General features: G+C 43.9%; 4 protein-coding genes across 8 annotated transcripts in view; 2 read left to right on the top strand and 2 right to left on the bottom strand.

The window, feature by feature from the left end:
• Nucleotides 1–58,978: 58,978 nt before the first annotated feature.
• On the bottom strand, nt 58,979–126,113 carry EndoG (Endonuclease G). The gene is made up of 8 exons (XM_045744978.2): nt 125,677–126,113; nt 112,627–112,881; nt 92,528–92,721; nt 90,502–90,625; nt 71,796–71,908; nt 71,498–71,579; nt 69,842–69,940; nt 58,979–59,639 (listed from the first exon to the last, which is right to left on the bottom strand). Exons 2-8 carry the CDS (start codon nt 112,846–112,848, stop codon nt 59,535–59,537), a joined length of 939 nt encoding a protein of 312 aa, XP_045600934.2. The 5' UTR covers nt 112,849–112,881; nt 125,677–126,113; the 3' UTR covers nt 58,979–59,534.
• A 10,209-nt stretch (nt 126,114–136,322) lies between these two features.
• On the bottom strand, nt 136,323–137,728 carry LOC138360471 (uncharacterized protein PF3D7_1120000-like). The gene is made up of 2 exons (XM_069320263.1): nt 137,678–137,728; nt 136,323–136,688 (listed from the first exon to the last, which is right to left on the bottom strand). The coding sequence occupies exons 1-2, from the start codon at nt 137,726–137,728 to the stop codon at nt 136,323–136,325; spliced, it is 417 nt and encodes a 138-aa protein (XP_069176364.1).
• An 83-nt stretch (nt 137,729–137,811) lies between these two features.
• Nucleotides 137,812–142,268, top strand: LOC138360456 (proteoglycan 4-like). The gene is made up of 2 exons (XM_069320260.1): nt 137,812–137,873; nt 139,460–142,268. The coding sequence occupies exons 1-2, from the start codon at nt 137,812–137,814 to the stop codon at nt 142,266–142,268; spliced, it is 2,871 nt and encodes a 956-aa protein (XP_069176361.1).
• Nucleotides 142,269–142,590: 322 nt separating this feature from the next.
• LOC123759720 (carboxypeptidase D) overlaps nt 142,591–144,179 on the top strand; it is a 298,163-nt gene continuing 296,574 nt past the window's right edge. For all 5 annotated transcript variants that reach the window (XM_069317610.1, XM_069317603.1, XM_069317599.1 and 2 more), the window contains exon 1: nt 142,591–142,729. In XM_069317610.1, the coding sequence (XP_069173711.1) occupies nt 142,719–142,729 (11 nt within the window). In that variant the 5' untranslated portion in view covers nt 142,591–142,718. The remainder of the gene's footprint in view (nt 142,730–144,179) is intronic.

Raw genomic sequence — 144,179 nt, 5'->3', positions numbered from 1 at the left:
TCCCAACTGTTTTAGAGACTTTTTTAGTTATGTGTTGTATGTGGGTGTTGAAGTTGAGTCTCTTGTCTAGGATTAGGCCAAGAAACTTTCCATCATTTTTATTGCTAATGTTTACATTATCTATCTGAAGCTGAATTGCATTTGTAGATTTGCTTCCAAATAAGATGTAGTAGGTCTTTTCTATGTTAAGTGTTAATTTGTTGGTTGACATCCATAAGTGGACTTTTTTTAGTTCATTATTAACAACATTATATAGTGTATGTGGGTTGGGGTTAGAGTAGATGAGGGTAGTATCATCAGCAAACAAAATAGGTTTCAGAATGTTAGAGACATTAGGCAGATCATTGATGTATATAAGAAATAGGAGAGGTCCAAAGATGCTGCCCTGTGGCACTCCAACGGTTATTGGTAGAGTGGGAGAGGTTATATTATTGATGGTTACACATTGGTGCCTATCACTAAGATAGGATTGGATATAGTCCAGTGCATGGCCTCGAATTCCATAATGATGGAGTTTACGTAAGAGGTAATTGTGATTAACAGTATCAAAGGCCTTTCTCAGGTCAATGAAGAGTCCAATCGGAAACTCATTTTTGTCAAGGGCTGAGTAAATTATATCAAGGAGACTAATAATTGCATCGTTGGTACTCTTTTGGGAGCGGAAGCCAAACTGGCAGGGGCTACGAATGTCGAATTTTACGAGATAGGAGTAGAGCTGTTTGTAAATAATTTTTTCAAATATTTTTGATAGTATGGGTAGGTTTGATATTGGTCTATAATTGTTTATGTCTGCCGGATTACCTCCTTTATGAACTAGCGTTACTCTTGCTTTTTTAAGGATATCAGGGAAGGTATGACACTCAAGGGATTTGTTGAACAGCAGAGCTATAGGTGGGGCAAGGGCGTGGGAGGCGCTCTTGTATACAATGGATGGGATTTCACTGATGTTCCCAGCTTTGGTTTTTAGTGAGTGTATGATGGACACAACATCTGTCGGGCTGACTGGTGAAAGGAGAAGAGAGTTTGGATAGCTGCCTGAGAGATATGTGTTGATATGTGTCTGAGTCTGTGGGATTTTACTGGCATGGTTAGCACCATCTTCATTATACTTACCTGCCCAGTAATCTAAGCAATTAGTATTTTATTTACTATTTGCTATTATACATCCCATTTTGTGTGTCCATACTGCATATGACTCCAACTGTTTTTATCACTATATGATAATAGTGTAAGGAGGCTTCGCGCCAGTAGCCTGCTGTAGCCTGGTGTGTGGGGAGGGCTCTGCCAGATTCCCCACCCGGCAATACAATGTTAACCTCATACAATGTTACTGTATTACATTCTTATGTTACCCAGTTCAATTTCTTTCTTTATTATGCACCCCATACCCATGCAGTGGGCGGTGGTGGAAAGGGTTACAGAGGCACATAATAGGTTCAGGAACTGAGCCACAGAGTTCATTTAGCTAAGAAAGCGACAGTCTTTTGAAGCTAGTTACACAATTATTAATGTTATATATACATATACATATATATACAGTACAGTCATTTACACAAATACATGTACACATCAATAACCTTTTTATATTACAAGTGATTCAACAAGAGGCTCAAGAGTCACTCTACAAGGCACTTTACATCTATGGTGAGTTACACAGTTACTAGTCTTGATCCACACCCACCCAACTGGGCGGCAGCTTTACAGTCATGTACTCCACACCCACCCAACTGGGCGGCAGCTTTACAGTCATGTACTCCACACCCACCCAACTGGGCGGCAGCTTTACAGTCATGTACTCCACACCCACCCAACTGGGCGGCAGCTGCACCTACAGTCAGCAAATTTTGGATACTTAGCCAAGATTCCCGGCAGTACATCATTATGAATGAAGAACTTACATATTTCTTGGACTCCATTGATGGTGTTATCTCTGAATTTTGCAATTTTTTCCCTATTCCATTATATAATGACGCAATGTATGCGAATAGTTCTGCTGACAGAGTTTACAATTAGTCAAAACTACATCAGCAGATGTTGCAAACTCCCAGAGATACTTTTAGCCTAGCCTAAGCCTAGCAGTGGTAACATCTAGAAGTCTTTTAACCTTATTGGATGACCCATAGACGTGCGGCTCTTCCTGAATAATAGAATGATGATAGATGGAGTAACTGGTGTGAATTTCACTTTGCCTCAAGTCTACGAGATTTAGTTGATGTTCCCGGAATATTACTTTGAACAGCCCTCAGGCTGCTCAAAGGCGGTCCAAGATGGTAATCAATTCCCTCTTTATGAGCAAAGGTTTAGGCTAACTCATCAGTTCTATCATGCATTCGGAGACCAATATGGGAAGGAATCCACAGGAGACAAACTCTGACTCCATCATTGATTATTTTATTATATCTGTGTCTAGCTTCAGAGACAAGCACGTTACAGTTATGCATTGGGGAGCTGAGGACAGTCAAGGATGAAAAGGAGTCATTTACAATTAACGTGTCAAGTTTGGGTTCATATACGCGCTAGAGTGCAAGGATTATAGCAACCAATTCTGTTTGAAGAGTGGAGGCCCAGTTATTTGAGGAGGCCCGCTCAACATTCATAGGAGAAAGAACCATCTCTCCCTGTCACAACAACTGCACTTCCAGCTGCACCATAGGGCTGGTGCAAGGATCCATCAGTGTAAATAATCTGGGAAAGGGAGCGCTCCCTGACTAAAGCATCAATTTTGGCTTAAGGCATTGTACTTTGATTCTTGGCGAAGCAAGGATTGTTCTTTAATCAGCTTCTTGGGTGGGAAAGGGGGGACAGTAATTTGGAAAGGGATAATCTCCCATGGGGCAGGAAAGTGTCGTTGTTGTCTCTCTTGGTAGAGGTGATGAATATTATGCATTCTGAGCATAGTGGCGTGTTGGTAATCCATTTGGATGGATGCTGACCTTCAAGAAAGAAAGCTTTAAAGGCTTCAGTGCAAGGGTTAGGGTGGGTAACCCTAAGCATCTTGATATAAATTAAAACATTAATTTCAGTGATACGATCACTTACACATGGAATATTCAGTTCCTTCCTCGTGATTAGTAATTTAGTTGTACGGGGGTATCCGAGGATAATCCTCATGGCTTTGTTTTGCATCTTTTCCAGCCCTCCAAACATTCTCTCAGGCACTAGAGCAAGCATGGATGCAGAATAATCGATCAGAGACCTAATATATGAGAGATACATCATTTTGGCAATTCTCACATTTGCGCCATAGCTTGGATGGTAGCCTGCCACAGCCTTCAGAGCACGGAGCCTCTCTCGACATTGGCGACCCAGTCTGGCTACAACACTGCGGTACAGTGGAACCTCAAGACCAAGGTATTTGTATCTAGTTACATAGTCGAGCAGAGAGCCATCATCCAGCTGCATCTTGCGAACAGCCCCACCCCGTCTGGGTGGGCGTCGGGTCAGGATCTTTGTTTTCTCTATGTTCACTGTGTTCTAATGAATGCACTCCTAAAGTAAGTAACCAGGAGGCCCAGAGAATACATCATTATGTTACCTAAGGTAGCACTTTCACCACAGTAAGTCCCCCATTGTTAGACTTACTCTCTGGAAGTTACATATTAATAAATTTACCCTTGTTACATTTACCATGTTTAATATATAAGGATAATCTCACGATGTTAGACTTCAAGTCTGTATGTTGATTGATATCAATATTTTAATTCAACAAGTACAGTGCATTGTTTACTTACAACTTTTATGTAATTAAGTTATTTTACCCAGGGTAAATATTTCCCCTATGTTTATTACCCTTATTATTACCTTCATATTTATATAATTTAAAATTACATTTATTAATAATTAAATTTATTAATAATTAAATTTATTAATAATTAAATTTATTTATAAACATTTATCGCCATAACGTGTTTGAATCACCAAGACGATAAACAGTGTATTACAGTCATAATTTTAGAAATTATTGAGTTCTTAATTATCTGGTTCCTAGTTAACCAATTGTTTTGAATTTTAATCCATTTATTCTCGTTCCTTTTTCTTCATATTCATTTGTCAATTTATTATATATCGTTGTTTAGCTGTATTATCACTTGCTTAGATCTTTATTTTTACTTACTCTTAACTACTTTTCACTTATATTATTGTACATTTAACTAAGTTCAGGAGACATATTTGCTCAGTAATCTAACATATCATTTCTGTTCCATGATTAATATTAATTTGTATATTTAATCTTATGCTATTTGATTATATTTATAATTTGAATTTTTACTGTAATTGTTTCTTGATTTAGTATTCTGGTTCCCAGTTAATTATGTGTTTGAATTTTAATATCACTTACCCTGGGGCCAGATTCACGAAGGTACTTACGAATGTTTTTTCCTTCTTAGTATCTTCGTAGCGGCTATGTCGGTATTCAGGTAGGTACACTAAGAAGGAAAACCTTCGTAAGTTTGCTCCGTCAGCTAAGTGTGCTGTCGACCACTCGTAGCTTAACGTAAACTGGTTATAACTCAAATTTTCTCTACTACACAACACGGAGGATCGATTTAATTATAAACAAGATTTTAGCTGGAGAATTTCGTCACGAGGCGTCCTTCGTGTTAGTTATATATGCATCCTCTGCTTGAAACTTGCAGTAAATATGTATTTTATGTTATTAGAATTAGTTTTATAATAGCAAGATATTATACCAGTAGTTATTAAGTAAATAAACACTGGTGAACATGAAATATGAGAGAAGGTGATGAGCCCTGCCTGATGGAGCATTTACTATCAACAAGTTCACCTAGTAATAAGTATAGATGGGAATGTATAGCTAAGGTACACCCCCCTGTTTTTAATATATTTTGTTTGGTTTTATTTTGAAATTAAACCTGGATGAGACATAAAATAAAAATATGCTGCACAAATGATGTTAGGTTAGGGTAAAAACTTCAAAAACTTTTCTCATTGAATACTTAAACCTATAATTATGACTATATGGACTATTATTAAAAAAAGAGAGAAGGAAGTAGGGGTCCAAGACCTCTTCCTGTTACACAATTTGGGTGTGGAACAAGTAATTATCAAAAGAAGGCACCTTGTTGTTGTTTTAGATTTAGTTACTGAGAACGAAGTGTCCATGAAGCACGGGATATGGTGAGCCCGTAAAGAAGGTACCATGCCGGGAAGGTTATGTACCAGTAAGGCAGTGAGGTGAGGCAGCTACTTATTTGAGGAATGCTTATTTTATTTACCTTATAAGTTGAGGCAGCTTATTTTGAGGAATGCTCAGTTGATTCCTCTACATTTAGCATGGAACAAATTTGTGTCCAAGACCTCTTCCTGTTACACAATTTGGCTGTGTGTAACAATCAGTAAGTAATTATCAAAGAAGGCACCAAGCCGGGAAGGCTGTGTAGCACCATTGTGTGTAACAATAAACCAAACTTTTTTACCAAATAATGCAGCTGTGAGAAACAAATCCTGTCAGCTGTAAAAATATTGATGCAGTTATTTAAATAAAAAATATAATGAAAGAAATATTACTGATTTATTTTTATCCTATCTTTTTGTACTGTACAGTATATCTAAAGAAGTGAAAAATTGAGACATAATGCACAATTAATGAATGATTCAAAAGAAATATGACTATTACATATCAACAGATCTTAATGATCCATGGTTAACATGATTTAATAAGGATAATATTGGTAATAATACAAACTATAATTTAAACTCTTTATTACTGATATTTTTGTATTAAGGAGCTTAGTTATACACAGCAATGTGCTGCTACCCTATTCTATATAGAAGATTACACAGTGTAGATAAATAACTAGCTATAAGTTTATCTAATACTCCCATCTCACAGGATGGTTAGGCATACATGGAATTAGGGGAGAAAATACCTGGTTGATGGGGTTCTGGGAGTTCTTCTACTCCCCAAGCCCGGCCCGAGGCCAGACTTGATTTGTGAGAGTTTGGTCCGCCAGGCTGTTGCTTGGGGCGGCCCGCAGGCCCACATACCCACCACAGCCCGGTTGGTCCGGCACTCCTTGAAGGAAACAATCTAGTTTCCTCTTGATGTCCACGGTTGTTCCTGTAATATTTTTGATGCTCGCTGGGAGGACGTTGAACAACCGTAGACCTCTGATGTTCATACAGTGTTCTCTGATTGTGCCCATGGCACCTCTGCTCTTCACTGTTTCTATTTTGCATTTTCTTCCATGTCATTCACTCCAGTACGTTGTTATTTTACTGTGCAGATTTGGGATCTGTCCCTCCAGTATTTTCCATGTGTATATTATTTGGTATCTCTCTCGTCTCCTTTCTAGTGAGCACATTTGGAGAGCTCTGAAACGATTCCAATAATTTAGATGCTTTATCTCGTCTATGCGTGCCGTATATGTTCTCTGTATTCCCTCAATTTTAGCAATCTCTCCTACTCTGAAGGGGGAAGTGAGTACTGAGCAGTAATCAAGACGGAACAACACAAGTGATTTGAAGAGAACAACCATTGTGATGGGATCTCTGGACTTGAAGGTTCTCGTAATCCATCCTATCATTTTTCTAGCTGACGCAATACTTGCTTGGTTATGCTCCCTAAACGTTAGGTCGTCGGACATCATTATTCCCAAATCCTTGACATGCTGTTTTCCTACTATGGGCAGAATCGATTGTGTTTTGTACCCTGTATTATGTTTAAGATCCTCATTTTTGCCGCATCTGAGTACCTGGAATTTATCACCGTTAAACATCATGTTATTTTCTGCTGCCCAATCGAAAACTTTGTTAATATCTGTTTGTAGTTTATCAATGTCTTCAGCAGAGGTAATTTTCATGCTGATTTTTGTATCATCAGCAAAGGATGACACGAAGCTGTGACATGTGTTTTTGTCTATATCTGATATGAGAATAAGGAACAGCAGTGGTGCAAGGACTGTACCTTGAGGTACAGAGCTTTTAACTGTGCTCGGGCTCGATTTTACTTGATTGACTGTTACTCTTTGTGTTCTGTTCGACAGGAAATTGAGTATCCAGCGTCCTACTTTACCAGTTATACCCATTGACTTCATTTTGTGTGCAATCACTCCATGATCACATTTGTCGAATGCGTTTGCAAAATCTGTGTACACGACATCTGCATTATGTTTTTCCTCATATATTACTTAGCCTCCACGAGACCTAAGTGAGCTACTTAAAAATCTTCGTAAGTTTACTTCTCTGAATCGCCCTTTGGCGCGTTGATCTTAGCCGGCACTAAGTAACCTTCGTAGCAAACTTACTTACGAAGAAATACATGGAGCTTCGTGAATCTAGGTCTCCTGTGGATTCCTTCCCATATTGGTCTCCGAATGCATGATAGAACTGATGAGTTGGCCAAGACTTTTCCTCGTAAAGAGGGAATTGATTACCAACTTGGACTGCCTTTGAACAGCCTTAGGGCAGTAATATTCCGAGAACATCAACTAAATTTCGGAGACTTGAGGTAAAGTGAAATTCACACCAGTTACTCCATCTATCATCATTCTATTATGCAGGAGGTACTGCACGTCTATGGGTCATCCAATAAGGTTAGCAGACTACTAGATGTTACCACTGCTAGGCTTAGGCTCGGCTACAAGTACCTCTGGGAGTTTGTAACATCTGCTGATGTGGATTTGACTAAGTGTAAACTCTGTCAGCAGAACTATTCGCATACTTTGCGTCATTATATAATGGAATGTAAAAAAAATCGCGGAATTTAGAGATAACACCATCAATAGTGTCCAAGAAATGTGTAAGTACTTCATTCATAATGATGTGCTGCCCGAAATCTTAGCGAAGTATCCAAAATTTGCTTACTGTAAGTAATGCATGCACATGACTGTAAAGCTGCCGCCCAGTTGGGTGGGTGTGGAGCAAGACTAGTAACTGTGTGACTCACCATAGATGTAAAGTGCCTTGTATAGAGACTGCTGTGAGCCTCTTGTTGAATCACTTGTGACAAAAGATTATTGATGTGTGTATTTGTGTGAGTGATTAAATATGTATGTGTATGTATACGTATGTATATGTACATGTATGCATGAGTATGTGTACATGTATATATAACATTAATAGTTTTGTAACTAGCGTCAAAAGATTGTTATTTGCTTAGCTAAATGAACTAGAGGGTTCAGTTCCTGAATCGATTTTGTGCCTCTGTAATCCTTTACACCACCGCCCACGGGATGGGCATGGGGTGCATAATAAAAAAAAATGAATTGTGAATCTAGGTCCTTGTTTTTTTAATTATAAACTTTTCATTTTGTCTACATCATTTTCATTTTGCCAATTTCTTTTGGATATATAACCCAACTGCATTATTATCTGTTCAGGTCTTTATTTCATATTTACACTTAACTATTTCCCATTATATAAGAAATAAGATCAGGAGAAATACATTTGCTCAATAATATTAGATATCAGTTTAGTTAAATGTAATTATAACATTATTATCATAATTTAAATGTTATTGTAATTGTTCCTAGATTTAGTATTTTACTGTGAATACTTTCATTATATTTTATCTACCTTGTTATCCTAATAACGTACCAATTTGAAACTCATCATCCATTCCTGAAATTACAATTAGAAATTAACAATCAATTTCACTTTGTTCTGATTCTTGTTTTACTTATATTTAACCATTTTTTAGTTATAGAATTAATATACCCAGGAGTTATATATTCACGCAGTAATATTAGTTACCAATTCTCTCTCTCTTTTTTATATTTCCATATTATTATTTTTAAACCTGAATACTTTGTATCCAACTACATTCCTTGTTTGTCTTAATATTGTCGACAATTATCAAATTTTTACATTTTTGTTACACATCTTCCACTAACTACATTCTAATATTAATATCTTTAAACAGTCTTCTTCACTATATGCACACTGATAATGACCCTGAACTAAATCACATATCTACAATAACCAACACATTGATCATCACTACTGCAGTTAGTGCACAACAAACCTTGCCAAAAAAAAAAACTGCAAAATAACACTAGCCTATCAGTATTAAACCAAAATATCTGATCACTTAACATTTTGATGATGTAAATGCACTATTAGCAGCACTAGGTACTAGGTATCGTTCATTATTTTAACAGAAACATTGCTAAATATAGACCATACTCATCTATACAACCTAGCCGGTTATAAAGCCTTTCACAACTCAATGCCAAATTAAAAAGGAGGCGTTATAGCTTTCTGTTTTCAAGATAAGTTCCCCTGCACCAGTGTCATTACCGATAGAGACGACTACTGTGAAAATACATTTACTCAATTCTCAATCAATTCCCTTAAATCCTCTATAACTATTGGAGCTGTGTATGGGTATTTCCCAATATCCATACAACTGCATACTCAGATAATCTAAGGAATCTAATCATAAACAACAAACTTAACAAAAAAAAACATCATTTTAGGGGGTGACTTCAACATCAACCTTTGTCAAGAAAATAGCTCACAAGTCGACTATTTCCTTAATAGCATAAACTCCACTCTGAAAATAACCAAGTCACTCTGAAAACAACTAAGTGTGAAAACAGCTAAGTCACTGAAAAGATAAGTCACTCTGAAAAACGAAGTCGCTGATAAAACTAAGACACGAAAAAGCTAAGTCATTCTGAAAAAAATAATGTAACTCAAAAAAGGTACGACACAGGAAAAAAATTAAGTGTACGAGTTAAACTAGTGACTGTGTTTGATAAAGTGTATAAAAAGATTGAGTTTGAGAATGTGAACTGAGTAAGCGACTGAGAATTTTATCGATCGATTTTTAATAATAATATTTTATTTAGGAAAAGTACATACATAGATGCAGAGTTACAAACATTCTGATTGATTTATATATAGAGGTAGTACATACAATACCTAAAGCCACTAGTACGCATAGCGTTTCTGGCAAGGTGAGGCGGGGGACAACACTTAGACTAAAACTTAAAAGTAATTGAGCTTAAAGTATAAACTGCGTTAAAATAAAAAAAAATAAAAGATAAAAAGGTAGAAAATAACATGGTAGAAAACAGCCACTATACAAGTTGGTCAACACACAGCATTGTTTAAAAAAATAGTAAGACATGGGTTGACATTTAGGGGTAAGGTATGTTACATGGAGTTAATTAGGTAGTACTTAGTTTTCATCTTAAACTGGTTGAGAGAAGTACAGCCTTTGACATGATAGGGAAGGTCATTCCACATTCTGGATCCCTTGATTTGTAGAGCATTTCTAGTTTGATTAAGTCGTACTCTTGGAATATCAAAAAGGTATTTGTTTCTGGTGTGGTGCTCATGGGTTCTGTTACAACCTTCTAAGAAGCTTTTAAGGTCAGGATTGACATTATAATTCAGAGTTTTAAAAATATAGAGTATACACAAGAGAGGATGTGCAGTGACTTACTATCTAACATATTCAGAGATTTGAGTAAGGGTACCGAGTGCTGTCTGATGCCAAGGTTTGATATTGTTCTAATAGAAGTTTTGTGTTGGGTAATTAGAGGGTGTAAATGATTTTGGGTAGCAGAACCCCAAGCACAAATACCATAGTTGAGATAAGGATAGACGAGAGAATAATAGAGCGTCACCAGGGCAGGCCGAGGTACATATTATTTGATCTTAGAAAGGATGCCAACAGTTTTCGAAACTTTTTTTGCTATATTTAGAATGTGTCCCTGGATATTCAGCTTGTTATGGATGAGGACACCAAGGGATTTACCATCAACTTCACTACTGGTTTGTATATTGTTTATTCCTAGATTAATTTCATTTGAGGATTTATTACCAAACAAAATATTGAAAGTTTTGTCAATGTTAAGGGTGAGTTTGTTAGCAGTTAGCCAAAGATGGACTTTAGTTCAGTATTCACAGTGACATTTAGAGCAAGTGGGTCAGGATTGGAGAAAATGAAAGTTGTCATCCGCAAATAAGATTGGTTTGAGGTGTTGAGAGGCATTTGGAAGTAAGTAATTATCAAAAAGAAGGCACCAAACCGGGAAGGTTATGTAGCATCATCAAATGTGCGGGATAATCAGAGGGCGCTAAATATCACCAAGGATGCCAATACGAGAATAGAAACGCACAAGGCGAACGATATCAAAAGTATCCGAGTCACCAAGAATACTGTCGAGAGACAAGCGACCGCGGGGGACAGTCGGAAAACAAAACACACGCTCATCCCAGAAGTCAGGACATTCAACAAGGATATGCACGACTGTAAGAGGAACAATGTAATTAGGACAATAAGGAGCAGGGCGGCGCTCCATCAAGTGACCATGAGTTAAGCAAGTATGGCCAATACGCAACCTCCTCAGAGCCGTTTCCCATCACCGGTTACGGTGGTAGGAGAACGGCCACGAGGACACACAAGTTTTAAGAGAACGTAGTTTGTTTCCAGTAACAGATGACCAACAAGTCTGCCAACGGGTAAGAATGGAGGAATGGATAACCGGGTAAAAGTCGGAATAAGGAATACCTTTACGAGAGATGGGACAAGAGCAGACAGCTTCCCTGGCGGCAACACCCACACGCTCATTTAAGAGACACTAATATGGCTGGGAACCCAACAAAACTCAACCGACTTAAATTTACTGTGAACAAGAAACAGCCAATGCTGGATCTCGACAACATCTGGATGAACCGGATTAAAGGACCTGAGAGCCATGAGGGCACTACGAGAGTCAACAACAACCAGAAAGGAAGATTGACAACGATAGAGCAGGAGACGAAGAGCATAGAGAATAGCATAAAGCTCCACTGTGAAGATGCTAGTCTCCGGAGGTAAGCGACACACATAACTGATCAGGAAAAACCACAGAGTAGCCAACACCGTCCGCAAACTTAGACCCATCGGTGAAGACGGAAACGGAGTGGGAGTGAGAAGAAAAGTGATTAAGGAAAAGGCGTTTTAGAACCGAAGGAGGGGTAAAAGATTTAGGATGCGGGTCAAGGATGTACAAAACTGCGGAAGGGGGACTCTCCACGGGGGCAAAGAAGGACCAACACGAGGAGAAATATTAGAAATACGAATGGAACGAGAATCCTGTAAGCGAGACAACCGGACAGAAAGAGGGAGGTGGTGAAGAGGAACAGGAACCGCAGGAGGGGTAAAAGTTAAAGCACGACAGAGGCGAGAGGAAGGATGTTGCAAGGACCGTGCAAGATAGCGAAGACAGTAGCAATCACGGAGGTCCTGGAGAAATAGGAAGCCAGTTCAACATACAAGATGAGGACGGGAGTCGAACGAAAGGCACCAGAATTGAGGCGCAACCCAGTATGGTGCAAAGCATCAAGATGGCGAAGAGTAGAAGGAGAAGCAGACGAGTAAGCAGGGCAACCATAATCGAGCTTAGACAGGACGAGAGAGGAATGTAAAGCAAGGTGAGTGCACCTATCTGCTCCCCAAGAAGTATGGGACAATACCCGAAGGAGGGTAAGGGCCTTAGAGCACTCAACACGGAGGTAAGAGACATGGGGAGACCAAGACAAACGAGTGTCAAAGAATAACCCCAAAAGCTTCGCGGAATCTTTGTACTCAAGGGGATGACCATAAAGTGACAAAGAGGGACAAAGAATGACCCGTTTCCGAGTAAAAGTCATGCACAAGTCTTAGTAGTAGAGAACTTGAAGCCATGATCGGTGGCCCAAGACGACACGGCATCAATCGCAAGTTGAAGCCGGCATTGAAGGAGAGGTGAATCATCACCCTGACAGCAAAGGGTAAGATCATCGACATAGAGAGCGGAGAAGACGCCTGAAGAAAAGGAGGAAAGAAGACCATTGAGGGCAACCAGAAAAATAGTAGTGCTCAGAACACTACCCTGGGGGCACACCTTCGTATTGCTGAAAAGAGGCAGAGAGAGCGGTATCCGAAAGGAACGACGAGAGAGGAAGCTGCGGAGAAAGAGAGGGAGATGACCACGAAGGCCAAAAGAATGAAGCTGGGATAGAATATGATATCGCCAAGTGGTATCGTAAGTCTTTTCCAGATCAAAAAGAATGGCAACAATGGAGGTCTTCGCAGCAAAAGCAGTACGAATATAAACCAAATTGAGAAGAGGAGAGGAGGTGATGGTGTTCCAGGAACCACATCAGACGAACGTTAACCATACGTTCAAAGAGTTTGCAGACACAACTTGTGAGGGCAATAGGGCGAAAGTCCTTACGGGATGTTCCCAGAGACCCTGGTTTGCGAACAGGGAGGACAACGACATCAAGCCAGTCCTCAGGGACTACTGACGACGACTCCCAGATCCGATTATACACTCAGTAAATACTGAGACGAAGACGGAGGGAGATGGCGAAGAATCTCATAATGAATCCCATCGGAGCCCGCCGCCGAAGAACCGCAGAGGGCCAGGGCAGAACGAAGTTCAGAGAGAGAGAAGGGATCGTTATAGGGAAGTCGAAGACGAGTGCAGAAATTTGAAGGACAAGATTCAAGGACATTTTTACGAAGAAGGAAAGATTGGGGAATATGAAGACCAGAGCTAATAGAAGAAAAGTGGGAACCCAGTTCAGTAGCGACCTGCAACGGATCCGCCCCAAGAGTACCATGGAGGTGAAGGACCGATGAAACATCGGGAACGAACTTGCTCGCTATCTTGCGGATACGCTTCCAGATCTGTGGCAGAGGAGTTTCGAACATAGTGGTGGAGACATAAGATTCCCAACATTCACATTTAGCCGTACGGATGGCCCTACGGGCCACCGCACTCGCCTTCCGCAAGAAAAGAAAAGAATCGGCCGTCTGCCGACGGCGGTGTCTCTTCCAGGCTGCACGCTTACAGCGAACAACCCGAGCACAGTCTGCATTCCACCAGGGAATGCACTTCCGTGGACCTCGAGAGGAGGAGCGAGGAATAGAGCGGAGGGCAGCGTCGAAGACAGTGTCATGAAAAAGGAGGAGAGAGCGAGGGAGAGGCAGAAGGGAGAGGTCAGAGAGCAGCACTGAGGGTAAATAGGGTCCAGTCCGCTTTAGCAAACTGCCACCTAGGGAAGGAGAGGGGAGGGTGAAAAGAGAAAAAGGTAACAAAGATGGGGAAATGGTCACTGCCATGGAGGTCATCAAGAACCTTCCATGTGAAATCTAAGTAAAGAGAAGACGAGCAAAGAGAAAGATCAAGACAGGAAAGGGTCCGAGTCCGAGAGTACAAATGCGTGGACTCACCAGAATTCAGAAGAGACAGGGAAGAAGAGAGGAAAAACGGCTCAAGAAGACGACCTTGGATGTTTGTCAGAACATCACCCCAAAGGGAATGACGACAATTGAAATCACCCAGCAGGAGCACAGGCTCCGGCAAGGAGTCCAGTAGGTGTTTCAGATCAGGAAGAGAAAGCAGGACACTCGGGAGGAGATAAATGGAACAAACGGTGTACCATTTCCCCACAAAGATACGAGCAGCAGAACAATGGAGAGGCGAAGGAAAAAGTAAGGGGACAAAGGGAAACATTGAGAGGAACGAGTTTATTCCCTCTGAGATCATTTATATATATAAAAAACAGTGTAGGTCGAAGGACTGATCCCTGTGGGACTCTACTGGTGACGCCTTGCCCCTCCAAAACCTCACCCCTCGCAGTGACTCGCTGTCTTCTGTTGCTTAAGAACTCCCTTATCCAGTGGAGTACCTTCTCTTTCACTCCTGCCGGTGTCGCCAGATTGTGCACTAATCTTATGTGGTATTGTGTCAAAGACTTTCTGGCAATCCAAAAATATGCAGTCTGCCTATCGTTGCCTATTGCCTGATTGTTGTTGCCTGGTCATAGTATTCAATTAACCTTGATAAGCATGATTTGCCATCCCTGAACCCATGCTGATGTGTTACAAAGTTATTTCGCTCTAGATGTTCCACTAGCTTTTTTTGCACAATATTCATCATCTTGCATGGTATGTAGGTCAAGGACACTGTCCTGTAGTTCAGTGCCTCCTGTATCACCCTTCTTGAATATCGGGACTACATTAGGCGTCTTCCAAACTGTTGGCAGTTCACCTGTTACTGGTGATTTGCTATACACTATGAAGAGTGGCAAGCACAGAGCTTCTGCTCCTTCCTTTAGTACCCATGGTGAGATTCCATCCAGGCCTAGTCTTTGTCACATCCGACTCTAGCAGATGCTTCCTTACCTCCTCATTGGTAATCTCAAACTCTTCTAGTTGTGTCTAGTTAGATATTCATTCTCTTATATCTGGGACTTCTCTTTGCTCTACTGTGAAGACCTCACGGAATTTCTTATCGAGTTATTCTCACACTTACTTGTCGTTTGTAGTGAATTTTTCTACCCCTGTTCTCAGTTTCCTTGTCTGTTCCTTCACTGTTTTTCTCCAGATGTGACTGTGCAGCAATTTATATCTAGTCTTTGCCTTGCTTGCTGTGTCATTTTCATGGTTTTCTGCCTCTTCTCACCCTGATATATTCATTCCTGGCACTCTGGTATCTTTCCTTGCTCTCTAGCGTCCTGTTATTTCTATAGTTTATCGACGCACTTTTACTTTGTTGCTCAGCTAGCCTACATCTCTGATTAAACCATGCGTTTCTCATCTGCATTTCATTTTTTTCCTTTTGGACTGGGACGAACTTGTCTGCTGCCTCCTTACACTTCTGCGTGATGTAGTCCATCATGTCTTGGGCCGTCTTTCCTCTGAGTTGTTTCCCAAGTTATATCTGTTAGGAATTTTCTTCTCATAATTTTCCTTTCAGAATGCAAGCTTTTCGTTTTCTGGGCTGTTCCTCGAGTATATTAACCCTTCTTAGACCAGGAGAAGCGCGCGCGCGTTTGCGTGTGTAATTACCGGAGTGCAATTACCTAAGTGTAGTTACAGGATGAGAGCTACGCTCGTGGTGTCCTGTCTTCCCAGTACTCTTTGTTGTGTAATGCTTTGAAACTACTGACGGTTTTGGCCCCCGCCACCTCACTTAGTTTGTTCCAACCGTTTACCACTGTTTGCAAAAGAAACTTTCTACATTTTTTTGGCACCTTTGTTTCCTTAGCTTGAATCTGTGTCCCCTTGTTTGTGATGTTGCTGGTTTCAGGAATTTAGGTTTGGCTGTTTGCCATCTGTTACGGCCACTTAGGACCAGTAACCGGGTTCTTGATGGATTAATCTCAGTGTATCCGACCCCAAGTCGGTAGTATGTTTTGAAGAATTGGTTGTATAATGCGATAAAGAATAATGGAGTGGGAGGAATAAACAATACATTATTCCCTTCACCAATATATTTACACTTTCACCGTTAAAATATGAGATTAAATAGATTATAACTACACTATTGTACAAGAGTGTCACTTTCACGAAGGACACTACTGCGTTGGCAGTGTTCACCAACTCCAGTATTTCCACCGTCCAGTACCTTGTGCACCTGTACTGACAAACAATGGCAAATTCACCTTTTATGTGGGCCAGTCCACCGACACAGTCTCACGAGGTGCCTACAGCCCACTTCTGCTCTCCAGCTACCCACTGGCACAGGCCTTCAGCGACACGCTGGCAGGGGTCTCAAATGTACTCACACAGAGGGCAGCTAATACTTCAGCAGAAGCCTCTAGCAGCTTTCTAGCAGCACTTCACGATAGGCACCTCACTGTCGTCCGTTACTCCCCCAAGCCAATCCCGGGTATGCCGATCTATACCAACACTGCGTATATTAGCAGCATACACACTGCTCAGATCGGCGGCGGCTTACTTAGTCTTCTTCCAGGACCGAGCTGAGAGTATGTGGACTGCCCAAGGTAAACTGCCTTCTTCAGTACAATCACCTCCACACGTCACTTCTGTGGACATAACATGTCATCAGTTAGATGGACGGTACACTGGGAAAACCATGAGGTGACAATCATTCACCTGGGAGTTGACATTATGCTTGGTAGCACAACCTAGAAGGCGCTGATCATGACACGCCATCCACCAGAGGTCAGCCACATTGACCTCTCTTCCTAACTGGGGCAGGAAACCAGAGCTATTTGTCGTTGTCACGTCACCACCAATAGATGACGATGTCCACGTTGCGTCCAATATCAGGGGACCTGAGGTGCCGACCCATAGATGGCGCCGAAATCGCCACTCCATACGCTAATGAAGGAGGCGATACCGAAACACCATGCAACAGGCATTCGCATATGTGATTGCACGAAACACTTAAAATGCATTCATACACACAGACTCAACAGCTGCACTTCAAATATTAGGAAAAAAAAACAGTGGAAAGACAACGTGGAAATAATTACCACAATTTTGTATCTTGGAACAGTTGCTAAAGGCAAAAGTCTCAACATAACCCTAAACTGGATTCCATCCCATGTTGGAGTCCCATTAAATGATAAAACAGATGAAATTACTAAATTGGTAACTCGTCATACACAAAATAATCCAACCCAGCCTAGAGTATTTAAAACACAGTCACCAAAAAACTCTCACACCTGAACAAAGCCTATCTACACCAGAGAGGAGCAGAAGGTTCGCCCTCTACAATATGGTATCTTCACGCCACCAAGTTAGGAAAGGTTAAAAATCCCAAAAGGAATCCACAGGGAAATAGCAGTTCGGTTATATAGACCACGTCTAGGTTACAGATGCAACTGGGAGATTGGTGAACCCAGACAGAGAGAAAGCATCTTCTGCCAAACTGTCACAGAAACTACTTCACTATCTCCTGGAATGTGAAGCAACCAACGATCTTAGAAGAGCTTTGAGAGTCCCTGACTCATGCAGTAACCACCCTGAAGCCATCAACACTCACTCTTCTGGTCAAAAAGGGTGTCCAGCAGCTGGAGACCCTCATAAATACTGTCAAGCAGTATCCTCCCCCGTGATAGCAGCCTGACGATTAAATGCGACCTCAGCACACTGTATACATTTACTAAACAAAAAACTACCACTTACCGACTATTCATGCCCGTGCCACCTCTCGGATGGCTTAATCTTCATCAATCAATCAGCGTAATCATCAGTCTATTTCAAGCGTGGTTTAGAACAGACGTTTGAGAGATACTGCACCATTCAACACCGACTCTTAGTGCACTCACCTCGCCGTGCACTCAACTCACTATTTATTTATTTATTTATTTATATACAAGAAGGTATACAAAGGGTTTATGAGAGTACATAGCATTGGTGTTTTTACATTCTTGTAAAGCCACTAACAGGCATAGCGTTTCGGGCAGAAATACCTATCCCAGCTATCATAACTATCACACCGGTGCTCGCCAAGTTTCACCTGCAAACTTCTGTATACTACATACGTCCAAATATATATATTCTCCTAGCGTCTGTGTTTATTGTCACCATAATTTACGTAACAACAGAAACGTTACACTTCCTTACTAATTCGCTCATCCCGCGAGGTGCCTCACCTTTCAATTTCTCCCTTCTGCCTCCCTCCACCCCTCCTATCACCCCTCCCTCTCCTCCGGCTCCCTGTCCCGCTCTCAGCAGGTACAATTCCTCGCCTGACGAGTGAGAGTTGTCAGAGCAGCTGCGAGAGTCAACAGGGGACAAATCGCCTCATCAGCCGGCCAGATCAGTGGTGAGCCTCACGGCATGACGCACTCGAGCAAGGATTAGGTGATTACACGGCTGATTGGTTCTGCTAGTGGGCTGTCTCCAATCACAATAGACCATATTTTCTCCCACGTTTGTCAGGAGACGGACGAAGGAGGGACATTGCCAAGCCTAGTAACTGTTTCTTGTCGCACTGAGATTTTTTCAGATTTTGTTGACTCAGGGGAACGAGGTTATCCCTAGATGTAAAGAAAATATATATATATTTGTCTTTGTGTTATAATTTCCAAGCAGATAATCATCCTACGAAAATAATGTAATTGTTGTATGGAATATGAAGTTGTATGGAGTATGTTGTATACCTATGAAGACAGATCACTTGAAGTACCTATACTGGGAACATTCATAGTTTGCCTATGGTAGAGTTACACAATTATATACCAGAATGATGACGAGACCACACACTAGAATGTGAAGGGACGACGACGTTTCGGTCCGTCCTGGACCATTCTCAAGTCGATTGTGATGAGGAAGTAGAGACAGGCAATAAATAGGCACGAGAGATGAGGAGCAAAGTAAGGTGTAGTAGAGGGGCTAGTAGTAGGAACTGCAGAGGGCCTATTGGCCCATACGAGGCAGTTCCTATTATAACCACTGAAAGAGAAGGAGAAAATAATGAGAAGAGGAAAACGAGGGAACGTAGGAGGAGACAATGAACAGAAAAAAAGAGAGAAAAGAGAAAGAAAGGTAAATGGAAAGGATAAGCTTATGTAAGGTCACGCTTGTTAGAAAGATTAGAGCATTTGAGTATATACTTATGGTCCAGGACGGACCGAAACGTCGTCGTCCCTTCACATTCTAGTGTGTGGTCTGGTCAACATTCTTTAGCAACGTTATTGTGACTCATCGCCTGCATATATACCAGAGTTTACCTGAGAGCCACTAGCACTAGTGGCCTCGACGAGGACAGGAAACCGGCGGCTTGTCCATGCCCCCCTCCCCTTTGCCTTGGTCTTTTCCAGCTGTACTTTAAAAGTTAACAGAGTTCTGGAATTTACGGCTTCGGCGGGTAAGCGGTTCTGTGGATTAATAACCCTGTGGGTGAAAAAGCATCTGTTCTCAATAATACATTGTGGCTTGTTGAGCTTAAAACCATTGCTCCTTGTTTGTGTTTCATCCTACCTTTTGAAGAAATTGTCCGGATCAAAATCCTCCAAATTGTTCAGTAGATTAAATGTTTCAATAAGATCCGACCTGCTATGCCTGGTTTGCAGTGTTGTTAGCCCTGTGGCCCTCAACCGTTCCTGATACGTGAGTTGACTTAGCTCTGGAATGATTTTTGTATTGCCCGGTGTTGCACTTTCTCCAGAGCAGCTATGTCCTCCTGAAGATGAGGTCTCCATGCTTGGATACAGTAATCCAAATTAGGGCACACCAGAGATTTATAAAATTGAATCACTACCTACTTTTCTTTAATACTGTTTTTTTTTTTGGGCAGAGATATTCCTGCGCGGGCCCTAAACCTCTGGCAGGCGCACTAAGTGTTGCTTGTTTCTGTTTTACTTGGGAGGAGTGTGAGTATTTATGACTCGTGTGGTCGCTTCAGTAAGATTTTTCCCCGTGTGTTTAACATCTTCTGCTCTGTTGAATCTAAGTTGAAATCTTAATGGGTTCGTAACTGTGCACTGTGTTAGATAATATTCCAGTGGTCGGTCGGGCATTTCTCCACAGTGCTGACATTTCCTCTCATCTTCCGGAACCTGTCTTAATACGTTAATGGCTATCGCCTACCACTTCCTATTTTAGTATTTTTTTATGTTGTTAATGGTTAATAATATAGAGTTAGCATAGTCGACAGCGCCGATGATCGCTGTTGACAGCAAAATGATCCACTTACTCAATTTTTAATGGTAATGGCGCTTTAATTTAAGTAAGCCCAACAAGGATTCTGCACACAGAAATAACATCACATGAGACCAGAAGACATGGCAAGATGTGCAGAATACCCCCGTTGAAAAGCAGAGGTGCAACAGGTACTCTGAGAGAGAACTCTATCAACATCAGAGGCCCGAGACTGTTCAACACGCTTCCACTACACATAAGGGGCATAACTGGCCGACGGTAAGGCAGGTCCTAGTCAACAACGGCTTCTCCAATGGTTTCATCGAAGACATCATAAGAAGGAAAGTGAAACGCCATGCAACCTCTGAAGAGACAACTAACACAACACCTATACCTCCTATTAGACTATTTTACAGGAACTTCTTTTCCACAGCTCATAAAACGGAGGAAAGGGTCCTGAAAGATATTGTTAATAGAAACGTTATCCCTACAGACAAAAATCAGAGGATACAACTGACGATTTACTATAAAACCAGAAAAACGGCCAGCCTACTCATGAGAAACTCTCCAGACACAAAGCAGAACGCTTTAAAAGAGACCAACGTCGTCTATGCCTTCAAATGCCCTCTTGGGGATTGTAAGCTCCAAAAAACCCAGTATATAGGCAAGACAACAACATCTCTTTCTAGGCGTTTAACGATGCATAAGCAACAGGGCTCCATTAAGGAACATATAATCTCTTCCCACAACCAAACCATCGCCAGAGAAATCCTTGTAAACAACACAGAAATCATCGATAGATACAGCGATAGCAGACAGCTTGACGTTTGCGAGGCACTACACATTAAAAAGTCAACACCAGCAATCAACAGCCAACTAATGCACAACTATATTCTACCCACCACAAGACTCCGCTCCAATATAGAAGCATCAAGAAATATGGACCAATAGGCTTTCTACAATCACTTCCATTCAATACCCATTGTTTCGTGTTCTGTCTTGTGTTGATGAAATTAATACCCTATTAAATACCACCTCACCCCATCCACCTCACTCAAATGTAGATATAAACAAATCGGAGATATGTAAGTTCCATTCAGTTGTGTATGTGTAAAGTCTTTGAAAATGTAATAAGTTTTACGAAACGCTCTCAAGTGTCGCGTCAGACTAGAAATAAAAATGAATTTTGGAGAATTGATTTTTGAATTACCTCCAACAGTGAAAAGAAATGTACGAAAGATTGAGAAAATTCGTGTTAGAATTATTAATCTTACTTTTTCGGTCATATTTAATAATATATGTCTACAGGAAAGACTGCTACCAAAATATACTAATATTAAAGCGCACGACCCAGCAGCAAGGAATCAAGCCTTCACGATAAAATATCGCCAGGATCTGATTCGTGATCAGATATACAAGGCAGAGAATGAAATCAAAGACAACAAAACGCAACTACTTCATGCTACAAACAAGTGGAGAAACAGCAACATTGACGAAAGTATCCGTACCCGCATTGAACAACACCTCGACATCCTCACAGACCGACATCACCTCAGCACTGAAACAAGGATTATCAAGAAACTAACAACATTATATGGAGGACCTATGGGAATTCCACGACCAATATATATATATATATATATATATATATATATATATATATATATATATGAATGGAAGTAACTGCAGAGGGCCTATTGGCCCATACTTCCTCTTGATGCTTCTATATTGGTTCGGAGTCTTGAAGTGGGTAGAATATAGTTGTGCATTAATTGGCTGTTGATTGCTGGTGTTGACTTTTTGATGTGTAGTGCCTGGCAGATGTCAAGCCGCCTGGTATCGCTGTATCTATCAATGATTTCTGTGTTGTTTGTTAGTTGCCCTCAGTTGTCTCTTGACCACCATTGATAGAAGATGTACCACTCCTCTCTCTAGCATGTCCTCCAAAATCAAACTCCTTATTTTAGCTCACTGTCTTAATAAAATATATATTCTACATACACATATGTCCATAATGATCACTGGGCACACGATCAAGCACTAATAGCTACTTAACAACTGATTAATGAGCTTACAACAGATTTTGAAGCTCGGGGCGGTTAACTCTGGCGCTCCCCAATATGGCGTCCTCTCTAAGACATCCATTAAAGTTTCTTAATGTCTGCCTCAAAGTGCTTCCGCTCCTGACTTGAGCTCACACAGTCGTCCGGCAGGCTCCACACCAAGACACCTGCTAATCTTCCTCCACCAGAGGAAATCCCGATTTAGAGTTCCACACTGGTACGATCACCCCTTGGCTTAAGACCGTCTCCAAATATTCATAAATTCTGAGAGGTAACGTGTGTCGTGCCTTTGACAGTTTCTTCAGCAGTTATGCACTGTAGTCGTCACTCAAACACTGCACCAGGGCCATATTCTTCTATATTCCTAGGACACCAGAACGCACGTCCACCTCTGACAACTGCGGCAACTCAAGTGTGGTCAAGACGTCCTGCTAGCCTGCTAGCCTCACTTCACGTCCCCAAAGTATCGACATCTCATTTCATATCACTTATTACCAACGCCCACCTTCTACTAGTATTCTGAGATTACTCACTAACGTTTATTCAATCATTTAATATATAAATAATTTAATATATAAATCTTCCCTCTGACCTTTCAATCAGGTCCGGCAGGTAGAATAACTCTCTCAGTAAGTAGACTCGTTCCACCCAAGCTACATAGGGTTATAACACTCCCCCTCCCCTTATTTTTGTGTGTTATTCACAGTGGCTGGGTTCGGGACAGCATTAGCCACCACAATATCTCGTCTTCTTATATGCCTTATTTCCAGATTATATTCTTGAAGCAACAGAAACCACCTGGTTAGCCTCTGGTTGGCGTGCTTCATCTTGCTCAGGAACACTAGGGGGATTATGGTCTGTATACACCGTAACACCGGGTGGCTTCCCTCACTTACGGATTCCTCAAAATGTTTTAATGCCAGGACCAATGCAAAGGTCTGCTTCTCGACCGTACTGTATGATCTCTGATGCTTGACAAACTTCTTCGAGAAGAAAGACACGGGGCGATAAATTTCATCCTTCTGCTGTGTCAGTACAGCTCCGGCCCCTTCATCACTGGCATTCACGAACATTTAGAAACTGTACTTGTGGTCGGTCTTGAACCCAATGATGATGTGACGACTTATACTGAAATTTGTAACTAGCTCATCAAGACTGTAACTTGCTTAGCTAAATGAATTGTGAGGTTCAGTCCATGAGCCCATTATGTGCCTCTGTAACCCTTTTTACTACCGCCCACAAGATGGGTATGGGGTGCATAATAAATGAACTAAACTAATCATTGAGTTCGAGATCGACCACAAGTACAGTTTCTAAATTAAGCAACTGACATATGTGGAGAGCTAGTGTCACAATTGATATGTTTGTCCTGCACACCGCCCCCCATCCAGTGGGCAGCGTTAGATAGGTTACAATCACTTAGTTACTACCTACAGTTAGCAAACTGGGGATATTTGGCCAAGATTTCTGGTAGCAGATCATTTTGAATGAAATATTTACACATCTCTGGAACATTTGTTATAGAATTGTCTCTGAATTCACGTATCTTTTCGCACTCCATCACATAGTGACGGAGGGTGACAGCACGAGAGCTGCTTCGGGTCCCGTATGATTTTAAAAAAAATAACGCTGCCACCACCCTGAGTTACCGGAGAGGGGGACGTAGGACTTGTAGATGTATAATGTCTTACCGGGAAAGGTGTAAGGAACACATGAATGGTAAAAGGATCCTGGCCTGTTATCACTTCAATAATCCTGAAACCACTTGGGGTGTACTATAGAATAAACGGAAGCAAGGCTGGACACACTAGTACTGACACACCTCAACAAGGGACTGACAGGGGGAGGAATACTGGATAATTCAGGGCACTAGGTCACAAGGGGTCAAAGGGGACGGTAAGCCCAGTATCTCTACGACAGGTACCATTAATACACTCGGGAAAGTCCCTTTGAAAATATGACTTTATGTAACACATTAAATAGACAATTCCTTACTATGTTCCCTAACAGAGGCAAATATAATGGAATGACAAGGTGCTGGCAACAAGACAGCCGTGCCCACTACACAGGTTGTTCCCCGTGACCTTGAGACAATGTCACAACCACACGTTTACCCTCCACCAATTCTCTTCCTGTTATCTCTCTGAACATGAACTCTCCTATCCAGCTGAACGAGGCGTGTGTGCTCTTCAGCCTGCTTTTAACGTGAAAGAGTTAATCCTCATGGATTTAGCATGACGGCATCGTACCTGACAACCTCGTGACCATATCACCGTTGACCCGAGTTGACTTGTCCCATGGTTGGCTTCTCTGAGGTGTAAATTTTCCATTACAATTGCGCCGACTGTCTGGCGTCGCGCCCCTCTGGTTGTTCTCTGTTGCTGTTGATTTGGATTCAGCTACTGGGAACAAAAAGTTCCAAGTAGCACGGGCTATGCATAGTGAGCCCGTGGTGGACTTACCTGGCACAGGAGCGGGGCTGTAACTGATGTGTGTTTCTGCTGTTATGTAATAATAATAATAATAATAATAATTTTTATTTAGGTAAGGTACATACATAAAGAGATTTTACAAAGTTTGTTGGCTTAATAGATAGAGCTAGTACATACAATGCCTAAAGCCACTATTACGCAAAGCGTTTCGGGCAGGAAAAACATTAATGACTAAAGCTTAAAACTAATGGGTAAAAAGAATAAAATGTGTTGAGAACAAATAAAAATAGAGGTAAAAGAGGGGGAACATTGTTGAAAAAGCAGCACAAATACAATTACAAATTATTACAGAAAATTACATTCAACCAGCGTTGATTTGAAAAAAACAAAAAAAAAAAAAACATACATGGGTTGACAATAGAGAGGTAAGGTAGGTTACAGGGAATTTATTAGGTATAGCTTCGTTTTTAACTTAAACTGGTTGAGAGAGGTACAGTCTTTAACATGGTTGGGAAGGACATTCCACATTCTGGGCTCCTTGATTTGTAGAGCATTTCTGGTTTGATTAAGTCGTACTCTAGGAATATCAAAACTGTATTTATTTATGGTGTGGTGCTCATGGGTTCTGTTACAACCTTCTATGAAGCTTTTGAGATCAGGATTGGCATTATAGTTTAGCGTTTTATATATGTATAATACACATGAGAGAATGTGCAGTGACTTAATGTCTAACATATTCAGAGATTTGAGTAGGGGTACCGAGTGATGTCTGGGGCCAGAATTGGATATTGTCCTAATAGCAGCTTTGTGTTGAGTAATTAGAGGACGTAAGTGATTTTGGGTAGTAGAGCCCCAAGCACAAATACCATAGTTGAGATATGGATAGATAAGGGAGTAATAGAGAGTCACCAGGGCAGGGCGTGGTACATAATATCTGATCTTAGAAAGAATGCCCACAGTTTTTGAAACTTTTTTTTGATATGTTTAGAATGTGTCCCTGGAAATTCAGCTTGTGGTCAATGAGAATGCCAAGGAATTTGCCATCTAATTTGTTACAAATTTGGGTATTGTTTATTTTGAGATTTATTTGATTAGAGGATTTATTGCCAAACAGAATATAGAAAGTTTTGTCAATGTTAAGGGTGAGTTTGATGGCAGTTAGCCACAGATGGACTTTATTTAGCTCAGTATTTACTGTGGCATTTAGAGCAAGGGAGCAATTTAGCATTTAGCAAGGGAGCATTTAGAGCAATTTTGTCTTCTACTATATATTGCTCTCTTGTTACACAATCACTGTCAGACTAAACTTTCACTCTAACGGAAAACCATCACTCTGAAGCTAAACCATAGCTGAGAGGCAAAATTAAACCATCACTCCGAGGAAAAGCATGTTTATTTATGTATTTATTTATTTATTTATTTATTTATTTATTTATTTATTGATTGATTTATTTATTTATTTATATACAAGAAGGTACATTGGGATTGTGAGGATACATAGCATAGTAATTACATTCTTGTAAAGCCACTAGTACGCGCAGCGTTTCGGGCAGGTCCTTAATCTAAGAAAATTTTAAGTAGGTAAATACTTGCAAAATTTATAAAAAATTATAACAGTTACAAAGCAAGAAAAAAATAAAAGATGAGAGAAAATTGTAGGTATATTAAAGCACATAGGTAGCTCAGATGGATTGCAATGACAGCTTGAATGGTAGTTTAACAAAAATTAGTAGGCACAATACAGCATATGGCTAGCACATAAAAGAAGACAGCAATGAACACAATGATAAAGTTGTTTGGGTTAAGTACATAAAGGTTGGGAGATTGGGTAACACAAGACACAGAGCAAATTTAAAGTTCAGTGTAGGAAACTACGAAGATGAAATTAGGTACTTTTTGTTTTTATTTTTAAATGAGGCAAAAGTTGGACAGCTTTTCAATTCACTAGGGAGTGAGTTCCATAGACTGGGTCCCTTAATTTGCATAGTGTGTTTACACAGATTAAGTTTGACCCTGGAGATATCAAAGAGATATTTATTTTTGGTGTGGTGATAATGGGTCCTATTACATCTGTCCAGGGAGAGTTTCAGAGCATGGTTTGCTTTTAAGAACAGGGTTTTGTAAATGTAGTTGACACAAGAGAATGTGTGGAGGGAGTTAATATTTAAAAAGTTTATGGATTTAAACAAGGGAGCTGAGTGTTGTCTGAAAGCCGAGTTTGTTATTATTCTGATAGCAGATTTTTGCTGGGTGATGATGGGCTTAAGGTGGTTTGCAGTGGTAGACCCCCATGCACAGATATCATAATTAAGATAGGGGTAGATTAGTGCATAATATAGTGAGAGGAGAGCAGAGTTAGGTACATAATATCTTATTTTAGAGAGTATACCAACGGTTTTAGAGACTTTCTTAGTTATGTGTTGAATGTGGGTTCTGAAGTTGAGTCTCTTGTCTAGGAATAGGCCAAGAAACTTGCCATCATTTTTATTACTGATGTTAATGTTGTCTATCTGTAGCTGAATTGCATTCGATGATTTGCTTCCAAATAAGATGTAGTAAGTCTTTTCTATGTTTAATGTTAGTTTGTTAGTTGACATCCATAAGTGGACTTTTTTTAATTCATTATTCACAACATTATTTAGTGTATGTGGGTTGGGGTCTGAATAGATAAGGGTAGTATCATCAGCAAACAATATAGGTTTAAGAATATTAGAGACATTAGTCAGATCATTGATATATATAAGAAATAGAAGAGGTCCTAAGATGCTGCCCTGTGCCACTCCAACGGTAATTGGTAGAGTGGAAGAAGTTGTATCACTGATGGTTACACATTGGTGTCTGTCACTAAGATAGGATCGGCCTTGTCAAGGGCAAGGCCTCGGATTCCATAATGCTGGAGTTTAAGTAAGAGGTAGTTTTGATTAACAGTATCAAAGGCTTTTCTTAGGTCAATGAAAAGTCCAATCGGAAACTCATTTTTGTCAAGGGCTGAGTAGATTACGTCAAGGAGACTAATGATTGCATCATTGGTGCTCTTTTTGGACCGGAAGCCAAACTGGCAGTGGCTGAGTATGTCGAATTTTACGAGGTAGGAATAGAGCTGTTTGTAGATAATTTTTTCAAATATTTTTGATAGAATTTGTAGGTTTGATATTGGTCTGTAATTGTTTATGTCCGCCGGATTGCCTCCTTTATGGACAGGCGTTACTCTTGCTTTTTTAAGGATATCAGGGAAGGTGTGACACTATAGATTTGATGAACAGTAGAGCTATGGGTGGCACAAGGGCATGGGAGGCGCTCTTGTATACAATGGACGGAATTTCACTGGTGTTCCCTGCCTTGGTTTTTAGAGAGTGAATGATGGACACAACATCTGCCGGACTGATTGGTGAAAGGAGAAGAGAGTTTGGATAGCTGCCTGAGAGATATGTGTTAATATGTGTCTGAGTCTGTGGGATTTTACTGGCAAGGTTAGCACCAACTAATGAAAAGAAGCTATTAAATTCATTTGCCATTTCTAAATCAGTTGACGGTGAATACCCATCCTTATAAAGTTTTATTTGGTTACGTGAGTGTTGTTTAGTTCCTAGGATGCTAGAGATTGTTTTCCATATGTGAGTTTAGACAGGACGAGAGAGGAGTGCAAAAAGAGGAGCATGCGCCTATCCGCTCCCCAAGAAGTATGGAACAAAACCTTAAGTAGGTTAAGGGCCTTACAGCATTCAACACGGAGGTAAGAGATATGGGGCGACCAAGACAAACGAGTGAATATAACGAATAACGATTCTTCGCGGCAGGGGATCGTATTCCAGGGACCATAGGATTAAGGACTTGCCCGAAACGCTACGCGTACTAGTGGCTGTACAAGAATGTAACAACTCTTGTATATATCTCAAAAAAAAAAAAAAGTGTCAAAGATTAACCCCAAAAGCTTTGCGGAATCTTTGTATACAAGTGGATGACCATAAAGTGACAAAGAAGGACGAAGGACGACATGCTTTCGAGTAAAAGTCATGGCACAAATCTTAGTTACAGAGAACTTGAAGCCATGATTGGTGACCCAAGACGACATGGCATCAATCGTAAGTTTAAGCCGACGTTGAAGGAGAGGCGATTCATCACCTCGACGGCAGAGAGTGAGATCGTCGACATAAAGAGTGGAGAAGATGCCAGAAGGAAGGGAGGAGAGAAGACCATTGAGGGCAACCAGAAAAAGAGTAGTGCTCAGAACACTGCCTTGGGGCACACCTTCGTATTGCCGAAAAGAGGCAAAGAGAGTGGCACCAAGCCTGACTCGAAAAAAACTACGAGAAAGGAAGCTTTGGAGGAAGAGAGGGAGATTATCACGAAGGCCAAAAGAACAAAGTTGGGACAGAATATGGTATCTTCAGGTTGTATCATAAGTCTTTTCCAGGTCAAGAAGTACAGCAACAACGGAGGTCTTCGCAGCAAAAGCAGTACGAATATAGACCTCCAAGTTCACCAGAACATCATTTGTGATGCGGCACTTGAGAAAACCAAGTTGAGTAGGAAAGAGGTGGTTATGGTGTTCCAAGAACCACATCAAACGAGCATTTATCATATGCTCAAAGAGTTTGCAGACACAACTCGTGAAGACAATAGGGCAGAAGTCCTTAGGAGATGTCCCGAGAGACCCCGGTTTCCGAATTGGGAGTACAACGGCATCGAGCCAGTCATCAGGGACTGACAACGACTCCCAGACCTGGTTATACCGACTCAGTAAATACCGAGACGTGCAAGGAGGGAGATGGTGAAGCATCTCATAATGAATGTCATCCAGGCCCGCTGCTGTAGAACCGCAGAGGGCCAGGGCAGACTGAAGTTCAGAGAGAGAGAGAAGGGATCGTTATATGTAAGGTGGAGATGAGTGCGGAAATCTAAGGGATGAGATTCAAGAACAGGCTTACAAAGAAGGAAGGATGGAGGTAGATGAGAACCAGAGCTAACAGAAGAAAAGTGGGAACCCAGTTCAATCGCGACCTGCACTGGGTCCACCACAAGAGTACCACGGAGGTGAAGAACTGGCGAGATATCTGGAACTAACTTACCCGCAATCTTGCGGATCTTCTTCCAGATCTGCGGTAGAGGAGTATCAGACGTAATGGTGGAAACATAAGATTTCCAACTCTCACGCTTAGCTGTACGGATGGTCCTATGGGCCACCGCACTTGCTTTCCGAAACAAAATAAAAGATTCAGTCGTCTTTCGGCGTCGGTGTTTCTTTCAGGCTGCACGCTTACAGCGGACAGCCCGAGCACAGTCTGCATTCCACCAGGGAACGTTCCACTCAATTGTGGTGGGCCTCACCACAATTGAGGCAGCAAGCCTGGGGTGAAGTGCACTCGGACTTAGAGTGATCATCAGCCCCACACATGGGGCATAGATACACAGTACTTGAGCATTTAAGGACGCCATATCCGAACTTCCGGCACTTATTGCAAAGTCTAGGAGAGGGAATGTACTCTTGAACGGAGTATCTGGTTGATACCTGGTTGATGGGGTTGTGGGAGTTCTTCTACTCCCCAAGCCCGGCCCGAGGCCAGGCTTGACTTGTGAGAGTTTGGTCCACTAGGCTGTTGCTTGGAGCGGCCCGCAGGCCCACGTACCCACCACAGCCCGATTGGTCCGGCACTCCTTGGAGGAATAAATCTAGTTTCCTCTTGAAAATGTCCACGGTTGTTCCGGCAATATTTCTTATGCTTGCTGGGAGGACGTTGAACAACCGCGGACCTCTGATGTTTATACAGTGTTCTCTGATTGTGCCTATGGCACCTCTGCTCTTCACTGGTTCTATTCTACATTTTCTTCCATATCGTTCACTCCAGTACGTTGTTATTTTACTGTGTAGATTTGGTACTTGGCCCTCCAGTATCTTCCAGGTGTATATTATTTGATATCTCTCTCGTCTTCTTTCTAGTGAGTACATTTGGAGGGCTTTGAGACGATCCCAATAATTTAGGTGCTTTATTGCGTCTATGCGTACCGTATATGTTCTCTGTATTCCCTCTATTTCAGCAATCTCTCCTGCTCTGAAGGGGGAAGTGAGTACTGAGCAGTACTCAAGACGGGACAACACAAGTGACTTGAAGAGTACAACCATTGTGATGGGATCCCTGGATTTGAAAGTTCTCGTAATCCATCCTATCTTTTTTCTGGATGTCGCAATATTTGCTTGGTTATGCTCCTTAAACGTTAGGTCGTCAGACATTATTATTCCCAAATCCTTTACATGCTGTTTTCCTACTATGGGTACATTTGATTGTGTTTTGTACTCTGTATTATGTTTAAGGTCCTCATTTTTACCGTACCTGAGTACCTGGAATTTATCACTGTTAAACATCATGTTATTTTCTGATGCTCAGTCGAAAACTTTATTAATATCAGCTTGAAGTTTTTCAATGTCTTCAGCCTGAGGTAATTTTCATACTGATTTTTGTGTCATCTGCAAAGGATGATACGAAGCTGTGACTTGTATTTTTATCTATATCTGATATGAGAATAAGGAAAAGCAGCGGTGCAAGGACTGTACCCTGAGGTACAGAGCTTTTAACTGCACTTGGACTAGATTTTACATGGTTGACCGTTACTCGCTGAGTCCTGTTTGACAGAAAACTGAGTATCCAGCGTCCTACTTTACCGGTTATTCCCATTGACTTCATTTTGTGTGCTATCACGCCATGGTCACATTTATCGAAAGCCTTTGCGAAGTCCGTGTATATCACATCAGCATTCTGTTTTTCTTCTAATGCCTCAGTGACTTTGTCGTAGTGCTCAAGTAGCTGTGAGAGGCACGATCTTCCCGCTCGAAATCCATGTTGGCCTGGGTTGTGAAGGTCATTGGTCTCCATGAAATTGGTGACCTGACTCCTAATCACTCTCTCAAATACTTTTATGATGTGCGATGTTAGTGCAACTGGTCTATAATTCTTTGCCAATGCTTTGCTCCCTCCCTTGTGTAGAGGGGCTATGTCTGCTAATTTAAGTGCATCTGGTATCTCCCCCGTGTCCAAGCTCTTCCTCCACACTATACTGAGTGCCTGTGCTACCGGCAATTTGCATTTCTTTATAAATATTGAATTCCATGAGTCTGGACCTGGGGCCGAGTGCATGGGCATGTTTTCAATTTCTCTTTCAAAATTTAGTGCGCTCGTGTTGATATCAGTTATATTTATAGGGGGTTTGAATATCCCGCATAAAGAAATTGTCTGGATCTTCCACCTTCATGTTGTTTATTGGAGTGCTAATCATGTCCTCATACTGCTTTTTTAGGATTTCACTAATTTCTTTGTCATCCTCCGTGTATGAACCTTCACTTGTACGAATAGGTCCAATACTGGCAGTGGTTTTTGCTTTTGATTTCGCATATGAGAAGAAATATTTTGGATTTTTTTTTATTTCCTGAATTGCTTTCTGTTCTAACTGCCTTTCTTCAGTTTCATATGAGTGTTTCAATTTCCGCTCGATTTCTTCAATCTCCCTATTTAAATTATTCCATCTTTGACGGGAAATTCGTGTCTGCATAAGCAGTTCCGTTATTTTTTTCCTGCGTTTATAGTGTCGTCTGCGTTCTCTTTCTACGTTAGATCTCTTTCTGGCTTTCCTCAAAGGAACATGTTTCAGACAGACTTGATACGCTTCTGAAGTCAGTTTTTCTATTTCTTCTGTAGGACTTGTATTACTTAGAACAGTTCCCCATGGAATGTTTGTAAGTTCCCTGTTTATTATCTCCCAGTCTATCCTTTTATTATTAAAATTGAATTTACTGAATAGCCCCTCTCGCTTTATCAACGTTTTAGGTCTATTCTGAGTATTGATGGTCGTTTGCACTTCAATGAGCTTGTGATCTGAGTATGTGGTATCTGATATCGTAATGTCTCTGATAATGTCTTCATTGTTCGTAAAGACCAGATCTAGAATATTTTCATTTCTCGTTGACTCCGATATCTGCTGATTGAGTGAAAATTTGTCACAGAATCTAAGTAGTTCTCTAATCTGTGGTTGGTTAGGTTCTGATAGATTTCCTGGTATAATATTATTGTTTATTATACTGGCTTATCTGGCTTAGCAAGAATTATAGAGGGCGGAAGGGTCCTACAATCAAAGGTGATTTTCATAGCTCGAAATGGCTGACGATGACGACCACGAGGGGGCCGAGTGAACGTGTCTACCTGGAGGTCAGGATGACGTTGGGCTTCGAGGATATGTTCAATATCCTCATAACAGTTTTTTAGGTTCCTAACACCAGTTGCAACATGGTGCGGGAGGAGAACAGTGCCAACACTGGCATTTAACCGACCATTTTTGGAGATCCAAACAGGGGTCTCCCCAATGTAGGACAATGCGACTAAGCGGGTGGGGTTCAAAATAACAGAGGCATCCACCGAATAAACAAGGTGTTTATAGAGTGAGAAATCATCAGGAGGTGTAGAATCCAGAGGGAGGAGATCAATGTATTCAGCCCACGAAGTAGGACCAAACAAGGCTTGGTACGTATTAGTATGGGAAGGGATCGTGCGAGTGTGGCCGTGGCGAGAACAGCGTTGAGAACCCCCAGAGAGAGAGAGGGGTTAAAAGGTGCAGTAGTCACAATGAGAGACTGAGCCACGCCAGGAGATGAGGTGGTCAACGCTGGGGGCATATTGCTCGACCCAACCACAGAGGAGGGAGAGGAGCCAGGGGGAGTAGTCAGGAGGGTCAAAGGAGGAGCTAGGTCTGGACCCAATATAGCGGGGGCTACAGAGCCCGGGCTTCTAACATAGTCCGACTCGGGGGCTTGGCCGCCCACCCCACTAACCTGAGAAGTCATAAGGGTAACAGTATTCAGTGACATGGAAACGAGAGGTAATACTTTCATTCACGATTGTGCCCCCACACCCACCATGGAGCCACAATTAGAGGTACGACACCCAACAAGAGACATGTTGCCGATCTTGCCGGGGCCCCCCTAGGGGTGCGTCATGGGTATACTCCCCACAAATGCCACCTTAAGAACCGTCAGTCCGTCGAGATCGGGTTCAGCGACGAAAGGAGGATTGACAGTAAAGGGATCCCCTCGCTCAAGACGTTGGGTACTACAGTTCTACAGGTGCAAGAGTATGCCTCCTCAAACACCCGCGCATCAAAACAAAAGAAGACCAAAAGAATAATCAAAACAGGCAAAAGGTTGGTGGGAAATGATAATTAGAAAGGAGAAGGGGGGGGGGAAGAAAAATGAAACATAAGGAAAAGGAAAGGTTGTCCAACATAATTTGTGAGGACAGCAGCAGGAGCATAAGGCCACAAAAGGACAGAGGACTGTCTCATGGACCATCACACCTCAGCAGCCGCCCACCAAGCCCCCTCATGGCAACAACGGGCCGGACAGGGAGTGGGGGTGGGTGACAACAATAACAAACCTGAGTCAGGGTGACGGAGTCACCCTGACGCCATGGAGGGATGGTAAGCAGGTCGTGTGGGACTACACGTGTGCATCTACATTGGCTGATACATATCTTTCTCGCAGTATAGCTGAGGGAGGCGGGGCTGCCACCTTCAGGGAGACCCAGAAAACTAACAAGTACAGGGACCTAGAACGTTGTTACAGGTTCGTGCCGATACGTTCTGAAACCCTGGGTGCCTGGGGTAAATGTCCACTTAAGTTCGTAAAGGAAGTGGGTGAGGGAAAAACTGGGGAAAACTAAAGATTCGAGAGCGGCCAGTTTCCTGTTCCAGTGCCTCAGTGCCACGGTCCAGAGAGGAAATGCTTGCTGTATATATTGCTGTACATATATATATATATATATATATATATATATATATATATATATATATATATATATATATATATATATATATATATATATATATATATATATATATATATATATGTCGTACCTAGTAGCCAGAACGCACTTCTCAGCCTACTATACAAGGCCCGATTTGCCTAATAAGCCAAGTTTTCATGAATTATTTGTTTTTCGACTACCTAACCTTACCTAACCTAACTTTTTCGGCTACCTAACTTAACCTAACCTATAAAGATAGGTTAGGTTAGGTTAGGTAGGGTTGGTTAGGTTCGGTCATATATCTACGTTAATTTTAACTCCAATAAAAAAAAATTGACCTCATATAGAACGAAATGGGTAGCTTTATCATTTCATAAGAAAAAAAATTAGAGAAAATATATTACTTCAAGAAAACTTGGCTTATTAGGCAAATCGGGTTATGCATAGTAGGCTGAGAAGTGCGTTCTGGCTACTAGGTACGACATATATATATATATATATATATATATATATATATATATATATATATATATATATATATATGTCGTACCTAGTAGCCAGAACTCACTTTTTGGCCTACTATGCAAGGCCCGATTTGCCTAATAAGCCAAGTTTTCCTGAATTAATATATTTTTTCTAATTTTTTTCTTATGAAATGATAAAGCTACCCATTTCATTATGTATGAGGTCAATTTTTTTTTATTGGAGTTAAAATTAACGTAGATATATGACCGAACCTAACCAACCCTACCTAACCTAACCTAACCTTTCTTTATAGGTGAGGTTTGGTTAGGTAGCCAAAAAAGTTAGGTTAGGTTAGGTTAGGTAGGTTAGGTAGTCGAAAAACAATTAATTCATGAAAACTTGGCTTATTAGGCAAATCGGGCCTTGATTTATAGGCTGAGAAGTGCGTTCTGGCTACTAGGTACGACATATATATATATATATATATATATATATATATATATATATATATATATATATATATATATATATATATATATATATATATATATATATATATATATATATATATATATATATATATATTAGTATATTTTGGTAGCAGTCTTTCCTGTAGACATATATTATTAAATATGACCGAAAAAGTAAGATTAATAATTCTAACACGAATTTTCTCAATCTTTCGTACATTACGCTTCACTGTTGGAGGTAAATCAAAAATCACTTCTCCAAAATTCATTTTTATTTCTAGTCTGACGCGACACGGGCGCGTTTCGTAAAACTTATTACATTTTCAAAGACTTCACAAATACACAACTGATTAGAACGTATCTCTGATTTTATATCTACATTTGAGTGAGGTGGTAAGGGTGATGTGGCATTAACACAAGACAGAACAGGAGGGGATATTAATAGGGTATTAAAAGTATCAACACAAGACAGAACAGAAACAATGGGTATTGAATAGAAGTGTTTGTAGAAAGCCTATTGGTCCATATTTCTTGATGCTTCTATATTGGAGCGGAGTCTTGAGGTGGGTAGAATATAGTTGTGCAATAATTGGCTGTTGATTGCTGGTGTTGACTTCTTGATGTGTAGTGCCTCGCAAACGTCAAGCCGCCTGCTATCGCTGTATCTATCGATGATTTCTGTGTTGTTTACTAGGATTTCTCTGGCGATGGTTTGGTTATGGGAAGAGATTATATGTTCCTTAATGGAGCCCTGTTGCTTATGCATCGTTAAACGCCTAGAAAGAGATGTTGTTGTCTTGCCTATATACTGGGTTTTTTGGAGCTTACAGTCCCCAAGTGGGCATTTGAAGGCATAGACGACATTAGTCTCTTTTAAAGCGTTCTGTTTTGTGTCTGGAGAGTTTCTCATGAGTAGGCTGGCCGTTTTTCTGGTTTTATAGTAAATCGTCAGTTGTATCCTCTGATTTTTGTCTGTAGGGATAACGTTTCTATTAACAATATCTTTCAGGACCCTTTCCTCCGTTTTATGAGCTGTGGAAAAGAAGTTCCTGTAAAATAGTCTAATAGGGGGTATAGGTGTTGTGTTAGTTGTCTCTTCAGAGGTTGCATGGCTTTTCACTTTCCTTCTTATGATGTCTTCGATGAAACCATTGGAGAAGCCGTTATTGACTAGGACCTGCCTTACCCTACAGAGTTCTTCGTCGACTTGCTTCCATTCTGAGCTGTGGCTGAGAGCACGGTCGACGTATGCGTTAACAACACTCCTCTTGTACCTGTCAGGGCAGTCGCTGTTGGCATTTAGGCACATTCCTATGTTTGTTTCCTTAGTGTAGACTGCAGTGTGGAAACCTCCGCCCTTTTCCATGACTGTTACATCTAGAAAAGGCAGCTTCCCATCCTTTTCCGTCTCGTAAGTGAAACGCAGCACGGAACTCTGCTCAAATGCCTCCTTCAGCTTCTGCAGATGTCTGACATCAGGTACCTGTGTAAAAATGTCGTCAACATACCTGCAGTATATGGCCGGTTTCAAGTTCATGTCGACTAAGACTTTTTGCTCGATGGTACCCATGTAGAAGTTTGCAAACAGGACACCTAGGGGAGAACCCATGGCGACCCCATCTACTTGCTTATACATGTGCCCATCCGGGCTCAAGAAGGGTGCCTCTTTAGTACAAGCTTGGAGTAGTTTCCTCAGAATACTTTCTGGCATGTCAAGAGGAGTACAGGCTGGATCACGATACACTCTGTCGGCTATCATTCCGATTGTCTCGTCCACAGGTACGTTGGTAAACAGCGATTCTACGTCCAACGAGGCTCTTATCCCTGTGGCCCGTGTGCCCCGCAGAAAGTCCACAAATTCCTTTGGAGACTTCAGGCTGAAGGCGCAAGGAACATAAGGAGTCAGCAGGCCGTTGAGTCGCTTTGCCAGTCTGTACGTGGGTGTGGGTATCTGGCTAATGATTGGCCGAAGTGGGTTTCCAGGCTTGTGCGTCTTGACATTTCCATACGCATATCCAGGTTTATATTCCCCAATGATCTTTGGCAGGTGGAGTCCGGATTTCTTGGCGTTTACAGTTTCAATCAGTTTGTTGACCTTTGCTTTTAATTCGGCTGTAGTGTCCTTCGTTACCCTTTGGAACTTAGTTTGGTCAGAGAGTATGATGTTCATTTTCGCCAGATATTCGTCTTTTTTAAGAATGACATATATTGGCGTATATATTGAATGACATATATACATATATTGAATGACATATATACTCTCTGACCAAACTAAGTTCCAAAGGGTAACGAAGGACACTACAGCCGAATTAAAAGCAAAGGTCAACAAACTGATTGAAACTGTAAACGCCAAGAAATCCGGACTCCACCTGCCAAAGATCATTGGGGAATATATTTATTTATTTATTTATTTATTTATTTATGCATATACAAGAATGTACATAAGGAATGTGAGGATACAATTATGGTAATTACAGTCTTGTAAAGCCACTAGCACGCGCAGCGTTTCGGGCAGGTCCTTAATCTAAGAAAATTTTAAGGAGGTAAATACTTGCAAAATTTATAGACAAAAAAATGATAACAGATTACATGGAATGAAAAAAAAAAAGATGAGAGAAAATTATAGGTACAGTATATTAAAGCACATAGGTAGCTATGATTGATTGCAATGACAGCTTAAAATGGTAGTTGACAACAAATTGGTAGGCACAATACAGCAGAAACAATATAAGATTGATTGCAATGACAGCTTGAATGGTAGTTGACAAAAATTGGTAGTCACAATACAGCATATGGCTAGCACATAAAAGAAGACAGCAATGAACACAATGATAAGGTTGTTTGATATTACATAAAAATTAGGAGATTGGGTACCACTAGGTACAGAGCAAATTTAAAGCTCAGTGTAGGAAACTAAATAGATGAAGTTAGGTACTTTTTGGTTTTGCTTTTAAATAAGGCAAAAGTTTTACAGTTTTTCAATTCACTAGGGAGTGAGTTCCATAGACTAGGTCCCTTAATTTGCATAGAGTGTTTACACAGATTAAGTTTGACCCTGGGGATATCAAAGAGATATTTATTTCTGGTGTGGTGATAATGGGTCCTATTACATCTGTCCAGGGAGAGTTTCAGAGCATGGTTTGCATTTAAGAACAGGGTTTTGTAAATGTAGTTGACACAAGAGAATGTGTGGAGGGAGTTAATATTTAGCAAGTTTAGAGATTTAAACAAGGGAGCTGAGTGTTGTCTGAATGCAGAGTTAGTTATTATTCTGATAGCAGATTTTTGCTGTGTGATGATGGGCTTAAGGTGGTTTGCAGTGGTAGACCCCCATGCACAGATACCATAATTAAGATAGGGGTAGATTAGTGCATAATATAGTGAGAGGAGAGCAGAGTTAGGAACATAATATCTGATTTTGGAGAGTATACCAACTGTCTTAGAGACTTTCTTAGTTATGTGTTGAATGTGGGTGCTGAAGTTGAGTCTCTTGTCTAGGAATAGGCCAAGAAACTTGCCATCATTTTTATTACTGATGTTAATGTTGTCTATCTGTAGCTGAATTGCATTTGATGATTTGCTTCCAAATAAGATGTAGTAAGTCTTTTCGATGTTTAATGTTAGTTTGTTCGTTGACATCCATAAGTGGACTTTTTTTAATTCATTATTCACAACATTATTTAGTGTATGTGGGTTGAGGTTTGAGTAGATAAGGGTAGTATCGTCAGCAAACAATATAGGTTTGAGAATATTAGAGACATTAGGCAGATCGTTTATATATATAAGAAATAGAAGAGGTCCTAAGATGCTGCCCTGTGGCACTCCAACGGTAATTGGTAGAGTGGAAGAAGTTGTATCATTGATGGTTACATATTGGTGTCTGTCACTAAGATAGGATCGGATGTAGTCAAGGGCAAGGCCTCGGATTCCATAATGCTGGAGTTTAAATAAGAGGTAGTTGTGATTAACAGTATCAAAGGCTTTTCTTAGGTCAATGAAGAGTCCAATCGGAAACTCATTTTTGTCAAGGGCTGAGTAGATAATGTCAAGGAGACTAATGATTGCATCATTGGTACTCTTTTGGGACCGGAAGCCAAACTGGCAGGGGCTGAGTATGTCGAATTTTACGAGGTAGGAATAGAGCTGTTTGTAAATAATTTTTTCAAATATTTTTGATAGAATGGGTAGATTTGATATTGGTCTATAATTGTTTATGTCCGCCGGATTGCCTCCTTTATGGACTGGCGTTACTCTTGCTTTTTTGAGGATATCAGGGAAGGTGTGACACTCTATAGATTTGTTGAACAGTAGTGCTATGGGTGGGGCAAGGGCATGGGAGGCTCTCTTGTACACAATGGACGGAATTTCACTGGTGTTCCCTGCCTTGGTTTTTAGAGAGTGTATGATGGACACAACATCTGCCGGGCTGATTGGTGAAAGGAGAAGAGAGTTTGGATAGCTGCCTGAGAGATATGTGTTAATATGTGTCTGAGTCTGTGGGATTTTACTGGCAAGATTAGCACCAACCGATGAAAAGAAACTATTAAATTCATTTGCCATTTCTAAATCAGTTGACGGTATATCCCCATCCTTGTAGAGTTTTATTTGGTTATGTGAGTGTTGTTTAGTTCCTAGGATACTAGAGATAGTTTTCCAAGTGTTTTTCATGTTACCTTTTGCTTCATTGAATCTATTCACATAATATGCAAGTTTTGCCTTTCTTATGATACTGGTAAGCATTGATGAGTACCTTTTAGCTACTTCCCTTGAAACTAGGCCAATCCTAACTTTCTTTTCATATTCATGTTTCTTGTTGATTGAGTTGAGAATGCCACTTGTGAGCCATGGATTGTTTAATCTTTTGTCAGTTACTTGCTTTGTAAGAAGGGGACAATGAAGGTTGTCGAGGCTTAGAGTTTTGGAGAGGAAGAGGTTAGCTAATGAATTTATATCATGGGTATTATTGAATTCAGAATCCCAGTTAATATTGTGAAGTGCCTCTGTAAGATTGTCTAAAGCTGATTCACTGTGTAGCCTAAATGAAAATTTCTTGCTTTTTGGTGGTGTTATGTCCATGTTCGCTATGAGAAAGGTAGGATAGTGGTCAGTTGTTCTGTCGTAGATTATACCAGATACAAGGGGAGCTGTTATGTTTGTCCATATGTGGTCCAAGGTAGTGGCTGATGTTTGAGTGACTCGGGTAGGTTTTGTGATAGTGGGGATTAGCATACAGGAGTTCATGCTGTTAAGGAAATAGTCAACTTGAGAGCAGTTTTGTTGACCCAGGTCAATATTAAAGTCTCCTCCCAGAATGATGTGGTTTTTGTTGAGATTGTTGTTTATAATAAGATTCCTTAGGTTGTCTGAGAAAGAAGCTATGTTAGTATTAGGAAATCTATAGATGGCTCCAATAGTCAAAGAGGATTTAAGGGATTTAATTGTAAACTGAGCAAAAGTATATTCACAGTAGTCATCTCTGTCACTAATAACACTGTTGCAGATAAATGTATCTCGGTAATATATAGCTGTGCCACCACCTTTTTTATTAGGCCTACAGTTATGAATGGCTTTATAACCAGCTAAGTTGTAGAGTTGGGTATAGTCTTTATTTAGCCAAGTTTCTGTTAAAATAATGAACGATAGGTTAGTACCTAGTGCTGTGAGTAGTGCATTTAAATCGTCAAAATGTTTACCAAGTGATCTAACATTTTGGTTATAAACTGATAGATAGGTGCTATTTTGGAGTTTGTTTTTAGCCTGGTGTGCTGTGAAATACTTACAATAATGATGATCAATGTGCTGGTTGGTATAGATATGAGACAGAAGATTTTGATCAGGATCAATATCAGTGTGCATAGAGATGCAGAGGGATCACGATACAAGATACACGATAAAGCAAAACACAAGAATAAAAGCAGATACAATAAAATAGTAACAATTTAGAAGTAAAATAAAGATCCAATAGATAGCCAGGGAGGACACAGAAGTTACATAAAATAAAACACAAAAAATCAGTAGAGACTGACAATATAAATGTAAAATAAAAAATAATAAGAAAAATAATAATAATCATAAAAAAATGATCTTGAAGATAATTAGCTTAGTAATGGTTAATTAACAGGGTAATAAAAAGCCCTAGGTTTAGTGACAAGGGGATTAACTAAGAACAAATAATTAAGAGTATAAAACAGGCAAAGATGACAAACAAAAAATAAAGTAAAAATTAAAATAAAAATAAAAATAAACACCTTTGGAAAGGAAAGGCAGAGCTTAAGTACACTTTGGTTGTATGTGAGACTACAAATTATGTTCTGGTTATTCAGCTGATATCCCACAGTCATCCAGGAAAGAAGTGAGGTGTGCCTCAGTGGTTATGACATAAGTTTTTCCAGAGTCAGTCTTCCTAGCTATTATTTTACCATCGCGCACAAAACAATGTTTAATAGCAGTGGATCTATTGCGAATTCCACGTAGTTTAAATAAGAGATTTTGTCTGAATCTGGTAAGACATTCGTTCACATAAACCTTGGATTTCCTAGCGACTGCAGCAGTGATAAGGTCTGACTTGCGGGAGCAGCTATCCAACTTCACGCGTATCCTTCTGTTGTTTGCACCAGATGATTTGGTACCCACTCTATAAGCTGACTTAATGTCTCTTGCTTCGATTGAATAATTCAACTTAGTACGCAATTCCTGGATCACGATGGCAGTACAGTCTTCTCTGTCAGTTTCACGGGGAAAATCCTGTGATGAGATGATGACAGAATCAAGGAGCTTAAGTTGGTCTGATTCGTCTTGGGTTGCAGTTTGTTGCTGTTGTAGGGAGTTAAAGTGGTTCTCTAACTTTTGTAACATCTCTTCTTGCTTCTTAGAGGTTTCTGCTGGTTTAAAGTTAGTAACCGAGATCCGAAGAGAGCTTAATTCATGTTCGAGGTGGCCGACTCTGGCAGACAGATCTTGGTTAGCCTTGTGCATTGCCAAAGCATCACTCTGAAGCTTCATTATCAGGTCCGACTGCTCTCGGATTATAGACTTTTGGTCATCATGTATTTGAGTCAATAATCTGAGCCATGGATTATCAGCGGGACGCTTAAAGTCAGTACATGGGGAGGCAGCTCGTTTAAGTTGCTCCATATGGTTACATAACTGTTGTAAGGCTCGAGTCAGTGACGACGCTTCAATCAGCTGAGAAGGTTTGTTATTGTTGACGCAGGGAGGGTCGGTACTCCCCCCCGGTAGCCCCTAAGGGGGAGACAGCCGCATTATTCCTGTTGCTAGCTTAGCTGGTTGGGTTCATCCTGATAGGTGTGCTATCATTCTTTACGGCCTTGCCGAGCTTAGAATTGTTTAGCATGGTAGCAGCAGAGATGTATACAGCAGATGGGGTAGACTTGTTGATATGGCAGCAGCAAACGTCAGGTTAGCTATATAAACCTGGATATGCGTATGGAAATGTCAAGACGCACAAGCCTGGAAACCCACTTCGGCCAATCATTAGCCAGATACCCACACCCACGTACAGACTGGCAAAGCGACTCAACGGCCTGCTGACTCCTTATGTTCCTTGCGCCTTCAGCCTGAAGTCTCCAAAGGAATTTGTGGACTTACTGCGGGGCACACGGGCCACAGGGATAAGAGCCTCGTTGGACGTAGAATCGCTGTTTACCAACGTACCTGTGGACGAGACAATCGGAATGATAGCCGACAGAGTGTATCGTGATCCAGCCTGTACTCCTCTTGACATGCCAGAAAGTATTCTGAGGAAACTACTCCAAGCTTGTACTAAAGAGGCACCCTTCTTGAGCCCGGATGGGCACATGTATAAGCAAGTAGATGGGGTCGCCATGGGTTCTCCCCTAGGTGTCCTGTTTGCAAACTTCTACATGGGTACCATCGAGCAAAAAGTCTTAGTCGACATGAACTTGAAACCGGCCATATACTGCAGGTATGTTGACGACATTTTTACACAGGTACCTGATGTCAGACATCTGCAGAAGCTGAAGGAGGCATTTGAGCAGAGTTCCGTGCTGCGTTTCACTTACGAGACGGAAAAGGATGGGAAGCTGCCTTTTCTAGATGTAACAGTCATGGAAAAGGGCGGAGGTTTCCACACTGCAGTCTACACTAAGGAAACAAACATAGGAATGTGCCTAAATGCCAACAGCGACTGCCCTGACAGGTACAAGAGGAGTGTTGTTAACGCATACGTCGACCGTGCTCTCAGCCACAGCTCAGAATGGAAGCAAGTCGACGAAGAACTCTGTAGGGTAAGGCAGGTCCTAGTCAATAACGGCTTCTCTAATGGTTTCATCGAAGACATCATAAGAAGGAAAGTGAAAAGCCATGCAACCTCTGAAGAGACAACTAACACAACACCTATACCCCCTATTAGACTATTTTACAGGAACTTCTTTTCCACAGCTCATAAAACGGAGGAAAGGGTCCTGAAAGATATTGTTAATAGAAACGTTATCCCTACAGACAAAAATCAGAGGATACAACTGACGATTTACTATAAAACCAGAAAAACGGCCAGCCTACTCATGAGAAACTCTCCAGACACAAAACAGAACGCTTTAAAAGAGACTAATGTCGTCTATGCCTTCAAATGCCCACTTGGGGACTGTAAGCTCCAAAAAACCCAGTATATAGGCAAGACAACAACATCTCTTTCTAGGCGTTTAACGATGCATAAGCAACAGGGCTCCATTAAGGAACATATAATCTCTTCCCATAACCAAACCATCGCCAGAGAAATCCTAGTAAACAACACAGAAATCATCGATAGATACAGCGATAGCAGGCGGCTTGACGTTTGCGAGGCACTACACATCAAGAAGTCAACACCAGCAATCAACAGCCAATTATTGCACAACTATATTCTACCCACCTCAAGACTCCGCTCCAATATAGAAGCATCAAGAAATATGGACCAATAGGCTTTCTACAAACACTTCTATTCAATACCCATTGTTTCTGTTCTGTCTTGTGTTGATACTTTTAATACCCTATTAATATCCCCTCCTGTTCTGTCTTGTGTTAATGCCACATCACCCTTACCACCTCACTCAAATGTAGATATAAAATCAGAGATACGTTCTAATCAGTTGTGTATTTGTGAAGTCTTTGAAAATGTAATAAGTTTTACGAAACGCGCCCGTGTCGCGTCAGACTAGAAATAAAAATGAATTTTGGAGAAGTGATTTTTGATTTACCTCCAACAGTGAAGCGTAATGTACGAAAGATTGAGAAAATTCGTGTTAGAATTATTAATCTTACTTTTTCGGTCATATTTAATAATATATATATATATATATATATATATATATATATATATATATATATATATATATATATATATATATTGTACCTAGTAGCCAGAACGTCTTACTCGGCCTACTATGCAAGGCCCAATTTGCCTAATAAGCCAAGTTTTCCTGAATTTATATATTTTTCAATATTTTTTCCTATGAAATGATAAAGCTACCCATTTCATTATGTATGAGTTAATTTTTTTTTAATATTTTAAATTTGAGTTAAAACTAACGTAGATATATGACCAAACATAATCACCCCTACCTAACCTATCTTAACCTAATCTAAACTAACAAAATTAAGTCAATAATTTTTGTTCTTAATATAATAATAATTCAAATAAACTAATTGGAAACAATTTATTGAAAATGTTGAAAATTACTCGGCCTATTAGGCAAATCGGGCCTTGCATAGTAGGCCGAGAAGTGTGTAGTTTGGTAGTTTCCCCTTCCTTATACCTTATTACTATGTTTGTGTAGTGTGGTAGTTACCCCTTCCTTATTACTGTGTTTGTGTAGTGTGGTAGTTACCCCTTCCTTATTACTGTGTTTGTGTAGTGTGGTAGTTACCCCTTCCTTATTACTGTGTTTGTGTAGTGTGGTAGTTACCCCTTCCTTATTACTGTGTTTGTGTAGTGTGGTAGTTACCCCTTCCTTATTACTGTGTTTGTGTAGTGTGGTAGTTACCCCTTCCTTATTACTGTGTTTGTGTAGTGTGGTAGTAACCCCTTCCTTATTACTGTGTTTGTGTAGTGTGGTAGTAACCCCTTCCTTATTACTGTGTTTGTGTAGTGTGGTAGTAACCCCTTCCTTATTACTGTGTTTGTGTAGTGTAGTAGTAACCCCTTCCTTATTACTGTGTTTGTGTAGTGTGGTAGTAACCCCTTCCTTATTACTGTGTTTGTGTAGTGTGGTAGTAACCCCTTCCTTATTACTGTGTTTGTGTAGTGTGGTAGTAACCCCTTCCTTATTACTGTGTTTGTGTAGTGTGGTAGTAACCCCTTCCTTATTACTGTGTTTGTGTAGTGTGGTAGTAACCTAACCTAACCTTCCCTATTCCTGCCCTTTATTTACTCTTGTTCTACCACTTCTTGTTTTCTACAGTAAACATAAATTTGTCAATCTAGTATTAATAACCTATATAAAGACCAAAATCTAAACACATGTAACATATTCTGACCGTGTGATTAAACATAAATCAATGAGTAAATCTCTCCAGTATGGCCACTATTAAACACCCAACGAACTACAATACTGGTAACACCCAAAAGGCAAGAACATAAGGAATAGGTAACAAATAAAAAACATCTGCCACAACTATATCAGATTTCAGCAGGTTCCGTGTGGCCATCGAGCATTCCGAAGTGAGTGCGGGACTCCTGTTGAGCTTTGCCAAGTCTGAAAAGACCAATTGGGTTGCGCGTCATTCCATTATTTGGTCGGGAAGGCCCGCTGAAACTTGGCTATTCAAGACGCTCTGGAGGGAGAAGGTGGTGTTGGTGGAGCCGCTCCTGGAGCTGCTTGTGAAGTGGTGGGGATAGTGGTGGTTGCGGTGAGGATAGTGGTGGTTGCGGTGGGGATGGTGTTGGTGGGGGATGGTGGGTGTCATGGTGGGGATGGCAGTGGTGTTGGTGGGGATGGTGGGGGGGGGGTCATGGTGGGGATGGTAGCGGTGTTGGTGGGGATGGGTGGGGGGGGGGGGGGTCGTGGTGGGGATGGCAGTGGTGTTGGTGGGGATGGTGGGGGGGGGGGTCGTGGTGGGGATGGCAGTGGTTTTGGTGGGGATGGTGGGGGGGGGGGTCGTGGTGGGGATGGTAGCGGTGTTGGTGGGGATGGTGGGGGGGGGTCGTGGTGGGGATGGTAGCGGTGTTGATGGGGATGGTGGGTGTCGTGGTGGGGATGGTACTGGTTGTAGTAGGGAAGATGATTGAGGTAGTGGGGCTGGTGGTGGGGACGGTTGGGTCAGTCAGATTAATGTAATTGACAGTCGGGCTTACATATATATTGTAATCCTGACTGATATAATTGTAAGTCAAAACAAACTACTATGAAAATAAATTAATAAAATGAAGGGCAACATGAAGAAAACCTGGAGTACTATTTCCCAGATAATAGGCTCAAAGAACTTCAGTAAGAAATCAATATTCCGAGCCAATGACAATGAAGTGCTATTAGGCCAGATTTGCCTAATAAGCCAAGTTTTCATGAATTAATGATTTTTCAACCACCTAACCTACCTAACCTAACCTAACCTAACTTTTTCGGCTACCTAACCTAACCTAACCTTTAAAGATAGGTTAGGTTAGGTTAGATAGGGTTGGTTAGGTTCGGTCATATATCTACGTTAATTTTAACTCCAATATTTTTTTTTTTTACCTCATACGTAATGAAATGGGTAGCTTTATCATTGCATAAGAAAAAAAATAGAGAAAATATATTAATTCAGGAAAACTTGGCTTATTAGGCAAATCTGGCCTTGCATAGTAGGCTGAGAAGTGCGTTCTGGCTACTAGGTACGACATATATATATATATATATATATATATATATATATATATATATATATATATATATATATATATATATATATATATATATATATGTAATATATATATATATATATAAATGTATAGGCCAAGGAAATTTCCATCCTTTTTATTGCTGACGTTAACATTGTCTTTCTGAAGCTGAATTGCATTTGTTGATTTGCTTCCAAATAAGACGTAGTAGGTCTATTCTATGTTTAGTGTGAGTTTGTTGGTTGACATCCATAAGTAGAGTTTTTTTAATTCGTTATTTACAACATTATTTAGTGTGGGGTTGGGGGTCTGAGAAAGTGAAGGTAGTATCGTCAGCAAATAATATAGGTTTAAGAATGTTAGACATTAGGCAGATCATTGATGTATATAAGAAATAAAAGGTCCTATAGGATGCTGCCCTGTGGCACTCCTATGGTTAATGGTAGAGCGGGAGAGGTCATATTATTGATGGCTACATATTGGTGTCTGTCACTGAGATAGGATCGAGTATAGTTCAGGGCATTGCCTCGGATTCCATAATGTTGGAGTATAAGAGGTAGTTATGGTTAACTGTATCAAAAGTCTTTCTCAGGTCAACGAAGAGTCCAATTGGAAACTCATTTTTGTCAAGGGCTGTGTAAATTATATCAAGCAGACTTAATAATTGCATCGTTGGCACTCTTTTGGGAGCGGAAGCCAAACTGACAGGGACTTAGAATGTTGAATTTTATGAGGTAGGAATAGAGCTGTTTATAAATAATTTTTTTCAAATATTTTTGATAATATAGGTAGCTTTGATATTTATCTGTAATTGTTTATGTCTGCTATTTCGCCTCATTTATGAACTGGTGTTACTCGTGCTTTTTTTAAGGATATCAGGGAATGTATGACATGCTAGAGGTTTGTTGAATAGCAGAGCTATGGGTGGTGCAAGGGAATGGGAGACACTCTTGTATACCATAGATGGTATTTCACTAATGTTCCCAGCTTTGGGTTTTAGTGACTGAATGATAGACATAACATCTGTCGGGCTGACTGATAAAAGGAGAAGAGTTTTGATAGCTGCCTGTAAGATATGTAGTAACATGTGTCTGGGTCTGTGGGATTTTTCTGGGTAAGTAATTATCAAAAGAAGGCACCAAGCCAGGAAGGCTATGTAGCACCATCAAATGTGCGGAATAATCAGAAGGCATTAAATATCACTAAGGATGCCAATATGGGAACAGAAACTCATAAGACGAACGATATCAAAATTATCCAATTCACCAAGAATTCTATCGAGGGACAAGTGACCATGAGGGACGATCGGGAAGCAAGACACACGTTCGCCCTGAAAGTCAGGATATTCAGATTCAGATGTTTATTCAGGTAAGGTATATACATACAAGTGATGTTACATTAATGGATTGATATATAGATAGAGCTAGTACATACAATGCCTAAAGCCACTATTACGCAATGCGTTTCGGGCAGGAAAAACATTAATATCTAGAACTTAATACTAATTGAGCATAAAGAATAAAAAGTGTTGAGAACAAATACAAATAAAGATAAAAAAAGGGGGAACATGACTGAAAAAGCAGCACAAATACAATAGGTTGACAAACAGTGTTGATTAAAAAAAAAAGAAAATAACAGACATGGGTTGACAATAGAGGAGTGAGGTAGATTACAGGGAATTTATTAGGTAGTGTTTAGTTTTTATCTTAAACTGGTTGAGAGAGGTACAGTCTTTAACATGGTTGGGAAGGTCATTCCACATTCTGGGCCCCTTGATTTGCAGAGCATTTCTAGTTTGATTAAGACGTACTCTAGGAATATCAAAACTGTATTTATTTCTGGTGTGGTGCTCATGGGTTCTGTTACAACCTTCTATGAAGCTTTTAAGATCAGGATTGGCATTATAGTTTAGCGTTTTATATATGTATAATACACTTGAGAGAATGTGCAGTGACTTAATATCTAACATATTCAGAGATTTGAGTAGGGGTACCGAGTGATGTCTGGGGCCAGAGTTGGATATTGTTCTAATAGCAGCTTTGTGTTGGGTAATTAGAGGACGTAAGTGATTTTGGGTAGTAGAACCCCAAGCACAAATACCATAGTTGAGATAAGGATAGATAAGGGAGTAATAGAGAGTCACCAGGGCAGGGCGTGGTACATAATATCTGATCTTAGAAAGAATGCCCACAGTTTTTGAAACTTTTTTTGATATATTTAGAATGTGTCCCTGGAAATTCAGCTTGTGGTCAATGAGAATGCCAAGGAATTTGCCATCTAATTTGTTACAAATTTGGGTATTGTTTATTTTGAGATTTATATGACTAGAGGATTTATTGCCAAACAGAATATAGAAAGTTTTGTCAATGTTAAGGGTGAGTTTGTTGGCAGTTAGCCAAAGATGGACTTTATTTAGCTCAGTATTTACTGTGGCATTTAGAGCAAGAGGGTCAGGACTGGAGTAAATGAAGGTTGTGTCGTCAGCAAATAGAATTGGTTTGAGGTGTTGGGAGGCATTTGGAAGGTCATTAATGTAGATGAGAAAGAGGAGAGGGCCAAGTATGCTGCCCTGAGGAACACCAATGTTGATGGGTAGGGTGGGAGAAATTGTATTATTCACAGAAACATATTGGAGCCTGTCAGTAAGGTAGGACTCGAGGTATTGTAGGGAGTGTCCTCTGACTCCATAATGATGTAATTTAAGAAGAAGGTTATGGTGGTTGACAGTATCAAAAGCTTTACGCAGGTCCACAAATAACCCAACAGGGAACTCCTTTTTATCAAGAGCTGTATGAATCGAGTTAAGCATACTAATAAGTGCATCGTTAGTGCTTTTTTTGGGTCTGAAGCCATATTGGCAAGGGCTAAGTATATTGAGTTTGGCTAGATATGAGTAAAGCTGCTTATATATAAGTTTTTCAAAAAATTTTGACAAGTTTGGCAGGATTGATATAGGTCTGTAGTTGTTAACATCTGTGGGGTCACCACATTTGTGGACAGGCGTTACTCTCGCTTTTTTTAGAATATCTGGAAAGGTTTGGAGTTCAAGTGACTTGTTGAAGAGCAAAGCAATAGCAGGGGCTAAAGATCTGGAGGCTTTTTTGTAAATTAAAGTTGGTATCTCCTCAAGGGCACCAGACTTGGTTTTAAGGGAAAGGATTATCTCATTGACGTCAGTGGAGTTAATAGGCTTTAGGTACAGAGACTGAGGATAGTTACCTGTAAGATTGTCCTTAATGTCAGTACTGGAAGATGGAATATCATTTGCAAGGGATGAACCAATGGAAGAGAAGAACCTATTGAACTCAATAGCAGAATCAGAGGCTGAAAGCTGACCATCGTTATTAGACAGGAGAGTCGGTTTGTTATTTAAAGATTTCTTTGATCCCAATATTTGTGAAATTGTGCTCCAAGTTTGTTTAATGTTGCTCTTCAACAAGGATACGCATGACCGTAAGAGGGACAATGCAGTTTGGACAATAAGGAGCAGGGCGGCGCTCCATTAAGTGCCCATGAGTTAAGTGTGTATGGCCGATATGCAAACTTGCCAGAGCTGTTTCCCACCGCCAGTTACGGTGGTAGGAGGAAGGCCATGTGGACACACTACTCTTAAGAGCACGCAGTTTGTTACCAGTAACAGAAGACCAACAACCCTGCCAACGGGCAAGGATGGAGGAATGAATAACTGGGTAAAAGTCAGAATAAGGAATACCTTTACATGAGATGGGAAAAGTGTGGATAGCTTCCTTAGCGGCAGCATCCGCATGATCATTTAGGGGACACACCAATATGGCTGGGAACCCAGCAAAACTCCACTTTCTTAAATCTACTGGAGATAAGAAACAGCCAATGTTGAATTTCGACTACCACCAGATGGACTGGATTAAAGGACTCCAGAGCCATGAGGGCATTGTGAGAGTCAACTACAACAACAAGGGAGGATTGACAGCGAGAAAGCAGTTGACGAAGAGCATAGAGAATAGCACAAAGTTCTGCCATGAAGATACTATTCTCCAGAGACGGGCAACACATATAGGTGTGGTCAGCAAAACCAACCGAGTAGCCTACACTGTCTGCAGACTTAGACCCATCGGTGAAGACGGAAATGGAGTGGGAGTGGGAAGAAAAGTGTTCAAGGAAAAGGCATTTCAGAACAGTTTTAGTCACCTGGGTCAGGGTTTAACAAAATTTAGGAAGGAGGACCCTCCACGGGGCCAAGGACAGAACAACACAAGGACAAATATTGGTAACACTAACCGAAAGATAATTCTGTAGGCGAGTCAACCACACAGAAAGAGGGAGGTAGTGAAGGGGAACATGGACCACTGGAGGAGCAAAAGTCAAAGCACGACATAAGCGAGAATGAGGGTGTTGTAAGGACTGAGCAAGATAGCGAAGACAGTAGCAATCACGGCGGTCCTGGAGAGAAAGAACGCCGGTTTCAACATACAGGCTGAGGGTTGGAGTCGAACGAAAGGCACCAGAGCTGAGGCGTAACCCAGTATGGTGCAGAGCATCAAGACGGCGAAGAGTAGGAGGAGAAGCAGACGAGTAAGCAGGGCAACCATAATAGAGTTTAGACATAACGAGAGAGGAATGTAAAGAGAGGAGCGTTTGCCTATCAACTCACCTCAGCACCTCAGTCTCCGTGGTGTAGTGGTAAGACACTTGTCTGGCGTTCCGCGAGCGCTATGTCATGGGTTCGTATCCTGGCCAGCGAGGATTTACTGGGCGCAATTCCTTAACTGTAGCCTCTGTTTAACGCAACAGTAAAATGTGTACTTGGATGAAAAAACGATTCTTCGCGGCAGGGGATCGTATTCCAGGGACCTGCCCGAAACACTACGCGTACTAGTGGCTGTACAAGAATGTAACAACTCTTGTATATATCTCAAAAAAAAAAAAAAAAAAAAAAAACTCCCCCAAGAAGTTTGGAATAAGACCTTAAGGAGGTTAGGGGCCTTAGAGCATTCAACTCGGAGGTAAGAGATATGAGACGACCAAGAAAAACGAGTGTCAAAGATTAACCCCAAAAGCTTAGCAGAATCATTGTACACAAGGGGATGACCATAAAGCGACGAACTACCTGGTTCCAAGTAAAAGTCATGGCACATGTCTTAGTTGTAGAGAACTTGAAGCCATGATTGGTGGCCCAAGACGACACAGCATCAATCGCAAGTATGAAGTCATCGTTGAAGGAAAGGAGAGTCATAACCACGAAATCAAAGGGTACGATCATCAACATGGAGCACTGAGAAGATGCCAGAGGGAAGGGAGGAAAGAAAACCATTGAGGGGCAACAAGGAAAAGCGTAGTCCTCAGAACACTACTTTGGGGAACACCTTCATATTGCCGAAAAGAAGCAGAGAGAGTGGCAACAAGCCTGACTCGAAAGGAACAACTAGAGAGAAAGCTTTGGAGGAAGACAGGGAGAATACAACGAAGGCCAAAAGAACAAAGTTGGGACAGAATATGGTCCCAACCATCTCCAGGTGGTGTCATATGCCTTTTCTAGGTAAAAAATGACAGCAGCAAAGGAGGTCTTCGCAGCAAAAGCAATACGAATATAGACCTCCAAGTTCACCAAAATATCAGTCGTGCAGTGGCACTTGCAAAAACCAAATTGAGAAGGGGAGAGGTGGCAATAGTGTTCCATGACCCACATCAGACGGACATTGACCATACGTTCAAAAAGTTTGCAAATGCAACTCGAGAGGGCAATGGGGCAGAAGTCCTTATGGGATAACCCCAGAGATCCCGGTTTCCGAATAGGGAGAACAACCTCATCGAGCCAGCCCTCCAGGACTGACGACGACTCCCAGACACGGTTATACAGATTCAGTAAATACTGAGACACGTATGGAGGGAGATGGCTAAGCATCTCATAATAATTGTCATCTGAGCCCACTGCCATAGAACCGCAGAGGGCCAGAGCCGACTGAAGTTCGGAGAGAGAGGAGAGATCGTTATAGGGAAGTCAGAGATGGATGCAGAAATCTAAGGGATGAGATTCAAAGACAGGTTTGCAAAGGAGGGAAGGATTGAGGAAGGTGAGAACCGGAGCTAACAGCCGAAAAGTTGGAACCTAGTTCGGTCACGACCGTCACTGGATCTGCTACGAGAGTACCACGGAGGTGAAGGACCGGTGAGACATCTGGAACAGACGTACCTGCTATCTTGCGGATTTTCTTCCAGATCTGCGGCAGAGGAGTATCAGACATAATGGTCGAGACAGTCTGCAGTCCACCAGGGAACGCAATTCTGTGTGCCCCGGGAGGTAGAGCGAGGAATAGAACAGAGGGCAGCGTCGAAGATGGTGTCATGAAAGAGGAGGGGGGCTCGAGGGAAATGCAGAGTGGAGAGGTCAGAGAGAGTAGCACGGAGGGAGAACAGGTTCCAGTCAGCCTTGGCAAACTGCCATCTAGGGAAGGAGAGGGGAGGGTGAAAAGAAAAAAAGGTAACAAGGATGGGGAAATGGTCACTGTTACGGAGGTCATCAAGAACCTGCCACGTGAAATCTAAGTAAAGAGACGACGAGCAGAGAGAAAGATCAAGACAGGGAAGGGTGCGAGTGCAAGAGTCCACATGAGTGGGTTCACCAGAATTCAGAAGAGACAGAGAAGAAGAGAGGACAAACGGTTTGAGAAGGTGGCCCCAGGTGTTTGTCAGAATATCATCCAAGAGGATATGCCGACAGTTGAAATCACCCAACAGGAGCACTGGCTCTGGCAAGGAGTCCAAAACGTGCTTAAGATCAGGAAGAGAAAGCATGACATGTGGGTGGAGATAAATGGAACATATTGTATAACATTTACTCAAAGACACGGGCTGCAGAACATTGGATAGGCAATTGAAAAAGTAGGGGGACGAAGGGAATATCAGTATGAATCAAGAGAGCAGTAGAGTTTTGGGCCCCAGTAAAAGCTGGGATAGAGGGGCAGAAAAAAGGAATAGCCACAAAAGTGACCAGGACGAGCACCAAGCATCGGCTCTTGGAGACAGACACAAAGCGGTGAAAACTGTGATATCAGAAGTTGGAGTTAATTGAAGTTGCCATAAAATCCACAAATATTCCATTGAAGAACAGACATTGTCGAAAAGAGAGAGGAGAGCAGCAGAGAACAGTGAAGAAACAAAGGCAAAGAAGAACACAGGATATTAAAGAAGTTCAGGATCAGGAACAGGATCAGGGTCATTAAAATCCGGGTTAGGGGCATGGTAAACTTAGTAAGAACGATGGAGTTAAGGAAGCAGGAGGACAGATCAGAGGTGGACGGACAGGGGTCCTTAGTAGGAAGAGACAGAGGAAAGGGGCGGTCAAGGACAGCAGGGAAAGGGGGGGGGGCAGAAACAGGGAAGCAAACCTCAGTAAGGGCAGCAACCGAGAGAGAATCGGGGGCTAAAGGAACCTCCATAGCTGGGAGGTGTCCCCATTCCACTGAAATGGAATGGGGACACAGTGATAGAGTCAGAGGTGGGGGTGAGAAAGAAAGCGATGCCTTCTTACCCATTGAGGAAAGAGGAAGGAGAGGAGCCAGGCTTATATTTCTGACTCAAAGAGACAGGTGTGCCAGTAACAACGTACTGGGCGACAGACTCGATTGTCTCGACAGGAAAAGTGTAATGGGAGCGAACAACATGAAGACATCTGGGAGGATGATGGGACAACAACCTGGACAGACAGGCTGTGTGGAGGGTCAATGGACAGGGGGAAAGGGCTGGGAAGAAGGAACGGGGGAAGACGGGAAAGGAAACACAGGAGACATGGCAGACTGGGAGGGAAGGCGGGAAACACCAGATGGAGAACCAGGAGGACCCCGTGCTTCAGAACAGAAGGGAGCAGGTGAGGTGGTGGTGGGCATATCCAGGTCTAAAGCCTGCAAACGATTGTGAGACTAAGAAAGGAGGGAACGGTGTGGAGAGGTGGAAAGCAGAACACGAGCATAAGATACGTTAGTGAAAGAGGAGTCACGGTGGACTTGGTGCCTTGCTCAGGAAAAGACAAATGAGTGTGGTGCTTCAAATTGAGGATGATTTCCTCAAATTTGTAGTGTATACACTTGTGGGAGAAGGTAGGGATAGCATCACTGCAATTGAGGCATCGAGCTTGGGGAGAAGAGCACTCAGCCTTACAGTGACTCGAGTCCCCACACATAGGGCACAAACACACCACACGTGTGCATTTGAGGGCACCATGCCCAAATTTCTAGCACTTATTGCAAGGCCTAGGAGGGGAAATGTACTCCTGAATGGAGCATCTGGCACCAGCAAGAATTATAGAAGGCAGAAGGATCCTGCCATGAAAAGTGATTTTCACAACTCAAAGCGGCTGATGACGACGACTACGAGGGGGGTCTGGTGAACGTATCAACCTGGAGGACAGAATGACCTTGGGCTTCAAGGATATGTTTAATATCCCCATGGCAGTCTTTCAGGTCCCAAACACCAGTCCCAACATGGTGCGGGAGGATAACAGTGCCAATACTGGCATCTAACCAGGCATTTTTGGAAATCCTAACAGGGGGGTCTCTCTAATACTGGACAATGCAGCTAAGTGGGTAGTAGCATCCTGAAAAGGAGCAGCAATGACACGTGTACCAAATCGGGTGGGGGGTTGAAAGTAACAGAGGCATCCACCGAATCAACAAGGTGTTTGTGGAGGAAGAAATTGTCAGGAAGAATAGAATCTATATGGGTGAGATCAAAGTATTTTGTTCATGCAGCAGGACCAAACAAGGTGTTGAACCTATTAGCACTGGAAGGGATCGTGCAAGGGCGTCTGTGGGGAAGTCGGCGACGAGCACCCCCAGTGAGATGTAAAAGGTGCAGTTGTCACAATGAGAGAAGTAGCCACTCCAGGTGATGAGGTGATCACCACAATGGGCTTGGGACTCAATCCTACCACAGAGGAGGGAGGGAAGTGGAAGAGGGTAGTCAGGAGGGTCAAAGAAGTAGCTTGGTCTGGGCCCAATGTTAGCGGGGGCTACAGAGCCCGGTCTTCCAACACAGTCCGACTCGGGGGCTTGATCGCCCACCCCAAGAACCTGATTAGTTATAAGAGGATCATTCAGCAGCATAGAAATGAGGAAGTAATAATTTCATTCACGAATGAGCCCCACACCCACTATGGAGTCACAGTTAGAGGATAGGACACCCAACAAGAGACAACCTGGGGCCCCCTAGGGGTGCATCATAAGTATACACCCCACAATTGGTCCCTTAAGAACCATCATTCCATCGAGATCAGGTTCAGCAACGAGAGAAGGATTGACAATAAAAGAGACCCATCGCTCGCGACAGTGGGTACCACAGTTCTACAGGTGAGAGAGTGTGCCTCCCCAAACACCCGGGCATCAAAACAGAAGATGTCTGAAAGAATAATCAAGGCTGGCAAAAGGTCGGCGGGAAAGACAATGAGAAAGGAGAAGAGGGGGGGAGGGGATGAAACATAAGGAAGAGGAAACAGTGACCAGCACAATTAGTGAAGACGGCAGCAAGAGCATAAGGCCACAAAAGGACAGAAAACTGTCCCATGGAGCATCACACCACGGCAGCCGTCTACCAAGCCCCCTCATGACGACAATGGGCTGGAAAGGGGGGGGGAGGGTTCTGACTAGGTTAGCATCAACTGATGAAAAGAAGCTATTAAATTCTGTTGCCGTTTCTAAATCTGTTGCAGGTGTACCTGTATATAAGTATTCTTGGAAAGTTTATCTGCTTGATATGTGATTGCTGTTTAGATCCTAGGATGTTAGAGATGACTTTCCATGTGCTTATTATGTTGCCTTTCGTTTCATTGAATCTACTCTCTTATTAGGAAAATTTTGCTCATCTTGTTATACTGGTATGCATTGACGAGTATCTCTTAACTACTTCCTTTCTCACTAGGCCAATCCCAAATTTTTTTTTTTTTTTAATTTTCATGTTTCTTGTTATTACTTTGATTATGCCAATTGAGAGCCAGGGGTTGTTTAATCTTTTGGCAGTTACTTGCTTGGTGAGGAGGGGACAACGAGTGTTGTAGAGGCTTAGTTTCTTGGAAAGGAATATGTTGGCTAATGAATTTATATCCTGTATATTATTGAATTCAGATTCCCAGTTAATATTGTGAAGTGCATTTGTGAGATTGCCTATTGCTGCTTCACTGTGTAGTCTCAAGGTTAGTTTCTTGGTGTCTGGTAGTGTTATGTCCATGTTTGCTATGAGAAAGGTAAGATAATGGTTAGTTGTTCTGTCACTGATTATACCAGATGCAAGAGAAGTTGTTGTTAGTCCATATGTGATCCAATGCAGTAGCAGATGTTTGAGTGATTCGGGTGGGCTTGGTGTTTGTGGGGATTAGCATACAGGAGTTCATGCTGTTTAGGAAATAATAGACTTGACGATTATTTTGTTGACACAGGTCAATATTGAAGTCACCTCCTAGAATTATATGATTTTTGTTGAGCTTATTGTTTATGATATGATTCTTTAGGTTATCTGAGAGTGCATGGTTAAGCAGCATGAAAACAACACCACAAGAGTAAGCCTCATTATTATAACAACCCAAATTTCATATGTCACACCTGTACTTTACATGTTATTGTCAGTTTTTACGATGTACCTTGTTGGCAGGTAAATTGTGATCCATGAGACATCAATTAAATTGGCCACGCTAGGACCACCTAGATGCCATTAATCACTGGAGTTCATGCGTCCAAGGGTATCTGATGTTAAATGACCAGACAACACTATTGAAACAGATGAGACCAACATAAATACTGTAACTAACTATTAGTAGAGTAATTTAACACATTAGCAATTAAATCTGCCATTTAATTACAGTAAGATTAAAATATGAAACTCCCCAAAATGTGTGAAGGGAAGTTCATTAGTGACAATAATCATAAAATACAGTCTGCTTAGAAGTAACAAATACAATCTCTTAAAATAATAATCAAATCAATCACCAGTAGATTTCCCCACATGTGGGACACACTCCCAAGTGCCACCAGGGAGACCATAATTATGGCACTATTACCACACTCCCAAGTGCCACCAAGGAGAGGGTGGCACTGTGGGGCACACTCTCTGTGCCACCAGGGAGACCATAATCATAGCACTGTCAGGCACACACTATTGAGGGAACCAAATTCTGGTGGTAGTAGGCTCATGAATCAATAGTGCCTGATGTGGTATTGTAGACTTGAGAAGTATCCAGGTGTGCAACATAGGGAGCTACAAAAGTGCCCATCAGAAAGAGGAGTTCACTACATTTAATGTTCGTTTAGTATAATTAAGGTGAATATCAAATTTACGTGAATCTCTAAACGTGGCGATCAAACAGGCCCTAAAACATTAAGAAATACACAGTAGTCTAACACTGTAGGTATATAATTATTAATTATTATAAACCTACAGTGTAGAAAACTAATGTGTGTTTCTTAATGTTTTATGCCTGCAGACCCATTTTCCAATCATTATGCCCTGAACCTTAACTGAAGAGGGTGACAGTTGCCATCCAAATTGTTCTCAAGAATATGATCAAACTGTGAGAGTTGTATTGTAAAGCAATATACAATGTTTCAGGAATATACAAAGAAATTTAAAATGCAATATTTTATTTAATTATTTTACAAATAATTTTTTATATACACTTCAATATATACAACTTTTAGATTATTTTTTTTATTTTTTTTTTGAGATACATACAAGAGTTCTTACATTCTTGTAAGAACTTACATTATGTAAATTACTTTGTCTATATCAAATGACAAAACATACAAAAACAATTACTGTGTTATATTATCTCTGCTTTCATAAAAATGTCATGAAATCATTCACTATCTAAATTATACTCTGTTTCTTACATAATTTAATAAACTTTTATAATATTAAGAACAAATTTTTATGAAGTAAAAACTTCAAAAATTATATTGCTTACTGAAACAATACTAATTCATATTTGAATCAATATTATTTTTAAAACACTCATATTTTGAAAGATAAAACAAAAATTTGCATATAACTGATGATAACAAACACATATTAATATAGTTCTTTACACAAAACAGATTTTTATATAGATAAACAATAATTATATAAGATTTCATAAAATTATCACTTTGATAAGTTTTGTATACATTTATGTAGTTTAAGCTTAAAACCAACCAATTGTCTTTCCATTTATCTGCCTGAACTTTTTCTTGTTGATCTTGTCAAAGAACAGAAGACCTGATGCTCGTTCTATGACATCCGTTGAAACCTGAAATGTTGGATATTTATCAATCTCTACAGCTTTCGCTATTTGTAAATATACCTGTAGATAGTGGTATTCATATAAACATTACCCGACCACCACACACACACACCTTTGATCTGGATAGTTGTATTTTCAGAAGCTCCGGTGTCAGAGGTTATCAAAGTCGTTACGTAATGTAGAGCAGGTTATGAGTATGTGAGTTGAGTTCCATTAACTTTTAGCAAGACAGTAAAAGATAGCATATTGGGAACAAATGGATTTGATTGAAAATTTGTGATTTCACATAATGAGTAGACAGCCAGAAGGGTATTGGTGACTGGCAACATGAATATGTCAGTGACCTTGTCACAGTGATTTAACCCTTAAATTGTGCAACACATCATATGATGTGTTGAGTGACTTGCTATAAAATGCGCATCACATCATATGATGTATTGAGTACTACGCAAGATATAAACGGCCCGCGGATACACGGGGTTCACCTCACCTTCATCAGGGCTCTTGTAAACAGACGCCATTTTTTTTAAATTGTAGGCCAAATTCCCGGGTGTGAGGGCCTCAGTATTGAGTGAGCCAACAAGCCTGATGCACGCAGTATGAACTCACAGTACTGCTGTTCAGCTTGTGACCACAGCATCGCCTAAAAAGCCATAATATATATGTTCATGCTATTATTTAGTGATGATATTATTACAGAAGACCCCTGACTGTTATAAAAATGACCAGGATTCTGATAATAGCAGAATTGTTGTGATAATTAGTGCTGTAGTGGGAGGGGTAATCTTGGTGGGGAGGAAGGTAGCATTGTCTGCTGACTCTGTGTAACCACCTTTTACTGTCTGGACTCACTATACCAGCTTAGTTGTTCGCTATGGTGAACAAAACATTCAAATACTTATACATGATGTCTGTATATAAAAACAAAAACAGTATGGTGGGAGGAGAATGGTGGCGAGTCAGGTGAGGTGTGGGAGGGAGGAAGTGGCAGCCAGTGGTGGGCTGCCACTGGCTGCCACTGCCACTCAGCACACCAACTTAGTGGTTCATTATGGTGAACACAAATGTAGACACTTATATATAACGTGTATATACAGTGTAATAACAGCAAAAGGAGTGAGGGAACTCCTCACACGACTGTTCAAAAGATTTGAACGGTCGTGATGGTCGAGTGGTGAAGGTGTCCTGTACGCCAGATGCATAGTGCTCCTGGCAGTATGGGTTCAAGTCACTTCTGGGTTGTGAGTTTTCAGTTATTATACAGTGGCACCTCGACATACGATTGTCCCTACTTATGATAATTTCGAGTTACGATGTAAATTTCATCGAAAAATGTGACTCGACATCCGATGGTGTCGTCGACTTCCGATATTTGTTGGTACACGTTCAGGTCGACTGAGCGCGTGGTTCCCAGTCACCCGGCCGACCTGCCTCAGTTTACTACAGCTGCCCGCTTAGTGACGATCGTGCCTATAAGAAATTCCACTTTTGTGGTGATTTTTTGCATTTTGAACATTAAGATAATTATTATATACAGTATCATGTAATGAGTCCCAGGAAAGTCAGTGGTAAGACTTAACATATGAAAACCCATGTAAGAATGACCATAGAGCAGAAACAAGAGCACAGAATGTATCTTCCTCAACAATTAAGAAAATATGTGCAGCATGGGAAGACTTGCAAACCATTGCTGAAACGATTCACCCAAATCAAGCTGCAGTACGTCGTTGCCTTAACCTATTCAATGACACTGTGATGCATCATTACAGACAAATGTTAAAATAAAGGGAAAAACAAATGTATCTTGACAAATTTGTAGTGAGACAAACAAGCACTGAACTACAACCAGGTCCTAGTGGTATTCAGACAAAACGTAGGAGAGAAAGTACCCCAGAGAAAACATCATGCCTGATGTGATAATGGAAGGGGACTCCCCTTCCAAATAGTAACAACTCCCCTCCTTCCCCCTCATCACCATCTTCCATACGCCATCAAGAGCCCTCCATAAAGGTAAGAGAAACTTTGGTACTGTATTGTAGTTAGAAAAAACCCAGCGTTGAATGTAATGAAACGCCATTTTCTGGGTGAGCCCCGGAGGCTCCCTGGAGCTTATCGGGCTAATGTATGTTATATTAGACCAGGACATTAGCTAAGGAGTTCAGACCTAGCAAGGACCAGCGCTAGAACCTGGCCGCTTCAGAGAGGTTTCAGGGAGCAATGGCCCTGGAAAACCCCCTTGTGGTTGGGGTTTTCCTTATCTGCCATCGACCGGGGTTAGGCACTCAGAAAGGTAGGCATAACAAAGCAAACCACCACATGGTAAAAAACTAAAACAAAAAACCGAACAGAGAGGTAGAAACTCCTACAATCCCAAGGAAACAAGTAAACAAGCAAACATCACACTTTACTGTCTCGCCGATCGTTGGCGCAGCCCTCCCCACCCCGAGAGGAAAGGGGGGAGCCCCGGATCTACCTTGCCGGTTGCCTAGCTTCAATTCGTAAGCTAATGTCAACCGGGATAGACGCTTCTCTGGCCTCAGTTTCCTAGGCGGTGTTTGCCTTGTGTGGCGTTCACTGCCGTGTGTTGTGTTGTGCGGTGGCCAGGAGTACCTCATCAGTGCCGGGACTGCATGCGCTTAGGGGCTTCCTTCCCTAAGCGCCCTGTGAGTACTGCCCTTGCGTGACAGGGTTATCTTCCCTGGGGAGTTCGGGAACCATTCCTGTAGAGGTTCTTGCTGCTCGGCATTTGCCTCGCCCTTGGGGCCAGCTGGGACTTGGGGCCCTTGTTTGGCCCTGGGTAGGGACTGGTATTGTGCTGGTTAGGGCATCAAGGTGTTGCGTGACCTGCCACCTAAGCGGCGACCGGTTCCTGTTGCCTCTGGAGACGGTGTACTTTTGCAGGAATTTTCTTTTGTTTTTATTTTCATTTGCCTGGTGGGGGTCTGCCTAGTGTGGCTATAGTTCCACTGGTAGTGTTTGGTGGCCCTCTGCTAGGCCCCTGTGATTGTACATGTCGCAGGGGAGAACCTCAAGAGAACCTCAAGAACCTCAAGGGGTTTTCAGTGCTATCTTCTACCCTCTTGTTATTTTTTAATCAAGTGCCGGCGGGGGGATGGAAATAGCCTCGGCTACCATCCTCTTTTGTCTGGTCGTGTTGATCGAGCGGTTAAGGGATCCTGTATGCCAGCAGAGTGCTCCTGGCAGTATGGGTTCGAGTCACTTCTGGGGTGTGAGTTTTCAGTTGCATATAGTCCTGGGGACCATTCAGGCTTGTTCGCATTTGTGTTCCTCATGTGTGCCCCAAAGAATGAGGTGATTTGATAAAATACCATGCCCAAGATTACCAACCGAGTGCCGGCGGGGGGATGGAAATAGCCTCGGCCATACTGTCAGCCATACTACCTTCTCCCCCTCTCTTAACTATCTTACTCAAAGACTTTGGTGAGTTGAATTGTAAAATTGATGTATTTTGTGTTTCCCAAAGTTATATGTTGCGTAATATCAGGGTCAGTCATCCTTGTTGCTCACAATTTCTTGCGTGTTGACTCAAAATCTGAATTAATGTTTATATTTGAAAGTGAAGGGAACTGATTAAATTATGATATTCATACGATTGAATTTTCATGAATAGATAATAAATTAATAATTGCTTAACTGATTTTTAAATTGTCTTTAATTTTGACACCTTTAATCTTGGATTCATGTCTTGCCTTATGATACAGTGAAAGCTAGAGTGGAGAGCACTGGAGTTTTACTTAATGATTAATGGTATGATTAAATGCTTGCAGTTATTGCTGATTACATCACTTAATACTGCTGAACACACAAGTTCCATTCCTTGTTTTTTAACCCTTTAACTGCGCAACGTACCTGCAGGCCCACGTCTGGGGTGCGCTATGCGCCTCCAGGTATTTGTATTTTTCACGTTCCATTCAAAACTCCTGCGGCTACATGGGGGTCACATCAGCTTCCTCAGGCCTCTTGTAAACAGACGCCATCTTTAAAAAAAAATTGTGGTCCACATTCCCGGGTGTGAGAAACTCAGTAGTGAGTGAGCAACCATGGCTGGCGCACGCAGCATGAGCTCACAGCATTGCTGTTCAGCTTGTGACCACAGCATCACCTAATAATGTCAAAATATATATATATATATATATATACTGTAACCCCGCGATTATCCGGGATTCAAACATCCGGAAAACGCCCTTATACGGCCAAAATCGCGATCGGATAAAGTTATCACAATATCCGGCCAAAATAGCCACAGGGACCGGATTAAAGCAGGTTTAGTCGGATAAAATGTTGGGGCCCAGTTAATTTTCTGCAGAAATTACACTATCCGGTCAGTCCCCCGGATAATCGTGCCTTTGTCCGTATATGAAAACATAAGGCGGGCCATACGGTATTAATCCCGTCTGCCCGAGACTCGAGGCGCATGGTGTAGGTGGGGGTGGGGGGATGGGGAGTGGCCTATACACTACAGTACAGTAATTACTATCAATTTTAGAACAATTCATCATAGCCAAAATCAAAATAAATACTAGTAATTATGTAATAAAAAATTCCATACAAGTTTCCTAAAAACAATTTGCACAGGCTGAAGTTTCCTTCAAAAATATATTTTTTTTTTCCTCCTGGCGGCCTACGTAACGTGCCTCCTCCCTGCCCCGACTGGACCCGTCCAGGCCTGGTCAAGCCATGTGCTCTCTAACCTCGTGTTACACCACAGTGCCGCGCCATTAGTGAAATATTTTTTTAAATAACTTTTTTATTTTCATAGTAACTTTGAACATTTTTGGCCAAGACTATGTCTGGTAGCAGCATGAATCGTTCTGGATGTGATAAGAGGAAGAAGGTTGTCCTAACACTTAAGGACAAGCTATGTGTTATACAACTTTGTGAACATGGCTGGTCGACCTCAAGTGTTGCCAAGGAATTTAATATAGGCACTAGTACTGTTTCTGATATAAGGAAACAAAAAGAGAAACTTATGCAATTCATTTCAACCTGTGAAAGTGAAGGTGCAAGCACTAGCAGAGGTTGTGGTAGAAAAACTATGAAAACTTCGACGCATGTGCAGTTGGATGAGGCTGTGTACAAGTGGTTTGCTCAGCACCGCACAGCTGGCGTGACAATTCGCGGCCAAGAAATACAAAATGCTGCAAGTAGATTTGCTGAAAGTCTTGGAATAAAGAATTTCGAAGTGAGTGAAGGGTGGGTTGCAAGGTTCAATGGTAGGCACAATATTGTGAAGAGGAAAATTGTTGGTGAAAAACTGAGTGCAGATGAAAGCAGTGTAGAACCATTTAAACATAAATTACGAGAATATATTGTGGCAAATAATATATATTCGTATCAAATTTATAATGCAGATGAAACTGGGTTGTATTGGAGGAGTTTACCAGAAAAAACTCTAGCAATGAGGAGTGAGGGTTGTGTGCCAGGACGTAAGGTTTGCAAGGACAGGCTCTCAGCCATGATGTGTGCGAATGCCGACGGCACAGACAGAATCACGTGTGCAATTGTTGGCAAATCTAAGAAACCAAGAGCCTTGCAACATTGCATGGACAGACTGCCAGTGAAATATTATAACTCAAAAAATGCATGGTTTACACAGATCTTTCTTTCCTGGTTTCATGACGTGTTCTGCAGGGAAGTTCGTGCCTATCAAATTAAGAAACTCAAAATAAGGCCAAGCGAAGTTCGGGCTTTACTGTTGCTTGATAATGCGCCTGCCCACCCCAGAATTGACACGTTAACCTCACATGATGGCAAGATAACGTGTATGGCACTTCCTCCTAACACAACCTCTCTCATTCAGCCTATGGATCAGGGAGTTATCTGTGCTATGAAGAGGCTGTACACCAAAAAAATGCTAAACGAAGTTTTGGTGGTTTTGCCTCTTCCGGAAGATATTGAACTCGGTGTGGATAACAGGGCTAAAAAAAACCTTCAGAATTTGAAGAACTATACAATCAAGGAAGCCATCTATAACTGGGCCAAGGTGTGGAGTGAATTAAAGGAATCGACTTTGAAAAATTCCTGGAAAAAACTCCTGACGTCTACGTTCAGAAATGAGGAAGATGAAGAAATGGATTTTGAAGGATTTACAGATGAAATCCATGGAATGTTTAGAAATGCCGGCGAAAACTTAGAAAGACAGGATGTGGTTGATTGGCTTGAACAAGATGCCAATGATCCAGGATATGGTGTGATGAGTGAAGACGAGATTCTACAGTCTGCTACTGGTGAGGTGGACGAAGAGGATGAAAAAGGCAGTGAAGAACCAACACCAATGACCACGAAATACAGTGTACTCATGACGTATGTTGACGGATTAATAAATTTTTCATCAAATTGTGCTCATCCAGAGGTTGGAAACATGTATCCGTACCTTAGGCGAACAAAAGAGCTCATCATACAACTGGCCAGTGAACACAGAAGGCAAGCAACACTTGATTCATATATGGTACGAAAATCAAACCAAGCGCCTTCAACAAGTGAGGCGGCACGCGCAACCCAAGCGCCTTCAACAAGTGAGGCGGCACGCGCAACCCAAGCGCCTTCAACAAGTGAGGCGGCACACGCAACCCAAGTGCCTTCAACCAGTGAGGCATCCTCAGCAGACAGTGAGAACTAACTTTGCCTAATGAACTGTACAGTAATTTTAAGTGTTAATTTTAGTGTTGTGTTACTATAAGTTACGTAAATTGTCAAGAATTTTTAACTTCAAGATGTGTCATCAATCAAGAAGACGAACAACAAAAATGTAAGTTGAGGTTTCTAGTTGAATATTTAATAATTATATGTGGCATGTCAATTCAAGTTATGTTATTTGTAGTATAAAAATAGTTGGAAATGGTTAGTTTTGGACTCGTAGGTGAAAAAGTACCATTATCCGAAAAACGTGCTAATCCGGCTGGGGGTCCTTCCCATATAGTCCGGATGATCGAGTGGAGACAGTATATATATAACTTGTATTATTTAGCCATGATAGTATTACAGAAGAGCCTGAGTGTGATAATGACTGTACAATGTTCAAATATTAGTGATTCAATGCTGTTCACGATGTTCACAGCGCTAGCCACAGCACCACAGCATTATTTCGTTCATCTAGGAAACTCAAACGACTTCTTAGGTTCCTTTACAAAATAAACTTGCGGTCAATTATGAATTTACAGGATTTAGTGACCAGTATTGTGATAACAGCAGGATTGTGGTGATAATAAGCACTGTGCGTAGTATTGTGGGAGGAGTAATTGTGATGAGGGAGCGAGGGAGAGAATCGCGGTAGCCTCACTGTGTGGCAGCCACTCTTGTTTTGCTCATCATACTAGCTTAGTGGTTTGCTATAGTGAACACATATGAACATGGGTATATACAATGTGTACCCACCTAAATGTGCTTGTGGAGGTTGAGCTTTGGCTTTTTGGTCCCGCCTCTCAACTGTCAATCAACTGGTGTACAGATTCCTGAGCCTATTGGGCTCTATCATATCTACATTTGAAACTGTGTATGGAGCCAGCTTCCACCACATCACTTCCTAATGCATTCCATTTATTAACTACTCTGACACCGAAAAAATTCTTTCTAACGTCTCTGTGGCTCATCTGGGTACTAAGTTTCCACCTGTGTCCCCTTGTTTGTGTCCCACCCATGCTGAAGTGTTTGTCTTTGTCCACCCTGTCAATTCCCCTGAGAATTTTGTAGGTGGTTATCATGTCTCCCCTTACTTTTCTGTTTTCCAGGGATGTGAGGTTCAGCACCTTTAGCTTTTCCTCGTAGCTCATTCCTCTCAGTTCCGGGACGAGCTTGGTGGCATACCTCTGAATCTTCTCTAACATCTTCTCTAACTGCTGAATCTTCTCTGTGTGTGTGTACCCATGTACATATGTGCATAGTATTGTGGGAGGAGTAATTGTGGTGAGGGAGCGAGGGAGAGAATCGAGGTAGCCTCACTGTGTGGCAGCCACTCTTGTTTTGCTCATTATACTAGCTTAGTAGTTCACTATGGTGAACACATTTGTACATGGGTATATACAATGTGTGTATATAGTGTAGTAACAGCAACAGGAGTATGTTGGGAGGAGCTATTTGGTAAGAGAGGTGACGTAATAGTAGCGTCGTCTGCTGGCTGCTGTGTGATTTCTCATACAGTGTATGGTGGCCACTGTAAAGTTTGGACACAATACTGGCTTACTTGCATAGTTCTGGTGAATAAAACATATAGATAGGTATACATAACATGTGTAAATAGTGTAATACAAACAATAACAGTATGGTGGGAGGAGCAATGTTGGCAAGTAAGATGTTGGAGGAGTGAGGGAGAGACTGAATGTTGGAGGAGTGTGTGGCAGCTGACACTCACGGAGTTCTGAGTGTGTTCATGGTGAATGTATATAGTGTGTGATAGTGTACAGTGTGTAAATAAATTGTATATATACATAAATTAGCATAATACGATGGAAATATGTGCCGGAAATGTGTTCACATGTGTCATGTACGTAACACAGGGTCTTCGGACAGTACGGATGTTCTACTGCCATAATATAGTGCACGTTTTCATTATACATAGGATTGGCACATAAAAGCATATAAAATATATTTGGAACTGTGCGCAGAAAATGAGCAAAAATATATTTGCGGCAACTCACGCATCCTGCCCGAGCATCCTACCGGCAATGGGGGCGTATGCCATAGGCGACCAGGGAATGACAACGTCACGCACGAACTTACGAACCCCATAGCAGCTAAAGTACTTACAATTTCGACCTTCTGTTACTATACCCTTACTCAGTGAAGGGTTTTTGACACTATAAAACCAGAAATGATTTTTTACCAGAGATTTTATTTCTTGCACACTGGGGGGGTGTCATATTTGGAGGCCGTGCAGTTAAGGGGTTAAATACTCTTGAATGGATAGTGGCAGCACTTCTTCTAATCTTCCTTCTAACTCTTTCCATCCACTAACCTCTCCCTTCTATCTACACTTTATCTATTAATTCATGCTAGCCCTTCTTACTAACTCTTTCCACTCATCTTCCTCTACTTCCACTGTCCCTTTCTCTAAGTCTACCCCCCATCCCATTTTCTTGATCATTAAATTTCCCTTTCACCTGACAACTCTTTCCTTCACTCTCCACCCCTCACTCCTCACTCTTGCAATTTTCTTACTTTTTTTCTAATACATTACAGAAACAAAATATTTTCTGCACCCTCACAAGGCACAGAAGCAACATATTAGGCATTCATGGGAACACTAGCGATATCACTCTCCATCCAGAGCCTTGCATGCCAATCAAATTGCTACGAACTACTAGATACAAGTTTGATTCAAAATATGTCTTCCTATGGATTGAAACATGAAAATCTCACTGGAGATTTCTTTGGTACTTTATAGTCTTCACAGTTAGCATCAGGCAAGAGAACCCTGAAATGAAGTAATCATTAAAGCCTGAGTTACACAAGGTGATTGCCAAACATTCTACGAAAGAATTGTAAAGCATTGGTCCCTACACGTGGACAAAGTCCTAAGGAGAGCCAATTTTGGTTTTAGCCAGGATACCAGAAAGCTGTGTTAATGCCTATGTCAGACGAAATGTGACGTGACCCTTTTCCACTGGGCCTTGGATGGGTAGGGATTCAATCTGGTGATGGCAGCGGATAGTGGATTAGTGGCTAATGACTGTCAGGCTAGTTTAAAATTTTGTTTAGTGATTATGTACTGCCAAACAATGCTTGGAGACAGGTTGCATGTACTGAATGGTACACTATTTTCATAGTGATACGCCTCAGTAGTGGGTGTATCTTTGACCTCTACAAGCTCCCCGTTCCAATGAAGACAAAGACATTTTGCAAAGGGTAGTTGTCTTCAGTAGGCTATAAGAGCATCACCAGGAGCCTGCTGTGTTTGTAAGTGCTGCTTGTGCTGGTGAAATACGTTCAGAAAAGCAGAGTGATCTTGCCCAGAAAGATGAGTGAATGTGGGAATGAGTGATCAGGAAAACAAATTATGGATGTTGCTAGAATATCCGTAGGTCATTTGAAGGTGTCAATTACTGAAGAAGAGAAGAGAGTAACAGATGGACAGACCTCACTGTAGGAAAATCTATTAACTTCAACTAAATGTATACAGTATTAAGTGAAATGACACACTGTTCTATGTCATATGGTAAATGAAATATGGAATACAGGCAGTGAAAACTTACGTAAAAAGTAGAAAGTGGTATTCCATTATCAATGTCAACATTGGGGAGTACGAATGACTCGAGCTCCAGCTCCCCAGTCTTGGCCTCACACACCATAACCTGTTAGGACAGAAATTAGGAAAACAGTGATATATGACAAGATGATGATTAAATATAAATTTACTTGCACAATGAAATCACATTAACGTGATGTATCAGGGAGAAAATCAGTAGGAGCCTTGAGGAGGATTCCAACACACTCACTTGGTACTCCCATGATAGCGCCCTCAACCACTATGTCATGACACCATCAACACCAATACAACTAGGATTTTCTAATAAATTTACAATTTTGTTAAAATACAAAAATATTTTTAGTAGTTATAATACAGTATTTTATAATAGTTTCCAATACAATGGAAACAATTTTGTTTTACAGGGGTACCTCGGTTTAAGAATTTAATCTGTTCCTTGAGACGGTTCATAACCCAAAAATTCATAAAGCGAAGCTGAATTTCCCCCATAAGAAATAATGGGAAATGAATTAATCCGTTCCTGAGTCCCCAAAAACTTCACTTCAAAATAAATTTTATACCTAATTCACCCAAATCTACTCTACAAAACTATGTTCAAGTTATTACTTACCCTTAATTATTTTAAAAGTTTTATTACCCTTAATTACTTAAAAAGGGAGCCGGTCGGCCGAACAGACAGCACGCTGAACTTGTGATCCTGTGGTCCTGGGTTCGATCCCAGACGCCGGCGAGAAACAATGGGCAGAGTTTCTTTCACCCTATGCCTCTGTTACCTAGCAGTAAAATAGGTACCTGGGTGTTAGTCAGTTGTCACGGGCTGCTTCCTGGGGGTGGAGGCCTGGTTGAGGACCGGGCCGTGGGGACACTAAAGCCCCGAAATCATCTCAAGATAACCTCAAGATAACGAGGAGATGCTCGAAAATTTGAGTTTCGTCCTTGATAGTTGTTCTGACTGATTAGTCGTTAATGCAAGAGATGTGTTCTGCCTTGTTTCTCTTTTCTCAGAGGACTTGATTATCTACAACTTCATTTGTAAGGTAATGAATTGCCTCTTCCTTGGCACCAGTTCATCAGCCATTATCATGGGTATTTTTTCCTTGATAAGCAGCTGAAATAATCCACACAAAGCAGTATGGGTTAACATTTGTCATGAGAGTACTGCTGACTGGGCAGCGTGGTTTGGCCCCACGGCACCCGCAGGTCACGTGGAGGTATAAGGATGACTCAATGCAGTTATGTAGACATAAGGATGACTCCATACAGCTGTGTAGACATAAGGATGACTCCCTGCAGCTGTGTAGACATAAAAGTATGACCGATTGTGTGTTATGGGGCGACAAAGAAGGTTTGCATAGTCGATTGAAATGCTAAAATTGGGACATGGGAGGGTGTTTGTATGATTGGATGTTCCTAAATTGTGGATGATTGAAGTAACCTTCCAGAGTTGTGTTGAAACCACTAAAAGTTATAAGACTGTATGATAAAATATACAGGGAAGACAGGGCAGAAAGCACAGTTTATTACTAGTAAGTTATTCTCACTCTGACATTATGGCTTGTTTGACACCTCATCTTGGTCATGAGGTGTTCAAATAGGAGGTATATAACTACTTATGACACACATAATACCTGATATTGCATACCTTAAAAAAGTGAGTCGGAACTGCAACGTGATTTTGTCCTATCACTTGATATTTAACGTACAATTTCCCGTCATCCTCTCGTCTGAAATAAATAAACCAATTACTGTATTACATTAAATCTAAAATCTGCTTAAATCTGCTTATTACTTCATAGACTATCTATTTTCAGTACCAACAGATAACTTTTGCAAAAGAATATAGCAATATCATTATACATCTTATGCTAAATTCACTAGGCTTTTATGTATTTTACATTGACATGCTTTAACAAGAACTATTAATGATTTAGAAGTACAACCTGGGCAAGTACAGTGGCCCAGTACAGAGGTAGACATTTTCATACTGCCTCGCCTTTTTTCTGCAATACTTTTCAAGCTCATTCCATTTGTCTCGGTTAAATCCTTTTCCTACCTGTAAATGAAGCATATAAAAATATTTACTATTCTGAGTAAAACTATTCCAGCTACAGATACTAGAAATTAATAGAAAATGGTCACATCAGTCATAGCTAAATTCTGTTAGGCATGCCAGGGACCAGAGCCAGAACCTGGTCCCCTCACTAGAAAAATTCTCCAAATAGTCAGTGCAGCTATACAGACAACTGTTAGGTTCACAGAAAACAAAGCCTCAAAAACCACTTAACAACTACCACAATGAGTCACACAGAACAAGTGATTCATTTAAACAAGCTTGAGACTCATTATTACCGATTACCACCACTATGAGACCTGGCCTCGGCTCCTAACCGGCTCCCTAAGTCAGTTCTGGACCTGATGAACAACCTCACAATGAACCAATGAACCTGGAGGATGGGAAGGGGGGCAGGGAGCCTCCAGAAAATGGCATTTCATTACATTCAATGCTCGGACTTAAACAAAGAAAAACCAGGCTGTGGAGCATGGCCCAAGGCCACACACGACTGACTGGGACCAGGAATTCAGTATTGTATTAACCAAATACCTGGCCCTTAGAATGAATACCTGGCCATTAGAATGCCAAAACCTCTGGGCTTCAACATCACTCTCGGACATATTAGAAAAGACAGTGGCCAAAGTTACATACAGTGGGGCCTCGACTTATGATGGTAATCTGTTCCCAGAGATGGATCGTAAGTCGAAATATCGTAAGTCGAAGAGATTTTTCCCATAAGAAATAAAGGGAATTGAATTAATCCATTCCCCACCCTCCAAAATATTAACTTACAAATACATTTTATACTGAATACAATGTTTTTTTTCTAACTACAATACAGTACATGTTTATCTTACCTTGATGGAAGACTCATGATGCGTATGGAAGATGGTGATGAGGGGGAAGGAGGAGAGGTGTTACTGTTTGGAAGGGGAGTCCCCTTCCACTATAACATCAGGCAGTGATGACTTCTCTGGGGTACACGCTCTCTTACGTTTTGCCTGCATACCACTAGGACCTGGTTGTGATTCACTGCTTGTTTGTCTCACTAAAAACCTTTCCAGAGATTTTTGTTTTTCCATGTTTTAATTTTTGTCTATAGTGAAGCATCACAATGTCATTAAAAAGGTTAAGGCAACGGCCTACTGCCCCGTGATTTGGGCGAGTTGTTTCAGCAAAAGTTTGCAATTCTTCCCATGCTGTACACATTTTCTTAATTAATGAGGAAAGGACATTATGTACTGTCTCCTCCTCCCCTGAAGAAATTTCCTCAGCTGTCTCTTGTTGCTGCTCCTTGTGAAGTTCTTCGGTGGTCAGTTCTTCGCTGTGTTCCTCCGCCAGCTCCCAACATACAATACTCAGAATACTATGAATGCCACTTCTTTTTCTAAATTTCTCAAACCATCCCCTGCTCGCCATAAACTCTTACGCATTTGCATCACTCGTTCCAAGAGTTTTCTTTAAAAGGTTTTCATGCAATTTCCTTGCTTTTTCACAAATGATGGCCTCTGAAACTCTATCACCCGCTAACTCCTTGCTGTGTATCCAAATTAATAATAACTGTTCAACATCCTCAAGTGTTTGTGTTCTATGTTTCGTGATTACTGATACGCCTTTTGCCACTTTAGCATTCATAATGTACTTTTTCTTAGCCAGTATGGTGGATATTATTGACTGAGATTTGTTGTACTGCCTAGCTAGATCAACAACCCACACACCATCTTCATATTTATGAATGATCTCATGTTTTTGCTCTATGGTCATCCTTACATGGGTTTTCATATGTTGAACCTTACCACTGACTTTCTTGTAACCCATGGTGTGATATATAATAATTACTTTAATGTTCAAAAAGCAAAAAATCACCACAAAACATTATTTCTTATAGGCGTGATCGTCACTAAGTGGGCAGCTGTAGTAAACTGAGGCAGGTCGGCCTGCGTGACCGGGAATCATGCGCTCGGTCGTCCCGAATGTGTTCCAACAAATGTCGCTAGTCAACGACACCATCGTATGTCAAGTCGCATTTTTTTATTAAATTTACATCCTAACTCGAAATTATCATAAGTCGGGGCAATCGTAAGTTGAGGTGCCACTGTATTTATGAAGATCATGGGGTTTGAGGGTAGACTGCGGGCATGCTAGACTTAAGGGGCCCGGTGCAAAATTTATCAGCCATTTATCAACCTTCCTCAAACACACTCAATTTTTTTGTGAATAATCTACATGGTAAATGCTTCAACTTTTCCTAATGGATCAACATCATAATGTGAACAGAAAATAAAATAAAAAATAAAATATTAACAAAAATGAAAAATTTCACAATTTCAAATTAGAGTATCTTATTTAAAATGTCACCTATTTTTATTTTATTCATTATGGGCTCAGAATGGCATGTTGCAACCCGTTCTCGCACTTTCTATAAGTCAATATTGACTTATTAAATACGTGCATATGTGACATACTAATTTATTGTGAATATTTTAGTTTACCTTGAAAAGTTTTATAGAAAACACCGACCTTACCTAACCTTCTTAGTTTGTTAAGATAAGCATCTTATTGCTTTGTAATTACAATTATTACTTAACCTATACCTATAATAGGTATAGGTTAAGAAAGTGCGAGAACGAGTTGCATATGTAGCGAGTAGATTATCCCAATAATATACTCGCTCCAAATATAGTGTTAATGTTCCTGTCAACCTTTGGAGATGAATGAGGTGAGGCGTTGCCCGGGCAACACGGTGAGATGCCCGAGCAATATAAGCAGCGGTGTAGCGAACATTAACTAGTCTACTTTCAAGTGTGGTCTAGAGCAGACACTTGCGAGATACTGTACCAACGCTCAGTGCGCTCAACTCACACCAACGTATCACCTGTGTACTTCTGTATATTCGACCAAATATATATATAGTATCTTAGTGTCTGTGTTTATTTGTCACCATACTTTACGTAACAAGAGAACTGTTACATTGGTGACCCCAGAGAGTTTCGACGATGGACTACAACATGGACTCTCACTGGACCTCCACTGCTGCTGCTTGCTGTGGACCGCAGCCACCTGTCGTGGAACGTTGCCAACACCCTTGCCACAGCTATGATTTTCATCGCGATCATCTCTGCATTTTCATCTACTACGGCTTGCTGCTCCACGATCACTACTCACTCATCTGGCAGCTTCATCAGTAACTACATAATGTGGGATCTACAGCCTGCCCTGCCGACTCTCCGTCGCTGCCAGGGCACTGCTTGTTCTACAGGGGCGCCCACGAAAGCTGCTCTTTCGTCATCACGAAAGAGCAGCTACACGTTCACTGCATTCTGATACTCTGCCGACTCAAGCACTTTGCGCAGTACAGGACTTACAGCTTGCGTTTCCGACTCTTCGTCGCCTCCAGGACAATTCAGCTCTAGCAGTGATTACCTCGTTGTCCTAACTACGTGCCTACATTACCTCCTAATGTCCTGGTGCCCGAGCCCATCCGCCCCGGATCTAAATGCTCCACCAGCGACCCAAGGACGCAACAATTATGCACATTCTTCTCTCCTGCTACACCGAGCTTGTCCACACACTGCCTACATCTTTTAGTACCAGACTACAATTTCCACAGTCAACAATGTAGTACTCGGCGTGTACAGTCCTAATCAACCCAAGACGGTACAGCTTCGACACAGAGCAGACAGCAGACTACGACCGCATCGAGCCGCCACGCTCTCCCTCCCCGAGTTTAGACACTCACAATTCTCAATCGAGCCGCCACGCTCTCGCTCCCCGAGTTTAGACACTCACAATTCTCAATCGAGCCACCACGCTCTCCCACATAGAGCTCCACGACTCCGGCCTCACTCAGCTCTCTGCTCTGCTCCAGGCTTCGTCTCAACGTTTGCGACACTGCTAAATCCAGAGACACATCCGCCGACTACGCAGTTCACTTTTCGACCCCAGTTACCAGCCGCACCACAACCTGATCCTACGACAACGAACGATCCTGTACGACCTCTCACCCTACAACCCCAGTTACCAGCCGCACCACAACCTGATCCTGCGACGACGGACGATCCTGTGCGACCTCCCACCCTACGACCCCAGTTAGATGACATCAGCGAAGAGGAGGAAGTTAACTTTGATGGTTATGTAACGCGAGCAGGGCGTACAATTCGCCGACCAGCTAAGTTCCTTGATCAAGTATTTTTCCTTTCATCCCCTGGGAGGGGGAGTTCTGTAGCGAGTAGATTATCCCAATAATATACTCGCTCCAAATATAGTGTTAATGTTCCTGTCAACCTTTGGAGATGAATGAGGTGAGGCGTTGCCCGGGCAACACGGTGAGATGCCCGAGCAATATAAGCAGCGGTGTAGCGAACATTAACTAGTCTACTTTCAAGTGTGGTCTAGAGCAGACACTTGCGAGATACTGTACCAACGCTCAGTGCGCTCAACTCACACCAACGTATCACCTGTGTACTTCTGTATATTCGACCAAATATATATATAGTATCTTAGTGTCTGTGTTTATTTGTCACCATACTTTACGTAACAAGAGAACTGTTACACATATAATGTTCATTTTCTATTACAGTGGCACCTCGACTTACGATTGCCCCGACTTACGATAATTTCAAGTTATGATGTAAATTTGATCGAAAAATGCGACTCGACTTACGATAGTGTCGTCGACTAATAATATTTGTTGGCGCACGTGTGGATCGACTGAGCGCGTGGTTCCCGGTCACGCGAGCCGACCTGCCTCGGTTTACTATAGCTGCCCGCTAAGGGACAATCACGCCTATAAGAAATTTTGTTTTTGTGGTGATTTTTTGCTTTTTGAACATAAAACTGATTATTATATATCATGCCATGAGTCCCAAGAAAGTCAGTGGTAAGGTTCAACCTAAGAAAATAGTTGTGAGTAGAGGCAGTAGAGGATGTCCCTTCCGCATTATAAAAATGTGTGAAGTATGGGAAGAACTGCAGTTTTGTTGAAAAAACTCACTTAGATAAAGCTGCAGCAGGCCATTGCATTGACCTTTAAATGACAATGTGATGTCTTACTATAGTCAAGTGTTAAAACGTAGGGAAAAACAAGTGTCTTTATACAGATTCTTAGTATGACAAGCAAGCAAAGAGCCACAAGCAGGTCCTAGTGGTATGCAGGCAAAACGTGCCAGAGGGTGTATCGCAGAAAAGTCATCACTGCCTGATGTTATAATGGAGTTATAATGGGGACTCCCCTTCCAAACAGTAACACCTCTCCTACTCCCCCCTCCTCACCATCTTCCATACACCATCAAGAGTCCTCCATAAAGGCAAGATAAACATATGTACTGTATTGTAGTTAGAGAAAAAATTGTATTCAGTATAAAATATATTTTCAAATTAATATTTCGGAGGGTGGGGAACAGATTAATTCAATTCCCTTTATTTCTTATGGGAAAAATTGCTTCGACTTATGATATTTCGACTTACGATACGTCTCTGGGAACGGATTACCATCATAAATCGAGGCCCCCACTGTATATAACATTTAGTTTATGAATATAGTTTACTGTAAAAAACCAGCGTTGAATGTAATGAAACACTATTTTCTGGGTGAGACCCGGAGGCTCCCCAGAGCTATCTGGGCTGATATGGAGTACTGTATTAGCTTTTGGCATCAATGTACATGGAGTTCTAGGCCTACCGGGGTCCAATGAGCCAGAACCTTGCCCCTTCAGAGAGGCACGAGGAGAAATTGCCTATAGAGACACCTTATATATAATTTAGAAGTACAGTACTCTATGTCTGCCATCGGGTTTATGGGTTGGGCACCCATAAAGATGGGCACCCATAAAGATAGGCGCCCCAAAACACCTTCCCTCGTTCTGGTTAAGAATTGCTACCAAAGCCGAACAAGTGGATAGAACTCCCCATGAAGAAAAACAAGCAAACGAGCATGATGTCATTTCGTTACCAATGCTCTGCCGTCTGCGCAACCCTATCCCCTTCCCTCCCTGGGAGGGGGAAGGAGCCTCAGACCCTTCGCCAGCTACCCAAGCCTGCCAGTTCTTAGCTTGGGTAGCTTAGCTTATCAGGGTGAAAGAAACTCTGCCTATTTGTTTCCGTCTCCCCCGGGGATCGAACCCGGAACTTTAGGACTACGAATCTTGAGCGCTATCCACTCAGCCGTCAGGCCACTTCCCCAAATGAAGGGAAGGCAAAGCACAGTGGTACCAGTGTTGGAAACATGTTTCAGAGGAAACAAATTATGTTCAACATTTATGCTTGCGAATAAGCACAGTTGATAAAACCAGCTTTGAAGGTAATAAAGTGCCATTTTTCTGGGTGAGCCCTGGAAGCTCCCTGAACCCTGAAGCTATCCGAACTGATATGTGCGCTATATTAGTTTTGGGTCATCAGTCACAGGAGTTCTTATGCCCACCAGGAACCACGAGCCAAAACTTGGTCTCCTTAGAGGCGAAGGGAGCAATGGCCTATGAGCACTTTACATTTAAAGTACTCTATTAGCTCGCTAGTCCAGACGATATGGGAAAGACTTCCTGACTAGATGGGCCCATTTTCCAGACTAAAGGATATTTGAATAGCAAAGTCCAAAAGTAAACATTTCCAAAAATGTTTCTACCACAACCAACATAATTTGAATTGCCACATATAATTATAAAATATTCAAGTATTGTACAGAATTTTAATTAATTTCAAATAAAAACCTTAACTTATCTTGTTGTAATTCATCTTCTTTATTGATGCTACACTTCTTGAAGTTAAGAATTCTTGACAATTTCATAACCTATTCTAATACAAAACTTAAATTAACACTTAAAATTACTATACAGTATATGAGCTTGGCAAGGTCAGTTTTGACTGCCAGCTGCCGAAGCCTCACTGGTTGAAGGCTCTTGGCTTGGTCCCTGAGACCTCACTGGTTGAAGGCTCTTGGCTTGCTTCCTGAGACCTTACTAGTTGAAGGCTCTTGGCTTGCTCCCTGAGACCTAACTGGTTGAAGGCTCTTTGCTTGGTCCCTGAGACCTCACTGGTTGAAGGCTCTTGGCTTGCTCCCTGAGACCTCACTGGTTGAAGGCTCTTGGCTTTCTTCCTGAGACCTTACTAGTTGAAGGCTCTTGGCTTGCTCCCTGAGACCTAACTGGTTGAAGGCTCTTGGCTTGGTCCCTGAGACCTCACTGGTTGAAGGCTCTTGGATTGCTCCCTGAGACCTCACTGGTTGAAGGCTCTTGGCTTGCTTCCTGAGACCTAACTGGTTGAAGGCTCTTGGCTTGCTCCCTGAGACCTAACTGGTTGAAGGCTCTTGGCTTGCTTCCTGAGACCTCACTGGTTGAAGGATCTCTGAGACCTAACTGGTTGAAGGATCTTGGCTTGTTCCCCAAGACCTAACTAGTTGAAGGATTTTGGCTTGCTCTCTGAGACCTCACTGGTTGAAGGCTCTTGGCTTGCTTGTGAGGCTTCATTGAATGAAGGTCCATGCTTTGCTGTTCTTACAAAATAAGAATCCAGTTTACCTTGCCTCCTGTGTTCATTGGCCTCTTTTATGATCAGCTCCTTGGTTTGCCTCAGGTACTGATACACATTTCCAACTTCTGGATTAGCACAGTTGGATGAAAAATTAATTAATCCATCAACATAGGTCATGAGTAAACTGTATTTCATGGTCTGAGATGTTGGTTCCTCATTGCCATCGTCATCCTCTGCCTCACCAGTAACAGACTGGACAATCTCTTCTTCACTCATCACACTCCTCATCCTCATATTCACTCCTGGGACATTAGCATCTCTTTAAAGCCATTCAACCACATCCTGTCTTTCTAAATTGTAGCCAGCATTTCTGAACATTCCATGGATTTCATCTGTAAATCCTTCAAAATTAATTTCTTCATCCTCCTCATGTGAAGAGTTTTTCCAAGAATTCTTCAATGTCAGGTCATTTACTTCACTCCAGACCTTGGCCCAGTTACAGATTGCCTCCTTGATGGAAGAGTTCTTCAAATTCTCAAGGGTTCTTTCAGCCCTGATTTCCACTCCGAGTTCCACATCTTCCTCTAGAGGCAAAAACCATGAAAACTTCGCTGAGCATCTTTTTGGTGTACAGCCTCTTTGTGGCACAGATAACTGGACCTCCGGCAATTGAAAAACCTGACTATAGGAGAGGACATTATGGCGACCTTAGAAATTTTTTTAGTGAGTATAATTGGACAGACTTGTTGCTAGGCAAAGAAGTGAATGAGATGTATGTCAAGTTTTGTGAAATATATGATAAAGACACAAAAAAATTTATACCAAAACAGAGAAGCAGAACTAGGAAACAGGATTGGTTCAACAGAAATTGCGAGAGGGCCAGAGACCAAAAGACACAAAAATGGAATCAATACAGGAAGAGGCCAAACCCCCAAACATAACAGCGGTACAAAGATGCGAGGAACAACTACATGGCAGTGAGGAGAGAGGCAGAAAATTTTGTTGAAAAAGGGATTGCAGACAAATGTAAAACAGAACCAGGTCTATTCTATAAATTCATAAACAACAAATTGCAGGTAAAGGATAATATTCAGAGGTTGAAAATGGGAAATAGATTCACGGAAAATGAAAGGGAAATGTGTGAAACATTAAATGAAAAGTTCCAAAGTGTGTTTGTGCAAAATGAAATCTTCAAGGAACCAGACACAATAAGAATTCCAGAGAACAATATAGAGCACATAGAGGTGTCTAGAGATGAAGTGGAAAAAATGCTCAAGGAGCTAAATAAGAACAAAGCAGTTGGTCCAGATGGAGTTTCACCATGGGTTCTGAGAGAATGTGCACCTGAGCTCAGCATTCCACTTCAACTGATTTTTCAGGCAACCCTGTTTACAGGAGTTGTAGCTGATGTGTGGAAAAAGGCTAACATAGCTCCAATCTACAAAAGTGGAAGCAGAGAAGACCCCCTTAATTATGGACCTGTATCATTGACAAGTGTAATAGTCAAAATATTGGAAAAAATAATTAAAACTAAATGGAGAACACCTGGAGAGAAATTATATAATATCAGACAGACAGTATGGTTTTCGATCTGGAAGGTCCTGTGTATCGAATTTACTCAGTTTCTATGATCGAGCAACAGAGATATTACAGGAAAGAGATGGTTGGGTTGACTGCATCTATCTGGACCTAAAAAGGGCTTTCGACAGTTCCACATAAGAGGTTGTTCTGGAAACTGGAAAATATTGGAGGGGTGACAGGTAAGCTTCTAACATGGATGAAAAATTTTCTGACTGATAGAAAACCAGCGTTGAATGTAATGAAACGCCATTTTCTGGGTGAGACCCGGAGGCTCCCCGGAGCTTTACCGGCTGATATGCTAATGTCAGACTTTGGCATCAGTCATGTGTATGGAGTTCTAGGGCCTACCGGGGACCACGAGCCAGAACCTGGCCCCCTCAGAGAGGCAAGGGGAGCAATGGCCTATAGAAACCCCCGTGTGGTTGGAAGCATTCTATGTCTACCATCGACCGGGTCAAGCATCCAGAAAGGTAAGCATTCCAAAACAAACCCCTATTCTGGTGAAAATTGCTACCTAAGCCGAACTAGTGAATAGAACTCTTCAACAGAAAACAAGGAAACTAGTATGACGTCATACGTCACAGCGCCGCTGTCTGCGCAGCTCCCCCCTCCCCGGGAGGGGGAAGGGGGAGCCCCAGACCTCCCACGCCGGCTATCCACCCATCAGTTCTGAGGCTGGATGTCAAAACACGCGAAAAACGCCGACCGGAGGGAGGGAGGGTTGCCGGGGAGCCTCCGGGTCTCACCCAGAAAATGGCGTTTCATTACATTCAACGCTGGTTTTCTGGGGGGAGCCCCGTCGGCTCCCCGGAGCTAACTACCCACAGAGGAAGGTCAAAGGGACAAAACCGGGAGGCGGACACCACGCACCCCCCAAGGAGGCGAGACAACCGGCAGCAAACGCCAACCCAAGGCGCCACAGCCCCGAAAATCCCGGGAACAACACGAGAACCACGAGCAGCAAGGCCCCTGCACGAACACCAAAAATCCATGCCCAAAAGACTGCAAGGCCACGTCGCCCAGACGGCAGCGAGAGCAGCGAAGCCACGAACGCCACAGGCATGAGGGAAGAACACAGGCAGCTTAGCCGCAAGAACACGGCTGACCACCCGGGACACCATCACCCGCGAACCGGGAAGAACAGAACCGGATCAACGCAAAACGCGCTCCGGACCCAAACGCCGTGGCACGCAAACAACAGCGGAGGGCCGCCACTGAACACAAAAACGACACACCCCCGGCCCGACCAACGAAGCACCAACAAACCCTGGACCCCTCCAGAATGCAGCAGCCCCACCCCACGCCAGAAAAGACGGAGACTGCTGCCATCAAACAACCAAAACGCTAAAACCAAAGGAGCAAGAAAACTCAGCGAACCGACCCCCAGAGACAAAGGCCCAAAGGAAAGAGCCAACGAAAAAACACACCGGAACCGAAGGGGCACTATCAACCGAGGAGAAGACAGAGCACGCTGACCAGAGACCAGGATGGTGCAAGCGGCGCACGAACAGGCCGGAGGTGAAATGACGCACAAGACAGCTGACTAACGGTGCAGAAGCAACACCAAGACCGAAAGCAAGCTGAAGCGGCTCCGCCTGCGCCGCACGAAAAGAGGCGACAGTATGTGGCAAGACGACGGCCCCCAACCCCCACTAGAAAACCAAGCCGAGAGTAAACCAAGCTAACAAGAGGAACCACCTAAGAAGGGACAGGAAAAGGAAGGACCGCCAAAATACCCCATACTGCCGCCAAGAGAAGCACACAGGTGGGACACCTACCATGAAGCCACCCGACCACCAACCGGAGGCGAGACCACGAGGCAGAACATAAGCAGCCCCGACAAGGCCCCCCCGAGCCCAGGAAAAAAGGCGGAGCCGCGAGAAGAACTCGGGCGCGACCACCGAAACCCAGGCGGCACAAGGAGATGGAACGTCTGCCGAACAGAAAAACTCCCCGAAGCATGCAAGCCCGCCAGGAGTTCAGAAACGACGGGTCCGACGCGAGACATCGCAAGAACCCCCCAAAAAAAAAAAAAAAAACCAACAACAACCGGCAGGGCAAGCGAGGAAAACCAAAGAAGGCGGAAGGGTCGCCGCCAGAACAGGACCCAAACCAAGGGGCACGAACAACTGCAACAGACCGAGACAAAGAAGCACATCACAGGACACAGGCTGACCAACGCCTAAGACACACGCAGAACATCCCTGCTGCAGAGGAGGCAGGAAGAAAGAGCAGAAGCACAAAAAAAAAAAAACCCAGGAGAACAACCAGGGGTGGACAATCAGGCAGGGACAAAAACCCCACGCAATCCCCAGGCACAAAACGGCAGCAAAGTGCCACTCCACAACCGGACACAGGAACAAGGACACGCCACCGTGAAACACGGTACCAATGCACACGTGCAGCAGCAGCAACAGGCACCACTGCAACATGCAACATGTAAATAGCAACTCCCCTCTGCAAAGGCAGAGAACGGAGCAGGCAGACCCCAGACAGGGCCAACGGAGACACGACAAAACCCTGCAGGCCCAGAAACCTGCACCTGGCGACCGACGGCGGAGAAACCCCGCTCGATACCTGCTGGATGAGGTACTGGGAGCTCCTTTACACCTCAAGCCCGGCCCAAGGTCAGGCCAGACCGGCCAGAGGATGGCCCACCAGGCAGCTGCAAGGAGCAGTCCACCGGCCCACATACCCCCACAACCAGGACGGGCCGGAACTGCCATACGAAAACAGGCCAGTGCGCCCTGGAAGTCCACGGACGAACCAGCAAGAAGGCTTATGCTCGCAAGTAGGTCGTGTAACAAGCACAGACCACTGATGGTAATACAGTGTTCCCCAAAAGTGCCAATAGCACCACTGCACTCCACTGGTACTATCCCGCAAGTTCTACCAGATAGGCGGGACCCAAGAGCCAGAGCTCAAATCCTGCAAGCACAGCCAGGAGCCTCACCAGGTGAGTACAGAACCAACCCTACAACCCCCACACCTCACAACATTAAAAAAGGAGGGTCCCCTGAATGACTCCAGCATGGGTTGGACATGCACATGAGGGGGACAGGAAGGGGTGATAAAGGGACAGTCACTGGTGTGCGAACGGTCTCAGTCGTACAAAAATATACCTAAATAAAGACAGGTATATAAACACGGCTGCATCCAGCGCCCGGCCAAAAGACGCCAGACCGCAGAAACTCACCTGGCGAATGGTGGCTCGAACTTGACACGACTCAACCGTGCCCAGAAGAACTTGGGAGCACCGCCAGGTGAAGACGCCAGAGCCGGACCCTGCCGGACCCGCAGGAGAACAGGGAGAGGCGAAGGAGGCGGTCCACACCCATGACACAGGGAAAACCGCGGTGTCCTCCCCACAACTGGGAACCAGGACACCCCCGGCGCGAAGGGGCACATACCGCAGCCAGGGAGAAGAACGAGAGGCGAAGCACTGTAGCAAAAAAGGGCGCAAAAAACCCCAGCACTGAACCACCGCCCAGACCAAAACAAACTCCACGGCGCATGCGCATAACACACTGGCCGAACCGCACACCCTCCCTGCGGGAAGGCGCCAGCCAGGACTATCGCACGAGAAAAGGAGCCAAAAGAGGAAGCAGGAACAATAAAACCGGCCAAAGAAGCAAAGAGCCCAAAAAAAAAAAAAAAAAGGAACCCAAACGGGCGACAAGTAGCCCAACCGGGCGACAAGTAGCCCAACCGGGCGACAAGTAGCCCAACCGGGCGACAAGCAGCCCAACAGGGCGACAAGTAGCCCAACAGGGCGACAAGTAGCCCAACAGGGCGACAAGTAGTCCAACAGGGCGACAAGCAGCCCAACAGGGCGACAAGCAGCCCAACAGGGCGACAAGTAGCCCAACAGGGCGACAAGTAGCCCAACAGGGCGACAAGTAGTAGGAGCCGACAGACGTTCCAATAATGCGGGAAGTAGCGAAAAACCCTCCCGTACCCTCGAGAACACAGAAGCCAACACTAGTCCCGAAGGCACACGAAGGCGCAGGCGCACCCGAGATCAGAAGTCACGCAGAACCCCATCGAACGGGGAAACATGACAAAAACACCGTCCCAAAAAGCGGGGGAGGAAACATCCACCCACAGGACGGAACCAACCGACTCAAAGGCCAAGGAACCGAGCCCGGGGAGGGGCCGACGTCCAACAGCACGTACGGCGAGTGGGGAGGAAAGACCCCACTCCGCGTAACCACAAGCCCCGCCTAGAGGGGGATAAAAACCCCCACGGGGTCTAACGGGGCCAAGGCCCCCCCAAGTCAGCCCCTCCCCAGCCCCGGGAACCTACACGACAGGCCCCGGGGCCGAGCCGTTCCCCCAAAGCCCCGGCCGTACCAGAAAACCGGGGCAGCCATGAAAACACTAAGGAAGGGAGCCCACTGGCAGACTCATACAACACGGCTGGAGGAACAGGCCCAAATGCCCCCGTCACTACCCCGGAAGGGGAATTCCCCGAGACTGCCCGAGTCTCAACACCACCAAACCCCCCGCCCTGAACCTACAGACGGGAAGGAACCGGATGCAGGCAGGAAGGGTGAACCAGGGGAAAGACAACGGGGCGTGGATGGAACCGAAGCAACCAACACCCCCAAGTCCCAAAACGAACTACAACGGGGCAGCCCCGGGGCTCCCGGGGAGGAAACCACGAGAACGTTGCCACCACCAAGGCTCAAGTGCAACGCCCCTGCTGCCCGCACCCGCATTGTTAGCACAACTGGGTAACCGAGCCACAACGAGCAACCAAACTCGCAGGACACCGGGTCGAAGGTGTCACCGACCCCACAGGCAGCAGACGGAGGCAAAACAGAGAGTCACCCAGAGACAAAAGGTGAGAGCAACCCTCAAACTCGCTGGAAGCGAGGGGGGGCTCTGGGGTCACATCCATCGGACCCGCGCGCCCCCAGGGGTTTCCCAGGGTCCCGAGCGTTTACTTTAAGAGGACTCGCGCTCAGGTAATCCCAGGCAGGGTACTGCTAACCAGCACCCAAGCTACCAAACAACTTTCTAAGAGCTGAACCCCCGGGACGTGTACACTCACGGGGACCTAACAGGGGGTACCACCAGAAATACTCAGAACACAAGGGACACAAGGGGCAAGAACGAAGGCAGACCCCCCCCACCAGGTAAATAAACAAAAGAAAAAGAAAACCCCGCAAGAGGACAGCGTACCCAAGCGGAACAGAGCCGGCCGCTATGATTGGTAAAGACAAGCTGCACAGTACCCCGCGCCCCACCAGTGCAAACACTGCCCCTTACTCTAAGGCGAACAAGGGAGACAGAACACCCGAGCACACAAAGAGCGGCCGAAAACCAAGCAGTAAACGGCCAAGCAGGGGCAGGACCCAAGGAACTTGTGGAAGGTGGCCCCAAGGGCAGTACTTACAGGGCACCTAGGGAAGGGAACCCTAGGCGCATGCAGCCCGAGTACTGAAGAATCACTCCCGGCTCACGCACCACCTAGAAAACAGACACCACACTCTAGGTACAGTGCTGAAACAACCACTGGAGCCGGAGCACATAACCATTGCCTATAGCATCAGCCGAAGAACTGATGGGTGGATAGCCGGCGTGGGAGGTCTGGGGCTCCCCCTTCCCCCTCCCGGGGAGGGGGGAGCTGCGCAGACAGCGGCGCGGTGACGTATGACGTCATACTAGTTTCCTTGTTTTCTGTTGAAGAGTTCTATTCACTAGTTCGGCTTAGGTAGCAATTTTCACCAGAATAGGGGTTTGTTTTGGAATGCTTACCTTTCTGGATGCTTGACCCGGTCGATGGCAGACATAGAATGCTTCCAACCACACGGGGGTTTCTATAGGCCATTGCTCCCCTTGCCTCTCTGAGGGGGCCAGGTTCTGGCTCGTGGTCCCCGGTAGGCCCTAGAACTCCATACACATGACTGATGCCAAAGTCTGAAATTAGCATATCAGCCGGTAAAGCTCCGGGGAGCCGACGGGGCTCCCCCAGAAAAATAAGGGCAGTAATCAGAGGCAATGTATCGGACTGGAGAAATGTCACAAGCGGAGTACCACAGGGTTCAGTTCTTGCACCAGTGATGTTTATTGTCTACATAAATGATCTACCAGTTGGTATACAGAATTATATGAACACGTTTGCTGATGATGCTAAGATAATAGGAAGGATAAGAAACTTAGATGATTGTCATGCCTTCAAGATGACCTGGACAAAATAAGTATATGGAGCACCACTTGGCAAATGGAATTTAATGTTAATAAATGCCATGTTATGGAATGTGGAATAGGAGAACATAGACCCCACACAACCTATATATTATGTGAGAAATCTTTAAAGAATTCTGATAAAGAAAGAGATCTTGGGGTGGTTCTAGATAGAAAACTATCACCTGAGGACCACATAAAGAATATTGTGCGAGGAATCTATGCCATGCTTTCTAACTTCAGAATTGCTTTTAAATACATGGATGGCGATATACTAAAGAAATTGTTCACGACTTTTGTAGGCCAAAGCTAGAATATGCAGCAGTTGTGTGGTGCCCATATCTTAAGAAGCACATCAACAAACTGGAAAAGGTGCAAAGACATGCTACTAAGTGGCTCCCAGAACTGAAGGGCAAGAGCTACGAGGAGAGGTTAGAGGCATTAAATATGCCAAAACTAGAAGACAGAAGAAAAAGAGGTGATATGAACACTACATATAAAATAGTAACAGGAATTGATAAAATCGATAGGGAAGATTTCCTGAGACCTGGAACTTTAAGAACAAGAGGTCATAGATTTAAACTAGCTAAACACAGATGCCGAAGAAATATAAGAAAATTCACTTTCGCAAACAGAGTGGTAGACGGTTGGAACAAGTTAGGTGAGAAGGTGGTGGAGGCCAAGACCGTTAGTAGTTTCAAAGCGTTATATGACAAAGAGTGCTGGGAAGACGGGACACCACGAGCGTAGCTCTCATCCTGTAACTACACTTAGGTAATTACAGGTGCTAGAACCAATGATATTGACACACACACATCCACGTGTAAAGAAAATTTACAAGCCGCTGGCCAGGCAAAGAAGGCACAAAACTGCATCAAAAGGCCCACCTCGACAACAAAACCCCAAAGTCCCAGCACGACCGCAATACGTGCCAAGACCCAAAAAGATCAGTCTGCAAGCCAGGAAGACCCCGGAACCCCAGAAGGCAGAACCGGGTCACACACAAGGAAACAAAGCCCCCTGAACCCACAAAGGGGGCCCAAGAGGAAGGAACCTCTGGAACGAAACCAAAGAACCCAAAGGAACCCAGAATCGAACCAGGGGGAGCCCAAACCACCACATTTGCCGGCAGAGATACACCACAGAAAGGCAAAGCACAGCTCCCACACAGAACCCCCAGGGAAATGGTCAAAACAGACCGAAAACCGAGGGACAAGGTGTGGGAGCAAGCATAACAGACAGGGACACTGAGCCCAAACCCAAGGGGCCCAGACCCAAAGGAAAACCTGGTGTAAAATCAACACTCAAACGTTCCCAGAGGAACAGGAAACGGGCAGAAAACACCAGAAAAGCAAAGAAACGACAACAGGAGAATAAAACCCCTGAAAAAGGTGAAAAACTCACCCAAGACGAACACCCAGGCGCATGTAAACAAACCGCAACACCGCCCTGGTGGCCACGCCGGGAAACCGGCAGAAGAAAATGGTCACCAAAACAGAGGGCTGTGACCGACGCAAAAGATATGAAAACACGCCAGCAAAAGTGGGAAGCAAGCAGACTGAATGGGTGAAAAACTCCGCCCAGAAGCAGAAAACCCAGGCAGGGGCAAACCACCCCAGAACTGCTACAGGCATCCCCCCACAGCCCCAGGAACCTGCAACAGAGGTCCCGGGGCAGAGCCGTCCTCCAAGCCCTCCGTCCCGAAGCTCGTCCTCCAAGCCGAAAAGGAAGAGTCCATGGGAAAGGCAGCAAGAAAGGGCTGCTGGTAAGACCCAGAAGCCTTGGTAGGAGGAACAGGCTCGAAAACCTCCGTCCCCAACCCGAACGGAGCAGCCCCCGAAACCCGCCCGAGTCTCGGCCCCAACTAAACCCCACCCTGACCCCGAAACCCGCAGACAGTCCGGAGCCGGGAACAGGAAGGGAAAGGGGCGAACAGCACCTAACCAAAACGAGGCGGTCCCAGGGCATCCGAGTGGGAAACCAACCTAGTGTGTTGCAGCAACCTAACCTAGCTTGCAACACGGATGCCGCCTGTACTCTGAACAGAAATAACATCAGGAGAGTACTGGAGAACAAGTAGAGAAAGTCTCTCGCAAGACTCCGGGTCAAGGTGTCAGTGACCCAACAGGCACCATGACGAAGGTAAAAGTGGCGACTGTCACCCGGAGACAAGGGCACAGCAACCAACGATCCCGTACAAAACGGGTTGGAACCCGGAAGACACGTTCAATAGTCCACCGAGCCCCGACAGGGGCCTCCAAGGCCCGTAGGCTGACTGCTACGGGAAGCCGGGGCAAGGTGTTGCTAACCGGTTAAGAAACCCAAAAATAACAAGGGGGTAGAGGACAACACTGAAAACCCCTGCGATGTGTACAATCACGGGGACCTAGCAGAGGACCACCAAACATTACCAGTGGAACTATAGCCACACTAGGCAGACCCCCACCAGGCAAATGAAAATAAAAACAAAAGAAAAACCCAGCAAAAGTACACCGTCTCCAGAGGCCACAGGAACCGGTCGCCGCTTAGGTGGCAGGTCACGCAACACCTTGACGCCCTAACTAGCACAATACCAGTCCCTTCCCAGGGCCAAACAAGGGCCCCAAGCCCCAGCTGGCCCCAAGGGCGAGGCAAATGCCGAGCAGCAAGAACCTCTACGGGAATGGTTCCCAAATGCCCCAGGGAAGATAACCCTGTCACTCAGGGGCAGTACTTACAGGGTGCTTAGGGAAGGAAACCCCTAAGCGCATGTAGCCCAGGCACTGATGAGGTACTCCTGGCCACCTAACAACACAACACACGGCAGTGAACGCCACACAAGGCAAACACCGCCTAGGAAAGTGAGGCCAGAGAAGCATCTATCCTAGCTGACATTAGCTTACAAACTGATGCTAGGCAGCCGGCGCAGTAGGTCCGGGGCTTCCCCCTCCCCTTCTAGGGGCGGGGAGGGCTGCGTGGACAATTGGCGCGGCAGTAAAGTGTGATGTTTGCTTGTTTGCTTGTTTCCTTGAGATTGTAGGGAGTTTCTACCTCTCTGTTTGTTTTTTTTTTGTTTTAGTTTTTACCATGTGGGGTTTGTTTTGTTATGCCTATCTTTCTGGGTGCCTAACCCCGGTCGATGGCAGATAAGGGAAACCCCAACCACAAGGGGGTTTTCCAGGGCCATTGCTCCTTGAAACCTCTCTGAAGGGGCCAGGTTCTGGCGCTGGTCCCTGGTAGGTCTGAACTCCTTAGCTAATGTCCCGGTCTAATATAACATACACTAGCCCAATAAGCTTCAGGGAGTCGTAGGGGCTCCCCACAGAAAAGGACTGCAAATATAATCAAGTCTTGGTATTAGAATAAATACAACATACCTGAGGAGCCATATTTGACAGCAAAAATGTTTGTTGACAGGTTTCCAAGCTTGTGCCATGGTTGCCTGCTGCTGCCATATGGCCTCTATCAAATCCACTTCCTTTATAGTCACTGTTCTCAGATCTGTAATTTATCATTACCTTGTACCGTACAGTATATGCAAAACTAGTCTTAATGGATCAAACAGTGATACCTTCAAGTGCTAAATTAATTGGTGGTTTCTGCCTATTTACAAATTAATCAACTTTCAAAGACTGCATTTTTATTCATATAACTAATAAAAATATATTACAACATCTGTACATAATATTTATATTATACTGAGAACCATGGGTGTTAACAGTAAGTAGGATGTTTTAAACTTTTAATACTCATCTAGATTCTAGAGCAGTGGTTCCTAAAGGGTGTGGTGCGCCAGATTGGTTCGGCGGGAGAGGACGGCAAGTGTAGCGGGAAGATTCAATAACAATCAGTATTAACATTGAAATATTTGGAAAAATACAGATAGATTTAAAAGGCTTCTGTGTGTTGAAAATAAGAATTGAGTATGTCTCTAATTTGACCTAATATAAATGAGATTACCCAACAAAAACAAGCTCACTCCTCACATTGAGTTTGAATACTTACATAAGCTTACAGTACATATGTAGGAGGCTCATCTATAAGTACATTTTGGGAATGATTCATGTTTTCTGTGTAGCTGTATCGTTTTATACTTTCTGGATGTGTCAATCATATTATAAGGTAGTTGTGCTCTATGTTATGATTTAAGCACTAAAAAGAGTGTCTTGGAGAAGACTCTTATGCCTAACTGAAGCTATCTTACAGAGATGGCTCCCAACTGCTAGGTTGGATCAGTCATGGAGTTCTGTATGGCCTACTGGGGACAAGAGCCAGAACCTGGACTCCCTCACAGAGGCATAAAGAGCAGGTGACACTCCGCTACCCCAACGGAAAAGCATCCAGGATTGTAAACCAATACAGACCACTGCTGGGTTCAAAAAGACCAAAGCCTCAAAGCTGCCAAATGAACTTCCCCAAACAATGTAAACAAATATTAAATCCCATGCGGCTCTTCTCTCTGACACTCCTGATGAAACTCAAGCTTATCAGGAAGCTGCCACTTTGTTAGTTCATTTTTCCGCACCTTCAACATTCACAGCTTTGTGCCTGGTTGGATGCCCTGGACTTAGTCCATCTTGTTTTTAAAGACCCAAAATCGAAGGTGTTGGTGAATTCCACTTTAGCTCTGTTTGCATGGTTCGATGGACTGATCCACGAGGAGTAAGACCAAAACACTGTGGGGGGAGTTACCGGGGCCTGATGGTAACTAGCCAAACAGAATATCCAAGCACTGGGGATGCTTGCCAAAAGAAATTATTTTGTGTAGGTACAAAATCAGGGCTGCACAGGGTGGTTGCAGCATGATGTTTGGACAAGCCCTTGAAACCCCAGTGCACCTCAACCTAACCAAAGTGAAGATGGTCCCTGTAGGGCAAAGTCTAAGGATGGCTAGCAGTTAAAAGCATGTGGACCTGCCATACCTGATGATGATCCAGAAGCACTACAGCAGTGTGAACAGCCCCACGTCAGTGACAGAAATGACCTGGGCGGGTCGATTTCGGGGAGGGGGGTTGAGGCTTCAGGTTGCCTGGTGGTGATTATTGGTACTAACAGGTTTGAAGTAGTTTTGAGAGTTTCAGTCATTGTTTTGAATTGTTTGGAGAGATGTTTGGCAGTTTTAAGGCTGCCTCTTTGTTTTCTGTGAACTTTGGAATTGCCTGTAGTGCTTCACTGACTTTCTGGATGCTTCCCAGTAGAGTGGCAGAATGTGACCCACTCTCTGTGCCCCTGTGAGGGAGGCCATGTTGTGGCTCTGGTTCCTGGTAGGCCAAACAGAGCTCCTGCAACTCATATGACTTAGTAGCTAAGAGCAAATTCAACACGGTAGTTTCAGGTAGCTACTGGGGACTTCCCCCATAAATTGTGTAGTAAAGGTAGGAGTATAAAATTTATGGGGCTTACCTGAAGAATTCATGGATTGATAAATCTTCATGAAAGGTGCACTTTGAACGATCAACCTCAGGGTTCTTGTTAATATTCGCAGCACTGAGATGCTCACATACCCAGTATGGCAACCGGTTCCTTGTGTCATATGATATAACATAATCCTCCAATGCTCGAACATTAGTCAACCCAGGAAAGCCAAACCTCATAATCTGAAATTAAAGCAGCTTGTTATATAACTGTATGCATTATTTTTGAAGGGTTAACAAAAATTCTAAGTAGTTACTTGTTTTGGAGTGTTGATTTTCTGCCAGGATTCTTTGAGTGGGGCAGATTCTGATCCTAGCTTCCACCAGGCACTAATGTGTATTAAGATTGCTTGTGTGTTCTCAAGGCTTGGTTGCTTTCAAATAGTAGCATTGGCATCTACAGTACTCGTCAAAAGTATGCGCCACCTTGCCCAATGCGGTGTGTACTTATGGCAACTATAGAATGATGGTCTTGTGGGTGAAAAATTGTACACTTTGTTGTTGTTTTAGATTCAGCTACTCAGAACAAAAGTTCAAGGTAGCACGAGCTATGGTGAGCCCGTAGTGGACTAAATTGTACACAGAAGTATGTACTCACCTATTTGTGCTTGCGGGGGTTGAGCTCTGGCTCTTTGGTCCAGCCTATCAACTGTCAATCAACTGGTGTACAGGGTCCTGAGCCTACTAGGCTCTATCATATCTACACTTATAACTGTGTATGGAGTGTGCCTCCACTACATCACTTCCTAATGCATTCCATTTGTCAACCACTCTGACACTAAAAAAGTTCTTTCTAATATCTCTGTGACTCATCTTATCTTGAGGTTATCTTGAGATGATTTTAGGGCTTAGCATCCCCGTGGCCCAGTCCTCAACCAGGCCTCCTTTTTGTTACACCCCCATCCTCAGGAAGGAGTCCGTAGCAGCTGTCTAACTCCCAGATACCAATTTACTGCTAGGTAACAAGGGCACAAGGATAAAGAAACATTTTGCCCATTTGTCTCTGCCTCCACCGGGGATCAAACTCGGAACTTCAGGACTACGAATCCGAAGCGCTGTCCACTCAGCTGTTAGGCGCCCATTTGGGCAAATGTCGGGCGTTCATTTGGGCACTTAATTTCCACCTGTGTCCCCTAGTGCGTGTGCCCCTTGGGTTAAATAGCATGTCCTTATCTACCCTATCAATTCCTTTGATAATCTTGTATGTGGTGATCATGTCCCCCCTAACTCTTCTGTCTTCCAGCGACGTGAGGTTTAACTCCCGTAGTCTTTCCTCATAGCTCATACCTCTCAGCTTGGGCACTAGTCTGGTGGCAAACCTTTGAACCTTCTCCAATTTAGTCTTATGCTTGACTAGATATGGACTCCATACAGGGGCTGCATACTCCATGATTGGTCTGACACATGTGTATACAAAGTTCTGAATGATTCCTTACACCACTTTCTAAATGCCGTTCTTATGTTGGCCAACCTGGTGTATGCCGCTGATGTTATCCTCTTGATATGGGCTTCAGGGAACAGGTCTGGCGTGATATCAACCCCCAAGTCTTTCTCTCTCTCTATCTGACTCTTGAAGAATTTCATCTCCCAAATGATACCTTGTATCCGGTCTCCTGCTCTCTACACCTATCTTCATTACATTACATTTGCTTGGGTTAAACTCCAACAACCACATGTTTGACCATTCCTTCAGTTTGTTGAGGTCTTCTTGAAGTCTCAAGCTGTCCTCCTCTGTCTTAATCCTTCTCATAATTTTGGCGTCGTCAGCAAACATTGAGAGGAATGAGTCTATACCCTCCGGGAGATCATTTACGTATATCAGAAACAGGATAGGACCGAGTACAGAGGACCCTGTGGGACTCCACTGGTGACTTCACATCAATCTGAGGCCTCATCCCTCACTGTAACTCTCCGCTTCTTATTGCTTAGGTACTCCCTTATCCACTGGAGCACCTTACCAGTCACTCCTGCCTGTTTCTCCAGCTTATGCACCAGCCTCTTATGGGGTACTGTGTCAAAGACTTTCCGACAGTCCAAGAAAATGCAGTCCGCCCAGCCTTCTTTTTCTTGCTTAATCTTTGTCACCTGGTCATAGAACTCTATTAAGCCTGAAAGGCAATATTTACCCTCCCTGAACCCATGTTGGCAACTTGTCACGAAGTCCCTTCTCACCAGATGTTTTATTAGGTTTTTTCTCATGATCTTCTCCATTACCTTGCATGGTATACAAGTCAAGGACACTGGCCTATAATTCAGTACCTCTTGTCTGTCACCCTTTTTGTATATTGGGATCACATTAGCCATCTTCCATATTTCTGGTAGGTCTCCCGTCTTCAGTGACCTACTATACACTATGGAGAGTGGCAAGCAGAGTGCCTCTGCACACTCTTTCAATACCCCATGGTGAAATCCCATCTGGACCAAGGTGGGTCCATGTGCTGGGTACAAGATGTCAGTGTGTAATATCTTCCTCGAGCCACACAACTGAGGTGCTTAGTTGCCCCCCAGGAATTCATAGTGAGTGGATGTGTTTTGTGTCTCGCTGTGGCACATGTTTCTGCCAGAGCGAGACATGTTCTTGCCGTGTTTTATCGCCATTACTTGTGGTATTATTTTGTTCTTATGAAACAAAGGAATATGCAAAGAAACAATTGCTGAGATTATTGCTTTAAAGGAAGTAGGCCACCAAAGCAAGGAAATAACCAGCGTTGAATGTAATGAAACGCCATTTTCTGGGTGAGCCCCGGAGGCTCCCTGGAGCTTATCGGGCTAATGTATGTTATGTTAGACCGGGACATTAGCTAAGGAGTTCAGACCTACCAGGGACCAGCGCCAGAACCTGGCCCCTTCAGAGAGGTTTCAGGGAGCAATGGCCCTGGAAAACCCCATATGGTTGGGGGTTTTCCTTATCTGCCATCGACCGGGGTTAGGCACCCAGAAAGGTAGGCGTAACAAAACAAACCCCACATGGTAAGAAACTACAACAAAAACCGAACAGAGAGGTAGAAAACTCCCTACAATCCCAAGGAAACTAGCAAACAAGCAAACATCACACTTTACTGCCGCGCCGATCATCCGCGCAGCCCTCCCCACCCCGGGAGGGGGAGGGGGGAGCCCCGGACCTACCGCCGGCTGCCAAGCTCCAGTTCGGAAGCTAAGCTTCAACCAACGCGAAAAAACCGCCGACCGGTGGGAGGGAGGGTTTCCAGGGAGCCTCCTGGGCTCACCCAGAAAATGGCGTTTCATTACATTCAACGCTGGTTTTCTGTGGGGAGCCCCTACAGCTCCCTGGAGCTTCATACCCAAAGAGAAGGAAAAGAAAGGGCTAACCCGGGAGGCGGCCGCCACAAACTCTGCAACGCAAAGCCAAGACAACCGGTCGCAAACCTGCGACCCAAGGCAACAAGAACGCCCAAGAACAGACGCACATATGGATGGGCGGCCAAAAACCCGTGCTACCCACAAATCCCTGCGCCCGAAATGAGCCCAAGACGTCACCAACACAGCAGCAAAAGCTGCAAACGTCTGAACAGCACGGGCGCAAAGACAGACCGCAGGCTGGAAGAAGGAAAACACTGCGGACGACCTGGGAGACCCAAGCCCTGAAAACAGGGAACGAAGGAACCAGATCAACCACAGCGCATCCCCAGACACGGTACGCCGGCAACAGCAAAAAGCACAACCGGACAACACAGGACGCACCCCCCGGCCAAACCAATCAAGCACCAATACCCCAAGAACCCCTCCGGAAAGCAGCCGTCACGACCGGCGCCAGGACAGAGAAAGGCTGCACACCTATAAAGCTACCACCAGTACCAAAGAGCAGGAAACTGAACCGAAGGGGCTACCACAAACTGAGGGGAAGATAAGAAGGCACCCTGAACAAGGACCAGGATGGCTCAGGCGACGCATGAGCAGGCCGGAGGGGAAACAAAACACGAGAAAACGTAAGAAACGTCATACTGTCTCCAAGACGAAGTGCGCAGGTGGGACACCGTCAACAAAGCCACCTGAACACCATAGAGATGGTGATACCCGCGTCAAAATACCAGACGCGAAGAGCCAAGGAGAAGGCCGAACCAGTCACGGACAGGACCGATTCGGCCTGCTGAAAGAGGCGAAGCCTCAGGAAAAACGCCCCGGGTACGGACACCTATCAAGCAGCGTCTGAAAAGAAGGCCGGGCCGGCCACCAAGGAACCATAAGGACTGTTCTCGTGGGAATGGGCTGCAACCGAGCCAGAACCCGAAGCAACAGCTGGACCGGGAGAAGAGGAACAGGTACCCCCCACCTCGACCAGTCCTGCCGAAAGCCTCCACCGTGAAGTCCTCGCAGGTGGGAAGGGCGCCACAAAATGGGCGACGCCTAGACCACGCCGACCCGAAGACGTCCATGGCCAGGAGTCCATATGCCCGACAGAGCCAACAAAACGAATCGGCGACGACTGGCCAACCCACGAAGAGGAATGAACCGAGACAGCTGTCCGCCAGGATGCAGGACACACCCTGGACACGAACCACACGGTTAGCCAAACCCGTGGTACCGGCAAGAACCACCAGAGAACAGTCCAAACAGAGCTGAATGGTAGAGTACCTAGTGACCCAAACCCTCCGAAGTGCAAACCAGACAGCCAGGAACACCCGAACCGTGCTGTGAGCCCGACTGACAGAGACTCCATCAACCTCGACCGACCTGGTGAGCACTGGTCACAAAGCCCCAGCCGAGAGACGACCCGTCCGTGAACACATCGAGCAAAGGCTCGGGGAGGTGCCAAGGCACGGAACCCCGAAAACCCCAAAGAGGAAGCTGGTGACGCAGCACCAACACAAGATCCCCGGAGGAACCCAAGGAATGCAAGAGGCGGAAGGGGAGTCTCCGCAGGAACCAACCGGCGCCGTAGCCAAACCCGACTCCGCGGGCAGACAAGCACGCCGAAGTGCAGACTCCCGCACAACCGCCCAAGCAACCGCTGAGCAACCCGGGACCCCCTCCTGAACAGCCAAAGGCGGGACCACAGCCGCAGTAACACTTCTGGAGGGAAGACAATGAGGGGCCCAAGAGCCGTAAGCAAGGCCCAGGTCCGAACCCGGGATGGAAACAGATGGAAAAACCTCCAGATCACCAGGAAACCAAACCCGGCCATCTGGAAAGAACCATCCCCTGGCGAGCAGACAAGCGGACTGACTGGGAGCCCACACCAGCCAGTCGTCGAGGTAGGCCAGACACCGAATCTCAGACTCAGACAGGGCACTAAGATCCGGTAAAGATGCAAAGAGTATACGAAGTGCCCATGACAAAATAGGGAAGGCAATAAAAACCTGAAGCCCCACCACCAACAGTGCTAGCCCCAGAAAAACTGGAGAGGAACGTGCCAAGAAGTGACCCGGAGGTCCAGGGCCACCATCCATGCACCCGGCCCTAACAGAATCCGAACAGGAGACAACAGTCCTCCGAGGAGGGCAGAGGATCCAGGGCGCAGACTGAAGAAGTCCAGAAGAACTGCAGACGGGAAAAGCTCATGACTGCAAGGAGCAGACGGGAAGCCCAGAAGGATGGGGCGGATCGACCACGCCCCACGCACCCACGAAGAGGAAATGACGAAGCGCAGGGGAAGAAGCCCACCCCGCCAGCTCTGAACCTCCCCCCCCAAGGGGGAGAAGCCGTCCTCTGACGCCAGTAGAGGCCGGAAGACAACCCAAAGCGCCCACCAACAGCGGGACCAAGCGAGAGGCAACAGAGCAAGCTGCTCCCCCAGCGCCCAGTCAACAGAGAAGGGAACAGAACCCCTTCCGAAAGAAAAAGTACACTACCGAAGTCATGAGGAGAGACTACGGGAATGAAACCACACTTCGCTGGAAGATGAAGTGAGGGGAGACCTGATCACCACAGTCAAGATACCCAAGGGAATCAACAGGGTTGATAAGGACAGGCTATGTAACACAAGGGGCACATGCACTAGGGGACACAGGTGGAAACTGAGTACCCAAAAGAGCCACAGATAGATTTTTTTTTTTTTTTTTTTTTTTTTTTTTTTTTTTTTTTTTTTTTAGTGTCAGAATGGGAACGGGAAAGCACTAGGAAGTAATGTGGTGACTCCACACACAAATAACGAGGCTGACCCCCATACCATGTCACATGGAGACATGACATAGCCCAAGAGGCACAGGAACCTAAACACCTGTTGATAGACGGTTGAGAGGCAGGACCAAGGAGCCAGAGCTCAACCCCCACAAGCACAACTAGGTGAGGACATATATTGTAAAAGCACAAGTCGCCGACTAGTGGCAGAGAGCACTACGCCGGCCAGGCAAAGAAGGCACAAAACTGCATCAAAAGGCCCACCTCGACAGCAAAACCGCAAAGTCCCAGCACAACCACAACATGTGCCAAGACCCAAAAAGATCAGTCTGCAAGCCAGGAAGACCCCAGAACCCCAAAAGGCAGAACCGGGTCACACGAGGAAACAAAGTCCCCTGAACCCACAAAAGGGGGCCCAAGAGGAAGAAACCTCCAGAACGAAACCAAGGAACCCAAGGAACCCAGAATCGAACCAGGGGGAGCCCAAACCACCACATTTGCCAGCGGAGAACACCACTGAAAGGCAAAGCACAGCCCCCAGCAGAACGCCCTGGGAAAACGGTCCCAACAGACCGAAAACCGAGGGGCAAGGTGTGGGAGCAAGCATACCAGCCAGGGGCACTGAGCCTAAACCCACAGGCTCAGACCCAAAATCAACACCCAAACGTTCCCAGAGGAACAGGCAACGGCAAGAAAACACCAGAAAAACAAAGAAACGACAACAGGAGAACAAAAACCCTGACAAAAATTTGAAAACTCACCCGAGACGCTCGCTCGCACACCCAGACGCATGTAAACAAACCGCAACGCCGCCCTGGTGGCCACGCCGTGAAACCGGCAGACGAAAATGGCCGCCAGCAGGGGCTGTGACTGACGCTAAATACACGAAAACACGCCAGCAAATGTGGGAAGCTAGTAGACTAGATGGGCGAAAAACATCGCCCAACAGCAGAAAAACCCCGGAAGGGGCAAAACCGCCCCAGAACTGCTAGCAGGCAACCCCCACAGCCCCGGGAACCAACAACAGAGGCCCCGGGGCAGAGCCGTCCTCCAAGTCCTCAGCCCTTAAAGAAAAGCAAGAGTCCATGGGAAAGGCAACAAGAAAGGGCCGCTGGTAAGACCCAGAAGCCTTGGCAGGAGGCACAGGCTCAAACCTCCGTCCCCAACCCGAACGGGGCAGCCCCCGAAAACCGCCCGAGTCTCTGCCGCAACTAAACCCCGCCCCGACCCCGAAACCCGCAGACGGTCCGGAGCCGGGAACATGGAGAGAAAGGGGCGAGCAGCACCTAACCAAACGGGGCGGCCACGGGGCATTCGAGTGGGAAACCAACCAAGCATGTTGCAGCAACCTAACCTAGCTTGCAACACGGATGCCGCCTGTACTCTGAACAGTAATAACATCAGGAGAGTACTGGAGAACAAGCAGAGAATCACTCGCAAGACTCCGGGTCAAGGTGTCAGTGACCCAACAGGCAGCATGACGGAGGTAAAAATGGCGACTGTCACCCGGAGACACGGGAACAGCAACCAACGATCCCGTACAAGACGGGTTGGAACCCGGAAGACACAATCAATGGTCCCCCGAGCCCAGACAGGCGTTTCCAGGGCCCGTAGGGTAACAACTACAGGAAGCCCGGGCAAGGTGTTGCTAACCGGTTAAGAAACCCAAACATAACAATAGGGTAGATTATAGCACTGAAAACCCCTGAGACGTGTACAATCACGGGGGCCTAGCAGAGGGCCGCCAAACACTACCAGTGGAACTATAACCACCTTAGGCAGACCCCCACCAGTCATGAAAAATGAAAAACAAAAGAAAAACCCCGCAAAAGTACACCGTCTCCAGAGGCAACAGAAACCGGCCGCCGCTTAGGTGGCAGGCTGCCCAACACCTTGACGCCCTAACCAGCACAATACCAATCCCTACCCAGGGCCAAACAAGGGCCCCAAGCCCCAGCTGGCCCCAAGGGCAAGGCAAATGCCGAGCAGCAAGAACCTCTATGGGAATGGTTCCCGAACGCCCCAGGGAAGATAACCCTGTTACGCAAGGGCAGTACTCACAGGGCGCTTAGGGAAGTCAGCCACTAAGCACATGCAGCCCCGGCACTGATGAAGTACTCCTGGCCACCGCATAGGAAACTGAGGCCAGAGAAGTGTCAATCCCGGTTGACATTAGCGAACGAACTGAAGCTTGGCAGCCGGCGCGGTAGGTCCGGGGCTCCCCCCTCCCCCTCCCGGGGTGGGGAGGGCTGCGCAGACGATCGGCGCGGCAGTAAAGTGTGATGTTTGCTTGTTTGCTAGTTTCCTTGGGATTGTAGGGAGTTTTCTACCTCTCTGTTCGGTTTTTGTTGTAGTTTCTTACCATGTGGGGTTTGTTTTGTTACGCCTACCTTTCTGGGTGCCTAACCCCGGTCGATGGCAGATAAGGAAAACCCCCAACCATATGGGGTTTTCCAGGGCCATTGCTCCCTGAAACCTCTCTGAAGGGGCCAGGTTCTGGCGCTGGTCCCTGGTAGGTCTGAACTCCTTAGCTAATGTCCCTGTCTAACATAACATACATTAGCCCGATAAGCTCCAGGGAGCCGTAGGGGCTCCCCACAGAAAAGTTCATTGTTGGGTGTAGCCAAGTTGTCACGAGGAAGTATTGTGTGCGCTTTCTAGGGTGAAACAATGGTAACTCACCATCATAGAAACATTGGTCTGGCCATCCCAGTTAGACTTCTTAATGTCTATCTTTGCAGTAACGTGAAGGGTACTCTCCAATCACTCCTTGAAAACATTTTCCTGGAACAACTAGACTAATGTTTTTGTGATTGAGTATCACTAGTGTTTCCCTTTCAGAAGCACTCACAATACTTCCTCATGTTGACTTGGCTACATGCCACAATTAACATATTTCCATACTTTGATAGAATGCTTCCTTTAACCCTTAAAGTGCGCATCACTTCATATGAAGTGTAAATCGTTTTACCAGTCAACTGCGCTTCACTTCATATGAAGTGTATGGGTACCGCGCACGATTTGAATGGCCCGCGGTGTAGCTGGGGGTCCCATACGCTGCCCAGGGGCTCTAGTAAACAGCGGCCATTTTGAAAAAAAATCCAGCTCACGCTCCGATGGCATGGGAGGCCTCAGTTTAGCGAGAGTCACCATGGCGAGCGCACGGTCAAACGCCTCACGGGCACGCACCACTCAGTCCCTCACCCCAGAGCAAATAGCCCACGAATTATTCTCTGAAGGTGAAGAAAGTGTGTTTGACGATTCAGACAACGATGAGGATTATACACAGTTGTCGGGAGATTGTAGCAGCAGCAGTGAAAGTGAGAATGACCGCCATGCCATGGCGAGGCCTATACGCTCTCCCATGCCTCCTCGCCCATTTTCTACCCCAATTCTACCACGACCTCACAGTTCCTGTGGATATTTTCTGTTTGAGGGTGACGAGTCAGAGGGAGGTGACTCCTTTTCTGGGTTTAGTGACTCAGATCAAAGTTTTATTGAGCCTGTGGCTGGTACCAGTGGTGTAACTGGGCGAGAAATTGTCGCGTCAGCAGCATCTCGCCCAGCCAAGCGCCACCGCATGGCACCACATGAGGGACCAAGACCCTCGTGTTCACGTGCATCCACCTCACGTGCATCCACCTCACGTGCACATAGCCGCCGTGCTTCTCGCAGACGGTATTCAGCTCCTGGTCGCCGGTATGCATCGCTTCCTCGCCGTCTTTCCTCTGCATCTCGCAGGACGCCTGGTGTACTTGAGTGGAGTGATGGTGACGATTTTATTCCTAATATTCCTCACTTTGACGATAAAGATGTAGGGATTACAAACCTTTTCCCTAATCAAGGTGAGGACATGGCTGAGATGGAATATTTTACAGCATTCTATGATGAACCACTCATGGAATACATTGTACACCAAACGAACCTGCATGCTGCTTACCTGATTGAGAGGGAAATCACAGAATTTTCACGACTGCAGCGTTGGAAAAATACCACAGTGGCGGAAATGTATGTGTTTTTGGCACTCTGTTTGTTGATGAAGCACTGTCACAAACATGCAATAAATGACTATTGGAGCAAGGACAAGACAATACCAACACCTTTATTCGGGAAATATATGTCACGAGACAGGTTTCAGATACTCCTCAGGTGTCTACATTTTGGAAGTGTTCAGGACCGAACACCTGATGATAGACTGTGGCGAGTGAGGCACTACATGAACGATGTTATTGGAAAATTCAGAGATTTTTACGTACCAGCACAGAAGCTGGTGGTTGATGAATCTCTCATACTTTTCAAGGGACGTGTTCCATTCAAACAGTACATTCCCTCAAAACGAAACCGATTTGGCCTGAAATTTTTTGTTCTTTGTGATTGTGAGACAGGATACGTGTTACACATGATTCTGTACTCGGCTAGTGATGTAGACATTCCCGGTAACGACGAACATGGATTCTCGGGGAGTGTAGTGAAGACCATCATGGCTCCGTGGATGAACAAGGGACACATTTTATACACAGATAATTACTATACAAGTCCCTTGCTAGCTCGGTTCTTGCTAGAAAATAGAACCGGATTGGTTGGTACAGTAAAGCCACAACGAAGGGAAATGCCTGTGTTTGACAACGACATTGCAGTTGGTGAGTGTCAGAGAAGGAAAAGTGATAACATTCTGTCAGTTCGGTGGAAAGACAAAAGAGAGGTGAACTTGTTGACAACAATTCATGATGGAACAATGGTGAACAGTGGGAAAGTGAGCCATAAAACAAACGCACCACTATATAAGCCAGACTGTGTTTTAGACTATAATATCAACATGCGGTTGATTGATAAATCAGACATGATGATTGGCACTGCAGAGTGTGTGCGGAAGACATGTAGGTGGACGAAAAAAGTGTTCTTCCATCTTGTGGACATGAGCATGCTGAACTGTTTCAACATGTACCTTGTGAGAACTGGACGTAAGCCCACTTTCCGTGACTTTGTATTTGATGCTGCAATACAGTTATTAGGAAAGTTTGCAAAAGATGTCCCAGGTATTCAGCGGCCCATCATAAACCCACTGTTGCAGCATGCTGGTACTCCACGCCTCGCTCACACTGAAGGCTTCCTAGCACACAAACTTAAGTATTTGCCACCTGGTGTGAAGCGTGTAATAGCCCAACGTGATTGCTTGGTGTGTAAAACAACGACACGTAGAGACAAGAAACGGAAGCTTGTGCAAACATGGTGTGAAACGTGTGGTATCCCATTATGTGCTGTCGACTACTTCAATGACTACCACAGTCTAGAAATCTTCTAAGTGTGCTTCAAAGTGTGTATAGCGTGTGCGAGTGTGTAAATATGTAAACATATAAGCAGAACATATAATATAATAGACTGTAATGACATATTATATTGCCGTTATTGAAAACATTTGTGTGCGCCTGTGTATACTCAAATATGCAACAATTATTGATACAAAATATGTTCAAACAGTATTTGAAACACAATTAGTGAAAAAAAATTAGATAAAATGCGCTTAGACATTGTAAATAAATAGCGCGAAAATATATTTGTGGCAACTCTGGCTGTTTGAGGACCGCGCACAACATCTCCCGGGCGTGTACTGCATGAGCGAACATGCAGATTGTGACGTCATCGCAGAGCTTCTCGGCTCTATTGCAACAAAAGTAAGTACAATAGAATTTTTTTTTTTTTTCCCGTGATCAGTAAACAGAACTTAACAGATTAGCAAAAAAAAAAAATTTTTTTTTTTTTCAAAATGACATGCGCCTGTGTGGATAGCAGGATATTAGACCCCGAGCATGTTAAGGGTTAAAGCAATGACCTCAGTAATGGTTTCTTTGCTTATTTCTAATTTCTTTGGTAGGTGCCACAAGAACAATATAATACCACCAACACCACAACTACGATAAAACACAGCAAGGTGCCAGAGCAAGACGCACAATGCAACCACTCGCTATGAATGCCCAGGGGCACCTAAGCATCCCAGCTTTGTGTCTCCAGGGAGGTAGAGCACACTGTGACGTCATGTACCCAGCTCATACCTCTCTCTACAATCTTTCACCCACAAGACCATCATTCATTTTTCTTGCAATAAGTATGTGCCACCTCAGCAGTGCAAAGCAAATGTTTGACAAATACTGTACTGATGAGATTTCTGAAAGTACTTCCCATAATGGATGCCCAAACTATATCCCCACAGAGTACAAAGAAAAATGGAGCCTATAGCGGAAGAGGGAAGAAGAATCCAGTAACTCAGTAACAGTAACAATCCAGTAACACCACTGAATTAAAACACCACTGGGAAAACAGAGGAAGACAAGGTAATTATCAGGAGAATGCACCAAGCCATTATGACTATATAGTACTTGAAAGGGATCAGGATAAGGATTTAGGATGGGATAGGGATGAGAGGGGAAAGGAATAATGCCCAACCACTTGGATGGTCAGGGATTGAATACCGACCTACAAGAAGCGAGAACGTCGCTCTACAGTCCAGTCAAAGATAAGTAACCAAAGAACTCCTATGGACATCCCTGCCATCACATTCAAACCTAAATGAATGATGATGGCTTCAGATGAATAAAACAACTCTGAATATAAAGTACACAACTCTTGCCTATGAAGGAGAGCAGAAAAATCAGGATCATCTCGGGAAGATGATCTGAACAAAGAGTCAAAGAGGAACGAGAAATTAAAGAAAAAACCAGCGTTGAATGTAATGAAACACCATTTTCTGGGTGAGGTCTGGAGGCTACCTGGAGCTTATCAGGCTAATGTATTTTATATTAGACCAGGACATTAGCTATATAGTTCAGACCTACCAGGGACCATAAGCCAGAACCTGGCCCCTTCAGAGAGGTTTCAGGAAGCAATGGCCCTGGAAAACCCCTCTGTGGTTGGGGGTTTTCCTTCTCTGCCATCGACCGGGGTTAGGCACCCAGAAAGGTAGCCATAACACAACAAACCCCACATGGTAAGAAACTAACAACAAAAAATGAACAGAGAGGTAGAACTCCCTTCAATCCCAAGGAAACAAGCAAACAAGCAAACGTAACACACTACTGCCACACCGCTCGTCCGCGCAGCCCTCCCCTCATCAAGAGGGGGGGGGGGCCATACCTCACCGAGCTGGTTGCATAGCACTCCAGTTCGGAAGCTAAGCCTCAACCAACCTAAGCCTCAACTGCCGACCGGTGGAAAGGAGGGTTGCCAGGGAGCCTCTGGGGCTCGCACTGAAAATGGTGTTTCACTACATTCAACGCTGGTTTTCTAGGTAGGGGAGCCCCTACAACTCCCTGGAGCTACATACCCAAAGAGAAGGAAAAAGAGGGACTGACCCCGGGAGGCGGCCACCACAAACTCCTCAACTCAAAGTCGAGACAACTGGCTGCAACCTGCGACCCAAAGCAACACAAGAACGCCCAGGGGCAGACACGCTCACCAAATAACGGGCAGCCAGGACCCTGTACGACCTCCAAAATTCCCATGCCCGAAAATGAGCCCAAGAAACGTTACCAAACACAGCAGCCAAAGTTGCAAACGTCGGAACGTCATGGGCGCAAGGATAGACTGCAGGCTGACTAGACATAATAACCCTGTGGACGACCTGGGAGACCCGAGCCTTGGAACAGGGGAACGAGGGAAACCGGATCAACCCAAAGCGCATCCCCAGCCACCACAGCCAAGGCACGCAGGTAACAGCGAAGAACAGCAACTGGACAACACATGATGCACCCCCGGCGGAACCAACCAAGCATCAAAAACCCAAGGATCCCCTCCGGAAAGCAGCAGACTCGTTTTTCGCCAGAAAAGATGGAGAAGGCTGCAAATGTACAAACCTATCACCAGAACCAAAAGAGCAGAAACCCCTGCGCCGGAAGAGAGCAGGAAGCTCCCCGACCTGACCCCCAAAGGCCAATCCCAATAAAAACATTGCTTTGAAAAAAACAATCTTGAACTGAAGGGGCCACCACAAACCAAGGAGAGGAAAGATATGAGAGCACCCTGTCCAAGGATGGACAGGGTGCTCTCAAATAGCATGCTTTCTCGTGCTATGTGTTACCTCCAGCCTGCTCATGTGCTCAGGAGGCGCATGAGCACGCCGGAGGTAACACATAGCACGAGAAAGTGTATGGAACAAGGCGGATGTGACGTCCACCCCGAACGCAAGCTGGAGCGGCTCAGCCAGAGCCGTACGATACGAGGCGACAGTAATAAGCATCAAATGATGGTCCTGAAAAACCAATAAAGGACAAAACAACCCAATCCGAAAGAGAAGACAACCAACGAAGAGCAAGAAAATGGCGAAAAGACCACCAGGACACCTCATACGGTTGCCAAGACGAAGCTCGCCGGTGGGACACCATCAACGAAGCCACCTGATCACCATAGAGATAGTGATACACCCGCGTCAAAAAGATCAGATGAGAACAGCAGAGGAGAAGGCCGAACCAGCCATGTACCGGACCGGTCCGACCTGCCGAAAAAGGCGGAGCCGCGAGAAACGCCCCGGGTTCGAACACCGAGCAAGCAGTGCCTGAAACCAAGGCTGGGCCAGCCACCTAGGGGCCATGAGAACTACTCTTCCTGGGAAGGACTCCAACCGAGCCAGAACCCGAAGTAACCGCTGGACCAAGGGGAAGAGGTACAGGTAACCCCACCTCGGCCAGTCCTGCCGAAAGGCATCCACCGAGAACGCCTCACAAGCAGGGAAGGACGCCACATAGAATGGGAGATGCTGAGACCATGCCGACGCAAAGAAGTCCATATCCGGAAGCCCATACGTCCGGCAGAGCCAACGAAACAAGTCGGGGTCAACCGTCCATTCCATGAACAGGGGAATGAACCGAGTCATGTCGTCTTCCAGGACGTTGGACACTCCCTGGACATGAACCGCACGGAGAGCCAAACTCAGAGAATCCAGCAGATGAGCCACAAGACCCGGTAAAGATGCATAAATACGCGAGGTGCCAAATACAAACTAAGGAAGGCAACGAAAGTGACAGGCCTGAAGCCCCATCACCAAAGGTGCCAGTCCATGAGACTTTAAGATGGACATAACTCCAACAATAAGGTAAATAACAAATGTAACACAGTATTTTTTAGTAGGGTAATAATTTATAGATACAGTATATAATACGAAATGCATTTTTATTGTGTACAAGAAAAAAAGAGACACTGATGCAAATGCCTCCTGAAGGTCACCTCTTGCAACGAATCCAACGCTCCAACGCACTGGGGTTGATCCATATAGTACATTGAATCGAGGTTGTACTGTACTCTTAACAGTAAGGCTATCAGAAGAGTACTGGAGAACAAGCAGAGAACACAACTCACAAGACTCCAGGTCAAGGTGTCAGTGACCCAACAGGCAGCATGACGGAGATAAAAGAGGCAACTGTCACCCTGTCAGGGTACAGCAACCAACGAACCTGCACAAGACGGGTTGGAACCTGAAAGACACATCCACTGGGCCACCGAGCCCCGACAGGGTTTTCCAGAGCCCATAGGGTGACGACTATGGAAAGTAGGACAAGGTGTTGCTAACCGGTTAACACCCAAATCTAACAAGGGGTAGATGCTAACACTGAAAACCCCTGCGAAGTGTACAATCATGGGGGCCTAGCAGAGGGCCACCAAACAACACCAGTGGAACTATAGCCACACTAGGCAGACCCCTACCAGGCAAATGAAAATAAAAAGAAAAGAAAAACCCCGCAAAAGTGCACCATCCCCAGATGCAACAAGAACCGGTTGCCGGGTAGGTAGCAGGTCGCGCAACACCTTGAAAACCCAACCAGCACAATACCAGTCCCTACCCAAGGCCAAATAAGGGTCCCAAGCCCCAGCTGGCCTCAAGGGTGAGACAAATGCCGAGCAGCAAGAACCCATACGGGAATGGGTCCTGAACGCCCCAGGGAAGATAACCCTGACACGCAGGGGTAGTACTCACAGGGCGCTTAGGGAAGGAAGCCCCTAGGCGCATGCAGCCCCGGTACTGATGAGGAACACCTGGCCACCACACAACACAATAACACAGCAGTGAGCACCACCGAGACAAACACCGCCTAGGAAACTGAGGGCAGAGAAGCTTCTGTCCCTTTTGACATTAGCTTATGAACCGTAGTGCTATGCACCCGGCGTGGTGAGATCCGTGGCTCCCCCTCCCCCTCTCGGGAAGGGGAGGGCTGCGCGAACGAGCGGTGTGGCAGTAGTGTGTTACGTTTGCTTGTTTCTGTGGGACTGAAGGGAGTTCTACCTCTCTGCTCGGTTTTTATTGTTAGTTTCTTACCATGTGGGGTTTGTCTTGTTATGCCTACCTTTCTGGGTGCCTAACCTCGGTTGATGGCAGATAAGGAAAACCCCAACCACAGGGGTTTTCCAGGGCAATTGCTCCCTGAAACCTCTCTGAAGGGGCCAGGTTCTGGCTCATGGTCCCTGGTAGGTCTGAACTCCATAACTAATGTCCCGGTCTAATATAAAATACATTAGCCCGATAAGCTCCAGGAAGTCGTAGGGGCTCTCCTCAGAAACAAGTACATTATCTAGAGACCAAGTAGGCTCGTGGACAAGAAGTAGTAGGCTGAAAGTGATAAAAAGGAAAAGCCAGCTTAAATAAAAATGTCCACATCAAAGGCCAAAGAAAATGGGTATAATAAAGCTAAGCAAATGGAAGCGATAGAATTAGGCACGAGATGCCTCTTGACAAAAAGACAAGACATGAAGGACAAAAAAATTGGAACTAACAATGAAGACAAGCAGTGAATAAACAGAAAAAGATGAAAACGACTGCCAAACAGCTACACACTACTGCCAAGACGAAAGTTGTATATGCGATACCAGAAGATTCGCCATCTCAACCCCTACAGATAGTGGATAACCAGACTGAAAAAAAAACACAAAGCTTGGTGGAGAGCCATGGACCATCAAGGAAGGGCTTTTCCTGTAAAGACATCATCTGTCTGGACAGGAAAAGAAGAACCAAACTGGCAGGAAGAGATAAAGGAAAACTCACTGATTCCAGTCCAGGGGAATGGCATCTGTGAAAACCTCATGGTCAATGAGGGTCACTGCAGCTTGAAGAACCAGAGACCACACTAATGCAAAGAGGTCCACCTGAGGGCAGCTGAAGATCTTGTAATGACAATGCAAGTGCCACACATGCCACTGAGTATTCATAGATGACAGAAACTGGCAAATCCTCAAAGTCAAGAGAAAAGTGTGCAAGCCAGGAGAATGGTATCCCAAACCTGAGCTAAGGAAAATCAGACCTGATATCAAATGAAGCAAGACCAAGAAAGAAAACAAGGACCTACCCTTGCAGCAGAAAGTGAGGCATGTTTGCCCCCACATATGCCGGAGAAAGATGAGACAGTGCAAACTTGTGGAAAAAAGACGAGTCCAAGAGACCTATCACCTCCTGGAAACACAACTGTGGGGGGCGGGGCAAAAGTAAAACCAGCTCAAAAAATGCCAAATGGATAAAAAAAATAATCACTGAATGTAATGAAATGCCACTTTTTGATGAGTCCTTGTTGGCTCCATGTTGCAAGTTGCTCTGGATAGCTCCTCACATATCCAATCGTATCAGGGCCTCGGAAGTCATTAAAAACCTACCAGAAATCAGAGGCCACAACATGGTTCGTTCACTGAGGTCTAAGGAACAGAGGCTACTAAATCACTGAGAAAATACTCAAATTCTACCTACCCACCCAAGGTGTCAGCATTAGGTACTAGTGGCTCAGCTGGTGCACCTTATCAGTCAAGAACTGAGTTAAGGCAAACTGACAATTTTGAAAAGAGAAGGGAGGATCCAGGGGAGCCAATGAGGACCAACCAGAAACCCAGCAATGAATGTAATAAAATGCCCGTTTTCTGGGTCCCTGAAGCTATCCAAACTGATATAGTGCTATATTAGTTGGGGTCATCAGTCACAGAGTCCTCAAGACTACTGGGTACCATGAGCCCGAACCTGGCGTCCCCCCAAAGAGGTGCAGGGAGCAATGGCCCATGAACACTACATTTAAAGTATGTCATACTTGCCATCAGCTGGGGGAGGACCCAGAAAGGTAGGCAAATCAAAACAGACCACTGTCTGATAAAAATATTCGAGTATCCACCAGCCTGTATTCTCATCTTTGTCCTAGTGCAAGCTGCCTCTCCTTCCTGGTAAGTCCCGCTTTTTCTTCTCTGTGGTTAGTTAGCTTCAGGAAGCTCCCTCCAGAAACCAAGCATTAAATGATATGAAATGCCTCTGTATGAGCCCTGATGGCTCCCCAACTCCCTGCCTCCCTACCAAGTTATCAGGTTGGTTGGTATGTTAATGTGGTATTCATCAGCTCCAGAACTGACAAGGAAGAGCGCCAGACAGGCGACACAAAACAATGGAAAATTCACATCTCTGAAGAAGCTAACCAGGGGGACTGGTCAACGGTCACGTAGTCACGAGGTGATCAGAGCTGATACCTTCATGATAATCTACAGGGATTAACCCCTTCACATCAAACATCTTCACATTTTCACATCAAGCAAGCCAAAGCCCTCATATTCAGCTGGAGAGCAGGAGATCATGGGCAGGACAGAACAGTGGGATCAGGAGTGGAGGGTGGAAGTGGGTGTGTGACTCACGGGAAGAACATCATCTCGAGCTCATGTGGAATATCCGGATAGTAAGAACGTCTCTCTCCTGCGCCCAGCACATTATCAATCAAATTATCTTTGCCTTGGTTAGAAACTTTAGTTAGGAAATGTCTATTACAGTGTGTTAAGTAAAGTCATACTCAAGTGTCATTCCAGTGTCTATTAATGGTTCCTGTCTTAGTGATATTGGGCTTACTGTCTCTTTTAACCCCTAGTGACCTAGTGCCCTTAATTATTCAATGCTCCTCCCCCCTTTTGTCCCTTAGTGAATTGTGTCAATACCAAGAGTGTCCCATCGTACTCCCATGTATTCTATAGTATACCCCAAGTGATCTCAGGATTATTCAAGTAACAGGCCAGGATCATGTTACTAATCATTTGTTTCGTACACCTGTCCCAGTTGGATGTTATACAATCTACAGATCCTATGGTTTTCTCCGGTAAACTCAGGGTAGTGGCAGCTCTAATTCTTACTTTGTAAGTCATACGAAGGCTGTAGCAGCTAATATTCCTCTCTCTCTCTCTCTCTCTCCCTCTCTCTCCCTCGCTCACACACTCCTTCACTCTCTCTCACTCGTGCCCTTTGCTCTCCCTCCGTCTCTTGTTCTCTTGCACTCTCGCTCACTCTTTCCCCCTCATTCTCCCTCTCACTTGCTTTTTTTCCCTAGTCTCTCTCTCTCTCTCCCCCTCACTCACTCTCACTCTCTACCCCCACCCCCCCTTTAGTTGCCTATGCAGATCTCAAAGTATATAGAGTAATTGTTTAGGTCCTCGTATGACGGATTGAGTGTTAATATACAGGTACAGTATTACAAGATCGGTAGAGCATCCGTTATTACAATAGCAGTAGCGGGGCTCATATTGGTTATTACAGCCATGCCGAGCATTTTACGGATAAGTAGCAAGATCGACCCTAGCAGTATCGTGAAGTGGAAGTGTTAATTATCTCAAAGAAAGATTTCTCCTGGCCTCTAACTCCTCCTACATATGTAACACATTTGCTTTCACTAGTACTGTAAATTGCTTTTGCAATTAGGAATCAAATGAAGGGAATTAATGTACACTTTGCATACAGGCAGAAATAAGTAGTGTTCATTTATGAGCAAAATTATGGTCCTGATCATATTATACACTCAATTTATAAATATTGCCTGTAAAACATGTCAGTGGCATCTTGAGGGAAACAACAACAGAGCTCGCTGCTTTCAAGAGGGGCAGATAGATTTGAAAGGATAAGGCACAATCATGCAATATGGTTCTAGCATGACAAGCTTCACACTTCACTTTAAAAGATATCAACATTTCAAATGATTTTTCCATCTAGAAATAAACATGAGAAAATTCTTTAAAACTGTTACAGACCTGTGATATCCGTGGGGCATTTGGTGCAGGAGGAGGAACAATGTCTGCCACTTCCATGTTCATAATGCTGCCTTGAATAGCAGCTGCAGAAACCGTTTCAAGAACAGGAAAAGAAGACAATATGCTCGACTTGTGCGAGCCATTATTACCCAGGAGCCAGCCCACTCCCATAGCCCCTCCTAAGCCAGCCAACTGTAATCCTCGTTGTAGAAATTTTGACATTTTTTATGCAGGTAGCCTGGCTGTCTTCTGAATCTGAAAAAAGAAAGTTAAAATAAACAACTTATAAAAAAGCAACACTAACAGATGGACAAATTTGTCAGTCTTAACCCCCTTCAACTACTCTACTTTTTGGTTTACAAGAGGAATAAATTTTGTATTTATAAAAATATTATTTTGAACTGAGCAAGGTTATCTATGACAACTCAGTTAAGTGAGTAGATTCAATAACTATTCAGATTTCTACTATTCAGCGTTTCTGCCCGAAACGCTGCGCGTGCTAGTGGCTTTACAAGACTGTAATTACCATAATTGTATCCTCACATTCCTTATGTACATTCTTGTATATGCATAAATAAATAAATAAATAAATAAATAAGATGTAGTGGTCAGACACTCGCCTGGCGTTCCGCGAGCACTTTGTCATGGGTTCGTATCCTGGCCGGGGAGGATTTACTGGGCGCAATTCCTTAACTGTAGCCTCTGTTTAACGCAACAGTAAAATGTGTACTTGGATGAAAAAACGATTCTTCGCGGCGGGGATCGTATTCCAGGGACCTGCCCGAAACGCTACGCGTACTAGTGGCTGTACAAGAATGTAACAACTCTTGTATATATCTCAAAAAAAAAAAAATATATCTCAAGATATTTATCGAAATATGCTGGCAGCCAAAGTTTTGATCTTGTCCAAGATACCAGCCACCTCAGCACTGGTGATTGTCCAAGATATCAGCCACCTCAGCACTGGTGGTTGTCCAAGATATCAGCCACCTCAGCACTGGTGGTTGTCCAAGATATCAGCCACCTCAGCACTGGTGGTTGTCCAAGATATCAGCCACCTCAACACTGGTGGTTGGCCAAGACATAAACCACCTCAACACTGGTGGTTGGCCAAGACATAAACCACCTCAACACTGGTGGTTGGCCAAGACATAAACCACCTCAACACTGGTGGTTGGCCTAGACATAAACCACTTCAACACTGGTGGTTGGCCAAGACATAAACCACCTCAACACTGGTGGTTGGCCTAGACATAAACCACTTCAGCACTGGTGGTTGGCCAAGACATAAACTACCTCAGCACTGGTGGTTGGCCTAGACATAAACCACTTCAGCACTGGTGGTTGGCCAAGACATAAACTACCTCAGCACTGGTGGTTGGCCAAGACATAAACCACTTCAGCACTGGTGGTTGGCCAAGACATAAACCACTTCAGCACTGGTGGTTGGCCAAGACATAAACCACCTCAACACTGGTGGTTGGCCTAGACATAAACCACTTCAGCATTGGTGGTTGGCCAAGACATAAACCACTTCAGCACTGGTGGTTGGCCAAGACATAAACCACCTCAACACTGGTGGTTGGCCAAGACATAAACCACCTCAACACTGGTGGTTGGCCTAGACATAAACCACTTCAGCACTGGTGGTTGGCCAAGACATAAACTACCTCAGCACTGGTGGTTGGCCTAGACATAAACCACTTCAGCACTGGTGGTTGGCCAAGACATAAACCACCTCAACACTGGTGGTTGGCCTAGACATAAACCACTTCAGCACTGGTGGTTGGCGAAGACATAAACTACCTCAGCACTGGTGGTTGGCCAAGACATAAACCACTTCAGCACTGGTGGTTGGCCAAGACATAAACCACTTCAGCACTGGTGGTTGGCCAAGACATAAACCACCTCAACACTGGTGGTTGGCCTAGACATAAACCACTTCAGCATTGGTGGTTCGCCAAGACATAAACTACCTCAGCACTGGTGGTTGGCCAAGACATAAACCACCTCAGCACTGGTGGTTGGCCTAGACATAAACCACTTCAGCACTGGTGGTTGGCCAAGACATAAACCACTTCAGCACTGGTGGTTGGCCAAGACATAAACCACTTCAGCACTGGTGGTTGGCCAAGACATAAACCACTTCAGCACTGGTGGTTGGCCAAGACATAAACCACTTCAGCACTGGTGGTTGGCCTAGACATAAACCACTTCAGCACTGGTGGTTGGCCAAGACATAAACCACCTCAGCACTGGTGGTTGGCCAAGACATAAACCACCTCAGCACTGGTGGTTGGCCAAGACATAAACCACCTCAGCACTGGTGGTTGGCCAAGACATAAACCACCTCAACACTGGTGGTTGGCCTAAACATAAACCACCTCAACACTGGTGGTTGGTCTAGACATAAACCACCTCAGGATTGGTGGTTGACCAAAACATAAACCACCTAAGCACTGTTGGGTTGGTCTGGACATAAGCCACCTCAGGACTGGTGGTTGGCCAAGACATAAACCATCTCAACACTGGTGTGGTTGGTCTAGGCATAAACCACCTCAGCACTGGTGGTTGGCCAAAACATAAACCACCTAAGAACTGTTGGGTTGGTCTAGACATAAACCACCTCGGCACTGGTGGTTGTCCAAGACATGGCCTCCTTAGCACTGGTGGTAAGAGCATATAAGGTTAGATCACGACAGTTGGCACTTTGTGACTAACTTGAAATCGATAGAGTGAGAGGCCTACGAAGCAAAAACGAAGAAATTTTGGACTGTTAGATTCATAAACCTCATTCTGGAGACATTCATGTATCAACACATTAAATAATCTACAAGCATGAGGGAGAGAGATATGTCTTCAATGCTGGACTTGATATTCACCAAGAAAGAAGAAGAGATACAGTGGGGCCTCGACTTACGATTTTGATCCGTTCCCAGAGACGGGCCGTAAGGCGAAACATTGTAAGTCGAAACAAATTTTCCCACGAGAAATAATGGGAATTGAAATTAATCCGTTCCACACCCCCAAAAATATAAACTTAAAAATACATTTTATACTGAATAAAAAAAATTCTCTAACTACAATACAGTATAGTACATATGTTTATCTTACCTTTATCGAGGACTCTTGTTGGCATATGGAAGATGGTGAGGAGGGGGGATGAGGAGAGGTGTTACTGTTTGGAAGAGGAGTCCCCTTCCATTATAACATCAGGCAGTGACGATTTCTCTAGGGTACACACACTCCTACGTTTTGCCTGCATACAACTAGGACCTGCTTGTGGCTTACTGCTTGTTTGTCTCACTAAAAATGGAGATTTGTTTTTCCCTTTGTTTTAACATTTGTCTGTAGTGATGCATCACAGTGTCATTGAAAAGATTAAGGTAATGGCCTACTGCAGCTTGTACCTGCTTGATGGGGTTCTGGGAGTTCTTCTACTCCCCAAGCCCGGCCCGAGGCCAGGCTTGACTTATGAAAGTTTGGTCCACCAGGCTGTTGCTTGGAGCAGCCCGCAGGGCCACATTCCCACCACAGCCCAGCTGATCCGGAACTTCTCTTAGAAAACAGTCCAGTTTTCTCTTGAAGATGTCCACGGTTGTTCCGGCAATATTTCTTATAGTCGCTGGGAGGACGTTGAACAACCGCGGACCTCTGATGTTTATACAGTGCTCTCTGATTGTGCCTATGGCACCTCTGCTCTTCACTGGTTCAATCTTGCATTTTCTTCCATATCATTCACTCCAGTATGTTGTTATTTTACTGTGTAGATTAGGGACCTGGCCCTCCAGTATTTTCCATGTGTATATTATTTGGTATCTCTCTCGTCTCCTTTCTAGAGAGTACATTTGGAGAGCTTTGAGACGATCCCAATAATTTAGGTGTTTTATCTCGTCTATGCATGCCGTATATGTTCTCTGTATTCCTCTATTTCAGCTTGATTTGGGCGAGTCATTTCAGCAAAAGTTTGCAGTTCTTTCCATGCTGCCCACATTTTCTTAATTTTTGAGGAAGGGACATTCTGTACTGCCTCTATGGTTATCCTGGACCATTCTCAAGTTCATTGTCTTGAGAATGTCAAGACAATCGACTTGAGAATGGTCCAGGACAGACCGAAACGTTGTCGTCCCTTCACCTTCTAGTGTGTGGTCTGGTCAACATCCTCACATGTGTTTTCATATGTTGAACCTTACCACTGACTTTCTTGGGACCCATGGCAAGATATATAATAATTACTTTTATGTTCAAAAAACAAAAAATCACCAAAATACAGTGGAACCTCGCATAACGATTGCCCCAAAAGACGAACATTTTGGATAATGAACGGACCGATCGGCATCAAATCGTCCCGTATGGCGAACGCTGGTTTCAGCAACGTCAACACCACATGGTGGGGTCGCGCTGCTTCTTGCACATTCTTAGACGCCTCCGACGATACACATAAATTATGTTGTTCTTGTTTAAAGATGCTAATGATGCTGGGATATAAAGGGGTGACTGCTGAGATGTTGCAAAGCATTGACGTTTTTGTAGGAAAAAAGAAATGAAATATCTGATATACAACAAATGTCAAAAAGGTTCGTTCGCTGTTCGGCAGGTAGGCTGCTCCATTATAACAATCATTCTTTGTTTCAAATGTGTTCCATTTGTTTTGTATTTGTCATTTACGTCTCAATAATGGAGAAGCCTACCTTACATATACACTCAACAAACCATTATGACATTTTCCATTCTTCAAATGTGCTCAATATTTATTTTTCATTTGTCTTATAGCAAAAGGTTCGTTCGGTAGTCGGCAGGTAGGCTGCTCCATGTTTCTTACATACAAAAAACGTAAATAATAAAAAAAATGAAGAATTTTGAAAACCAGTACAAATGTCAAAAAGGTTTGTTCGATGGTCTACAGGTTGGCTGCTCCATGTTTCTTAAATAATAAAAAAATAAAAGAACTGTTGAAACAATTTGAAAAATGGACAAATGCCATAAAGGTTCGTTCAGTGTTTGTCGGGTAGGCTGCTCCATTATTGAAACGTAAGTGACAAATACAAAACAAATGGAACACATTTGAAACAAAGAGAGATTTGACAAATACAAAACAACACATTTGAAACAAAGAAAGAGTGTCATAATGGAGCAGCCTACCCAACAAACACTGAACGAACCTTTTGCTATAACGAATATGAAAGACAAGGGCTGCTGGCTGGGTTAGTACTGCGTGAGCAACCATTTGTGGCACACGTGCCTCTGGCTCTCAAACACCTGTCCGACATGGTGTTGAAAGACTGCGCTCAGTCGGTGCAATTCAGACCCTATTGTTTGAAGAACATAAGGGTCATAACATTGGTGAAGCTAGGCGCAATAAGGGCTTAACACAATGGTCAGATGCCAGTGATACAGCACCTATGAGGATAATACAGCGAGCGTCTCCAGTTGTAGCTCTGAGCCCCACCCTTGCAATCTCCAATTTATATAGATGATACATAGATGAATCGTTTTCTGCGTTCAGTGATGATGCATCTGATACAAGTAGCATAGATGAACAGTGTTAGCGGCTTCCATGGTGGTGGTGTTCATAGATATTTTCAAGAATACCTGAATCTCTTCCTGACTGATGGACACTCTTTGAGGCTAGCTGAATCTCTTCCTGACTGATGGACACTCTTTGAGGCTAGCTGAATCTCTTCCTGACTGATGGACACTCTTTGAGGCTAGCTGAATCTCTTCCTGTGTGGGACCTTACAAAGCGATCTTTTCAAGACTACCTTACAAATTGAGCTTTTCCTATAATCGTTTCAATACTACCTTATGCTTTACAAGCTTGGCTACATACCACCTACAAGTACTAAAGCCAAAGGTGTACATGAGTGCGTTATTTGCAAGCACACAGAATGAAGAAACAGGAAACGAAAATCTATCTGTAGCTGGTGCAAGGAGAACAAAGTCGTGCTGTGTACCATGGACTACTTCGTTGACTATTACACACTTCCAAAGTACTGAGTGTGTAATACAGTGTGTTACTGTGTAAATAGTATGTGAAACTGTACATATTGTAATTTTAGTGAATTTTTACCACGTAATATTGTGACAATAAACATTTATTGTGGCCACATTACTGACACATGTATCACAGTTCCATGGAAAATTATGAACATTCTACTGTATACATATTGTACAGGTCACAAATATGCATCATATACGATAAAAGAAACAAATAAAACCACATTGGAAATACAGAAAAAAATATTTGAAAATATATTTGTGGCAACACGCGGTGCTTGAATGGCCTACACGACTGTGTCTGGGAGCTTCACACACGGGCGACTAGGTCCTGATGACATCACAGCGCACCTTGTCCACGCCCTCACAGCCAAAGTAAGTGGAATTTGGTAATTATTTTTACATAGACATGTTCAGGGAAGGTAATTTATCATTTTACAAAGAAAAATTATATTTTGGGGAACATTTGATGTCATGCACACTGGGAGAATTTCACAATACACAGTGCATCACACTGGTTACATGGGGGACACTCGTTTTGTATGATGTCCGTTTCACATGACGACTATGGAACGGATTAAATTCGTTACTCGAGGTACCACTGTAATGGAATTTCTTACAAACGTGCTCATCACAAAGTGGGTGGCTCTGGTAAACTGAGGCAGGTCAGCCCGTGCCACCAGGAACCATCTACTCGGTCGACCAGAACGCGTATCAACGAAGATCTTTAGTCAACAACACTACTGTAAGTTGAGTCGCATTTTCTGACCAAATTTACATCATAACTCGAAAAAACTATCTAAAAAAAAATATAAAAAAACTTCTTGGCAAAAACTATCCAGTTTTCTCCTGAAAACGTTCACGTTTACTCCAGCAATATTTCTTATACTCACTGGGAGGATGTTGAACAACCATGAACTTCTGATTTTTATAGTGTCCTCTGATTGTACCAATGGCACCTCTGCTCTTCACTCGTTCTGTTCTGTATTTCCTTCCATATTGTTCACTCAAGTATGTTGCTATTTTACTTGTAGAATTGGGACCTAGACCTCCAGTATTGTGTATATTATTATTATTTGTGTATATTAAGTGTATATGTGTACTGTATATTATTTGATACCCCTCTCATCATCTTTTTATGGAGTACATTTGGAGAGCTTTGAGGTGATTCCAATAATTCAGGTGCTTTATAATGTCTGTGTATGCCATATATATATTCTCTGTACTGTATTCCCTCTTTTCAGCAATTTCTCCTGCTCTAAAGGGAGAAATTGCTCCCTTCAGAGTATTTTCAGAATATTGCTGAAGTATCGAGCAGTACTCAAGACAGGACAGCACAAGTGATTTGAATAGTACAACCAATGTGATGGGATCCATGGATTTGAAGGTTCTCGTAATCCATCCTATTAGTTTTCTGGCTGAAGCAATATTTGCTTGGTTATGCTCCTTTAACATTAGATTGTCAGACATCATTATTCCCAGATCCTTTACATACCACTTTCCTACTATGGACTGATTTGATTATGTTTTGTACCCTGTACAGTATTATGTTTATAGTCCTCATTTTTACAATACCTGAGTACCTGGAATTTATCACTGCTAATCATCATCTTATTTTCTGCAGCCCATTTGAAAACTTTAATAATATCTGCTTATAGTTTATCAATGCCTTCAACAAAAGTACTGTACTGTAATTTTTATGGTGATTTTTGTGTCATCTGCAAAAGATGATATGAAACTGTGACTTACATTTTTGTCTGTATCTGATATTGGAAGAAGAAAAAGCCGTAGTGCAAGTAAAATCTCTGTACCTCTGTACCCTGAGGTACAGAGATTTTAACTGCCCTTGGACAATTTTATTTGGCTTACTATTACTTTTTGTATGCTGTTCAATAGAAAATTGAATATCCACAGTCCTACTCTACCTGTTATTCCCACTGACCTCCTTTTATGTGCAAGCACTCCATGATCACATTTATCAAATGCCTTTGCCAAGTTCGTGTATACCACATCTGCATTTTGTTTTCCTTCTAATGCCTCAGTGATTTTGTCGTAGTGGTCAAGTAGCTGCAAGAGGCATGATCTTCCCACTATAAATCCATGTTGGCCTGGGTTGTGAAGGTCATTGGTCTCCATTAAACTGGAGGCCTAACTCCTGATCACTCTCTCAAATACTTTTATTATGTGAGACATTAGTGCCACTGGTCTATAATTCTTATCCAATGCTTAGCTCCCTCCCTTATGTAAAGGAGCTATATCTGCTGATTTAAGAACATCTGGTATCTCACCCATGTCCAACCTATTTCTCCACACTATACTGAGTACCTGTACTACTGGCACTTTGCATTTCATTATTAATATTCAATTCTATGAGTCTGGACCTAGGGCTGAGTGCATGGGCAGGTTGTCAATTTCTCTTTCAAAATCTGACACGCTGGTGTTGATATCAGTTATATTTTCAGCGGTTTGAATATCACGCATAAAAAATTTGTCCAGATCTTTCTATGTGCAAAAAACCAGCATTGAATGTAATGAAACGCCATTTTCTGGGTGAGCCCCGGAGGCTCCCTGGAGTTTATCGGCCTAATGTATGTTATATTAGACTGGGACATTTGCTATGGAGTTCAGACCTACCAGGGACCAGCGCCACAACCTGGCCCCTTCAGAGAGGTTTCAGGGAGCAATGATCCTGGAAAACCCCCTTGTGGTTGGGATTTTCCTTATCTGCCATCGACTGGGGTTAGGCACCCAGACAGGTAGGCATAATAAAACAAACCTCACATGATAAAAAACTAAAACAAAAAACTGAACAGAGTGGTAGAAACTCCCTACAATCCCAAGGAAACACGCACACAAGCAAACATCACACTTTACTGCCGCGTCAATAATCCGCGCAGCCCGCCCCGCCCCAAGAGGGGGAGGGGGGGAGCCCTGGACCTCACCGCACCGGCTGCCTAGCATCAGTTCGGAAGCTAAGCTTTAGCCAACGCAAAAAAAATACTGACCGGTGGGAGGAAGGGTTGCCAGGGAGCCTCCGGGGCTCATCCAGAAAATAGCGTTTCATTACATTCAACGCTGGTTTTCTGTGGGGAGCCCCTACGGCTCCCTGGAGCTTCATACCCAAAGAGAAGGAAAAGAAAGGGCTGACCCTGGGAGGCGGCTGCCACAAACTCCGCAACGCGAAGCCGAGACAACAGGCTGCAACCTGCGACCGAAGGCAACAAGAATGCACAGGAGCAGACGCGCACATAAAAAACAGGTGGCCAGGAACCTGTGCGACCCTCAAATCCCCGGGTCCGAAATGAGCCCTAGACGTCACCAACACAGCAGCGAAAGCTGCAAACGTCTGAACAGCACGAGCGCAAGGATAGACCGCAGGCTGGAAGACCTAAAAATTCTGTGGACGACCTAGGAAACCCGAGCCCTGAAACAGGGAACAAGGAAACCGGATCAACCCAAAGCGCATCCCCAGACACAGTACGCCGCAGGTAACGGCAAAAAAGCGCAACCGGACAACACAGGACGCACCCCTGGCCGAACAATCAAGCATCAATAACCCAAGCACTCCCCCAGAAAGCAGCCATCTTGACCGTCGACAGAAGGACGGAGAAAGGCTGCAAACATACGAACCTACTACCAGTACCAAAGAACAGAAACCTGAACCGAAGGGGCTACCACAAACTGAGGAGAAGATAAGAGGGCACCCTGATCAAGGACCAGGACGGCTCAGGCGACGCATGAGCAGGCCAGAGGTGAAACAAAACACAAGAAAGCGTACTGAACGGCGCAGATGTGACGTCCACCCTGAACGCAAGCCAGACCAGCTCCGCCAGCGCCGCACAAAATGAGGCGACAGTAAGAAACATCAAATAACTGTAGTCCTGAAAACTCAAGAAAGGACAAGACAACCCGATGTGAAAGAGAAGACGACCTACGAAGAGCAAGAAAAAGGTGCACAGAAACACCAAGAACATCATACTGTCGCCGAGACGAAGCTCGCAGGTGGGACACCATCAACAAAGCCATCTGATCACCACAGAGATGGTGATAAAACCAGACGTGAAGAGCCGAGGAGAAAGTCAAACCAGTCACATACAGGACCGGTCCAACCTGCCGAAAGAGGTGGAGCCGCGGAAAAATGCCCCGGGTTCGGACACCTATTAAGCATCGTCTGAAAATAAAGCTGGGCCGGCCACCAAGGGACCATGAGGACTACTCTCTTGGGAATGGGCTCCAACCGAGCCAGAACCCGAAGCAACAGCTGGACCGGGAGGAGAGGAACAGGTACCCCCACCTCGACCAGTCCTGCCGCAAGGCATCCACCGTAAACGCCTCGCAGGCGGGTAAGGGCGCCACATAGAATGGGCGACGCCTAGACCTCGCCGACTCGAAGACGTCCATGCCAGGAGTCCATACGTCCTGCAGAGCCAACGAAACGAGTCGGCGACGACTGGCCAATCTGCGAACAGAGGAATGAACCGAGACAGGCTGTCCGCCAGGACGTAGGACACACCCCGGACATGAATCTCATGGTTAGCCAAACCCCGAGAATACAGCAAATGAGCCACTCGAAGGGACCAACACCAAAGGCAAACACCTAAGAGAAACCCTGTGGTTCTGGGAAAGAACCGCCAGAGAACAGTCCGAATGGAGCTGAATGGTTGAGCACCGAGTGACCCGAACCCTACGAAGTGCAAACCAGACAGCCACAAACTCCCGAACCGTGCTGTGAGCCCAACGGACGGACAGACCCCACCATCCCCGGCCGACCTGGTGAGCACTGGTCACAAAGCCCCAGCCGAGAGATGAGCCGTACGTGAACACATCGAGCGAAGGCTCGGGGAGGTGCCTAGGCACGGAACCCTGAAAACCCCACAGAGGAAGCTGGTGACGCAGCACCAACACAAGATAACTGGAGGAATGAACCCAATGATTGCAAGAGAGGTGGAAGGGGAGTCTCCGAAGGAACCAAACAGACGCCGAAGTCAAACCCGACCCTGCAGGCAGACCAGCACGTCGAAGTTCAGACTCCCGCACAACTGCTCGAGCAACCGCCGAGCAACCCGGGACCCCGTCATGAACAGCCGAAGGAGGGACCACAGCCGCAGCAACACTTCTAGAGGGAAGGACAAGGAGTGGCCCAAGAGCCCTAAACAAGACCCAGTCAGATCCGAACCCGGGACAGAAACGAATGGAACGGCCTTCAGATCACCAGGAAACCGAACCCGGCGATCTGGAAAGAACCACACACCTGGCGAGCAGACAAGCAGACCGACTGTGAGCCCACACCAGCCAGTCATTGAGGTAGGCCAGACACCGAATCCCAAGCAGACTCAGACAGGGCACCAAGATCCAGTAAAGATGCGTAAATACACCAAGTGCCACTTACAATCTAGGGAAGGCAACAAAAGCGGCACAATTAGAAAGGAGAAATTGGACTTACTAAATTTGGACAGACCGGAAAAGATTTTTTATTTATGTTGCAAAGACAAACTAAACTAACCTAACCTTCCTAGGCCTAATACAAGCTATCTGAGGCTTAATATACAGTAGTACATATGTGTGCTATACTAGGTCTAGGATTATTCAAGTTTGTTTTTAGCTTCCTTTTTTTCAAACTCTTTAAAGTGAATAGTACATAATTCTAATATCTAATTCCTTAGTATGTCAGTGTTTGTACTATGGTGCACATAGTTACAAAAGGTACTATCTAAACAAGAGGTTGGGTTGCCATAAGGCATGTTTTAACTGATGATTGGTTTACCTGGTATACTCCATTACAACTATATAGCATAGTGAAAAGGACATGAACATAATATACAGTACGTATAATGGTGTTGGGCTCTGGGTGATAATATATGACCTAATTGGCACCACATGGGCGAGAACATAGATTGAAAGAATGGCGTAAGCCACCAATGTGGCACACACACACGACAGCAGGCTCTTCCTAGTACACGTAACTATGAAATGGCAGCAGAATTTTTGTCATAGGTCAAGGTAAACTCCATTGCATCCACAGAGTTATTATATATACATAATTGCATCATACAAATAAAACCCAGACAGTAATTCTTTAAATCGTAATATGACAATAATTGCATTCCCCCAAGTAATATTTATGATGACACTTAACAGCATTCACCTAGAACAGAAACATGTAATCATGAAATGGTATCAGGATTTTTTCATGGGTCAAGATAAACTCCATTACATCCAGAAAGCTATTATATCCCTATTTGCATCATACAAGTAAAACTCAGACAGTAATTCCTTAAATCGTTATATGATTATAACTGCATTACCCCATGAACCCACAAATTACGATAACTGTTGTCTAAGGGTTAAATATAATACTGTAACTGATAAATAAGGGTTCTGATCAACCCGTCCTCTTAAAAATAACGTCACTTTTCGCTGGTATGCGCACTATGGCCAAATTTGGACGTAATTTGAAATGAAATCGACTCACAAAAGTGACGTACTGTTCCGTTTTCTGTTTGAGTCGTCCGGCTTACTCAGCAAGCTTAGGAGAGGAAACTTTTCATTAACGTTTTTCATACCGTTTTGAAACTTTATGAGAATTTCCTGCCCACCTAACCTATCAGAGGACCCTTAACTTACTGTTGTTGAAAAAAAAAATCCCAAATTTATTTTCATTTTTTTTTTCATTTTCAAATTACGTCCATATTCGGCCATACGGGCAAACTGCCAAAAGTGACGTTCTTTTTAAGAGGACGGGTTGTTCTGATAGTATAGTCGAGTTTGTTCTCGACACAATCTAGAATTCCGGGTTCGAATTCTGGGTGGAACAGAAACGGTTGGATGCAATTCTTATCACCTAATGCCCCTGTCCACTTAGGAGTAAATAGGTACCCAGGCGTCAGTCAGCTTGTTGAGGGGTTGCATCCTGGGGGTCAATAATTTCACCTCGGGGGGGGGGGGGGGGGGGGGACTTTGATATAAGCCCTATAATAATATTGGGCTTATATTATTGGTAGGATATAATATATTAAATGCAATACCAGTGCAATTATTAAATGCAATACCAACCTGCAAGTACAATGCGTCCTAGTTAACAACCGATGTTGTGAAGTGTGAGACTTGTTGCAAGTTGAGGTCGCTGCTTGAGATGACAGCAGGGAAGCTACTCTGTGGTAGACGCAATTTGTGCCCAGGTTTCTTGTAATGACTGCACGAGTGGTGCAGCAATGTAACTATAGGTAGTTCTGTATGCTAGACACAATTCGAAATCACTGTAACTGGTAGACACAATTCGTAATCAATGTAACTGGTGTTGTATGATAGACACAAGGTGAACACATACACCACCAGTGTATGTGGTGTTGTATAATAGACACAAGGTGTAGCCAGTGTAAGTGGTATTGTATGATGAAGAACGTGTAACCTGTTGTTGTTAACTCAGTAGCGAAGAGACGCGTAATCTGTGCGGCAGCGGATGTTGTTATGATTCCAGACCGGCATCAGCTGTTATCGCTCGCTTAAACCGCCGTATCAGCATTCCCGTTTTCTCTGATCATCAGACTTTCTAAATGTTACTACTGCTCGGCTTAGATATGGTTACAAGTCATATCAAAATCAAATCAAATGTTTATTCAGGTAAAGTACATACATACAAGGTGAGATACAAACATTGATGGATTTATAGATAAAGCTAGTACATACAATGCCCAAAGTCTCCATGTACTCATGTAAGCATCTACCTCAGTATCATTGTAAAATCTTACTCGTGCATAATCTTACCCTGTTATCATTAAATTTAATTGTAATCTGATTCATATTAGTCATTTATTGGAATTAATTAATTGAGTTAATTTTTTATAGTCATATTAACTATAGGATCATAATTAAGAATTTTTTATAGTATTATAGTTTATTAATTAATTAAGCAATTTCAGTCTTATAGTTTCTCTGTTATATTTCCTTTTATAATAATAATAATAATTTTTATTTAGGCAAAGGTACATACATAAAGAGATTTTACAAAGTTTGTTGGCTTTATAGATAAGAGCTAGTACATACAATGCCTAAAGCCACTATTACGCAAAGCGTTTTAATTTTTAAGTTTATCCCTTAGTGTACCTGAGTGTATCTCTTAAGTAATCTACCTCATTTTTGTTTTAGTGTAACTTTAGTAATTAACTACAGTGCAATTATATTATTAAAATAAGCTATTGTTTTATAATTTGATTGTTATTTGCTATTATTGTCTCATTTCAGTGATCTTCCTCTCATATTATTTGTTTCTATTATATATAGATTTGCCGTTTTTCTCTTTTTTCTTCTCTGTTTACGATAATTATTTTATAATCTTAATTATTATTATTACCAGCCCTCTTATGCAAACAAGTATAGACCCAGAACTAATTAAACCTCTTATCCACTATCTATGACAATCATCACTCTAATGATCAAAATTGCAGATATTATACAGCACATGATGTAAACAATGTATTAACACATAATCACAATGTCTCTGTAATTAACTTGAATGTAAGATTTCTAAGCAAACACTTTGATGATGTTAGTGCCTTGATTCAAACTGTTGACAACAAATTCTCTTTTGTCATACTTACGGAAACATGGTTAAAAGAGGATACTACTCAACTCTTTAACATGCCAAACTACTCAGCAATTCACAACTGTCGACCAATTCAGAGAGGTGGTGGTACTGCTCTTTACTACCACCAAGAACTGACATGCTTAAAAGTAATTAAAACTAGAGACTCCTGTGGGGAGTATATCTTCACCAGTTTCAGAGTCAAGGGTGCTGAGTCTCTCCTGACTGTGGGAGCAGTCTATAGAATTCCTAACACTGATGTGTCCGAATTCAACTCTTACCTTAGAAATCTAATACTAGATAACAGACTGAACAAAAACCATCTAATTATCGCAGGGGACTTTAATGTTGACCTCTGCGAGCCTGAGGACCCTCCTGCTGCTAGTTTCCTCAACTGTATGAATTTCTTCTTCCTCATACCCTTAATCACTAGACCTACTAGAATCACTGATAGTACTGCCTCTTCTCTTGACCACATCTGGACTAACATAACCTCCCCACTTACTTCAGGGATAATCATTGATAGGACCACGAACCATTACCCCTCATTTCTCCTAACCAACATTAGTAAACCACCTCTAGATACAAGGAAGATAAGCTTTAAGCTGCACAATGAAACTTCTATAAGCGACTTTATTGCTGCTGCTGCTGCTGCTGCTGCTAATATCAACTGGGAGGCTGAATTAGGTGACATAGTGAACATCAACCTAGCAGTGCAAACATTTCTTCAGAAAACTCTGAACCTTTATAACTCCCACTGTCCAATGCTAACGAAACAAGTTACAAATAAAAGGTTAAACACTCCATGGCTTACAAACGGTATACTTAAATCTGTAAATAAAAAATATGACCTTGAAAAGAAGTATAGATTAGGAGTCGTCGCCAAAGAATTTTCAAAGATTTACTCATCCATGCTGTCTAAAATAATTTGAAGAGCCAAAATAAAATACTACGATAATAAATTTACCCAAATTAAGGGCAACATTAAAAAAACATGGAGCACTATCTCGCAAATATTAGGTTCAAAAAAGATTTTGAATAAAAAAACAATTCTATCCAATGACGATGGTGTGTTTTCGGCCTCAGACACTCCTATTGAATTCAATAGGTTCTTTTCATCCATTGGTACATCCCTTGCTCATGATATTCCATCCTCACTCACTAATATTAAAAACTACCTCACAGGTAACTATCCAGTCTCTGTACCTAGCTCCCACTAATTCCTCTGATGTGAATGAGGTAATCCTTTCCCTTAAAACTAAATCAAGTGCCCTTGATGAGTGTGAGAATTTGGGTTTTTGGCCCACTTCTCAGCTAGCTTACTTCTGTTAGGTAATAGGTGGAAAAAGCATTTTGCCTCAGAAAATGGTGGAGATGTGCACAGGGTGTGCACAAAAGTCTATCTTCCTTGGTAGTAGAGATAGACTAGTGAAATCACGTCTTTTTCGAAAGGGGATGTCTTCAGCATTCTAAAGAAGTAACTCTCGTGGTCGTAAGTATTCTGCGTGAATAGTTACAGGTTATCCCCTGAATTCTGTACCTCGGGCACCTGACCACCCAGAGAGGGAGAGATAGAGAAGGCTAAGGGGACCACCTCAATGTACCAACGGCTCCCCTATGCCGGTGACGTGACGTCATCAGCGTTTCCTGCCGGCCCAACTGCCGGCGGTCAGTCAACAAAATACAAAACAAATACAAATTCTTATTCAGGTAAAGTACGTACATATAAGGTAAGAGACAAAAGTTGATGGATTTATATATAGAGCTAGTACATACAATGCCTAAAGCCACTATTACACAAAGCGTTTCGGGCAGGAAAAACACTATAAGACTAAAACTTAATTCTAATTGAGATTAAAGTATAAATTGTGTTGAGAAAAAATAAGAAAAAAATGGAAAAAGGGAGGGGGGGGAAACATGGCAGAAAAAAAACAAAAATACAATTTGGTCAACAAAACAGCATTGTTTAAAATAGAAGACATGGGTTGACATTTTGGGGGTGAGGTAGGTTACATTGAGTTAATTAGGTAGTACATAGTTATTATCTTAAACTGGTTGGGAGAGGTACAGTCTTTAACATAATTGGGAAGGTCATTCCACATTCGAGGTCCCTTGATTTGTAAAGCATTTCTAGTTTGACTAAGTCGTACTCTTGGAATATCAAATAGGTATTTGCTTCTGGTGTGGTGCTCATGGGATCTGTTACAACCTTCTAGGAAGCTTTTAAGGTCAGGATTGGCATTGCAGTTCAGCGTTTTGATATATGTATAATACACATGAGAGGATGTGCAGGGACTTAATATCTAACATATTCAGAGATTTGAGTAAGGGTGCCGAGTGATGTCTGGAGCCAGAGTTAGATATTGTCCTAATAGCAGCTTTGTGTTGAGTAATTAGAGGACGTAAATGATTTTGGGTAGTAGAACCCCAAGCACAAATACCATAGTTGAGATAAGGATAGATGAGAGAATAATAGAGTGTCACCAGGGCAGGGCGAGGTACATAATATCTGATCTTAGAAAGAATGCCAACAGTTTTTGAAACTTTTTTTGATATATTTAGAATGTGTCCCTGGAAATTCAGCTTGCAGCAATGAGAACGCCAAGGAATTTGCCATCTACTTTGTTACAAATTTGGGTATTGTTAATCCTGAGATTTATTTGATTTGAGGATTGAGGCCAAACAAAATATAGAAAGTTTTGTCAATATTGAGGGTGAGTTTGTTGGCAGTTAGCCAGTGATGGACTTTATTTAGCTCAGTATTCACTGTGACATTTAGAGCAAGGGGGTCAGGACTGGAGGAAATGAAGGTCGTGTCGTCAGCAAATAGAATTGGTTTGAGATGTTGGGAGGTATTTGGGAGGTCATTAATGTAGATGAGAAAGAGGAGAGGGCCACGTATGCTGCCCTGAGGAACACCAATGTTGATGGGTAGAGTGGGAGAAATTGAATTATTCACAGAAACATACTGGAGCCTGTCAGTAAGGTAAGACTTAATGTATTGCAGGGAGTGTCCTCTGACTCCATAATGTTGTAATTTAAGAAGAAGGTTTTGGTGGTTGACAGTGTCAAAAGCTTACGCAGGTCTACAAATAACCCAACAGGGAACTCATTTTTATCAAGAGCTGTATGTATCAAGTTAATCATAATAATAAGTGCATCGTTAGTGTTTTTTTGGGGACTGAAGCCATATTGAAAAGAGCTAAGTATATTGAGTTTGGCTAGGTAAGAGTAAAGCTGCTTGTAGATTAGTTTTTCAAATATTTTTCACAAGTTTGGCAGAATTGATATAGGTCTGAAGTTGTTAACATCAGTGGGATCACCACATTTGTGGACAGGGGTTACTCTCGCTTTTTTTAGAATATCTGGAAAGGTTTGGAGTTCAAGTGACGTGTTGAAGAGCAATGCAATGGCAGGAGCTAAAAATCTGGAGTTTTTTTTTGTAAATAAGAGTTGGTATCTCCTCAAGGGCACTAGACTTGGTTTTATGGGAAAGGATTATGTCAGTAACATAAGTGGAATTAGTAGGCATTAGGTACAGAGACTGTGGATAGTTACCTGTAAGATAGTCCTTAACATCAGTACTGGAAGATGGAATATCATTTGCAAGGGATGAACCAATGGAAGAGAAGAACCTATTGAACTCAAGAGCAGTGTCAGAGGCTGAAAGCTGACCATCATTATTTGACAGGAGTGTTGGTTTGTTATTTATAATCTCCTTTGATCCCAATATTTGAGAAATTGTGCTCCATGTTTTCTTAATGTTGCCCGTTGTGTGGGTAAATTTATCTTCGTAGTATTTAATTTTGGCTCTCCTAATTATTTTAGATAGCAATGATGAGTAATTCTTTGAGAATTCTTTTGGAGACGATTCCTAACCTATACTTTTTCTCAAGGTCATGTTTTTTATTAATGGATTTAAGTATTCCCTATGTAAGCCAAGGATTGTTTAGCCTTTTAGTTGTGACTTGTTTCGTTAGCGTAGGACAGTGGGTGTTATAAAGGCTGAGAGTTTTTTGAAGAAAAGATTGCACTGCTTGGTTGATGTCCCCTATGTTCCCTAATTCGGATTCCCAGTTGACATTATCAGCAGCAGTTATAAAATTGCCTATAGCAGTTTCATTGTGCAGCCTAAAACTTATCTCCCCTGCCTCTAGAGGAGGTTTGTTAATGTTGGTTAGGAGAAATGTGGAGTAATGGTCTGTAGTGCTATCGATGATTATCCCTGAAGTAAGTGGAGAGGTTATGTTGGTCCAGATGTTATCAAGAGCAGAGGCAGTACTGTCAGGGATTCTAGTAGGGCTAGTGATTACGGGTATGAGGAAGCGAGAGTAACCCCTGTCCACAAATGTGGTGATCCCACTTATGTGAACAACTTCAGACCTATATCAATTCTGCCAGACTTGTGAAAAATATTTGAAAAACTAATCTACAAGCAGCTTTACTCTTTTCTAGCCAAAGACAATATACTTAGCTCTTGCCAATATGGTTTCAGACTCATTAAAAGCACTAACGATGCACTTATTAGTATGATTAACTTGATACAAGCAGCTCTTGATAAAAATGAGTTCCCTGTTCAGTTATTTGTGGACCTACGTAAGGCTTTTGACACGGTCAACCACCAAAACCTTCTTCTTAAATTACATCATTATGGTGTCAGAGGACACTCCCAGCAATACCTCAAATCCTACCTTACTGACAGGCTCCAGTATGTTTCTGTGAATAATTAAATTTCTCCCACCCTACCCATCAACATTGGTGTTCCTCAGGGCAGCATACTTGGCCCTCTCCTCTTTCTCATCTACATTAATGACCTTCCACATGCCTCCCAACACCTCAAACCAATTCTATTTGCTGACGACACAACTTTCATTTACTCCAGTCCTGACCCCCTTGCTCTAAATGCCACAGTAAATACTGAGCTAAATAAACTCCATCTTTGGCTAACTGCCAACAAACTCACCCTTAACATTGACAAAACTTTCTATATTCTGTTTGGCAATAAATCCTCTAATCAAATAAATCTCAAAATAAACAATACCCAAATTTGTAACAAATTAGATGGCAAATTCCTTGGCATTCTCATTGACCACAAGCTGAATTTCCAGGGACACATTCTAAATATATCAAAAAAAGTTTCAAAAACTGTTGGCATTCTTTCTAAGATCAGATATTATGTACCACGCCCTGCCCTGGTGACTCTCTATTACTCCCTCGTCTATCCATATCTCAACTATGGTATTTGTGCTTGGGGTTCTACTACCCAAAATCATTTACGTCCTCTAATTACTCAACACAAAGCTGCTATTAGGACAATATCCAACTCTGGCCCCAGACATCACTTGGTACCCCTACTCAAATCTCTGAATATGTTAGACATTAAGTCACTGCACATTCTCTCATGTGTATTATACATATATAAAACGCTAAACTGTAATGCCAGTCCTGACCTCAAAAGCTTCATAGAAGGTTGTAACAGAACCCATGAGCACCACACCAGAAATAAATACAGTTTTGATATTCCTAGAGTACGACTTAATCAAACTAGAAATGCTCTACAAGTCAAGGGGCCCAGATTGTGGAATGACCTTCCCAACCATGTTAAAGACTGTACCTCTCTCAACCAGTTTAAGATAAAAACGAAGCTATACCTAATAAATTCCCTGTAACCTACCTTACCCCTTTAATGTCATCCAATGTCTGTTTTTTTTAAAGAGCGCTGTTTGTCGACAGAATTGTATTTGTGCTGCTTTTTCAGCTATGTTTTCATTCCATGTTTTCAATTTACTCTTTATGCTCAATTAGTATTAAGCTTTAGTCATTTAAGTTTTTTATGCCCGAAACACTTTGCATAATAGTGGCTTTAGGCATTGTATGTACTAGCCCTAACTATAAATCCATCACTCTCTGTAAAATCTCTTTTATGTATGTACCTTACCTAAACAAACATCTTGATTTTTTTTTATTTTGAAATAAGAGAGGTCCCAAGATGCTGCCCTGTGGCACCCCATACAGCAAAAAAGTTTCTAAAACTGTTGGTATTCTTTCTAAGATCAGATATTATGTACCCCGCCCTGCCCTGGTGACGCTCTATTACTCCCTCATCTATCCATATCTCAACTATGGTATTTGTGCTTGGGGTTCTACTACCCAAAATCATTTACGTCCTCTAATTACCCAACACAAAGCTTCTATTAGAACAATATGTAACTCTGGCCCCAGACAGCACTCAGTACCCTTACTCAAATCTCTGAATATGTTAGATATTAAGTCACTGCTCATCCTCTCATGTGTACTCTATATATTTAAAACTCTGAATTGTAATGTCAATCCTGACCTTAAAAGCCTCTTAGACGGTTGTAACAGAACCCATGAGCACCTCACCAGAAATAAATACCTATTTGATATTCCAAGAGTACGACTTAATCAAACTAGAAATGCTCTACAAATCAAGGGACCCAGAATGTGGAATGACCTTCCCAATCATGTCAAAGACTGTACCTCTCACAACCAGTTTAAGATGAAAACTAAGTACTACCTAATTAACTCCATGTAACCTACCTTACCCCTAAATGTCAATCGATGTCTTACTATTTTTAAACAATGCTGTTTGTTGACCAACTTCTATAGTGGCTATTTTCTACCATGTTCCCCCCCCCCCCTTTTTAATCTTTTTTTCCACGCAATTTATACTTTAAGCTCAATTACTATTAAGTTTTAGTCTAAGTGTTTTTTTCCCCACCTCACCTTGCCCGAAACGCTGTGCGTACTAGTGGCTTTAGGTATTGCATGTACTAGCTTTATCTAGAAAACCAAAATTATGTTTGTAAATCAACTATGCATGTATTTTCCTGAATAAAATTTACTTTGCTTTACTTACTAAAGCCACTATTACGAAAAGCGTTTCGGGCAGGAAAAACACTAAGACTAAAACTTAATACTAATTGAGATTAAAGTATAAATAAATAAAGATATAAATAAATAAAGTATAAAGATAAAGTATAAATAAATAAAGATTAAAGTATAAATAAAGTATATCTATCCATATCTCAACTATGGTATTTGTGCTTGGGGCTCTACTACCCAAAATCACTTACGTCCTCTAATTACTCAACACAAAGCTGCTATTAGGACAATATCCAATTCTGGCCCCAGACATCACTCGGTACCCCTACTCAAATCTCTGAATATGTTAGACATTAAGTCACTGCACATTCTCTCATGTGTATTATACATATATAAAACGCTAAACTATAATGCCAATCCTGATCTCAAAAGCTTCATAGAAGGTTGTAACAGAACCCATGAGCACCACACCAGAAATAAATACAGTTTTGATATTCCTAGAGTACGACTTAATCAAACCAGAAATGCTCTACAAATCAAGGGGCCCAGAATGTGGAATGACCTTCCCAACCATGTTAAAGACTGTACCTCTCTCAACCAGTTTAAGTTAAAAACGAAGCTATACCTAATAAATTCCCTGTAACCTACCTTACCCCTCTATTGTCAACCCATGTCTGTTTTTTGTTTTTTTTTGTTTTTCAAATCAACGCTGTTTGAATGTAATTTTCTGTAATATTTTGTAATTGTATTTGTGCTGCTTTTTCAACAATGTTCCCCCCTCTTTTACCTCTATTTTTATTTGTACTCAACGCATTTTTTTCTTTTTACCCATTAGTTTTAAGCTTTAGTCATTAGTGTTTTTTCCTGCCCTAAACGCTTTGCGTAATAGTGGCTTTAGGCATTGTATGTACTAGCTCTATCTATAAAGCCAACAAACTTTGTAAAATCTCTTTATGTATGTACCTTACCTAAATAAAAATTATTATTATTATTATATAAATTGTGTTGAGAAAATAACAAATAAAAAGAGGGGGGAAAATGACAGAAATATAGCAAATATACAATTTGGTCAACAAACAGCATTGTTTAAAATAGTAGACATGAGTTGACATTTAGGGGTAAGGTAGGTTACATGGAGTTAGTTAGGTAGAACATAAGTTTTTATCTTAACTGGTTGGGAGAGGTACAGTCTTTAACATAATTAAGAAGGTCATTCCACATTCTGGGTCCCTGATTTGTAAAGCATTTCTAGTTTGATTAAGTCGTACTCTTGGAATATCAAATAGGTATTTGTTTCGCCTAGTTTACATGTAAAGTCTGCAACCCCCAACTTGCACTACAAGAGAGCACTTGACATATGGTAAGTAGCTGCGGGCAGCCCTAGACTTGGGGATCCGGCGCAGCACCCCCCAAATTTCTATCTTAGAAAGTAAACATAGGAGAAACGTGAGGAGTTCAAAGAGCATAGATGTTCTGCAGTCAAGGGAGGATGGCGGGTGTTTCGAGCGTAGCATAGCGGAGCTGTGTAGGACTGAGGGGGAAAATCCTGGAGCGATTGCTTAAATATGCTCCCCCCTCCCCCCCCCCCCCCCCCCCCCACGGCGCGCGCAGCACTCACTGGGCGCTGCGTAAATGTTTTTTCTCCTTCCCAGAATTCCCCCGCTCATTTTAAAATGAGCAGTGGCCATTTCTTTATTTCTATTCCCATTTAGACGTTTCACTTCATTGAGGATTGTTTTAATTTTTATGTCTTTCTTTGAGAGGTCTTGTCTTATTGACCAAAATTTGTCATCCTCATTACTCTGCAATTTCCTGGCATTTCTAAGCACGTCTGTCATTTGTTTTACTCCATTAAATATAACCCTTAAGGGGCGATGTTTGTCTTTCTCATATATTCCTACCTAATATCACTGACATTTTCCTTTGAAGTGAGGCCTCCTAAACCTATTATTTTCATTATGATTCTCATCCCTTCTGCTGCAGGCGATGAATTACAATAACGCGGCTAAAGTATGTTGACCAGACCACACACTAGAAGGTGAAGGGACGACAACGTTTCGGTCCATCCTGGACCATTCTCAATCGACTTGAGAATGGTCCAGGACGGACCGAAACGTCGTCGTCTCTTCTGCTGCTCTGTCCACCCTAGAAGATATTTCCTTTTCATCCAAAAATTATTATGGACTTACTTCTATCTGCAGTGTTTTGTACAAGTTTGCTGTTGGTAACCAGTTCTTTCCTATTTGCTTGTCTAAATTCTACTTCGTGTTGGTCATTTCTGGTTTTGATTTCCAAACACACTTCCTTGATTGTCTCTTTCTTTTACAACTTGTGCAAATTTTTTTTTTTTAATTTCCTCTTTGTACTTTTCTAGTTCTTTATTAACCTCCTCTATGTGAGTTCCTTTTTGCTTATCCTTACTTAACTCTATGTTAGCCCTCAGGTGTCCTTGGAGTTGTTCACTATATGAGTCTATTTTCTTGTTAATTTCTTCAAAGTCATCACTCTTCACTTTCCGTATCTCATTGTCTTTTACTAGTTCCTTGATTTGCTCCTTCTGTCTCTTAACCTTATCAGTTAAGGCAGTAATTTTCTTAACTTGGTGAGGAATACTTCCTTTTAAGGTGCGAAACTCACTCTGAGAGTTCCATTTTCTTCTTCTAATTCAAGTACTTTTTTCATACTTCTTTAGCATGTCCTCAATAATCTCTACCCTGCCAAAAAACCTCCTTTCATTATATCATGTGGTGAGAGTCTTTGAAATATTCATCTATTTGTGTGTTTACCTTGCCCGTGGTGGCGGCCATCTTTGTTATTGACGATCTTTTGTTTTGGAGTATAAACGTTTCTAACACAGAATTGTCACTCACTTTCACTTATTTCTTGTATCTTATTTACATTTCAACTTTCCTACACCTTTATTTAACCTGGGACACCATTTACAGCACTCAACCTGTTCTCAATACTTTGGCAATTTGATATTTCTGGAGCAGCGACTCCTGCCACCTGGCGCTGCTGAACTGAACTGTGTGTGTGTGTGTGGGTTTTTTCTCCTCACCTAGTTGTACTCGCCTAGTTGTGCCTGCTGGGGTTGAGCTTCAGTCCTTTGGTCTCGCCTCTCAACTGTCAATCAACTAGTGTACAGGTTCTTGAGCCTATTGGGCTCTATCATATCTACGTTTTAAAGGCGTATGGGGTTTGCCTCCACCACATCACTGTCTATAATGTTTTCCTTTTGTTAACTACTCTGACACTGAAAATCATTCTTTCTAATATCTCTGTGAGACATTTGAGACCTAAACTTCCACCTATGTCCCCTTGTTCATGTTGTTATTGTTTGTTGTTTTAGATTCAGATATTCAGAACAAAAAGTTGCAAGTAGCACAGGCTATGGTGAGCCCGAAGCGGACTTACCTGGTACAGGAGCGGGGCTAAAATTGCTCCTTGTTTGTGTTCCAACCATGCTAAATAATTTATCTTTGTCCGCCCTGTCAATTCCTCTGGGAATTTTATAGGTGGTGATCATGTCTCCCCTTACTTTTCTGTCTTCCAGGGACGTGAGGTTGAATTCCCATAGCCTTTCCTTGTAACTCATACCTCTCAGCTCTGTGACTAAGACTGACGTACCTCTGAATCTTCTCTAACTTTTTCTTGTGTTTTACTAGGAATGGACTCCATGCTGGAGCTGCACACTCCAGGATTGGTCTCACATAAGTTGTATTATGAATGATTCGTTACACAAGATTCTAAAGGCAGTTACTATGTTGGCAAATGTTGCATACGCAACTAATGATATCCTTTTGAAGTGGGCTTTTGGGGACAGGTTCGGTGTGATACAGTGTGTGTGAGTGCGTGTGTGTGAGTGCGTGTGTGTGAGTGCTTATGAGTGAGTGCGTGTGTGTGAATGCGTGTGAGTGCGCGTGTATTTGTGTGAGGCAGTGTCCTGGGCTTCCAGGTTCCCACCAACCAGTTGCTGGCCAGCTCTGGGGAGGGACGGCAGCGCCCCGCTCCTTCTCCCCTCTGTCCTCCCGGCCGACCCTGGCCTCTGCCTCCCCTCAGGCTCGCGTCTGCTTTCATATCTGTTCTCGGTGTCGCGATAAGAAACTAAATAAACTCTGCAGTTCCTTTATAACAGTTGTTTTAGCGAGTGTGGTACAGGTGTTGGGAACACGTGAAGCCCACGCTTGGGCAGCTGCAAACACACCTCTTAAAGAGGGTATGCTGGCATCTGCGCCCCCAGCTGACTCCCGGAACCCGCTGGCCGGCGCCACTGTTCGCCTCTCACAGTGCTAGTGAGTCCAGCTCACTAGCTCTCTCTTGTGCATCTGTACTGTGTTGGCGAGGTTGATCTGACGCCCCCCTACATCTGTACAGTGTTGGCGAGGTTGATCTGACGCCCCCCTACATCTGTACAGTGTTGGCGAGGTTGATCTGACGCCCCCTACATCTGTACAGTGTTGGCGAGGTTGATCTGACGCCCCCCTACATCTGTACAGTGTTGGCGAGGTTGATCTGACGCCCCCCTACATCTGTACTGTGTTGGGGAGGTTGATCTGACGCCCCCCTACATCTGTACAGTGTTGGCGAGGTTGATCTGACGCCCCCTACATCTGTACAGTGTTGGGGAGGTTGATCTGACGCCCCCCTACATCTGTACAGTGTTGGCGAGGTTGATCTGACGCCCCCTACATCTGTACAGTGTTGGGGAGGTTGATCTGACGCCCCCCTACATCTGTACAGTGTTGGCGAGGTTGATCTGACGCCCCCTACATCTGTACAGTGTTGGGGAGGTTGATCTGACGCCCCCCTACATCTGTACAGTGTTGGCGAGGTTGATCTGACGCCCCCCTACATCTGTACTGTGTTGGCGAGGTTGATCTGACGCCCCCCCTACATCTGTACACTAGGAAGCCAGACCTTATAAGTCATAATGGGCGAGAAAAGTAATTGACTACACTTACAGGACACAGTTACATGCACCCAACAGTATCACAACAACTAAGGCACTCTAACTATTAAGAATTATTGTCAAACTATTTATGAGTATGACAACACATTTATTGATTTTTAAGTCGTTTTTATATAACTTTTGTGTAAACTATAGTGACAAGTTAGCTGTGACACGCTGGATAAACCAGCGTAAACCAAGACTGCCAAATGCGATTGACTGAACAGTAAACTCGTACACAGTGCGGCAAATTAATGATCTTAAGAACATCAACGGAGAAACAGGTCATATGTTTGTCAGTGATGACCACCCGATCTGCTCCTGTGTATAAGAGGGAGCTGCCACGGGCTCCCAGACCCCGAGTGGTCAACATTTTAAAATAAAACATTAATTGATAAAGCCGCGTAGGCTACTGGAGGTCCCCTGAGGTCATCATCAGTCTTCTATCAACTCTTCATCAGATCGCCACAAGCCCACACACTCAGACCCCCACAAGCCCACGCACTCAGACCCCCACAAGCCCACACCCCCCAGACCCCCACAAGCCCACACCCTCAGACCCCCACACCCTCAGACCCCCACAAGCCCACACCCTCAGACCCCCACAAGCCCACACCCTCAGACCCCCACAAGCCCACACCCTCAGACCCCCACAAGCCCACGCACTCAGTTCACCACAAGCCCACACCCTCAGACCACTACAAGCCCACACCCTCAGACTACCACAAGCCCACACCCTCAGACCACCACAAGCCCACACCCTCAGACCACTACAAGCCCACACCCTCAGACTACCACAAGCCCACACCCTCAGTCCACCACAAGCCCAGACCCTCAGACCCCCACAAGCCCACAGCCTCAGACCCCCACAAGCCCACACCCTCAGACCACCACAAGCCCACACCCTCAGACCCCCACAAGCCCACAGCCTCAGACCCCCCCACAAGCCCACACCCTCAGACCCCCACAAGCCCACGCACTCAGTTCACCACAAGCCCACACCCTCAGACCACTACAAGCCCACACTCTCAGACTACCACAAGCCCACACCCTCAGACCACCACAAGCCCACACCCTCAGACCCCCACAAGCCCACAGCCTCAGACCCGCACAAGCCCACGCACTCAGACAACCACAAGCCCACACCCTCAGACTACCACAAGCCCACAGCCTCAGACCCCCACAAGCCCACGCACTCAGACCACCACAAGCCCACACCCCTCAGACCACTACAAGCCCACACCCTCAGACCACCACAAACCCACACCCTCATACCACCACAAGCCCACACCCTCAGACCCCCACAAGCCCACACCCTCAGACCACTACAAGCCCACACCTTCAGACCACCACAAGCCCACACCCTCAGACTCCCACAAGCCCACACCCTCAGACCACTACAAGCCCCCACCCTCAGACCCCCACAAGCCCACACCCTCAGACCACCACAAGCCCACACCCTCAGACACCCACAAGCCCACTTTCATAAACGCCCACAAGCCCACACCCTCAGACCCCCACAAGCCCACATCCTCAAACCCCCACAAGCCCACACCCTCAGACCCCCACACCCTCAGACCCCCACAAGCTCACACCCTCAGACCCCCACAAGCCCACACCCTCAGACCACCACAAACCCACACCCTCAGACCACCACAAGCCCACACCCTCAGACCCCCACAAGCCCACACCCTCAGACCACTACAAGCCCACACCCTCAGACCACCACAAGCCCACACCCTCAGACCCCCACAAGCCCACAGCCTCAGACCCCCACACGCCCACACCCTCAGACCCCCCACAAGCCCACACCCTCAGACCCCCACAAGCCCACGCACTCAGTTCACCACAAGCCCACACCCTCAGACCACTACAAGCCCACACCCTCAGACTACCACAAGCCCACACCCTCAGACCACCACAAGCCCACACCCTCAGACCCCCACAAGCCCACAGCCTCAGACCCCCACAAGCCCACGCACTCAGACAACCACAAGCCCACACCCTCAGACTACCACAAGCCCACAGCCTCAGACCCCCACAAGCCCACGCACTCAGACCACCACAAGCCCACACCCCTCAGACCACTACAAGCCCACACCCTCAGACCACCACAAACCCACACCCTCAGACCACCACAAGCCCACACCCTCAGACCCCCCACAAGCCCACACCCTCAGACCACTACAAGCCCGCACCTTCAGACCACCACAAGCCCACACCCTCAGACCCCCACAAGCCCACACCCTCAGACCACTACAAGCCCACACCCTCAGACCACTACAAGCCCCCACCCTCAGACCCCCACAAGCCCACACCCTCAGACCACCACAAGCCCACACCCTCAGACACCCACAAGCCCACTTTCATAAACGCCAACAAGCCCACACCCTCAGACCCCCACAAGCCCACATCCTCAAACCCCCACAAGCACACACCCTCAGACGCCCACAAGTCCACACCCTCAGACCACTACAAGCCCACACCCTCAGACCTCCACAAGCTCACACCCACAGACCACTACAAGCCCACACCCTCAGACCACCACACAATCAGACCACCACACCCTCAGACCCCAACAAGCCCACATCCTCAAACCTCCACAAGCCCACACCCTCAGACCCCCACAAGCCCACATCCTCAAACCCCCACAAGCCCACACCCTCAGACCACTACAAGCCCACACCCTCAGACAACCACACCCTAAGACCACCACAAGCCCACACCCTCAGACCACTACAAGCCCACACCCTCAGACAACCACACCCTCAGACCTCCACAAGCCCACACCCTCAGACCACTACAAGCCCACACCCTCAGACAACCACACCCTCAGACCACCACACCCTCAGACCACCACACCCTCAGACCACCACACCCTCAGACCACCACACCCTCAGACCACTACAAGCCCACACCCTCAGACCCCAACAAGCCCACATCCTCAAACCTCCACAAGCCCACACCCTCAGACCCCCACAAGTCCACATCCTCAAACCCCCACAAGCCCACACCCTCAGACCACCACAAGCCCACATCCTCAAACCCCCACAAGCCTACACCCTCAGACCCCCACAAGCCCACATCCTCAAACCCCCACAAGCCTACACCCTCAGACCCCCACAAGCCCACACCCTCAGACCTCCACAAGCCCACACCCTCAGACAACTACAAGCCCACACCCTCAGACCACTACAAGCCCACACCCTCAGACCTCCACAAGCTCACACCCTCAGACCCCACAAGCCCATACCCTCAGACCACCACTAGCCCACACCCTCAGACTACCACAAGCCCACACCCTCAGATCACTACAAGCCCACACCCTCAGACTACCACAAGCCCACACCCTCAGACCCCCACAAGCCCACATCCTCAAACCCCCACAAGCCCACACCCTCAGACCACCACAAGCCCACACCCTCAGACCACCACAAGCCCACACCCTCAGACCACCACAAGCACACACACCCTCAGACCCCCACACGCCCACACCCTCAGACCCCCACACGCCCACACCCTCAGACCACCACAAGCCCACGCCCTCAGACCACCACACGCCCACACCCTCAGACCCCCACAAGCCCACACCCTCAGACCCCCACACGCCCACAGCATGCGTGAGTGGTGACGGGGGGGAGCTAGGATGGGAAGCGTGAACTAGGAGTGGTGGTGGTGGGCCGGAGTCCAGGAATAATTAAGAAGGCCACCGGAGGCGCCATGGAACCCAGGTGAGTCCTCGCCTTGTACCTACACTGTCTCTCACCTCTCTACCTTGTACCTACACTGTCTCTCACCTCTCTACCTTGTTCCTACACTGTCTCTCACCTCTCTACCTTGTACCTACACTGTCTCTCACCTCTCTACCTTGTACCTACACTGTCTCTCACCTCTCTACCGTGTACCTACACTGTCTCTCACCTCTCTACCTTGTACCTACACTGTCTCTCACCTCTCTACCTTGTACCTACACTGTCTCTCACCTCTCTACCGTGTACCTACACAGTCTCTCACCTCTCTACCGTGTACTTACACTGTCTCTCACCTCTCTACCTTGTACCTACACTGTCTCTCACCTCTCTACCTTGTACCTACACTGTCTCTCACCTCTCTACCTTGTACCTACACTGTCTCTCACCTCTCTACCGTGTACCTACACTGTCTCTCACCTCTCTACCTTGTACCTACACTGTCTCTCACCTCTCTACCTTGTTCCTACACTGTCTCTCACCTCTCTACCTTGTACTACACTGTCTCTCACCTCTCTACCTTGTACCTACACTGTCTCTCACCTCTCTACCTTGTACTACACTGTCTCTCACCTCTCTACCTTGTTCCTACACTGTCTCTCACCTCTCTACCTTGTACTACACTGTCTCTCACCTCTCTACCTTGTACCTACACTGTCTCTCACCTCTTTACCTTGTACCTACACTGTCTCTCACCTCTCTACCTTGTTCCTACACTGTCTCTCACCTCTCTACCGTGTACCTACACTGTCTCTCACCTCTCTACCTTGTACCTACACTGTCTCTCACCTCTCTACCGTGTACCTACACTGTCTCTCACCTCTCTACCGTGTACCTACACTGTCTCTCACCTCTCTACCGTGTACCTACACTGTCTCTCACCTCTCTACCTTGTACCTACACTGTCTCTCACCTCTCTACCGTATACCTACACTGTCTCTCATCTCTCTACCTTGTACCTACACTGTCTCTCATCTCTCTACCTTGTACCTACACTGTCTCTCACCTCTCTACCTTGTACCTACACTGTCTCTCACCTCTCTACCTTGTACCTACACTGTTTCTCCCCTCTCTACCTTGTACCTACACTGTCTCTCACCTCTCTACCTTGTACCTACACTGTCTCTCACCTCTCTACCTTGTACCTACACTGTCTCTCACCTCTCTACCTTGTACCTACACTGTCTCTCACCTCTCTACCTTGTACCTACACTGTCTCTCACCTCTCTACCTTGTACCTACACTGTCTCTCACCTCCCTACCGTGTACCTACACTGTCTCTCACCTCCCTACCGTGTACCTACACTGTCTCTCACCTCTCTACCTTGTACCTACACTGTCTCTCACCTCCCTACCGTATACCTACACTGTCTCTCACCTCTCTACCTTGTACCTACACTGTCTCTCACCTCTCTACCTTGTACCTACACTG

Source organism: Procambarus clarkii, chromosome 8 (assembly GCF_040958095.1).
Source record: "Procambarus clarkii isolate CNS0578487 chromosome 8, FALCON_Pclarkii_2.0, whole genome shotgun sequence".
NCBI classification, from domain to species: domain Eukaryota; kingdom Metazoa; phylum Arthropoda; class Malacostraca; order Decapoda; family Cambaridae; genus Procambarus; species Procambarus clarkii.
This window is presented reverse-complemented; position numbering and strand designations above follow the sequence as displayed.

Excerpts from the sequence above, each read along its gene's own strand:
- EndoG (XM_045744978.2), bottom strand. The coding sequence starts at position 112,848 with ATGTCAAAATTTCTACAACGAGGATTACAGTTGGCTGGCTTAGGAGGG. Across the intron at positions 71,909-90,501 it reads TGTCAAATATGGCTCCTCAG|GTAGGAAAAGGATTTAACCG; the intron begins GTATGTTGTATT and ends CTTCATTTACAG. Across the intron at positions 59,640-69,841 it reads TACCACTTTCTACTTTTTAC|GTTTCAACGGATGTCATAGA; the intron begins GTAAGTTTTCAC and ends CCAACATTTCAG.
- LOC138360471 (XM_069320263.1), bottom strand. The coding sequence starts at position 137,728 with ATGGAGTCCATTCCTAGTAAAACACAAGAAAAAGTTAGAGAAGATTCA. Across the intron at positions 136,689-137,677 it reads AAGTTAGAGAAGATTCAGAG|AGTGAGTTTCGCACCTTAAA; the intron begins GTACGTCAGTCT and ends TGGAACTCTCAG.
- LOC138360456 (XM_069320260.1), top strand. The coding sequence starts at position 137,812 with ATGTTGGCAAATGTTGCATACGCAACTAATGATATCCTTTTGAAGTGG. Across the intron at positions 137,874-139,459 it reads AAGTGGGCTTTTGGGGACAG|ATCGCCACAAGCCCACACAC; the intron begins GTTCGGTGTGAT and ends ACTCTTCATCAG.